The sequence below is a fragment of the Homo sapiens genome, chromosome 8 (genome assembly GCF_000001405.40).
Source record: "Homo sapiens chromosome 8, GRCh38.p14 Primary Assembly".
Lineage (NCBI taxonomy): Eukaryota > Metazoa > Chordata > Mammalia > Primates > Hominidae > Homo > Homo sapiens.
In genome coordinates, this window is record NC_000008.11 from 57,837,088 (window position 1) to 57,958,983 (window position 121,896).

At 38.8% G+C, this 121,896-nt stretch overlaps 1 long non-coding RNA gene across 1 annotated transcript, besides 3 other annotated features; it reads left to right on the top strand.

Annotated features, from left to right (window-relative positions):
• Window positions 1-18,390: 18,390 nt before the first annotated feature.
• On the top strand, window positions 18,391-121,427 carry LOC105375856 (uncharacterized). The gene is made up of 3 exons (XR_928921.2): window positions 18,391-18,513; window positions 27,307-27,531; window positions 121,189-121,427. It is a non-coding gene; the product is annotated as an uncharacterized LOC105375856 (long non-coding RNA).
• Window positions 40,609-40,809: a silencer, noted in NCBI's record as "peak7034 fragment used in MPRA reporter construct". NCBI's record gives its function as "represses an SCP1 promoter by STARR-seq MPRAs in K562 erythroleukemia cells {active_cell/tissue: K562}" and the evidence as "EXISTENCE:reporter gene assay evidence [ECO:0000049][PMID:32103011]".
• Window positions 81,798-82,310: an enhancer, noted in NCBI's record as "H3K4me1 hESC enhancer chr8:58831444-58831956 (GRCh37/hg19 assembly coordinates)". NCBI's record gives its function as "activates a minimal SCP1, AML or CMV promoter by ChIP-STARR-seq in naive H9 embryonic stem cells {active_cell/tissue: H9 hESC(naive)}" and the evidence as "EXISTENCE:reporter gene assay evidence [ECO:0000049][PMID:30033119]".
• Window positions 82,311-82,821: an enhancer, noted in NCBI's record as "H3K27ac-H3K4me1 hESC enhancer chr8:58831957-58832467 (GRCh37/hg19 assembly coordinates)". NCBI's record gives its function as "activates a minimal SCP1, AML or CMV promoter by ChIP-STARR-seq in naive H9 embryonic stem cells {active_cell/tissue: H9 hESC(naive)}" and the evidence as "EXISTENCE:reporter gene assay evidence [ECO:0000049][PMID:30033119]".
• Window positions 121,428-121,896: the final 469 nt, after the last annotated feature.

Genomic DNA, 121,896 nt, shown 5'->3' on the forward strand with positions numbered 1-121,896 from the left:
GAATTTTAGGAGTTTTCTGCCACTATTTTGTTAAAATACTCTTTCCACCTCTTTCTTTCTCTTTTCTTCTGTGAACCCCATAATGAATATGTTGGTGCACTTGATGGTATACCACAGGTATTTTAGTCTCTATTTAGCTTTCTTCATGCTTTTCTTCTTTTGCTCCTCAGATTTGATAACTTTACTTATTTTATCTTGAAGCTTGCTGATTTTTTCTTCTGCCTGCTCAACTTTGCTACTGAACACCTCTAGTGAATTTTTTATTTCAGTTATTGCACTTTTCAGCTCCAGAATTTCTGTTTCCTTCCTTTTTATAATTTCACTTTATTGATATGTTCAGTTTGTTCATACATTATTTTCCTAATTTCCCTTTGTTTATACATGGTTTTCATTAGATTTTTTATCATATTTAATACAGTTGTTTTAAAGTATTTTTCTAGTAAGTCTGATGTTTGGACTTCCTCAGGGATGATTTCCATTGATTTATTTGTTTCTTTAGATGAGCCATCCTTTCCTGATTCTTTGTAAGCCTTGTGATGTTTTTTGTTGAAAACTGGACATTTGAGTATTATAATGTGGTAACTCTGAAAATCAGATTAACACCCTTCCCCAAAGTTTGCTGTGTTTTTTGTTTGCTTGTTAGATTAAAGGCTGTAATAGTCCACTTATTTAATGACTATCCCAAATAATTCTTGCAAAGACTATTTCTTGTGGTCACTTAGTTCTTTGTTCTTTAGCTTGTGTTAGCTAATGTTTTGAGGGAATTCCCTTGAATTTCAGGAGCTAAATATAAAATAAACAACAAAAGACGTTTTCTCTTGTCTTTACAGATTGGTTCTGTTCCAGAGTGCTTCTTCAACATATAGCCGGGCTTGCATTGAGCCCATGGTGAAAGTTGAGAATTTTCTTAGGTACTATCTAAGCATGTGTCTTACTCTGGACATGCATATGTCCTTCTAAATTTCACAATATACTTTTGTATGTTCCAATTTCCCAAAGAAATGTTCCCAGTTTTTGCTCCTTAAGCATCCTTGAGCATTCTGTTTTATGGTTCATCTGTCATCTTTTCCCTTGGGAGTCTATGAATTGTTAGTTTGGCATGCAAGTATTGTTTTTGAGCAGTACTTGCTGCTTTTCCAGCCTGAGTTTCAAGGTTGGAATAACAGAGATCAGCACCTTCAAGTAGCCTCCAAATATGTTAAAACATACATACACAACAATTTGTAAGTAGGGTCATCTCTGCTTCCTCCAGAAACAGAGGCTAGGGTCTCACAATGGGAATGAGGGTTTCTGTCTACAGGGAGAGGCAAGGGCAAGTAAAAATGCCAAAATGGTTTCCTATTATTTTTGAAGTCGCCTTTTATTTTTTTTTTTTGACTTAGTGTTTACTTGGCTATTGTAAACAGTTTTCCCATTTTCAGTGTTCTGACAATGTTGGTTCTGTCAATTCTGCCGGTTTTTCAATGTTTCAGTTTGAGGATGAGAGCTTATAATTGGTTACTTTGCAATTTTGTTAACATCACTACCGTTTGTTTTTATAACCAGTATTTACAACTTTGATTGTCTTTGTAACACAACATGAACATCTCAACTTTTATTTGAAGATATTAACACATTAGGTATACTGACAAACAATATATTGTCCTAAATTTCCTTGATTCTGTCATAATTTTAGTGCTTCATCACTTCATTTTTCTTTTAGCCTTTTTCTGTATGAGCTTTGGGCTATTATTTTTTAGTTCTTTTTTTCTTGTTATTTTATAAATTATACATTTTATTTGAATACTACTATTTATTACTTTTGAATTTTCAAAAAACATTCCTTAACTTTCTTTTATGTACTTATGAAGGTAAAACTGGAATGATATCTTTTGAACTTCCTCAATATAAAACAAGTATGTTTCATTGTTTCCTTGTTCTCCAATACCAAGTATAATATAAAGGGTTTTTTAGGGGGAAAAAACACCTTTTTTGCTAGTATAACATGAAATTCCAAAACCAGAGAATTGTTATTGAATTATTTCAAAGCATATACATATTATTTTTAATAATAATTTATACAATGACGTTAATTCTTAGAACCCATAATTACAACTTTTTAGACTTGACTCTGGACTGCAGTTTCCAGTTTCCACCATCAATCTTTACATACTGCCTTAGTCAGTTTGGGCTGCTGTAACAGAATACCATAGCATAGGTGGCTCAAACAACAAACATATATTTCTCACTGTTCTGGGGACCAGTCTAAGATCAGGATGTGAGCAGGGTCAGGTTCTTGATGAGGGCCCTCTTCCTGATTCAGATTGCCACTTTCTTGCTGCATCCTCACATGACGAAGAGAGAGAGCTGTAGTCTCTTCACCCCCTTATAAGCTCTAACCCCAGGACCTCTTCCAAACATAATTACCTTCCAAAAGTTCCACCTCCAAATACCATCTCACTGGGGATTAGGAATTCAATATGTGGAGTTGGGGAGAAAAATTTAGTCCACAGTATATGTCATACATTTCCACTTCATGATTTTTATTTTGATACAATTCTCAGTTGGTGAAGTATGTCTACAAGTAATTTTGTTTTAATATATGCAGGTAAATATCATCTTTTCATTAAAGTCATGTTTATTTTCTACATACTTAAATAGTAATTTAGCTCACTATAAAATTTCTGGGTCACAACATTACTCTCTCAAAATTCTGGAGATAATACAAACTCCATTATTTTCTGGAAATTGGTAATCAGGCCAGAATTCCTTTTATTTCTCTTTGGATAGCCTCTTTTTTCTGTCTAATTTTAATTTTTCTTTATTCTGGTAATTGAAAACTTTAGCTGGACTATATCTAGGTGGAAGCCTTTTTTCATTAATATTTCCTGGACTATAATAAATACTCTGACCTAGATAAACATTTTTTCATAGTGTCTGGGAGGTCTTTTCAATTATGCACAAGTATGTCTATGTTCATTGTTCTGAATTCTTGCTCAAGAATACCTATAATTTCTAAGTTGGATTACTCTTCTCTGTCTTTTATATCATTTATTCTTTTCCTTCTCCTCTGCTTTCTGGAAGATTTTCTTAATTTTTTCATATCACAACTTAATTTTCACATCATTTCATTTCTTTTCTTTACTAAATTGATAAAGATTTTGATTATGTCATTCTATATTACTATTTAACAGTCCTTGTATATTGTACTCTAATCTGTTTTATTTTTATTTTTCATGAATCTTATTGTGCTCTGTTTCATTTTAACCTCACTCTAAGTAATGGGTCTTTGCAGTTTGACTACCTGGTTTTCATTTCTATTTTTTTAAACAAAGGATCCTGATTTATCTTGGGAATTTACTCTAGTCTTTGTGACCTGGCAAGTCTCAGAGAAATACAGGAGTCTTGAGCTAAAGCCAATCAGCTAGATGATCTCCAGCCGCAGTGACTGTTTCCAGGAAGCACACATGACCCAGTCAGCCAATGAGGCCACAAGAGAATGTGCTGGCTGAGGGGCGGCTGCTCTGTTTCTACAGGGACATAACCTGAAAGTGTGGCTGATGTTTCTGTAGCCATCTTTCTCCTCTAAAGGAGAATCTTTTCTGAGGATAGAACACAGATAAAGGAAGAGGGCTCTCCTCTTCAAGACATAGACAGTGAGAAATCAGTTTATGAGAATCCTACTTGTGCCCCTCCAGACTATAAAGCCAGTATACCCCTGAATGCTTTGTTTAGGGGAGTTACTTAATTCCATTTTTGCTCTAACCATTTTCTAATTAGACTTTCTGTCAATGTCAAACAAAGAATTCTAACCAGTACAACCCATTCTCTTCTTGTTGCTTTCAGGACTTGTTTCTTAGAGGTCATATATTTTTTTCCTCCTATTGATGGATATTCCACTAGAAGGCATCCCAAATAGTCTTATGCTTCTCATGATAAAACATTTTAGGAGCTTTGCTGTTCCACTGAGTCTTCAGGATAACGTTCCCACTTCTACATACCAGAAAAGCTGAAGGAATTTTTTTCAATATATTTCTGGAGAGATCTGGTCAATGTATAAATTTCCCTTGGTCCCACTGAAAGGTGAAGCCAGCTGAGCTTCTGGGTTGGGTGGGGACTTGGAGAACATTTGTGTTTAGCTAAAGGATTGTAAATGCACCAATCAGCACTCTGTGTCTAGCTAAAGGATTGTAAACACACCAATCAGCACTCTGTAAAATGGACCAATCAGTGCTCTGTAAAATGGACCAATCAGCAGGACATGGGCGGAACCAAATAAAGGAATAAAAGCTGGCCACCCCAGCCAGCAGTGGCAACCTGCTCAGGTGCCCTTCCGTGCTGTGGAAGCTTTGTTCTTTCGCTCTTCACAATAAATCTTGTTGCTGCTCACTCTTTGGGTCTGCACCACCTTTATGAGCTGTAACACTCACCGTGAGGGTCTGCAGCTTCATCCCTGAAGTCAGCAAGACCACGAATCCACTGGGAGTAACAAACAACTCCAGACATGCCACCTTTAAGAGCTGTAACACTCACTGAGAAGGTCTGCAGCTTGACTCCTGAAGTCAGCAAGACCACGAACCCACCGGAAGGAAGAAACTCTGGACACATCTGAACAGCTGAAGGAACAAACTCCGGCCACACCATCTTTAAGAGCTATAACACTCACTGCGGAGGTCCGCGGCTTCATTCTTAAAGTCAGTGAGACCAAGAACCCACCAGAAGGAATAAATTCCAGGCAAACAACCTCAGAGATTAATTAGTGCAATTCCCAGCTGAATTCCCAGTGTGCAGCAGCATTCATCCAGGGCTGCACTGAAAAAGGACCTCCACTCTCTATTTGGAACATTTGCTTTGCACAGTCTTGGAATAGCTCTGCTTTCCAGCTAGAACTTTTATTAACCCATGTGCCCTCTGAGCAGAATAGTGTGGCTATAGCAGAGGGGTCAAGAATGACCCTCACATTCAATAATCCATGAATGTAACCTGTAGGACAAGAGGAGAGGATACCCCTTGTAATTTAGCTGTCGTACCACATGTACCAAGTACATGTGAGGCTTTCATAAGTTTTGTGTTGTGGTTTTTTAAGCAAAAAAAAAAAAAAAAAAAAACAATTGAGGATATTCTTTGAGACACTTAGGCCCCAGTGTTGTTGAGAAATCTGAGACACTCTCAGTACACCTAGTCATATTTGGGGAAACCTCGTGCTTTCAAAGCTCCCTATGTTGTTTCCCTCCTTCCTTCCCCACTCATTATGTGTTCCATATATGAAGGCTGTAGTATGAATAAAGACCAAGATAATTCTAGTTGTCTCCAAACACTCAATACAATTCCCTAATCCCCTCTTTTTCCATTAAGTTTGATAGAAGTCTGTTTTGACATTCATGCATTTGGTTACTGAAGCCTTTTTAAAATAACACATTTTTTACATAGACTAGCCTCTACTCTGATGAAATATATGAAAAAATTATTTCCATGCATAAACTCCTTTTAGTGCCAAGGCTTTTTTTTAAATCAGCCCTCACTATAACTCTTGGCATATAGGAAGTCTAGTCCTCAAGTGAGGGGACATCTACCAGGCCTTCCCCACAAGCTATTCCATATTGCTGGACTGAGGCTAATGAACAAAGCAAGTGCCAGTTGGGGAGGAGGAGGACACTATTCTGCCCTCACTCAGTAGCTAATGTATTTCTTGTTTGTTTTGTTTTTGTTTGTGGACGTTGTTGATGTTGCTGTTGCTACTTTAGACATACCAGGCCCTGCCAGGGTCCCTGACACAGATGCAGTCATAGAGTGGAAGGGAGAGAGAAATCATGTTTCTAGTCATTTCAAGGAAAGTGAAACTCCTTTGTTTCATAAGGCTAAGAATATATCACAGCCTGCTTTAATTTTTTCATTATATAGCTACATCTGCTTTATTGAAAATTCTACCCAAATTCTAGTCATATTTCTCTGCCTGCCTTAATTTTCTGTGGAATTCTGAGTTTTCACATTTTGCATTGTTTCCTAAGTATTGTACTGAGAGCTTACGAGGCTGCAAGTCAGAAGTCATTTTAAAACATTAGTCTGATTTATACCTTAAATATCAAAGATAACCCTGAAAATTTGCTGTGAAATAGAGAGGCTCATATCAGGAAATTCTGTTTGTGGCAACTCTACAATGATACAGTAAGTGACATCCAGGAATAGAATGTCTACTCCATAACCTCACAGGCATTTCACCTGTGGAATAAAGTCTTGGCATAGGTCAGAAGAAAGGAGTTTTAACATCGCCTTTTACCTTCTGAAGGTTGGATTATTCACATCATGAATGCTTCCCCCAGCTCACCTTCACTTGCAGCTAGCCTGAAGAAAAGTCTGCACTGTTCTTTCATTCCAGTCAGTCTGAAGCACATTAGAGAAAAGTTCCACTGCTTGCCCTATGTGACTGGTGTTATTACATTTCCCATCTCCCAAGCTCCACAGCCACTTATGTTGAGAGGTTTAAAAGATTTGTTGAGGGAAATGGAGGTCAGAAGTCTTAGGAACATAATAGCAGGTTTAAAACCATTTGCAGGACCATTTAGTATCACAGAAATGTTCCAACTAGTATCACAGAAATGTTCCAACATTAGAAGGCATAGTAATAAATGAAACTATTTACAGAAATGCCCCAGATTATAAGATTATACTAATAAATGAAACGATATGAATACATAGAATAGGCTACCAATAGCTTCTAGGGAGCTAAAAGTCTGCAAGAAATAAATGTTTCTATGGCCTCATATTTCTGCCTGATATTTTATTACGTTCAGAATCGTCAATTGCTCTTGCTTTAGCTTTTGGCATCTGCAAGTAAGTCTACTTTTATGGATAGTGCTCAAGTGTTAATGGTGATTATGACTAATGAAAAGCATAAATGTTTAAAAATTTGGAAGTTGTGCCAGGATCAACATTAGGGTTTTCTATTAGCACAATTGAGGTAGATTTTATGTTCATAATTTAATCAAAAACCATTGCTCTCTTTTCCTTTACCATAAAGCTGATTGAAAATTTGATGCTGTCTGACATAAAAAAACACTTCACATTACAGTGTCTTTCTATTCAGTAACCTATGTGCTCTTTTGGTGCTTTCCAAGGTTACATAAGGCTTTTCTGCCTTAGGACTATTTTTCTGTTACTCATAAAGTTAGCCTCTATAAATCTCCAGGGCTAAAGAAGTAAGTTCTTAAGTGACTTAGCAAAATGAGGTAAATATAGAACATTGCTCTTGCCTTTTTCACAGACCTAAAGTTGAAAGTATTGCTCTTAAGATAGTTATTGAAAATGTTTAATTCTGTTGAAGATGATATCTACATACAATGCTCTAATATAACTGACAGGAGAATTTTATGAAAATAAAAATTAATATAAGATGTAAATGTTGGTGGAGAAAAATAAACAGGGACTGAAACAAGGCCCTAGCAGCAGCTGATTTTGTCTTATTACCTTTTGCCAACTGCCCAGAAGCTGAGGCAGGGGAGGTAGAGAAAAGAAACATGTTAAACTAAATTAAAGGTTAAAGGTTAAAGTGCAAAAGCCCCCAGAATTTTGTATTTTTTAGAGGCCATGAGGTGAGCCTGCAGCTCCAGACCTGCATACAGCCCAGACCAATGGCAGCCAGAGCACTCTGTTGGCATGTGACTACCCCAAAGGACCTGCAATGAATGGCATTCTCTTAGTCACTAGATAACACCTAGAAATACAACGCGGGGCTCTACTAAGTAATACTAGTGTGCTGTCTATTAAGCACTCACTAGGGGGCCAGTTACTGTGCGTCTTAGTCTAAACTCATTATCTCATTGAGTAGGCATGACTTACTGGGGTAGGTATTATTATATTATTCCTGTTTTACAGAGAACACATCTGAGTTTGGCAGAATTAATTGCTTTCCTCAAGTCACTAACCTCATAAGCATGAGAGTTGGGAACTGGATCTCAAGGCTTTGTCTTAACCAGCTAGGCTGCACCAGAATCAGAGAATCAGACCTTTGATGATTCTCCACGGCCACCATGATTTCCAATGATTTTGCCAATAATACTAACCAAACTCTCCCCAAATACAGTGACACATTTTAAGGGACAAAATGAAGGGTTGGAAAGACACCAGCTTAAGCAAGAAACTCAGCCCCATTCTGTCTGAAACAGACGGGAACACAGAGATCACAGAGAGTTTATTGTCAAATATTTATTAAACCAGTATTGTGGGCTCATTTCTATGCTAAACCTTATCAGATTATAGGAGAGATTCTGGTTACTACTGTCAAGGAATAAACTGTTTCTGTGTAAACTAAAGAAAGTGATGTATTTGCTTAACTACAGGGCTCTATGTTGAATGAGTAGACATATTTCTCCTGTCAAATAAAAGGTAAGAAATGGGTAATAAAGACTTGTTTATTGTGGGTGGAAGTATATGGAACTGATCAACCTGAGTTGGCTCAAACATCACTGAGTTAAGCGGATGAGATAAATGGGCAGAACCACCAAGCAATACAGGATCACATATCATCAAATAACATGTAGAATGGCCAGGCAGTGGGGGAAAGAGGGCTGACATAGGTATAGCTTTCTTGTAGGAATATTTTGTTTGGACACTAAGTTATAGGGAAAGGGGAAAAAAAAATCCCTAAAATTTGGTACAATGACTGAGCCAAATAGTCAGATGGTGTTTGTGGCACTGGTTCATTAGAAATTGAGATATGAGGGCCGGGCACGATGGCTCACACCTGTAATCCCAGCACTTTGGGAGGCCGGGGTGGTCGGATCATGAGGTCAGGAGATCGAGACCATCCTGGCTAACATGGTGAAACCCCATCTCTACTAAAAATACAAAAAAATTAGCCAGGCATGGTGGCGGCGCCTGTAGTCCCAGCTACTTGGGAGGCTGAGGCAGGAGAATGGCATGAACCCAGTAGGTGGAGCTTGCAGTGAGCCAAGATGGCACCACTGCAACTCCAGCCTGGGTGGCAGACAGAGATTCCATCTCAAAAAAAAAGAAATTGAGATATGAGGAAGCCAGTTGATACTAAATAAGCATTTGTCAAATGAAGAAATAAATGGATGGATGAATGCATCATGCATCAGCAGCTACACAGTTATAAGTACTACAGTCTAAAACTCCCTGGCCAAGTATTGGTGGTATCACTGGTTATAGCATAGAAGTAATGTATTCGTTGCCTAGAGTTGCCACAACAAAGTATCAAGAACTACATAGCTGAGAATAAAAGAAATGTATTTACCCACAGTTCTGGATGCTGGAAGTCTAAAATCAAGGTGTCGTCAGGCTCTGCACCCTCTGAAGTCTGTAGAAGAGAGATCCTTCCTTGCTCTTTTCAGCTTCTGGTCACCTCAGACATTTCTTGGCTTGTGGCAGCATCGCTTCAGTCTTCACGTGGCTGTCATCTCCCTATGTCTCTTCACACAGCCCTCTCTTTGTGAAGACAGCAATAAAATGGAATATCTTTCCCAAGACCAAATTTCTCCTTTTTATAAGGACACCAGTTATATGTATTAAAGTCTGCCCTAATGACCTCATTTAAACATGTTTACCTCTGTAAAGACCCTATATCTGTGTGAAGTCACATTCTAAGCTACTACAGATTAAGATTTAAATGGATCTTTTTGGGAGGAGGGCACAGTTTAACCCTAAAAAGCACCTACCCACTCTACTGAGTTTCCAGCAAGGCTCAGTCAAGGCATTACAGTTAATTGATGAGAAGTTCTTTTAGACACTCATCTTGAAGACTGGGAATAAGGATAACACTAGTTCTTGGGAGACAGCACAGGATATACCAGTCACTCACTGGGACCACAGTGTCCGCCTCAGACGTCCCCAACTACTTGCTTTTCTAATGACCCCACGCCCTCTCTGAGCCAGTCCCTGAAGGGACATTTTTATACACGTGAGACAGATTGCTGAGTATCAACTAGCAAGAAAGGCTAATGCACATTCTTGGTTGTTTTTGAATGATTTACTCCATTACACTAATAAAGCAATAGAAATCTAAACCTAGTCAAATGTAAATATGAAATCAAATTGCACAATACAGCTAAGAAAACCTCTGACTAGAGGACCAAAGAGAGCATAGCTGTTTCCAAAGGCTGATTAACATTGAAGGCTGATTATTAATAATAATCCCATGATGAAAATGTCAGAAATGCAAAGGTTCACACAGACCAATAATAGTCCTATCATTATTTATAACAGCAAAAAATTAAAACCCAAATGGCCAACAATTAGGAATTGGCTAAATAAACTGTGGTATATTTTTTAGATGATGGGATCTTATGCACCCATATTAAAAGTGCATTGTCAACAAATATTTCATGGTAAAAGAAATGCTAAGCCAATGTTACTTAAAAGTTCAAAACCAGCATATTTAATATGACCTTAGTTTTGCAAACACTTGCTTAATACACATTCATATTATTTACATACCCACTAAAGAAACTAGGAGAAAACATACATATCATACATCAAAATACATATTTACATGTATATTTTCACAATATATTTTATATCTAAATGTATATAGATAAATGTATCTATTTATTTCTTCATAGTGCTGTTTTCTAATTCACACAAAGTCACCTCTGTGCCTGCAGAGGCCCAGGCACCAAGGAAATAAACCTGTCCATGAGTAGCAGGGCCCCGCACCCCAGGCTAGAAATGGGGCAGGACCCCAGGTTCACAAGACTAGACTCGCAGGACTCTGCTTCCAGAGACAGGGTTTAAAATAGAGCTGTAATCCCAGGAAAGACCATTATACTAGCTGAGTAATTAATAGACTTAGGAAAAATGCTGCCTGCTCTATGTTTAAAGTCAGCTTGTGGAGAGCAGAGCGGGGATGGCAGGTGCCAGCTGCCCATCCAACGTTCCTGGAGACAGGGGCTCAAGCAGAGAAACTCAGGTGGAAAATTTAGGAGCCCAGTGAGCAGTCCTAGGCCAATCCCTTCAGTTCTGTTTGAGGGACAGGTTTTGAATGGACAAGGGTTAAGGTGGGAGAGAAGATGGAGGCTGCCGATCCACTTCCTGTCGTAAGCCAACTGAGCTCAGGAATTGGAAGTGGTGCCCCAGAAATCACAAGTGAGGCCACCAGGGGCCCAGCTGTGAATTGTGGTGCCAGGCAGAGTCTGAAAAATCAGGCAGGGGCTGGTCCTCACAGAAAGCAGAGTTTCCTGTGACAATTGCAACTTTGCAAATTAACAAAGTTGGAAGGAGAATTCATGACAAATAGTCCAGCTTTAGGCATAAAGCTGAACCCGAAGGCAATCCTGAAAGGATGATTGGAGGTCACGCCACTGCACTCCAGCCTGGGTGACTGAGCGAGATTCTGTCTTAAAAACAAACAAACAAAAAACAAAAACAAAAACAAAAAAAAGGATGATTGGCCACTGGCACTCAGTCTCCTCTGTGGTGCCTTTGAAACCCTGTAAACGCATTTTAGCATCCGCCAGGTAGGCTTTGCCAAGACACTTAATGGAGTGTCACAGCAGGTTGTTTTACTGCCATCGGCCAAAAGACTTCTGTAGCAAACATAGACATTGACTTTGTGATATTTTCCTAGGGTTTTTCAGTGTGCAACCTCCTCAGCCTTATGAGGCAACCCTCACTAAAGACATTGATATCCAGCTACATCCTCTACACCTTGCTGCCTACCTGATGAATGCCCAGTGCTGATGGTTTCCAGAACTGAGTCCCAGGCTGCCCTGGACGTCTGGACTCACTCCTAGAGCCCATGTGTCTCCAACTGTCAAGACTCTTACTCTCCAGCCCACCCCGTTGCCAATGCCCATGTCCAAGTTATGAGAGTGAGTTTTCTCACTCTGAAACCCATTTACCCAACACCTATTTAATGAGCAGTTTCTTTGTTTCAAACCCTGCTGGATCTCAGGGATGCAGAGACAAGTAGGACTCACTCCATTCCACTAAGTACCTGGCAGGTTTTGGACCCCAGTCATTATGTTGCAAGTTCTCTATACAAATATCAGCTTATTCTGAAGAGCTTTCCCAACAACCTCTCTGAAATGTCTAAAACTCTAACCCTCCTACCATTTTTAACCAGCTTGATTTTGTTTTATTGCATTTATCACTATCCGATATGCTATCAATGTATTACCAGCCCCCTATGAGAATGTAATTCTATGATGATGGGATACATGTTTCCTTCATTGCTGTATCCTTTGCACACAGAGCAGAGTCGGACAAATAGGAGGCACTCAAAGAATGTATGATGAGTGAATGAGTGGATTTAATTAATCATAGGATAGACAATGGTATTTTCTGGACACACACGGTAGGAGACTTAGGACAGAGGAGAGAGAAGGCAGGCAAAGGGAGACTCCGAAGTCATCACACTGCACTGAGTATTGCATCTTCTAGCATTTTTGTCTATCTAACCCCTCCCTACACTGTCTTGAGGACACGGAACATGTCTAATTCATCTTTATAACCCCAGCATCTAGCCCAGTGTTTATTCCTTAGATTCTAATGAATATTAGTTGCCTACTTGGCCTTGTTCTAGTTGGGTATAAATTTGAAATACGAATTACGTAGTTTATGAAACCAATAATTTTATTTCATAATTTCTTCCTTATCTCATAGAAGCACTTTCTAAATAGAAAGTTTCTTTCCACTGAAAGCTTAGAATGAAAAGAACATCCAGATACTGATTGAGCATCTCGAATCCAAAAATCTGAATTCAAAATATCCCAATAAGCATTTCCTTTGAGTGTCATGTCAGCACTCAAAAGCTTTGGATTTTGAAGTATTTTGAATTTCAGATTCCAGATTTTCAGGTTAAAATGCTCAACCTGTATATGGCATCATGGTTCCAAATAAAAATAAGCACCAATAAATTTGAAGGAATACCTAGTTTCCAGAAAACTTTGATTTAGATTTTATCCTCACTTTGTTTTCTGTTCTTGTCTCTTGCTTGTGTACAAATTCTCTTAGTCTGTTCAGGCTGCTATAACAAAGTACTATAGACTGGGTGGCTTATTAAAAAATATTATTTCTCACAGTCCTGGAGGCTAGAAGTCTGAGATCAGGGTACCAGCATGGTCAGGTTCTGGTAAGGGTCTTTCTCTGAGTTGAAGATTGCTGGCTTCTCACTGTGTGTTCACATGGTGTAAAGAGGACAAGAGAGTGCTAGGGGGTCCCTTTCATAAGGGCATTTATCCCATTCCTGAGGGCTCTACTTTCATGACCTAATCACCTCCTAAAGGCCCTACGTCCTCATATCATCACATTGGGTATTAAGATTTCAACATGTAAAGTTGGGAGGCCCACAAACATTTAGTCTATCACAAGAACAACAGTGCTGTTTTAAAAGACTACAGTGGACCCAAATTATGGTCGTGTAATCAGTCAACAACATATTTAAAGTGAAATCAGATGTCTGTCTCCACTAGGAATCTGATGATCCTCTAATTATCCCCTAGTGCAGATGTTGGCAAGCTATTAATAAAAAGCGTTATTAGGAATAGTGGCAGCAGTTAGTAAATGCTGATATAAGCAAGTTCAAAGCTGCTCTCTCCAAACATATCTTTCCAAAGGCAAATGTAAGTCAAGTTAATCTAACAGCCTTCTATCACAGCCAAATCTGAGCGGATCTGAATAGTTCTTGATAGTCATCCATACAATGACCTCCCCCAGTCTGTATCATTTTTAAAACTCTTCCTTTTTATGTAAGTCTCATTCCTGAAAGAATATATAACATTATTCCAGATGGCTTTGAATAAATAGGTATTGTTTCTTATTTATCTTCCTTTGAATCTTAATGAACAATCCGAGTGATAATCGTGCTGTTTTATATTTGTCAGTTTTATAGTCCTAAGCTTAAATAATCATCAGCAAGTTTGGAAGCAAAAGATGTGTTTTCAATATGACAATAAATTATACATGCTAAATGGTTCTCATTTTATTAAATGAAAATTAAGTCCTAAGTTCATATAATCTAAACTATTACATTAATGCAATATTTGGATATTTTACTTATACATCAAAGACGATGATACAACCAGGGCATGGAAATAAATGAATTGCAGTCCCTCTTCAAATTCAGAATAACTTTATAGTTTCTGTTTCTTAAAATTCTTTACTGCTTTTCATAAGCAACATCAGAGGGAATATAACAAACACACATTTACAAAATTAATCATTTGAATATGAATATATAATTGGAGTCTTACCTTGACAACTACCTTTTTATTCAGCAGGTGCATAATTCCAGGAGCTACGCCTAGCATGGACAAAAGGGACCAAGTTCATGTTCTCATGATATTTGATCCTAGTGGTTAAATGCTGTATTTTATCGCAGTTATTTGTTCTCAATAACACTTTTTTAAAAATATTGCCATGTTTTTAACACCATTAGCAAGGAAAATTCAATCATATATCAGTAATTTTGAAGATAGGGTATTTCAAGGCAATTTTTTTTTTGGACATTTAACATCATATTCCATTTTTCATTATCTTCTTCCTGGATTGAGACATTTAGTAATTTGTAAATATCATGCATAACCAAGAGATGATTTTTTTTTTTTTTTTTTTGAGACAGAGTCTTGCTCTGTCGCCCAGGCTGGAGTGCAGTGGCATGATCTTGGCTCACTGCAACCTCCACTTCCCAGGTTCAAGCGATTTTCCTGCCTCAGCCTCCTGAGAAGCTCAGATTACAGGTGCCCACCATTACACCCAGGCAATTTTTGTATTTTCAGTAGAGATGGGGTTTTGCCATGTTGGCCAGGCTGGTCTCGAACTCCTGACCTCAGGTGATCCACCCGCCTCAGACTCCCAAAGTGCTGGGATTATAGGCGTCAGCCACCAATGCCTGGCCAGGGATGATTATTTTTATTATGCCTATGTTTTTTTTAAAAAAAATCTTATTTTCAATTCAACACAATCCAAAGTCTTGGCAAATATCAGATACCTTAAGCTCAAGACCATATTTCCAGACTGCCAAGTCTCCCATTTCCATTAATCCATGTACACATAACCTGGTGTGCTCATGAAACAGAGAGCTCCAGGAAATGGTCCTGTTTCCAAATCACACTTCCTTCATTCAAATGTGAGCCAAGCAAGCCTCTCACCAAGGTATGAGGGCTTAAAAAGTGAAATCAGCTTTCATGATCTGAAGGCTTATGTTGCCAAAGTTCCACTTCAAAGCTCTCAGTGTCTTACTGCAATCACTTGCTTGCTTTTCAGGTGTTGTAAATGAAGGCAAGGGACTCACAGGGTTTCTCACTGAGGAGACTACATTAAGGGCTGGCAACAAAACAAGGCAGGAAGCCTAGGCAGAGTTGCAACTTGAGAGGCAAGGCAAAATGGCTCAATCTGGACATACAAAGTTGCCTGTCTGGGGAGCATCCAACTGGAAGTATCTGCTAAGCAGATGGATATGCCTTGCTAGAGCTAAGGAGGTTATAGAGTCATCACTATAAAGACCACAGCAAAATCCACTACAGAGATATTGCAGGTGAGAAGTCAACAGGGCCAGAGAGGGAACCAGGGGGAGTGCAGATTATTCTTGAAAGGAAAACAGCCATTAGAGAAGGCGGAGAAAGAGCAATCAGAAAAAAAGGAGGCAGGAATAATTGGTTTCTTAGAAACCAAGAGTGAAAAGAGTTTTAAGAAAATTATCTACAAAATGCTCCCAAGAGATTGGGTAAAATGAGAGTTTAAAAAAGCGGTGCTTGGGCTAGGGTGTTAGGAAGTCAGTCCCTGGCAATGTTTTCCAGAATTGATTCAAGGAAGAAGGGAGGGGAAAGCCTGGCCAGAGACATATGGCAGGGGTGAGGTAGGGAAGGAAAGGCTGATCAGACAGTGCTTTCTTGCAGCTTAGCTATGAAAGGAAGGAGAGACATGAGCAGGCACAGAATTAAGGAAGGGATTTTTTTGTGGTACAAGAAATCTGTTGTGTTTCTAGACTGTGAAGAAAGAGCCAGGAGAGAAAAGGCAGTGTAAATGAAGAAGAGAATGAGTAACTGATAGAGCAAGAACTCATAGCAAGTAGAAGGGATGAGATTTAAAGCAGGAGAGAAGAAATCAGCCTTGAAGATGAGGGAAGGGGAAGGAAAGCTGCAGACACAGGCATGACCCTCAGGGTGTTTCCCATTTATTTATTCTCTGACTTCATAGTTCCATTCGAGTGACACCCAGCCACTGCAAAGTGACTGTGTTTCAGGGCTTCAGCCACCCTTCTGTGAAGAAGTCAGTTGTCCAATTTGAGTGAGTTATACAAACCTAATTTTAAACAATCTGTAAGCTTAAAAGCATGGTGAAACCCCTTCTCTACTAAAAATACAAAAATTGGCTAGGCATGATGGTGCACACAGCTACCATGAGTAGCTGTAGTCCCAGCTACTCAGGAGGCTGAGGCAGGAGAATCGCTTGAACCCGGGAGGTGGAGGATGAAGTGAGCCAGGATCATGCCGTTGCACTCCAGCCTGGAGAAAGGGTGAGACTCCATCTCAAAAAAAATAATAAAATAAAATAAGCTTTTAAGGTTAAAAAAGAAAATGGTATAATGACTAAAATAATTGACTTAACATTCTCTTGTTACAGCAAGTAAAGATATTATTAGTTGCCTTGTAGTGGTAATTTATTTGTTTAGTTAGTTACTTAGTTACTCTGGTAATTGTAACTAGGAGTAGTTAAATTTTTTGGAAACCTCTTTTCCAAAGAAATCGATTAGCACCAATTGTGCTGAAACTAAAACAATTTTATTTGGCAGGTCTTTACAAAGATTTAGTTGGTAGACTTGAGCTTTCTAAAGGTGTACTTAGAATTGGCAGCTAGCTAATCCTGGGAGGCCATTTTTAAAATCTAGAATACCAAAGTCTTAATGATGTTTTTTAAGGAAAGAATATAAATCAATGTAGCTTACTTTTAAAATGCCATACTCTCTTGTATGACTAATGTCATACTTTCCTGTAGTAAGATGCAGACGACACTTTGGTGGGTAAATCAGTAGAATGACAGCTTGACATTATTAAACTCTTCTTGAAAGAACAATCGGTTTGTTCAATCTATGGTGACCCTGCTATGCCTGTCCTGCTGCTTTCTGGGCAAGTACAAGTCCACCCTACCAACGTTCATAGCCAAATGCCAACTCTTCTTTCCTCATGACTAGTATCAAAACTGTTCACTCTCACTGCAATCAATCATGTGCTGTGAAAAATTTTCACTGTTATCATTAGAAAACAATTGTGAAGTGATTAAAATTCAGAATCCATTCAAAGATTCAGAAATCGTGTTATTATTAGAATTTTTTTAAGTTCTTGCCCTGCATTTAAATAAACTTATAAGAAAACAAAACATTTGTTCTATGCTAACACACCTCTCCCAGACTCCCTTTATTATGACTTAATTTAATATTATGTTCTCTCCCTATACAGAGAGTAGGTACAAATGTACAGCCAAACGTTTTTGCTTTTGTGGGTTTTTTTTTTTTGTAAAATTATGGTTAAGAATATTTTTTCCCATATGCTGATCCTTTTCAGAATAGATCTGTTAAAAGTTTTTGAAATATTTTCTTCCAGGGAAAAAAATCAACAGATGAATTTTTATGCTTCCTAGAGTCAAAAATCAAAGCCACTTTATCTAATGAGTTTGGGGTTTTTCCCTTATTTGTCATAGAACTAATTTTAATGCCCAAGTATAAACCTGTGCTTTATTACATAAACCTGTTAGAAATTTGTGGGTTTCAATACTTAAAATCCTCAAACTTGACTACCTTTCTGTTGTTATTTTTGTTGTTGTTGTTGTTAATAGGCGACCAGCTCCTTCAGGGAAGGGTATGTTTGCTCATCTACTTGTAGGGTCAATTCATAACCCCACTCCCTTTCACCCATGACAAGTTCTCCAGCTAGACAGTGGGCAAACCTCCGCACAATCTACTCTAGCTCTTCTCTTCCCAGCCTGGGAACCCATTCCTTTAAATAACACTCTAAACATCTTAAGCCTGGCCGTGAAATTATAGTCAACTCTTGCCTGTCTCTCAAAACACTGGCAGTACATCAGAAATTGGTAAAATAAAGGGCTGCCTCTGGTAGTTTTGCTTCAATGGCTAGTAAGACCTTTGGGTCATTACAGCTCTTCACAGCTTGATGTGCCTGCACTTCAGAGCCCCATATATTTGACTGTAAAAGTATCATTTCAAGTTCACATAAATCCATCAGCTTTTTCCAGGCACTGGCCAAGCTCACATTTAATGGAACGACCTATTCAGGTTACAGCAGTAGTGATGATCGAAGCAGACAAATAAAAGACCAGTTGAAGAACAGCCAAAACCTGTCTCTGCTCACGTTGCTCTCAAGGTTGCCACGTCCACCTGACGTGCATCTGCATCCTGCTGCCCTGAGATGTTGCTAAGTGACCAGCAACCAGGCTCAAAAGCTACAACGCCTGCTGCTGCAGTGCAAAAATAAACAGTTCAGAACGCCAGTTTGGAACCAGTATCAGGAAGCAGTTGGATTTTCTGATGCAAAGGGGATTTTTGCTTCTGCCTGAGAACAGCCGGTGAGTCTCACAGCTCTCTGGGTGATCCCACTCCTCAGGGGGAGACAACAGTTATGTCGGCAGAGTGAAACCGGCTGCTGTCCTTAAGATTTGTGATTGCTACCTTATAGACTCTTCCATCTCTCTATGTAAATAAACCAAGCCTGGAGAGTCTCAAGGGCACCTCTGTCAAACAAAACAGACTTTGAACTTCTTCTGCTGGAGAGTTTTCTGGTAACATAATTTTCACTCCAGTAAAGGTACACAAACCAACGTGATGGTGGTGAAGCACAGAAAAGACTGTCATGAGCTGGAGTCGATACGTGTCCAATGGCTGCTTCAAGCACTTGGATTTCCTATTCCTTAGAGAAGTAGATATAGATTTCGTTATACTTAAAAATCACAAAGTTCTATGCATTTGGTTTCAAGCTAGCCTTTTTTGTTGATGAAGTAAAATATCAAAGTAGGAATTTTCTATCCAAGTTCAAAAAATGTTGATACTAAGAAAATTAAATTAGATGTGGTTTGCTTACTTTTGAATATGCAATCATAAAAATAAATACATACATCAACAAAATTGCAAATGGCAAGTTTATCGTGAAATTGTGTAACTCTTCTTCTCTTGATTTAAATAACTGGCATTGGCCAGACTGGGTAATTAGAACTCAGCCATTAAATCCAGCTGATAGGAAACTGACAGGAGGTTCTCCTGGCCTTGAGTACCTGATGCCAACAGTCAGAATAGAGATGTACAAGTCAGCAAAAGCAGTGTGTGCACATGCATGTGTGTATGTGAGAAAGAGAGTAAAAGAGAGAGAAGGAGAGAGAGAGAGAGAAGGAGAGAGAGAGAGAGAAGGAGGGAGATTTTGGGTTAACAGACACCACTACCACTCTCTGTGATGCATGTTTGTCTGCAAAGGTGAAGTACGAACAGACCCAAAAGCAACAGCAGAAAAAGGAAACTCACTGGGCAGTAGTGACACAGAAGTAAGTAACATTTTGGATATAGGCTATTAGTGATTGGAGAAATAAACATCTCCTTATATACCTCTCTGTTATGGACTGAAATATGTCCCTTCAAAATGCAAATGCTCAAGTCCTAACCCCAATACCTCAGAGTATGGCTGTATTTGGAGACAGTGCCTTTAAAGAGGTCATTAAGGTAAAATGAGATTATATGGGTGGGCCCTAATCCAATGTGACTAGTGTCCTTATAAGAAGAAGAGATTGGAGCTCAGACAGGCATACACAGAAGGAAGACCATGTGAAAAAAACCAACCCACTGACTCTTGAACTACCAGCCTCTGGAGCTGTGAGGAGCTAAATTCCTGTCGTTGAAGCTACCTGGCCTGTAGTCCCTTGTCATAGCAGCCCTAAGAAACCAGTACACTCCCCTTGACTGACCTCCTCCCAGATATCCAGTAGCTCTTCCTCTGAATACAGTCAAGTCCCTTCTAGTCTTAATGACCAATAATAGGCAGTGGTTTTGTGATTTCAAGAGCAGGGAGATGGCACCAGGAGAAGGTGGAGAACGTGTCCCTACCTTCTATGCCTTCCAAAATTCATACTTATCTCCTTTCTGGATTCATAGAAAATCAAGACCAAGTTGTTGTAAAAGAAATACATTTTCTTCATTAGACTTTTCTAAAATATTCTACTATCACAAATCAGTCAGACTCCTGTTAGCAGTTCACAGTTTTAACAGGGGAGAGACATTTATAACACATCCCTCTCAAGAAACAAGAATGTGTTTCTGTCATTGGAAACGAGTCCTGACATCTATGTATCACCTTGGGCAACACAATTATTTCTGTTTTAGTTACATAAAAGAGTCCTTTTGAAAGAATTACAAAGCATTTACAAATACAAGCAAGTCAAATGATAAGAACAGTTTTCTTTTTCTCCTAAAGCCTATCAAGCAATGGAATTTCATAACTGGATATCATTTTTCTCTCTTAGGGAAGATGTCAATTACATATGTAGCAACAGCAATTTTAATAGCAAAATATGCCTACATAAATTCTATGGAACTATATTGTTTGAGGGATTTAATAGCATTACTAAAGAAATTATGTGCATAACAAATGAAAAGCTAACTAATTAAACCAACAGAGGTTGTAAATTTGTCTTTTGTCCCTAGCTGTAAACAATGAAAAAGGAAGCTCAAATTCAAACATCTACTCTAGTTAATAATTTTCTGTGAAAGACAATATTGGTGGATAACCCAACTGACATTCAGGCTCCATTCTCCTTTGCCTGTCTTCACTAGAATCTTTCTTATCCTCCTTTCTAACCTCTCTTGCAATGCAGGGGAACCATGTGCCACACAATGAGATGAAAGTAAATGTCTTCACTGTGGGGCATGGGAAGGCTTGTAGAAAGGTGTTTGAATTTTTGATAAAATAAATTAATGAAATTGCACTATCCCTTTTCTTTCTTCCTCTCCTCAATATGCATGTGATTCTTAGAGGTGTGTAGCCTTCTTGTGATATAAAGGCAATGTGCATAGATATTAATGACTAACACATTGAGGATAGTGTAATCAAGACTGGGAGCAGGGAGGGAGGCAGGTGCAGTGGCTCACACGTGTAATCCCAGCACTTTGGGAGGCTGAGGCAGGCAGATCACTTGAGCCCAAGAGTTTGAGACCAGACTGGGCAACATAGCAAACCCCTGTCTTTACAAAAAATACAAATTACCCAAGCATGGTGGTGTCTGCCTGTAGTCCCAGCTACTCCTGAGGTTGAGGGGGGAAGATAACCTGAACCTGGAGGTTGAGGCTGCAGTGAGCTATGATTGTTCCACTGCACTCCAGTCTGGGTGGCAAAGTGAGACATTGTCTTAGGGTGAAAAAAAGCAAAAAGAAAGAAAGAGAGTGGGAATAAAAGAATAAGTCTTGCTGGCATTGTTGAGAAACTACAACTAACAAACTAACACTAGTGACCATTTGCCTCCAGACTTTCTTTTATACTTTATGAGAAAAATAAACCCCTACCAGTTTAAGGCATTATTAGTTGGATATTCTGCTACTTTTAAGTGAAATTACTCCCAACTAATTACTGTCTCCCTCTGGTTTGTAAGAGGATTGTGCATCTCCACCTATCTATTGTCATATAACTAGCAGTGCTCCCTCACTGTGGAAGCAGAACATCCATTCCCTATCGTTGTTAGGCTTGGCCAACTCAGGTACTTTGGCCAATAGGCACCAAGAGTTTTTCCCAACCATCTCATTCTATTCCCACTTCCATGAGAATGGTATGTCTGCCATGAGAAGGCCATGGGAATGGCTGCTCCTTCAGCATGTAGTGCAATAATAAGATGAGGTATGGAAAAGGTGAACAGCAGCCAGCTTATGGTAACCACTGTGCAACATGAGTGAGATTTGGAAGGTTTCTTGTTACCACAGCTTGTTGCAAAGCAGACAAAATACAAAAACAATACCAGAAATGGGTGTGGCCATGTGATATGCTTTGACCAATGAAATATGACCTGAAGTGATGTCTGTTGTGACAGGCAAATCACTCAGGGAATTTCCAGCAGCCTTTTGCTATATTCCCTTTGTAATAAAAATGACTTGTCTGGATCCCAGAGAAGAAATTAGAACAAAGTCCTAAGACCTGACCTGCAGCTGCTGGCAGGAAAAGTGAATGAGAAATAAAATGTCTCATTCACTTTGGCACTCATAAAATGTCATAAACAATGGCATTATTTTTACTTGAATTACCATAATGTGTGTGTATGTGTGTGTGTGTCTTAATCTTCTTTCTCCTGTTAGTTTGCCATTCTTAGACCCCAAGCCTTATGTCTTAGTCCCAGGGGAGTGAGAAGAGGGTCACAGAATCCTGACCTGACCTCTGCTGTACCACTTGGCAGAGATCTGTTGATTTGTCTGTAAAATGAATGTAATAATAAAGTAACATAGCATTTCTCAAAGAATGTTTTGAATAACCTAACTTCTGCAGGAAGTTAATAGGTGTTGCATGAAGAAAAAAGATAATGTATGATCAACTAAGTCTGAGAGATACTAGGCTAAACAAATTCAAGCAGATTTATTACCTTAAGTTTCCTCAGAGCTTTTAATGTGTTAATGTATATTGCAAATCTTGATGGAAGTTTGGTTTTCAGGTCTCCTAAACTGTCTTTTGTCTCAGGACCATTTTTATTTTCAGAGCATCTCTTAGAACCAGGGTTTCACATATAATAATTTAGAACACAAGTGTTCTACGAGTGGAAGTACACATTTGCCTAGAAGTGACCATGCAGCAATGCTTGTGAGCTGCTATTATTGGGAAGAAACCCACACCTGGACTCCGGCAGAGTCATGGGCCTGCCCATAAGGACAGTGGTTTCCAGCTCCTGCTCCAAGTAGCAGGTAACCCTTCCCACCAAAGTGGCTTTGCAAGGTCCCTACAGTTCACAGAGAAAGATGATCACCTGGAGATCATTCAGTATGCCAAACACCAGGTAATTCAGATTGCAGCCAGAAATGGTAGAACAGCCAGCATTCTGCAGAGCCTTAAACAGAAATTTATTATAAAAACCTAGTACTTAAAACTTTACTTCAAGTAAGTGTATAATCAAAGACCAAGAATTCTCTGCAATGAATAGGGCCCTGAGCAAAAATGGCATTCTCACCAGATAAAGCCTGCAATAAGAAATAAGGGACATAAAGGTGAGTGTGGAAACTGGAAGAAGGGGCTGAACATGGTGGTTCATGCCTGTAATCCCAGCACTTTGGGAGGCCAAAATGAGATGATTGCTTGAGCCCAGGAGTCTGAGACCAGCCTGGGCAACATAGTGGGACCCCATCTCTACTCAAAAAAAAATTTTTTAATCAGCTAGGCATGGTGCACAACTGTAGTACCAGCTACTGGAGAGGCTGAGGTGCGAGGCTCACTTGAACCTAGGAGTTGGAGCTTGCAGTGAGCTATGATCATGCCACTGCATCCAGCCTGGGTGACAGAGTGAGACCTTGTCTGAAAAAAAAAAGAAAAGAACTGAAACAAGAAAAAGGAACAGTGTAGAAAGTGCAAGAAGCAAGGAGAAGGAGAAAGAGGAGACCCAAGGCAAATCCTGAGACCAGTTCAACACATCTAGAGAGCTGTAAGAAAGAAGGACCAGCAATCAGTATAAGGTCACATTCAATACCCTTTGTAGTGAATTAATGTGTAGACTTTTCCAATAATGTAGATTTAATTCTGGGCAGAGAAGAGAAGAAAGGTGTCCAGTTTTCCCTCTTGCATCTCTGGAGAATGAGTGTGAGTAGAGACATTCCAGCCTGGGCCAAAGTGCATGGAGTGTACCTGGAGAGGCCTGTGGCAAGGTGAGAATGACAAATCAATATCATTGTCATAGTAGAAGCCAAGGTCCAAATGCAAGGCATGGATGGACATGAGAGAGAATATATTCCGGTCATTAGCAAAAAAAGAATGGAATCAAGACAAAATCAGAAATGCAGAGAAGCTCAAGGGGGCAAAGTTCAGTAGTACAAAGACTGTCAGGGTAGTCCTGTTGGAGCTTTAGGTTTCATGCTCTTTGGAAGAGCAGGCAGGCAGGTTATGGAGGTACCATGTTTGGACAGCTCGCCCTGGGGAAATAGTTATCTCCTCCACTTGTAGTTTCACTACAAAGCCCAGATGATACACAATTGCTGGCTGTACTCCTTTTTGGTCCTGTCCAAAGAGGACGCAGAAATCTGGCAGAACACTCAGCCCCCTGCTGCGTATGGAAGGCAGAACAGCTCTTTCTGCCTCCTGCAGGTCTCTGCAAGCCTGGCCTGCCAGGACTTTCATGCTGACCTACTTTTTAGTGCAAGGACTTGGACGTCTTCCCACCTGTCCTAACCATGGATGAAAGCCTAAAATCCAGTTATGGCACAACTTTCTTTTCCTCCTAGTTCCCTAATTTTTGCTCCTTCTCCATGCTGCTCCCTACTTCTCTGTATAGGTGGATGCCTTGTTAAGCCTGAGTGAAGAGACACAGTCCTTGTTAGCACAAACATACAAACAATGTGAGGAATAAAAAGCGCTTCCTTCTAGTCTTTTGGGTTCTCTGGCTCAACTAAAAATTAAATCAACATAGATGGATTAACTAGGGAAAATATTAATGACGTACATACAGGCTAGAGTCCAACAAAAATATGAGACTTCAGGAAGGAGCCAGATGATTGAGACTTACATATTATCCTGAGCTACAGAAAGGAATATGGGTTTGGGGCTTGTTTGGGGGGATGGGTGTAGAGACAAAGTATGGGAAGGAGAGGGAGAGAGCCTTGTCCTTTTATGCCAGGAGTCTCCCAGGTAATGAAAGTTGTCTTGGAATAGCTCTCTTCCTGGTACAATATCTTTACTCTGAAAATTTCTTTATAAATGTAAATTTCCTTTCAAAAGGGGAAATTTATATTAAATACTTTAGGCAGTTGACAGGGGGTGATATGGTTTGGCTGTGTCCCCATCCATATCTCATCTTGAATTGTAGTTCCCATAATCCCCATGTGTCATGGGAGGGACCTGGTGGGAGGTAATTGAATCATAAAGGCAGTTACCAACATGCTGGTCTCATGATAGTGAGTGAGTTTTCATGAGATCTGATGGTTTTTAAACGGGCTTTTCCCCCTTGGGTTGGCACTTCTCCTTCCTGCCATCATGTGAGGAAAGTCATGTTTACTTCCCCTTCTGGCACGATTGTAAGTTTTCTGAGTCCTCCACAGCCATGCAGAAACTGTGAGTCATTTAAACCTCTTTTTTTACAAGTTACCCAGTCTCAGGCAGTTCTTCATAGCAGCATAAGAATACAGGAAATTGGTACCAAGTAGGTTGCTGCTATAAAGACACCTGAAAATGTGGAAGCCACTTTGGAACTGGGTAACAGGCAGAGGTTGGAACAGTTTGGAGGGCTCAGAAGAAGACAGGAAAATGTGGGAAAGTTTCGAACTTCCTAGAGACTCAGAGGGCTCAGAAGACAGAAAGATGTAAGAAAGTTTGGAACTTTCTAGAGACTTCTTGAATGTTTTTGACCAAAATGTTGATAGTGATATGGACAATGAAGTCCAGGCTGAGGTGGTCTCAGATGGAGATAAGGAACTTGTTGGGAACTGGAGCAAAGGTGACTCTTGTTATGCTTTACCGAAGAGACTGGTGGCATTTTGACCCTCCCCTAGAGATCTGTGGAACTTTGAACTTGAGAGAGATGATTTAGGGTATCTGGTGGAAGAAATTTCTAAACAGCAAAGCCTTCAAGAGGAAGCAGAACATAAAAGTTTGAAAAATTTGCAGGCTGACTATGAGGTAGAAAAGAAAGCCCCATTTTCTGGGGAGAAATTCAAGTCAGCTACAGAAATTTGCATAAGTAACAAGGAAACAAATGGTAATCACCGAGACAACAGGGAAAATGTCTCCACCTAGGAGAAAAAAGTGGGCTGGGCCCAGGGCCCCCCTGCTGTGTGCAGCGTAGGAACTTAGTGCCCTGCACCCCAGCTGCCCTAGCCATGGCTGAAAGCGGCCAAGGTACAGCTCAGGCCGTGGCTTCAGAGGGTGCAAGCCTCAAGCCCTCGCGGCTTCCACATGATGTTGGGCAAGCGGGTGCAGAGAAGACAAGAATTGAGTTTTGGGAACCTCTGCCTAGATTTCAGAGGATGTATGGAAACACCTGGATGTCCAGGCAGATGCCTGCTGCAGGGTTGGAGCACTCATGGAGAACTTCTGCTAGGGCAGTGTGAAAGGGAAATGTGGGGTCAGAGCCCCACACAGAGTCCCCACTGAGGCTCCGCCTAGTGGAGCTGTGAAAAGAGGGCCACCATCCTCCAGACCCCAGAATGGTAGATCCACTGACAGCTTGCACCATGCACCTGGAAAAGCCACAGACTCTCAATGCCAGCTGTGAAAACAGTCTACAGGGGAGCTATACCCTGAAAAGTCATAAGGAGGAGCTGCTCAAGGTTGTGGGAGCCTATCTCTTGCATCAGTGTGACATGGATGTGAGACATGGAATCAAAGTAGATCATTTGAAACTTTAAGGTTTAATGACTGCCCTATTGGATTTCAGATGTGCATGGGGCCTGTAGTCACTTTGTTTTGGCCAATTTCTCCCATTTGGAATGGGTGTATTTACCCAATGCCTGTACATACATTGTATCTAAGAAGTAATTAAGTTGCTTTTGATTTTACAGGCTCATAGTTTGAAGGGACTTGCCTTGTCTCAAGTGAGACTTTGGATTTGAACTTTTGGGTTAATGTTGGAATGACTTCAGACTTTGGGGGACTGTTGGGAAGGCATGATTGTGTTTTGAAATGTGAGGACATGGGATTTGAGAGGGGTAAGGATCAGAATGATATGGTTTGGCTTTGTGTCCCCATCCAAATCTCATCTTGAATTGTAGTTCCCATAATCCCAATGTGTTGTGGGAGGGACTCAGTGGGAGGTAATTGAATCATGGAGGTGGCTATCCCCATGCTGCTGTTCTCATGATAGTGAGTGAGTTCTCACAAGATCTGATAGTTTTATAAGAGGCTATTTTCCCTTTGCTTGGCACTTCTCCTTCCTGCCATCATGTGAAGAAGGATCTGTTTTCTCCCTTCCGGCATGATTGTAAGTTTCCTAAGGCCACCCCAGCCATGCAGAACTGTGAGTCAATTCAACCTCTTTCCTTTATAAATTACCCACTCTTGTGCAGTTCTTTATGGCAGCATGAGAATGGACTAATACAAGAGGTAACAACCTTTTCCTGCATTGGCTGATTTTTAATTTCAGTCTGTTCAAAACAATCAATATGCCAAAGTTGTATACTTTGGAGTGACATGTCCTGAACTCCCACAGAGATTATGTCATAAGAAAGGGGCAGAAGAAGCATCACCAACTCTAAGGAACCAAAGTCTCTCCAGCCACCAAAATGAATGCAGCTGCCACTTAGGGGAAGTGGACAAGGACAGAACCACCCAGAGATGATGGTGAGAAAAGGCAGAAGGCCTGGGAGCTGGAAAATGACTCCATGGAGTAAAAGATCACAGCATCCTTTGGGACAAGACCGATGTTCATGACAAGGTAATAGCAAAATTATTTTCTTTCTGATGAGGCTCTGTTCTTATACTCCCTCCCAGAGGCTGCAGGCCTGATGGTTGTAAGCCTTACTGGGCAGAGAGACACCCAGCCCTGCCTAGAGGTGGTACTGAAGAAAGGGCTGGGGCTGCATGAAATTTTAAATTTTAAAAACCAACTGAGAGCCAGTTTGCTCTTCATTATCACTGTGCCCCAATACTTCTAAACAATATCAGTGACAAAATAGTCTTCTATGTAACATCTTTTTAGGTCTAAATTCTAGATCATTGCTATGCTTTCTGTTGAGTTTTGTTTTAACTGGAGTAAAATACACATAACATAAAATTTACCATCTTAACCATTTTTAAGTATACATTTCAGTGCCATGAAGTGCATCCACATTTTTATGCAACCATCACCATCATCCTTCTCCAGAACTTTTTTCATTCATTTTACAAAACTGAAACTCTGTATCCATGAAGCATAACTCCTCATTCTTCCCTGCCTCACGCCCTGGCAACCGTCATTCTACTTTCTGTCTCTTTGATTCTGACTGCTGTGGGCACCTCGTGTAAATGAAAATAGACAATAATTATATTTTTGTTGCTGGACTATTTCATTAACCACAGTGTCCTCAAAGTTCACCCAGGGTACAGTATGCGTCAGAATTTCCTTCCTTTTGAAGGCTGAATAATGTTTCATTGATGTGTATACTACATTCTGTTTATTCATTCATTTGTGGATGAACACTTGGGTTGCTTCTTCCTTTAGGCTATTATGAATAATGCTGTTATGAACATAGATAGGTATGTAATTATCTCTCCAAGATATGGCTTTCAATTCTTTTTGGTACATACCCAAAAGTGGAATTGCTGGCCATACGATAATCCTTTTTTTTTTTTTTTTTTTGTCATTTGAGGAACCGTCACGCTGGCTTTTTCCATAGTGTCTGCAAAATTTTAGATTCCCACCAATGGTACACAAGGGTTCCTTCCAATTGCTCCACATCCTGCCGACACTTGTTATTTTCTGGTTTTTGATGGTAGCCATCCTAATAGATGTGACATGGTATCTACTTGTGATTTTCTTTCATTTTCCTAATGATTACTGATGTTGGGCATCTTTTCGTGTGCTTATTGACCATTTCTACGTCTTCTTTGCAGAAATATCTATGCAAGTCTTTTACTCATTTTTAAATTGGGTTGCTTTAGGTTTTTTGTTGATTTGTTGCATTTTAATACTCTCTTTGTATGCTTCAAGCTAGAACTTTTCTATTACCTATCTTTTAATAAACATTATATTCAGCAAGGAAGATAATTTACAGAATGCCCATTGTGCAGTCAATCCCCCAGACAGGCAGACTCAACCACACAAGTTCTTTTACAGAGTATGTTTATAACAGGAAGGTTTCATATAACTTCAGGTGCAGTTTATTTCTCTAACCCATACAGAACCACATCTTCCTGCATTAAAATATATTCTAAATGAAAAATGATAGAACAGTAATTATGACAACAAAGAAATAGAATTTGAGCTATTTCAATTCTGCCATTCCATATGACCCTTAGAATTTTTATGTACATCTAAAATTTAAAACAGTGTGCTAGACACAAACTTGTTGTTTTAGAAAATTAATAAATTTTACAAATTTTAGTTTATGCATAAAACATTTTACTGAATCTAAGCAATATCTTTAAATTTGAAATGTGCTTGTTTTTAATTATTAGTCATCCAAGAAAATAAAATGTGACATTTTTAATGGTAGTCAAAATTGGATCATTTGCAACATTTTGGTGTTATTATATTTTTCTAAATAGAATTATTTTTCCTGGCATCTTTAGAAGCTTCAATAAAACACAGTGTTTATTGTCTGTATTTCTTTTCTGGCCTCTGTTATTATTATTTATGCCATTTTAAAATTATTACTGAAAATAATCTTATTGTATAGGGAAGAAAGGTGCTATCAGTGGTCCACACTGGGGTCACACACAGTAAGTGAGCCACCAATTTTCACACACTTCCCATGTCCTCACAAGCTTTCCTTTCCTGCATCAGGGGTGGCAGCAGGGGACTGTGATGTAGTCCGTGCAGAGCTGTCCTTGTCACAGGACAGAAGAGTACAGTGTTGTCCCAAATGCTCAAAAAGTCCCCACTAAATGACTGTGACATGATTAAAATCATCATTTTAGCAGAATGATTTTTAAAATAGCTTAAATATAGCAAGGGGATGAAGCAGAAGACAAAGAACCAGGAAGCAGCTGAACACAGAAATGCCCTCTGTGTCATAACAGTGACAGCCTTAAACAGCTCCCACTGCATTTCCCTCATGAGTGAAGGTTTTTCACTTGAACCGTGGGTAACACTGTACAACTTGTGTTCAACTCGGAGCTACTAGTCTGGAAAGATCAGCAGAACCTGAATTGAACATTGTTTCTCAGACCATCCAGACGTGAAGAGGAGGATGCCAGGACAGCCGCCCCACTATTTGGGAAATGGAACAAATCTGGCCAGAACCTTGCTGGTGGAGGCCGAGTGGCAGCTGCCGAATGCTAAGCTGAGAAATGGCTAAGGCTGCCAGAGTCAACTTTCCTGATCCTTTCGGCTGGCTTTGAGGAGTAAAAAAATCTGTGGTTTCCATAAATCCAGAGCTGCCTTGGGCCCATGTCCAAACTGGCCACTGTCCTTCTGTTCCACAGAAACTTTTTTTTTTTTTTGAGACTCCGTCTCTCTCTGTCACCTAGGCTGGAGTGCAGTGGCGTGATCTTGGCTCACTGTACCCTCCGCCTCCTGGGTTCAAGCAAGTCTCTGCCTCAGCCTCCCGAGCAGCTGAGATTATAGGCACCCACCACCACGCCTGGCTAATTTTTTTGTATTTTTAGTAGAGACAGGGTTTCACCAACTTGGCCAGGTTGGTCTTCAACTCCTGACCTCGTGATCCACCCGCCTCGGCCTCCCAAAGTGCTGAGATTACAGGTGTGAGCCACCACGCCTGGCCTCCACAGAAACTCTTACTGCCAAAGGTCTTGATCTCCTTTTCCTTTTTAAATAAAATGTGCTTTCTGCATTTAGCTTCTTTCCGAACTCCTCTACAGTGAAGCAGATGAAATGCGTTTGTTACTTAGGGGGAAAAGAAAATATATTCTTTGACATATAAGATTCTCTGCAACCCAATCCATTTTTGAATTCTATAGTGAAGTACAACATACAACAGAAACATGCACAACTTCTAAGTGAACAGCCTGATAATTTGTCACTAAGTGAACTTCCCATTGTAACTAACACCAGGTCAGGAAAGAAACCATTACCAGCCTCCTGGTAGACCTTGAGTCTCCTTCTAGTCCTTATTCTCTAGCAAAGTTAACCATTGTCCTCACTTCTATCATCATAGGTTAATTTTGCCTGCATTGAACTCTGTGGAATTTCACCATGTGTGCTCTTATATGACTGTCTCTTTAAGCACAACATTATGTACATGAGAATCATTTTGTTGTGTGTGTTCATTTATTCTCATTTCTATTTAGTATTCCATTGTAAGAGTATAACACAATTCATTTATCCAACCTGCTATTCATGGGCATTTGAGATGCTTTCAGTCTGAGGTTATTATAAATAGTGCTAACTGTGGATATTCATATACATGTTTTTGGTGTCATGAATTTACTTACTTCTCTGAAGAGTAGGATCTCTCTCAGAGTGCAATTGCTAGGTCATAAGATACGACAAATTCACTGATACTACCAAAGAATTTTTCAAGGTATTTGTACGGATTTAAGTTCTCATCAGCCATGCAGCCATGTGGTCAGTGCCTAGTAGTATCACATTACAGTTTGCATTTCCCTGATAACTAACACAGTTTATCGCCTTTCCCTATGCTTACTAGAATTTCAGAAGTCCTATTTTATTAAATACCTGTTTATGTCTTTTGCCTACTTTCCTGTTGGGTTCTCTGCCTTTTTCTTTTTTTGTTTTGTTTCTAAATATTTTTTATTATTATACTTTAAGTTCTGGGGTACATGTGCAGAACGTGCAGGTTTTTTACATAGGTACACACGTGCCATGGTGGTTTGCTGCACCCATCAGCCCATCATCTACATTAGGTATTTCTCCTAATGCTATCCCTCCCCTAGCCCCCCACCCCCCAACAGGCCCGGACGTGTGATGTTCCCCTCCCTGTGTCCATGTGTTCTCATTGTTCAACTCTCCCACTTATGAGTGAGAACATGCGGTGAGGTATTGCTATTCACAAGAGGCCATTAGCTGCGGGGGTTCTGCCTGCAGACCTTGACCTAAATGACAGGTGAATAAAACGTACACTGGCACACAGGTACTCTGTTTTGCCAGTCCAGCTGAGTGTCTGACCACCTACACACAAAGAAAGGCTTGTTACTGTGGCTGGCCTTGAGCAGCTCGCACTCTAGGCATTTATTTGTATACAATTAAAAACAGAAGTTCTGAGTCAACACACTTGTGGATTATTAATGTGGTTAAGAGAGTAGTTCTAGGAATTATTAAAGCTCAGGTACTGCTGTTTAAAGTAAATACTGTTGGGGGCAATATCTTTAGTCGACTTCCTCCTGGGAGGGCTATCTGGCTCAAAGGTTAGTTAATGAAGGTACGGTAAACAGACTTCACTGGGGAAGCCTCTATTGTCCTTAGTATTTACCTTATGACTTAATGCTCTAAGGTAAGAACTGCCTGCCTTCAGCCTGTTCAATTATTACAAGCTATGTAAACTTTTGTCTTTCTAAAAGGTTTGTGACTATTTCCTATAACTTTCCTTAATATTTCTTTTTAATATTTCTCCACCATCCTAAGTGAATCACAACAATACAGTGTTTGGTTTTCTGTTCCTGTGTTAGTTTGCTAAGAATTATGTTTTCCAACTTCATCCAGGTCCCTGCAAAGAACGTGAACTCACCCTTTTTTATGGCTGCGTAGTATTCCATGGTGTATATGTGCCAGATTTTCTTTATCCAATCTATCATCAATGGGCATTTGGGTTGGTTCCAAGTCTTTGCTATTGTGAACAGTGCCGCAATAAACATACATGTGCATGTGTCTTTATAGTGAAAAGATTTATAATCCTTTGGGTATACACCCAGTAATGGGATTGCTGGGTCACATGGTATTTCTGGTTGTAAATCCTTGAGGAATCACCACACTGTCTTCCACAATGGTTGAACTAATTTACGCTTCCACTAACACTGTAAAAGCGTTCCTATTTCTCCACATCCTCTCCAGCATCTGTTGCTTCCTGACTTTTTAATGATTGCCATTCTAACTGGCATGAGATGGTATCCCATTGTGGCTTTGATTTGCATTTCTCTAGTGACCAGTGATGATGAGCATATTTTCATGTGTCTGTTGGCTGCATAAATGTCTTCTTTTAAGAAGTGTCTGTTTATATCCTTTGCCCACTTTTTGATGGGTTTGTTTTATTTTCTTGTAAATTTGTTTAAGTTCTTTGTAGATTCTGGATATTAGCCCTTTGTCAGATGGATAGATTGCAAAAATTTTCTCCCATTCTGTAGGCTGCCTGTTCATTCTAATGATAGTTTCTTTTGCTGTGCAGAAGCTCTTTAGTTTAACTAGATCCCTTTTGTCTATTTTGGTTTTTGTTGCCATTGCTTTTGGTGTTTTAGTCATGAAGTCTTTGCCCATGCCTATGTCCTGAGTGGTATTGCCTATGTTTCTTCTAGGGTTTTTATGGTTTTAGGTCTTACATTTAAGTCTTTAAGCCACCTTGAGTTAATTTTTGTATAAGGTGTAATGAAGGGGTCTAGTTTTAGTTTTCTGCATATGGCTAGCCAGTTTTCCCAACACCGTTTATTAAATAGGGAATTTGTATAGCCAAGACAATTCTAAGCAAAAAGAACAAAGCTGGAGGCATCACCCTACCTGACTTCAAACTATACTACAAGGCCACAGTAACCAAAACAGCATGGTACTGGTACCAAAAAAGATATATAGACCAATGGAACAGAACAGAGGCTTCAGAAATAATGCCACATATCTACAACCACCTGACCTTTGACAAACCTAACAAAAACAAGCGATGGGGAAAGGATTCTCTGCCTTTTTCTTACTGATCTTTATAGTAACAGAGAAAGAACATAAATGAATGCCTTGTTTGCAAATTTTTACAGATATCTTCTCACACTCCATGGCTTGTCTTTTTACACTCTTAGCAATGTGTTTTAATAAACACAAGTTCATAATTTCAATGAAGACCAACTTGGCATCTATGGTTAGCTCTTTTTGTGTCTGGTTTAAATCTTTGCCTTATCCAAGAATCCAACTTATTTTCAAAGCCCTATTTAAAATCAGACAGTCTGGCTAAGTATCCATCTCATTTGAAAGCTGCTGTTCCCTATGGTAACCCCTCTGAACTCTGTTTTTCCTCTCTTCTTCTTCCCCACAATATGTAAATGCCATGAACAATGATGTTTAATTCCATGAGTTTGATTATATTGCTCTGTTAAAGTACATGAAAATCTCCCAGCACCGTACCGAAACTTGTCTCTTGAGTCTTTTACATATCTGTAAAATTGTACATATTGGTTTACAAACCAATCTTTTCACTGCCACTAGACAAAGAAAGAACTGTCACTCTGGACCTGCCACTCTGGTGAGGCTATCTACAGCTGCCTTTCTTCTAGGAAAGAAGAAATTGTTCCTACACTGACAGAAATTGCCAACAGGAAAATCCTTCATCTGGCTTTTTAAAACATTCTTTCTCAGTAATGAGTTTTGAGATTTTCATACACAATCTGCTATACCAAAAGCCAATCAAAATTTTGGTTGCATTTGTGGCACCGAGAAGACTGTGGAATTTGAAATCAGAAAAATTTGAACCAACTTGCAGCTCCATTGTTTGCTTTTTCTTGGCCACTGGGGGAAGTAGAGTACTTAAACTTTCTGAACTTCCGTTTCCATATCTGTAAAAAAGGAATGGTAATGACTATTTGATAGAGTCTGGAGGGGCCTTAGATGAGATAGATAAATTATCTGAAAATATTTGCATACTCTAAAACATGCATACATTAAAAGTCACCCATATTATTACTGCAATAATTAGGAATTTTAAATACAAATTCATTAGATTGATAATAGCAACTAACATTTATTGAACTTACTGTATGTCCTCTGCAGCACTCTTATAAGCATTTTACATATCTTAACTCATTTAATTTCTTCAACAACCTATAGGTAGGTTTTATTAAAATGCTCATTTCCAGATGAGGAAACAGAGGCACAGAAAGATTGAGTGGCTCAGGGAAGGTCATACAGCTGCTGAAGTCAACAGAATGTTAGTCCAGGGGGAAGGCTGCATGCAGAGTTTACCTGCCTAAGAAAATTACACAGTCCCCATGGTCTTGGGCTTGATTTATAGAGAATCCTCAATGCCATATGGTGAGAACGGTAGGAGGGATTTGGAACTTCTGGCCAGACATCATTGTTAGACTGCTTCAGTGAAGGATGGGTTTCTATCACAACTTCACAGAACCTTTGTTTTAGAAGAAGGAAGGGAATTAATATATGTTGAATGGCTACATAAATCTGTTATTAGGTACTGTACAACCTCATGACACAGATATTGTTATTACCCAATTTTATCAATAAGAAATGAAGATTTATGAAGATCAAATGGCTGGCTTAACATTCACAGAGTTAGGAATAGCATCAAAACTCAGACTCAGGTATAAGCAGCTCTTTTTCCTAGTGGTCCAGTGTGGACCACGGTTAGCACCTCTCTTCCTTATACAATAAAATTATTTTCAGTACTAATCTTAAAATGGCATAAAAAATAACAATAATAGTGGCCAGAAAAGAAATACAGAAAATAAACATTTTATTTTTTTGAAGCTTCTAATAATGCCAGGAAAAACAATTTTATTTAGAAAAATAAAATAAAACCAAGCTTTTCACAATTCATCATTTAACCAAAAAGCATGTATCACTTGTATCATCTGAAAAAAGGGAGTTAAAATAAGAAAATATAGATATTCTCTAAATTTGAATTGAAAAAGTAGACTATAGCACACATGAAATAAGATAATTTCTCATCATCCTTTCTACAAAGTCACTTGGTTTAGGTTCCAATCACACCAGTAGGCAACCTAACTCTTCAGTCTCTTAGCTGTGTATGCAAGTTTGAAAGATCTCTCTCAGTAGAAAGCTGATTGGCTATTTTAAAGATATTATGGTCTGCATGAGAGTAACTGGAAAGATAGGAAGCTGAAAAATGATGAAGCCATTTTGGGGAACAATGAGTCCATTAGGAAAAATTCTAATACTTCTGGTAGCAAAACTATTTTAAGTCATACTTCCTGAACAAGAAAATAAATGATTCTTTTTGAGTTATGGGGTAATAGCCTTGTGCAATAATTTATGAGGCTTATGTTGTAGGTGTTTACTATAAAATATTCAGTTTCTACATGTAAATTAAGGAAGGCTGCAGTAACAGTTTGCATAAAAGGGAAATACAGCCTTTTTGCTGCCTGTTTTTCTCACCGAAGAAAAGACATACCTCTGTGAGTACCCATGGTAGTGACAGAATGTGTCAAGAACACACATCAATCTGACCGAATATTTCACCTCCATGCTGTGCAATGCTGTGCAGTGCCATGGTCACATTTAATGCACCAGGGAGAGAACAAAGGAAGCCTATCATCTTTAATTATTAAGCACTGAAGAATAAAGGCAGAATGAGAACGTGTGGAATGTTCCCTTAACACCCTTCCAGGTTCCCAAAACAAGCTGGAGTTGATTCGCATGAACCCTACTCTTTCACAAACACAACCTTCTGCAGAAGCATTTCAGAAATTGCTCTGAAATTGTTTCCTACATTTTTTTGAGAGAGAAGCATTGTCTGAAACTATCTCAAGCATTTTATTCTATAGTACAGGAACTATTTTTATCATAAAGAGAACAATCCCTTTCTTAGAAGGGTACTGATTTAAGGATTAAGATGGGTTAGATTTGGTCGTTTGTTTGTTTTTTTTTTTCCAGAGGAGAGTCTACATGCTATTAAGAGCATGTAATCCTACTGTCTGCTGGCTCCATAACTCCCACATACTCAGTAACAAGTTCTTATAACCACCTTCCCTGCCACTGAAACAGCCTCCATTTCTTTCTTTGAGAGCTTGCTTAAATAGTTTCTACAAATGGGATCCATGGGCCCCATGGCAACAGGCAACAGGCAAGACAGACAATGGCAACTTCCTGTTGTCTCCCCATCTTCTCACCTTAATGTCCCCATCTCTGATGCATAAAGCCACTTGGAAAAACCTTGTTTTCAACACTGTACATCATGAAAATGCCACTGCCCATGCCAGAAGGGCAGTCGCTGCATATTCCTAAACCATCCATGCCTTAACACGGCAGAGTCCACAGAGCCCTGTACAAAGCTGCCGAACATCATGCTTTCCCAATCCTACAACACTGCTATTGGGTTTCACCAAGTCTCTCCCAAGTAATTTTGTTAACTCGTATCCCATATACCTTGCCCAGAATAATAATGCCATGTTTCTTATGAAAATCAGTTTCAAAGACCCATAATCATGCTATCTCAAATCCAATCTGTGGAATTTGAAGGGAAACAGTTGCCATAATATCTCCTCCGTATTCTACCACTGTCACCTAAAACCCCTCCCACCTTCACCAATTACAGAAATTCTCCTGTGTGTCCAGATTCATGTAGGTACTGGGAAGGGAGAAGAGAAGATGAGGTATGGGAGGAGAATGGGGATGATATTTATATGGATAGGAACCTGGCCTCAGCTCAGCCAAACTAAAAGCCTCAGATGTAAGGTTGAGGAATGCTGGACTTTATCTACATTCAAAGACGAAAGATTCCTTTGTTAGGATTTTCACTCGCGCCTGTGTGAAGAGACCACCAAACACGCTTTGTGTGAGCAGCAAGCCTATTTATTTCACCTGGGTGCAGGCGGGCTGAGTCCGAAAAGCGAGTCAGCGAAGGGAGATGGGGTGGGGCCGTTTTATAAGATTTGGGTAGGTAAAGGAAAATTACAGTCGAAGGGGGGTGTTCTCTGGCTGGCAGGGGTGGGGGTCACAAGGTGCTCAGTAGGGGAGCTTTTGAGCCAGGATGAGCCAGGAGAAGGAATTTCACAAGGTAATGTCATCAGTTAAGGCAGGAACAGGCCATTTTCACTTCTTTTGTGGTGGAATGTCATCAGTTAAGGCAGAAACCGGCCATCTGGATGTGTACATGCAGGTCACAGGGGATATGATGGCTTAGCTTGGGCTCAGAGGCCTGACATTGATCATACATCACACATGGCATTTGCCCTGTAGCTGAAACAATATATTAGTTTCAGCTACAGGGCAAAACTGAGAGCTGTTGACCAGAAAGTAAGAAACTTGGATTCTAGGGCTTGTTCTGCCCCTCCAGCCTGTGTCCACAGACACATATGAGGGCAAACACCCTTGTCCTGTCCACAGCCCCATCAGCACAACTTGACAACTGTCCAATGAGTATTTTTAGCTGAAATTTCTTTGTGCTTTCGCCACCATCCATAAAGTTGAAATGATAACAGCTATCTTACGTGCCTAATGAGGCTTTAAAATTAAAACATATGTGTGAACACGTCTACTGAATGTTCCCTTTCTCCATGTGAGTGAAAACCCACCTAATGAAGTCTGATAAGCACAGCATCGTGCTGCTATGACTCCTCATCTAGGAAAAGAACCAGGCCCAGCTCGCCAAATCCTCCTTTGGAAGCACTCCAACATCTCCTTCAGAGCTCCGTCACCATCTACGTATATGAGTACCTCCTCCTCAAGATAATCGGCTTTCATTCAAGCCCTAGCCTTCAAAAAGCATTTTTAAAATGTGTTTATTGTTCTTTTCATCCCACATATCTTCTACTGTGTTTCACTGTTGTTGCAACAGCCAAAAGGCCGCAAGTTCCTGATACTGCAACTACCAGATGCTGGACTCTTCCTGCGTCTGGGTTCCCAAACCACCACGGAGAGCAGGACCCCTGCTGACCCTCACAGGACATGTAGCAAGAGGAAGAAGCATGCTTTCATTGTGTTAGGGCACTGGAATTTCCAGGGTTAATCTGTGACCTCTATGTAGCCTCTCCTATCCTGAGAAAGTCAGGCTCATGATAAAAACTCATTTTAGTTAGGCTTTTTAATGGTTTCTAACAACTTGATGAGTTACGAACATGCTGAGAGACAGCAGCCACAGTAAAAAGCCCTGTATGCCAGGGGTCAGGGCCCTGTATTCCAGGGGTCAGGACCCTGACCCCAGCCCCAGCTGAACCCACTACTTGCTGTGTGACCTTGGTCAACCCATTTTATTTCATTGTGTTGTAGATTGGCTCCTTGTCTTCTTTTAACAAGTGAGAAGAGAAGACTAAATTAGCTTTTTAAAGAGCTTTCAGATCTAACATTCTATAAATGAACTTCTGGCTTCCTGTCTAGGAAGGTACCCAGTACCGATAACTTTCTTTCTGTGGCACTATGCTTTATTTTTTTAAGCTAAAAAAAAAAAAAAAAAAAATCTACTGACTGACAATTGTTTGGAACCCAATCTATTTATAAGCTTAGGGTTACACTAAGGCTAAAATCTCATTTAATGTCAGGTTATGTGTAAATCTTGTATTTATATGTAAGTTGTTCTACCTTAAGAAGCAAATTTTGTTTGTGTGTGTGCCTGTTTTTTAACCATGCAGTGAGCACTCCTGTCATTTAAGCAAACTTAGCACACAAAAATTAAATTCACTAGAATCCAAAATTTAGGAGCATCATTAGTAGGTAAAATAACAAAGTGCTGATAATCTGATTCAGAGCCCTAAGAAGATGCTCTAGAAAGAAACATAAATGAAAAATAATGAAACTAAGCTGTCTTCAAAGCAATTGAATAGAGACTGTTGGAGAATGTCCCCTGTGATAGGAAAGTAATCCTTTTCAGTCCATAGGGCCCAGTTTTGGCTCAATTCTTGTGCCATGGAGCTTACAGCAGATGAGGAAAATTGTATTACAAGAGATCATGCATGAATGTTTCTGAAAGGGGTATGGGAGAGCCAAGACTCTTTGTTTTAATATGAATTAAGTTTTCATCTCTGGTTTTGGAGTTGAACTACTGGCTCTTGCTCAGGTTTTCCCTCTAACATGTGCCTTGGCTGTAATGCTAAGCTTCAACTGCATCAATTAATGTCTCATGCTTTGCCCAATTCATTTCCTGCTTGTCGCCTCACATGTTACTTGAATCATTTTCAAATTCTCTCTTTTTAACAAACCTGTACTTATCCCATGATTGGACACCGACATAATCAAGTCATGTTTGTTCATTCTCACTGCTTAGACCTGTGTTTGGGAAAATGAATACCTTTTACTTTTGAATAGCAGATAAAAATGCAAATTTGTGCAGGCTGATTTTGTCATAAATACTGATTACCATCCCTTGGTTGAGTTACCTGAGCCATATCTTAAACACACACACACACACGAAATAGAATAACTCGTAGGTTAGAATTAAAATGAATGATAATTAAAATATCATCTTCTTAGAGTTTATACTATGTATAAATATATATACTTTCTAAAACTCATCTATAGTTTATAAAAATATGTGTAAAACAAGAAAAATAAATGTAATTAGAAAGACATTTTGCAAATCATTGATGAGCTTTCCTTTTCACCTTTCTCTCTTCATGCCCTTTTACATTGGTCAGCCTAAAGCCTCCATATGTCTAGGAGATTAGTGTTTATTACAGAAGGCGTTAATGAGAAAGAATGAGGAATATTCAGCACCTGACGTTCACAGGATTTTACAGGACAAGAGGCTTGAGGGCCAGGCATTGCCGAGAGGGAAAGTGTTTCCCAATCCCTTTCTCTCCTCCTTTGGCATATTTACCACAGAGCTGGGAGACCCATGCTCTTTCTTTTCTGTAGTTCAGGGAAGATATTCTTTCCACCTGAGAGGTAGAAGCCCTAAACTTGCTGCTCTAAGGTAAAAGGAAGATATGATTTAGGGGAAATAAAAGAAAAGCCTGCTCCTTTCTGGTCCCAAGAAATGGTTGGAAGAAGAAACAAAAACAGGGAGAGGCACGAGCCTCTCAAATGCATCTGACCAACTTCCCTTTGGGCCCCAGGACCAGCTGAGGTGAGAAGTCAGGGAGAGTAAGCCAGAGACACAGGATTCCTCCCGCCAGCTTCCATCGCACTTGGGATTCTGAGAGGATTCCATCTTGAAGGCAGTCTTCAATGGGTGTGCAGCTTCTTCCGGCACAGGGAGGACTTGAGGTTTTACTCTCCCAAACTGTCATTGATTTTATAATGAGATAGACAGAAAATTGTGGCAATATATTATCTGACTGCAGAACTTGGGGGGTTGAGCTCAGCAGGGGTGTAGGAAGATAATGTGACTCAGTAGCAAGGACAGCAAGAGGGCTGCCTGGTCTGTGGCCAAATGTAAATCACCACTGATTCAGTTCCCACCCTATGCCTGGACTCTGCCATTCTCCAAGACACCTTAGTTCTTTCAGCACAAATGTGCATCCTAGGGGTGCTCATTGTGTCTGAGTTGGTTATGTCTTCTTTTTTATTTCTTTTAATGGAAAAACTAGAAAATGTATATTTTAAGATAAAATACGTCATGAATTTATACTAAATTTTTAAATTCAAAATCAGCTCTATAAGATGCTTATTTAATCTCATCCACTTTACATCTTCTTATACTCTGAAAATCTCATTTCTTAATGTCAAAAAAGCTAATTAATTCCTTTGCTCCATCGTACACTATAAAGACACAGTTTCAGAATAATAAACCAGTACTGGCCGGGTGCAGTGGCTCACGCCTGTAATCCCAGCACTTTTGGGAGGCCGAGGCGGGCGGATCATGAGGTCAACAGATCAAGACCAGCCTGGCCAACATGGAGAAACCCCATCTCTACTAAAAATGTGAAAATTAGCTGGGCATGGTGGCACGCGCCTATAGTCGCAGCTACTCGGGAGGCTGAGGCAGGAAAATCACTTGAACCCGGGAGACAGAGGTTCAGTGAGCCGAGATCACGCCACTGCACTCCAGCCTGGCAACAGAGTGAGTCCCCGGCTCAAAAATAAATAAATAAACCAGCACTATCATCAAACATTTATGATTTTCTGAGGGAAGCAATTCTTTTGGTCCTTAGGGTGTATCCCCATGGAAATGGACAGTAGAATTACAGGGTTGTTAAAGATACTTTGAATAGTTACTCTCCGTGTGGTTATTGTACAGAGTTAAGTTCATCTATTGCATTTTACTTCTGGTTTTTAAGGGTGACATTTTAAAATTTAATTCTCTTTTTTAGTTATGCGAAAGGTTTACATTGTTATAGAATCAGATGTACAAAATAGGGCATTTGCAGAGAAATCTGGATTCCATGCCCTTCTCCTCCACTCTATTTCCTCCCTCACACTTGGGATAACCTGAAAATTTCCATTTATGACTTACTCCTGCACTTTCAATATAAGAATATCTGTGTGTATATTTATTTATTTCCCTCTTTTTTATATAAATTTTAATCTTTTGTACACAAATTTCCCCATTTTGCGTTTTTTTACATAAAAAGTATATTTTAGAGATTGATTCAAAATTGTATACAGAGATATTACTCATTCCATTAATATATGCACAAATAAACTAATTTGCCTTAGTTTATTCAATTAGGCCCCATTAGGTCAAAAGGTAAATGCTTTATAATTAGCAAATTATTGCTAAGATATTGCAAGATATTGCCAAATTCTCCTTCATGAGTATTGTATAATTTTGCAATCTACCAGAAAAGAATGAGGTTACCTGTTTCCAGACGATCTACCAACAGAATATTTTAATCTTTTGGAGTTGTGCAATCTAATAAGTAAGAAAATATATCCTCTAGCAGTTTTAATTGCATTTTCCCTGTTATAAGCAATGCTTTTCATATGGCTGAGAGCCATTTATATCTTGTTTTCCCTGAACTGCATGTTCGTACCTTTAGCCTATATTTTTTCATCATGGTTGTTGGCCTTTTCCCCTCTATTTCTAGAAGCTGTTACATTTTAGAGGTATTCATATTTTGTGAATATACTGCAAATATTTTTCAAGTGTATCACTTATCTTTTTCCTTTGCTTATGTTTCTATTGTTTTGTTTTAACTAAAGGATAATCGCCACACAATAGTGATTTTTAATGTAATCAAATTTATCAATCTTTTCTTTTACTGCTTCTGAATTTTGCAATTTATCCAGAGTTCAGTATGAGAAATAGACTTGTTTTTTCAATAGCATAGCCTTTCAGCAATCCCAGTACCACATTGTGAAATTCCATCTATCACCCCCTTGTTTGACATGCTGCCTTTGTTGTGCTGCTACATGTCATTATGCACTTCAATCTGTGACAAGGGTTCTATTTTGTTCCATTGCTCAGTCTGTATGAACCAGTACCAAACTTTAATAACAGAGGCTTCATATTATCTCTTAATATTTAGTAGGGAAAAGCCCAACTCCTTGCTTTCCTACAGGATTTTCCAGCTATTCATGCTTATTTCTTTACAAATTAAAGCCAGCAAAAAGCCTGAATGCATTTTATACAATTTATGTTAGATATATAAATCATTTTAGGAATAACTGATATATTCATGATGTTGAACCTTTCTACTCATAAACTCCTCCTTCCATTTATTCAATTCTAATTTTGTGTCTTTCAGATGTGTTTTATAATTTTCCACATACAGAATTTTGAAATTACTCATTAAGTTAATGCCATGGTACATTTTCTGTTTGGCTGTCTTAAAGTTTTCTATTCCATTATATTTTCTAGCTGATTTGTGTCTGACTATATGAATATATGAGGCTTTTTGTAACCTGCTACTTTACAAAATTTTCTTACTAAATTACCTTATGATGTAAAGTCACTATTCATTTTACTCTTTGAGGTTTTCCAAATATATAATCACATCATCTGCAAGTAGAGACAGTTCTACCTTTTCCTTTCCAATTATTATGCTGTTACTTGCTCTATTTTTATCTAATTGCACTGAGTAATTCTTCTAACATAATTTAAAATAAAAGAAGGAATAGTAAGGATCCTTATCATTCTCCTGAGTTTAACAAGAAAGCCTCTAGCATTTCTCGATTAAGTAGGATGAAGACTTTGAAGAGGAAATACACACATATCCCATACCCACACACACCATGCATATTATAAGTTAAGGAAGTATTCATTAATTTCTACTCCATTTAGTCTTTTTCATATGAATGGGTGTTGAGTTCTGCCAAGTGCGTTTTCTGTATCTATGAAGAAATCCATATTATTTATCTCCTGAACTCTAATAATATAATGGATCACACAAATGAATTGCCCACTATTGATCTACCCATGCATTTCTGGAATAAACCTCTCTTGGTCACAGTTTCTTAATTTTCCACATACTGTTGGATCACATTTGCTGATGTCTTATTTAAGATTTTATGTCAATGCTAGTAAGCGAAGTTGGTGTGTGATTTCTTTTATGTTGCCATCTTATGCTAGGCAGCACAATTATACTCACTTTACAGAAAGAATTTAGAAATTTCCCATGTATTTTAATACTCTAGTTTGAATAGAATTGAGCTTATCTTGTTTTAACAGTTTAATACATATACTCTACAAAGTCATAATGGTGAATCTGGGGGCAAGGGGCTCTTTAACTAACTTCTTTGTTTGTTCTAGTATAATTACAGTTAACTCTGGAGCAACAGGGCTTGAACTTCACGGGTCTCCTTACATGCAGATTTTCTTCCACCTCTGTCACCCGTGAGACAGTAAGACCAACCCCTCCTCTTCTTCCTCCTTCTCAGCCTGCTCAACATGAAGATGACAAGGAAAGAGATCTTTATGATAATTCACTTCCACTTAATGAATAGTACATATATTTTCTCTTCCTTATAATTTTCTTGATAACATTTTCTTTTCTCTGGCTTACTTGATTGTAAGAACGTGATATATTATACATACAACATACAATTTATGTGTTAATTGACTGTTTATGTTACCAGTAAGACTTCCAGTCAATAGTAGTTAAGTCTTGGAAGAGTCAAAAGTTATACACAAGTTTTAGACTTCACAGAAAGGTTGGTGCTCCTAACCTCTGTGTTGTTCAAGGTTCAACTATAGTTTGTTTACACCAGGGGTCCCCGATCTCCGGGCCTTGGAGGCGTACCTGTCTGCGACCTGTTAGGAACCAGGCCACACAGCAGGAGGTGAGTGGCAACCAAGCTTTACCACCTGAGCTCCACCCTCTGTCAGATCAGCTGCAGCATTAGATTCTCATAGGAGCACAAACCCTACTGTGAACTACGCATGTGAGGGATCTAGGTTGTGCGCTCCTTATGATAACCTTATGCCTGATGATCTGAGGTAGAACAGTTTCATCGCCAAACTATTCCAACCCCCTTACTCCCAGTCTGTGGAAAAATTGTCTTCCATGAAATTGGTCCCTGGTGCCGAAAAGGGTAGGGACTGCTGGTTTAGACTATCTGGCTCTACCAAATCAATTTTGGTAAGTTGTATTTTTCTTTAAAAATGATTACCAATTTTGGGCGCCTGTAATCCCAGCTACTTGGGAGGCCGAGGCAGGCAGATGAATGCCATGAACCCGGGAGGTGGAGGTTGCACTGAGCCGAGATCGCGCCACTGCACTCCAGCCTGGGTGATAGAGCAAGACTCCGTCTCAAAAACAAAAACAAAAAATCACTTCCACTTACTTTGTCAGGAAATTTGTTTTGGGAAATGAAGTTTTGTAAGTGTGACACCAGCTGAGGCCTGGAAAGCACCTGTGGGCTGAGGCTTGCTCTCTTGGTGCAGCTGAAACATTGTAACTACCATGCAAGTGAGCCTGAGCTCCCTGCCTGAGGATGTAAGGTCACATTGGAAAAAACCAAGATACTCAGCCCATCAGCCTGCCAGCCATCAGGCAAGAGAGTGAAGCCACCTTAGATCATCCAGACTCCAGCTGACTACAGAGTCCAACAAAGATCATTTAAGTCAACCCAAACCAGAAAGGACACAAAGTCAAATCTCAGGGAAAAAACTATTACTTTAAGCTGCTAATTTTAGGCTGGCTTGTTACACGGTATCAGCTAAATGATACAGAATTCAACATCAAACTGAATTACAAAATTCTACTCCACTATTTAAATAAAGAAGTCACTTGAACAAGACTGCCCCATACAGTCAGGCAAACCCTTTTTGATTAGCTTCTGCAGCCAAATCCAGCCTCGCAAACCCTCCTCTTTATCCCCTTAAACTACCCTCCATCCGCCACCCTCATGAGTAAACAAAACTCTGCCTGAAACCAAACCTCCTTTCCTTTTTTTTTTTTTTTTTTTGAGATAGAGTCTTGCTTTGTCGCCCAGGCTGGAGTGCAGTGGAGTGCTTTCAGCTCACTGCAATCTCCGCCTCCCAGGTTCACGCCATTCTCCTGCTTCAGCCTCCCGAGTAGCTGGGACTACAGGCGCCCGCCACCACACCTGGCTAATTTTTTGTATTTTTAGTAGAGATGGGGTTTCACGGTGTTGGTCTCAATCTCCTGACCTCGTGATCTGCCCGCTTCGGCCTCCCAAAGTGCTGGGATTACAGGCGTAACCAAACCTCCTTTCTTAATGGCCCGTTTGGGCCACTGTCATGAGTTTTCCCAATGTTCAAACACACTCAGTCCTTGGAAGTCATTATGGACTAAACTGGTTCCCTCCAAAATTCATATGTTGAAGTCCTATACTTCAGCAGCTCAGAATGTGACTATATTTTGAGATTTGATCTAATTGAGGTAAAATGAGATCATTAGAGTAGGCCCTAAGCCAATATGATTTCTAAGAAGAGGAGATTAGGACACAGACAGATACACATACAGAAGGAAGACCATGTGAAGACACAGGGAGAAGATGGCCATCTACAAGCCAAAAACAGAGACCTCAGAAGGAGTCAACCCTGTTGATGTCTTGATTTCTGACTTCCAGCCTCAAAATTTTAAGAAAATAAATTTCTGTTGTTTAAGCCACCCAATCTGTGGCACTTTGTTATGACAACCTTAGCCAACTAATATATAATTACAGGACAAAAAAACACCTGTTGAGGTTAGGGGCAACCTAGAGTTGGGTTTCACTCCCACAGGGATATTTATGCATGTGTTTCCTTTGTCCACACATGTAAATAAAAAGCATTTCCTGAGGAAAAGCCAATCTACATAAAAATCATTTTCAATATGTAAATAATCACTAGCATATGCTTTTTTGGAAACTGATATCAAAGAAATACTAGTAGTAATAAGAAATAGTAACAACAATTGTAAAACTATTTTAAAATATTAATAAATGATAAAAGAACAATAAAGCTGGTTACCAAGCACTTTCTATTAGTCAAACACTGCACTATTAACTTTGCAAACATTGTTTTGTTTGTAATCCTCACTATCCAAAGAAATGACTCTAATTAGCCCTGTTTTGCAGTTGGGGAAATTGATGCTCACAGAATGAGTCACTTATCTGGGGTATCTCAGAAAGCAGCAAAAGCAGGCTTTAACTTAGGGCCTAACTTCAATGTGCATTATCTTTCCATTACAGCCCTTTAAAAAAATTATTCTTCATCAGTCAATTTTTATCAAGAAGAATAAATGCAAACATGATTTCATTTAACACAACTGATAAAGTTGGGAATAATTTTAAAGCTCGCACTGAGAGGACGGTAAACCTATAATCAGCATAGGATAAATCATCTTCATCTTTCACAAAAATAACTATAATCAAAGCTGTTCTCATACCTCATGGATGTTGACCTGCTTTTTAATGGCTTGTATTTCAAACTTGAGTTCAGGCACACATAGAAGAGGAAATGGAAAATGAGTACATCTGCATTAGCCAGAGTTCTCAGATTACCTAGTGTTAATTTTTTTTGTTTTGTTTTGTTTTGTTTTTGAGACAGTGTCTCGCTCTGTCCCCCAGGCTGGAGTGCAATGGCACAATCACATTTCACTGTGGCCTCCACCTCCTGGGCCCAAGTGATCCTCCCACCTCAGCCTCCCAAGTAGCTGAGACCACAGGTGCATGCCACCACACCTAGCTATTCTTTTTTTTTCCTTTGGTACAGGCAGGGTCTTCTTATGTTGCCCAGGCTGGTCTTGAACTCCTGGCCTTAAGCGATCCTATCATCTCAGCCTCCCAAAGTACTGGAATTACAGGCGTGAGCCACCGTGCCTGACCAACAATTTTATACTCCAAGAATATAATCTGTTTTTACTTTAAAAAGTATATGAAAAAAAGTTTTAACTTAAAAAATATTACCTAGCTTTTGGTGGATGTAAGAACTTCAAATATCTACAGAACTTAATGAACAAAGTGTTAACAAATATAATCTAGCTGTAAGAACATTGAAATATTGAAATATAATTTAAATACACCATTTATATTGTCATGCTCTGGGGAGATTGTGTTTTCTTCTTTTGAACTATTTCCATGTTTTCTTCATTTAATGTAAGAGGATTTATTCAATTTAATAGGCTAAATCGTCAGAAATTAATTTTATCAAGCCATGTCTTGCCTTTTCCATTTATATTTTATCCAAATTCTTCTAATGTAAGAGACTTATGTCTCATTTTGCTGTTGTTAGAAATTATGACTGAATTTCTTGGAAGAAATCTTTATTAAAGTAGCTCTCCACTTACTTTTTGCCATGTATGGTAGAGCATTCATCTCTAGGGAAAGTAGCATAAGGAAAGGCCACCAAAACTTATTGGATGTGCTTCAGAAGACCAACAGAGTTAAACATTTCGGGGAACAATATTGATACATTTTAACTCTATTCATAAAGATTTCATCTTTAAACAAGAATGAGTTAATATTTCATAGATGACTTCTGGTCTGAATAAAATCCTCCCCTCCTCCCACTTGGAGATCACTGTTGCCTGACATTGTAACACCGTATTTTGGTTTATTTGTTTTCCAGATAAATGTTATGACCTTAGAATCTGAAATCAAGAGGTGATTAAATCATAGTCATATTTAACAAATTATGGAGACAGATATAAAGTTGAGCAAACAATTATGTTTTCTTCCAAAGGAAACTTAGTAATAAGGAATTCCTGGTGAATGGAATAATGCCATCAGTATTTTTCCAGTAGGGTCATATTTACACGGCATACTTCTGGTAAGTTCTATTCCCCATAGTAGAGAAGAGGAAAATAAAGCACAGTTTCCTGCCCAAATCTTCTGATTCATAAGTGGAGAAGTGCACTAGTCATCCGCTGTGACAAAATGAATTACCCTAAAATGTAGCTTAATACAACAAAATTGTATTACTTCACAATTTCTGGGAGCTAGAAATTTCAGAGTGTTGTAGCTGAGTGGATCTGACTGGGAGTCTCTCATGAGGTTGCAGTCAGGATGTCAGGCAGAGGTACAGTTGTCCAAGACTCGATTGGGGTGGGAAGACCCACTTCTAAGATGGTGCAGTCACAGGCTATTGGCAGGGATCCTCAGTTTATGTCTGAGGCTGTTGGCAGAAGACCCAACCCTGGCCACAGGGTCTCTCCAAAGCACTGACTGTGTGTCCTCACAAGGTGGCAGCTAGCTTCCCCCGGAGTAAGTGATCCAAGAGAGTGAGCAAAGAGAAAGCTCCAGCATGTACCCCTCTGGCCTAGTCTCAGAAGGGGCACAACTTCATTTCTGCCGTATTCTATTCATTAAAAGCCAGTCTCCAAGTACAGATTGCACTCAAGAAGCAGAGATTTGGGATACACTTTTTGAAGGGAAGGGTAGTAAAGAATATATAAACATCTTTAAAACCACTTCCCAAAAGTTCTGCCTTAAGAACCTACTGTTGCTTTTTGGGTGGCATATATAGTTTCAGTAAAGTGCACAAATCTTAAGTAGCCAGCTGAATGAACACATACATACCTCTGTAAGCATGCACGTGTATATATACATATGTGTGCATGTATACATAAGTACATATGTGTGTTGTGTCTATACATATATATGTATATATGCATGTGGGCATACACGTGTGTATACATGGATAGCACATATGTATGTATGTACACACATACCTTTCTACCTTTGATGGACATTTGGATCATTTCCATCTGGGCCTGTCAAAAATAATACACAAATACTCTTTTTCTTGTTATTTTGTGGACAAATGTACTCGTTTCTATTTGATATTTAACTCAGATTAGAATTGCTGTGTCACAGGATACGTTTATGTTACACTTTAGTAGAAAATGAGTTTTTCCAAATAGCTGTGCCACTTTACACTCCCACTAGCAACGAATGGAAATTCCAATAGTTCATCATCCTTGTTAATGCTTGATGTTGACCATTTCTAAGATTCTTATTTTTCTGGTGGGTGGGCATGTTTTTAATTTTCATTTCCCTGATTACAACTGATGTTGAGTACCTATCTTTTCATATGCACAGAAGTCATTGGGATATGTTCTCTTATAAAGTCTCTGTTCATGTCATTTGGCCACTTTTTCATTGGAAAACCTACCTTATATTCACTTATAAGCATTCTTTCTGTATGTGAAATGTGAATATGAAGTACAGGTATTGCAAATGTTTTACCCAATTTTCTTACCTATTTACTCTTCCTACAGTGTCTTTTGATGAACATAAATTCTTAGCTTTAATGAGTCCTATTTTTCAGTTTTTAGTCAATATGCTTATAACCTGTATGATTGGACAGGTTAAAAAAATAAAGTTTAGGACAAAGAGAACAGCAATGCTCTTTGCCTCCTAGATAAGTCATCCAAAACATAAATTCACACTCAGTTCTTTAAAGATAGGAGTTTAAGGGAGAGAGGGCCAATTATTTTTCAGCTCAAACATAAATGTCCAAGGAAAGATAAAGTGAACTCAGGGATAAATCTACATATAACTGAGAAAATCCAGGTAGATATGGTTTTAGAGATGTTGGCTGGCTTCTGTCAGAGGTGGGGTGGTGGATGCTACAGGCAGTGCCTGGCTGGTAGCTTCACTAGATTGAGATGTAGAAAAATAGGGACTAAAGTCCTAGCAATGTCTGGTAGAGAAAAAAATAATCCGAAATATCTGTTTAACACAAAAATAAAAATAAGCACCAAATCAAAATAATGTGCCCTTCCAGCAAAAAAGATATCTTTTAGCAGAGAAAATGTGTTTTGCTGAGTAAGGTGGAAATCTAAAGGGAGAGGTACTGGGAAGGCATTTCACAAAATGTTATTAAAACTCCTGCAGTTGACAGAGTGATGGCCTTCCCAGGAAGTCCTCGTTCTAATCCCCAGAACCTTGAATATATCCCTTTACAAGACAAAAGAAACTTTACTAATGTGATTAAGTTAGGATCTTGATATAGGAAGATGACTTTGGATTATCCACTGATTATCACTGGAAAGGTCACAAGCCGAGGGATCTAGGTGGCACCTAGAAGCTGAAAATGGTGAGACAGATTCTCCCCTCAGCCTCCAGAAGGACCAGCGCTGCCAAGGCCTGACTTTAACCCCATGAGAATGATTTTGGATTTCTCCAAAAACTACAGGATTATATATTTGTGCTGCTTTAAGCCACTAAATCTGTGGTAATTTGTTACAGCAGCAATAGGAAATATTATAACTATAGCCACAATGGGATATTATCACATACCAACCTGACTGGCAAAAAGTCAATAGTCTGACAGTGTTTGTACTGCCAAAGGTAAATAGGAATTCTCACACACTGGTGATAGAGGCACAAAAGGGTAAAACTTTGGAAAACATTAGCTAGTAAAGTGAAATTGTCTATGTACCCTTCAACCCAACAATTCTCTTTCTAGGTATGTATTCTAGAGAAAATCTTACACAGGTTCACCAGGAATCCATGCAGAATGACCTTTATAGCAGAACTGTTTCTAATGGCAGAAATACTGACAACACCCCAAATATCTACTCAGAGCTGACTGGACAGAAATAAGTTTACAGGTTCATAGAGTAAGATACCCTCTACTAGAGAAAGTGAATGTACTAGAGCTGTGTGATCGTTCTGGATGCATTTCCAAAATAGCTGGACAAGGAAGGTCACTGATTATAAGATTCCACTTAGATAAATTCAAAACAGGCAAAACCAAATAAATAGTGAGAGATAAATGCAACATACTAAAGAATAAAGGAAAGCAAGGGAATGAGTAACACAAACTTTTGGACAGTGCAGGGCAAGGAGACACTTCAAAGAGACTGTTGATGTTCTCAAGCTGGTGGTTGGTATACCATTTTATTCTTTTCATTGTCATTTATGTTAGATATACTCTTGTTTGTCTGACATATTTCAAAACATGAAAGAGCTCTTTAATATCTTTCAATACATTATATAATATTCTAAACTAATTTCTTGCACAGCTCTTTTTAGTTGTGTTCCTATGTATCCTTTTTGTGGTTGCTATTTTAAGTGTTAGCTTTTAAAAATTGTGTTTATTGCTGACAAATTAAAATGCAACTGACTTTCGTATATTGTTCTTTCATCTGAGAACATTGTTAAACACTCTTATACTAATCATTTATTCATAGATTTGGGGTTTTCTATGTAGATAATCATGCCATCTGCAAATAAAGACAATGGGTTTCTTTTCTTCTCCATGGCTTTATTTCTGCCTTCTTGTCTTATGACAATAAATAAAAGTTTCAGAATAATGTCTATTAGAAGTAGTGATGGTGGCTATCCTCAGCTTGTTCCTCATTTTAAAATCTTATCACTGAGTATGATATTGCTGTAGGTTTCTGTAGATGTCATTCATCAGGTTTTGAAAGTTCTTTTCCATTTCTAATTTGCTGTAAGTTTGTATACTGAATGATTGTTGAATGTGACCAGTGATTTTTCTGAAGCTTATAAGATGATCATAAAACTTTGCTTTCTTTATTTCTTAATGTGGTAAATTGCATTCATATATTAGTCGGATTTGGTAACATATTTCTCTAGGAATTTGTATATTACACCTATTTTCATATTTAGTGGTATAAAAAGTTGGTCATGACATTCTTATCTTTCTAATCCCCACAGCATCTGTAGTAATATACAGTATCAGATATACTGTTATCTATAGCATCTAAATTTGTAACATTTTTATGCCTAATAAGTGAGATATATACACATATACACACACACGCACACACACACACAAAGTCATGCATCACTCAATGGTGGGGATACAGTCTCCGAAATGCATCATTTAGTGATTTTGTGGTTATTGTGCAAACATCATAGAATGCACTTACACAAACCCAAATGGCAAAGCCACACTACACACCTAGGCCTATAGCCTATAGCTGTAGTATAACCTATTGCTCCTATGCCACAAACCTGCACAGCATGTTACTGTACTGAATACAGTAGGCCATTGTAACCCAGGGGCATTTTTGTGTCCAAACATATCTAAATGTAGAAAAGGTAAAGGCAAGGCATGGTGTCCCATGCCTGTAATTCCACCGCTTTTGGAGGCCGAGGCTAGAGGATTGCTTGAGGCTAGGATTTCGAGACCAGCTTGGCCAACATATTGAGATCCCTAAAAAAAAAAAAAAAAGAAAGAAAGAAACAAAAAAAAGAGAAGGTTCAGTAAAAATACAATATACAAGATAAAAATGGTACATCTGTATAGGGCACTTATCAAGAATCGAGCTTCCAAGACTGAACGCTACTCTAGGTAAGTCAGTGTGTGAACGGTGAGTGAATGTGAAGGTCTAGGACAGTACTGTACACTACTGTACATTATAAACACTGTACACTTAGGCTACACTGAATTTGTAAAAACAATTTTATTTCTTCAATAATAAATTAACTTTAGCTGACTACAACTTTTTTATATTATGTTTGTTGATTTTTTTTAACTTTTTGACTGTTGTAATAACTCTTAGCTTAAAGCACAAACACATTGTACAGTTGTACAAAAATATTTTCTTTTTTAATATCCTTATTCTATAGGCTTTTTTTGCTTAAAAAACTAAGTCACAAACACTTACATTATCATAGGCCAACACAGGGTCAGGATCATCAATATCACTGTCTTCCACCACCACATCCTGTCCCACTGGAAAGTCTTCAGGGGCAATAACAGGCATGGAGCTGTCATCTCTGTGATAGCAATGCCTTCCTCTGGATACTGCCTGGAGGACCTGCCTGAGGCTGTTTCACAGTTAACTTTTTTCATACAAGTACAAGGATCACGCTCTAAAATAGTGATAAAAAGTATAGTATGGTAAATATATAAACCAGTAACACATTTATTTATTTTCATTATCAAGTATTATGTACTGTCTGTAACAGTGCACTGTACTTTTATGTAGGTACGTTTGTTTACACCAGCATCACCACAAACACATGAGTAGTGCGTTGCACTAGATGTTACAGTGGCTATGACCTCATTAGGTGATAGAAATTTTTCACCTCCATTATAATCTGATGGGACCACCTCCACATATGCGTTCCATCGTTGACCAAAACGTCATTATGCGGAGCATCACTGTAGATATATATAACATAGCTAAAATTAGTCTCTAAGAAAAATTTTAAATTAATAGGATGCATCTTTCAGATCTGTCTTGTGTTCCTCACTAAGACACAGAATCTAAGATTCTATAAAATCATCATCAACTTGATTGCCTAGGAAATTGTGGCTATGGATATAGTACCAGTAGGTAACATTTAAAACATATCTGGGAGTATCATTAGAAATAATCAGCAATAACTGTTTAATCTCCATCCTTCACTTACAAGCAATGTCTTTTCAAGACTGCGTTAAGTACCTCTCAAGGTTTAAGGTTAAGATTTTTATATTAGTTTTTTTGGCAAGCCAGGAAAAACAAGCATGTCACTTTTGATCATGATTTTACATAACAATTTAACACTAATGAGATTCGCACTTGCCTGTCTGTCGGTTGCACACATCACTGCACTCCCATCAGTTGTATTCAAAATTCCTTCCCAAATGCATCACAAGGAAGAATGGCATACGATTTATGATTCCTAAACCTAGATTTGTACCATGAGGCCATTAGAATCTGAGAAGGAAGGAAACTAATTTTCTTGGGAGGTGGGGGGTTGCTCTTTTTTCAGGTGAGAGAATTAGATCCAGAGCAGTGGAGGGATTTATGCAAATGACGCAGCGAGTGAGCGGCCGGCTGTAGAGTCATTTTACAGCCCGGACTCCCGGTCCCGGGCTTTTTCGAGCCACAGAGGTGATGGAGGATGTAGCTGTGCCCTGACGGGAAGGCCACGGACAGGCTGATGCTTGAGGATAACCTTCATTCCTCCTGGCAGGGCACATGTCAGACATCATTATCCATTCGGTTGAAATCAAAATGGAGTGTCCTGAAAGGGACCATTATTCACTGAGCTTTGCCCTAGCTAAGTACCACCAGCCTTAGATTGACTAGAAGGCTTTTATTAAAGCATAAATAAAAAGTGGACAGATGGCACTGAAGTTTCCCTGAGAGGTTAAAAAAGACCATATTCTTTAGAAGAGCTAGGACTTCCCTTGGAGCAAAGCAATAGGTTACTAGGCTCTAGAGAGAATAGATAAAATGGTCTGATGTTCATTTTTCATTCTCAGTAAAATATTGATGGAGTACCATTGTCAAAATCTATTTGTCAAACTGCATACAGTGCCTTAAATTACAACCATTTATGTTTCTGTACACAACATCACCTTTCAAAATGTTCCAAAATAATAGGCATTGGGAAAAAAGAATATGGAATTCCGGTTTATATGTTTGATAATGAAACCATCAACCTTACATTTAAAGAAACTTTGTGTATGTTATACTATCTAGCAAAAGCCAATGAAACTTCTGACTATATCTACATATATAATTAATTTCAGAAAGACCATTTTTGTCTACAGTTTTACAAACCATTATTACGTATTTTGAACATTTTCTTTCCAGCATTCATAAGCATGCAGTTTGCCAATTTAAACCCCACAGCTATAGGAGGATAACCCAAACATAGCCTGCATTAATTTACTACATAATTAAAGAATATTCATTTGGGATAATAGTAGATAAAAATATTTTTATTAGGTGATGATATTGTTTTACAGCCGGAGTGGGGAAACACGGGAGAAAATATTTGTCCTGATTTTCATGTACAATGTTCCTTTCAGAGCTAACCTTTAGTTTAAAATGTTCTTAATTGCTTTACAGAGGACATAGAAAAGGCAGCCAGACATAACTTTCAGTAAGTAATTAAGGGTTCCATTCTCTTTTAATTTCTTGTACTTTACCAATTACATTAGGACAAAGCACATGAAAACAGAAGACTATCCATTCACGTTTAATAAAGCATTTGAATTAGATTTGCAAGTTTTAATTGTATTCATTTTTAATTTTTTTTTATTTTAGTACAGTTGTAAATTTACAGAAAAATTGCAGAGATATCACAGAGTTCCCATACACCCCACCCCGTTTTCTCTATTATTAGTACAGTAGTATGGTACATTTTTGATACATTACTGTCAATTAAAATTCAGACTTTACTCAGACTTCCTTAGCTTTTGCCTAATGTCCTCTTTCACTTCCAGGATCCCCTCCAGGACACCAAATTGCATTTAGTTGTCATGTCTCCTTAGGCTCCTCTTGGCTGTGACAGTTTCTCAGACTTCTCTTAGTTTTGATGACCTTGAAGTTTTGAGGAGTACCAGTCAGGCATTTTGTAGACTGTTCCTCAGTTGCGATTCATCTGATGTTTGTTTGTTTGCTTGTTTTTTTAATTAGACTGGGATTATGTATTTTGGGGAGGAGGATCACAGAGATTAAAGTGCCATTTTTATAATACTATATCGCGGGTACATACCTGTCAACATGGTTCATCACTGGTGATGTTGACTTTGAATACATGAATAAGATAGGTTTGTCAGGTTTCTCACTGTAAAGTTACCCTAGCTTTCTCCCCTTTCCATAACGTGCCCTTTAGAAGGAAGTCACTATGTGCAGCCCACATTGTAGGAATAGAGAGTCATGCTCTACCTTCTTGAGTGCAAGGTATATACGGTAATTCTTTTGAATTCTTCTGTAAAGGAGATTAATTTATTCCCCTCATCCATTTGTTTTATTTATCAATATGGACTCATGGACATTTATTTTCTACTTTGGGTTACAATCCAATATTACTTTACTTATTTTTTTTGTACAAAGACTTCCAGCTTTGACCAGTGGAAGCTCTTCCAATTGGCTTTTTGTCCTTTTGACATATTCCCATCATTGTGTGTGTGTAAAGGGTGGTTTTTCTTTTGTTTTATTTTAGCAATTTCTTACTTTATGGCACTACAAGATGCTGCAGAATTATCTTGCTTATTTCCTGCCCGAATCCTTGAGCCTGCCATTGTCCTTTCACTTGTGAATGGTATTAGAAACAAAGATCCGAGCTCTAAGTGTGCTTCTTGCTTCTGGGGTATTCACTGCTTCTCAGCTGACAGGGCAAGGAAATATATTTGTGCATAGTAATCTGTGCATATACACATATCTGTAGGCATTTCTATATGTAACCATCTGTATCTATATTGAGCTAAATATGAGTTCATACTGATGTCCCCAACTCTTATCCATTATACCACAGATCATTGTGGCCTCCTCCACCTATATCTTCCACTCCAACAGTGAAAAAGAAGTTGGCACCCACCATCTGTCACCTGTTTACTTAACTGTCCAATTCCAGTACACACGTGTAGTAATCAGAATTATTAATCTGTTACCCAATGGGAAACACCGTTATCAACTAGATTACAAGGCTTACATATTGTTTCTTCTGCCTTGAGTCTTACAGGCTCCACTTATTTCTAAAGTTACTTAAGTTAGTACTCTCTTCCTGTCATCACACACACACACACACACACACACACACACACACACACCATTGGCTTTATCTTCAAAAGAGAAAGGAAGCAGGAAATAATCAGCTGGCAAACTTTGCCACTTTGTTGTTTCTACTTACAAATTAGAAAATGAAACAGGAATCAAAAACTCATCATGCAGATTACAATTGTAATATTTTATGCCAAAAATTCTTTTTAGAACAATAATTGGACAGGGTAGACTCTGGAAGAGAGCAATTTTCTTATACTTCCAAGAGAAATTTAGAACACAACAGTTCAGGACATTGATTTTATTTAACTCCCCACCTGTCACTGCATCCAACAGGTCAGCTACACAAACAAAACCAGGGCATAAGACAAGAGATAAGACAAGGTCCTTATGGTGGAAACGTAAGACTCTTACGGACTCCCAGGATACAGAGGACATCTGTGTAGTTTATCATTTGCATTAAATATAGTTTTATATTCAAATAGATACTTTCAAGGACAAGCTTTTGGTTATTAGTAATAGATGGTAAAATAATAGCTTAATGCTCCTTTAAGTAATAGATTGTAAAAACTTTAAGGAAATATTTTCTTTATAAATTCAACTCTGAAACTAATTAAAAATTTGAGCACTACTACTGATTGACAAATGAAGGCTCTTATTACTGAAAAATAAAGACAGATTATGACGGGTTAATCCTTACCATCTCTGCAATTACTGAGCACCTGCCTCAGGCTCTGCAGGATTTCCTTAAATAGTGCTTTCTCCAATTAATTTCCCTTTCTTCTTAGCTGTATGACACCTAATGACCTGAAAGTCTATTTTGAGCAAAGATGAATAAATTAGTCATCTATCTAGCTGAATATATTTATCCTGATTATGAAGGAGTGAATATATTAAATATATTAATTTATGTAATGTATATATTGTCATAGCTCAAGATAGAACACTGAACAATAAATACAACAACAAATCTAATTTCTAGAAGATACCATGCTTTCCTCACTGAAGGTTATATAATCAAGATATAACTTTGTGTTCGTCTTGGAATATTCTAATTGGAATATTAGTGAGCTTTTAAAGCCAACTTCTGGAAATGCTAGAATTGACTCTCAAAAAATTTCTTCTACCTTCTTGTCTTTTCTTCAAATTTCATCTACTTCTCTTTTTATGTACACAGGGGCAAAAGAAAATGAACTACTTTTCTACACCCAACACCAAACAATTGGCTGCACATTTTCACTGAATTGATTGATTTCTGTTGAAATGACAGATTCATAGATGCAGTGGCATATACAACCTCTTGAAAGTGGTCAGTTTAGCCCCTGTCTCCAGTTACTTCACCAGATAGTAAATATGTCTATAAATGTGCCCATGCACTGAACTCTAGCTGATGGCTAGATGCTGCTTAGATTCCTGGGTTGAAGAGGACTTTGAAAATGCCCATAAGAAGAGGAGGGTCGTGTAATTGACCAGCAATGCCTGTCACCTGAGAGAAAATGAGGAAAAGCGGCAAAAGTACTCTGCATTTACCCTTACCAGTTTACAATACTGACTGTTCGTGATGGAATTAACCCATGTTTTAGAATCAAATTAATAAAGTTAAGTATTACTTTTTCTAACAATTATAATTTTTTGTTTTACACAAAATTGGTTCCATTTTTGTCCTCTGGCCATGTCAATTTTTCTTACTCCCGATAACCCAGGACCATAAAATACATCACTTAAAGTGACAGAAGATATAATCTGTTTAATTTTTCCTGAAATCCACATTACTAGATTATAGACTCCATGGGGGCAGGAATAACACCCCATTCATTTCTTAAGTTCCTGCAATGCCATAACTCAGAATTTAAAATGATGACATGATTGTGTAATACACAATCTGTTCCACTTATGTGGACACATGGCTTCACATCACACTTTCTTTTTTTTTTTTTTTTTTTTTTTTTTTTTTTGAAACGGAGTCTTGCTCTGGCTCTGTTGCCCAGGCTGGAGTGCAGTGGCGCGATCTTGGCTCACTGCAACCTCCGCCTCCCAGGTGCAAGCAATTCTCTGCCTCAGCCTCCTGAGTAGCTGGGATTACAGGCTCCCGCCACCATGCCTGGCTAATTTTTTTGTATTTTTTTTTTATAGTAGAGATGAGATTTCACCATCTTGGCCAGCCTGGTCTTGAACTCTTGACCTTGTGATCTGCCCACCTCAGCCTCCGAAAGTGCTGGGATTACAGACATGAGCCACCGCACCCGGCCACCCATCCCGCTTTCAAGGAATTCCAAAGTCCTTACTATGATCTCCCAGTCCCTACATGACATGACTCCTGGCTACTTCTCTTTACCTTTTCCCACTTTCCCTCTACCTCTCTTCAACCCTGAACTCCATGCAGGGCATTTTAGAGCTAAGCTCATAGACCCAATTCTGCCCAAGGGTCTATGAATTCACTGATTCTTTCGCCTGCAGCTCCCTGACCCTAGGAATTTGCAGGGTCCACTTTCTCACTCACTACATCCGGGTCTCTGTTCAAATGTCATCTCCTCAAGGAGGAATATCCTATAACAGTGACCCATCCTCCTCCTTCTCCTGCTTTATTTTCCTCTAGCAGTTATCACTACTTCATACATTATTACATTCTCATGTATATTTTATCTCTCTACCACTAGAATAGGGCTGGAAGTGTATCTTTTCTTGTTCACTGCTAGAGTCCTACCATCTAGAACACTAGATGACATGTGGTAGAAGCTCAATAAATGGACTAATTGATTAATCAAACACTATTAGAAATAGCTTCTCCTAAAGCTCAAACTCCAAATCAGAATCTCTGCCTAGATGCCAAAAGCCTTAGTATTTGGGAAAGAGTTAAACTCACCATTAGAAATCATAGGTATCTGCACATCTCAAAGTCTAGGGCCTCACACCCAGACTGCCCAAAAAGAAACTATGCCTCCCCAATTCCAAAGCCCAGGACAAGGACTCTATTGTGCTCCAGATGTCTCAAGATGGGAATATACATTTTCTCCAGGATATTATCAAAACTCATGGACAGAACAAGGCAATCAAAATGACCTGACAGCACATTTCCTCAAAATCTAGCTTAGTCAGTTTAAAACGACATTTATTTTTAGATGACCAAAAATCTAACCCATGCCTACCATGATTCCTTTTCACGATATTCTTACTGCAATGAAAATGAACTGAAAAAGCAGACCCAGGGCTCCCTACTGAAGTCTGGTTCAAATTCCAAAGCAAATACTTGAGCAGACATAGCTCCCAAGGAAAAACCTGAATGTTCAGACATAAAGTATCTGAAATTGTTTAACAAAAAAGCAGCAACCCTTTTTTTTCTAAAGACACGATAAGTGACCTCTCTAATTAAAAGTCTGAATGATTGGGTTCCTTCTGGGCACTCAGGTCTGGGTTCTTTAACAATTATCAGGCACTGTTTTGTGCTTGCTCTAAGGATGCAGTAAGCAAGAGAGACACGGCTCCAGCCTTCACTCTACTGAGTCTGTGGGGGAAACTTACGCGGTTTACACCAGAGGTTCTGAAAGTGTGGTCTTGGAATTAGCAGCATCAGCATCATTTGGGAACTTGTTAGAAATGCAAATTCTTAGGTTCCACCTCAAGATTATTAAATCCCAAACTCTGGGGACAAGCCCACTGTTCTCTTTAAACAAACCTGCCAGGAAATTAGGATGCACTCAAATTTGATAATTACTGGTTTAGAAAAATTACCTGAGACTTCCTAGGAAGATTTTGCAGGTAGTCTAATGTCAGGCTAGTAGAGTATTCTAGGTTGTTATGTAGGATGAGACAGTCCTAGTTTGAGAACTGAAGTCCTGAACCCCAGGAAACTGCACAGCATCAAGCTAATTGGGACAGCTGTTCACGTTGTCAGAGGCATTTTCTTCTAAGTGAGGCCCTCACACTGTGTCCCTCATAATAGTTAAGCAGGTGATGATTAGCCGTCTCAAGACATGCCACATTATTCTACCCATTGCACTGCATAGTTTAATTGATGAGGGTCTCTCCACCTTCTCCCCATCCTGAAGCTTTCTCCATCCAGCTAAGGTGAGAATACCTCACCTGCACAACCTTTTGTCCTGTTTGCCCAGGGCTCTAGTTAACTATCTTCCCAGTTTCTCTCCTGCTCTCTGGTTACCTGGATGCCCTTACTAGCTGCCTCCCGAGTTATGGACAAGTCCTTAGAGATTCTATTAAAAGTTCCTGTGGTTGAGGCTACATGACTTTTGAGACCTTGGACACTTTTGCCTTTATGGACACCTTCCTTCTTCAAAATATCAACAATTAAATTTTATGATTGCATTGGTAAAAAGACAATATTCCAGACTGGATTATATTCTTTCTTTTCTTACAATTAAAAACAAAACATATCTACAGGCCCCTAAAGTATATTGGTTGCCTGCCCCTGCACCTGCTGTGCCTGATGGATACTCTTGCCCTGCTTGTGGCTACAGACTGTCTCATTGTGATGTGGATCTACATTCATCCTCTGGCCTCTGTTCTGAGCCAATTTGGTCTGGTGTTTATTTTCATCCTGTTGACTTATTTTTACACTGACCCATCTCTTTAGACTGAAAATTTCACTGACTTGTCTCCTTCAATTTAGCTTCCAGCTTTACTCCCAGCTGCTGCCTTTAGAATTTCCCTGAGCTCCTTCTTGTGAGCTCACACACCATCCCAGCCCACCCTGCCCTCATCCCAGCTCTCTGACACCAAGTACCATGTCCTTGGCCCCTGGTCATCTAGGACCTGGGACAGCTGCCTGCTTGGCCAATCCTCTGCTCAGCCATCAGTCATCAGATGCCGACTCAGGTACAACTGCTACATGATCTAGGTTGAGTGTTTTCCATTTAAATCTTTTTTGCAGCAAAATCCTGCTTTCACATACACACACACACACACACACAATATGGAATCCTATATATATAAAACATGTTAAAAAGTTGTGGCTGGGCATGGTGGCTCACGCCTGTAATCCCAACATTTTGGGAGGCCAAGGCGAGTGGGTCGCTTGAGCTCAGGAGGTTGAGACCAGCCTGGCAACATAGTGAAACCTCATCTCTACCAAAATAAATTAGCTAGGTGTGGTTGCTCACCCACCTGTGGTCCCAGCTACTTGGGAGGCTGAGGTTAGGGGATCACTTGAGCCTGGGAGACAGAGGTTGCAGTGAGCTGAGATCCTGCAACTGAACTCCTGCCTGGGCAATAGAGTGAGACCCTGTTTCAATAAATAAATAAAATAAATAAATAAATGAAGTATACTGATCCAACAAAATTGGAAGAGTCTAGAACTTTTTTCTTTCTTCCCCATGATACCATGCAGGTCCCTCTCCAAGACCTCTGGGCTCTCCAGAGCCCCACTGGCCTCTCCCAGCTGCTTCCTACTGAGCCTGACCATCTGCACATTATGTTGTGGCACAGCAACTTGGGTAGTTGACAATCTTTTATTCTTAAGGCTCGAATCAGAGCAGCTGATGAGAAGCATATTGTTGTGTTTTACAGGGACACTGTGGACAGCGGTTTACTGAGTCAAACATCTCAGGAGCAGAATGTTGAATGCCACCCTCTCCTCAAGATGGCATAGTAGAGCATGTGTGCATGTAATTATTTTCACTAAACACTATATATGTTCTAAATTTGTTTGCACTTGAAATAGGAATGCTTTACTTTTAATAAGGTCTCAGGACACAATTGATACAGCACACTTACATTAAGTTTAAATATTCATGAAAGTATTATGCTATCTGCTACTTTTTAAACTGAAAATAAATCATTAATGATCCATTTCCATCTTTTGAGAGTACATCAAACAGGGAGTTTGCAAAGTCAGAATGTGTATGTTTAATTGAGAGCTCAAGAAACCATTGTGATGGTGAATATCCAGTAGTAGAAAACGTACAGGTCTAAATGGACTAAAATTATAATGTTTCCAGAAGTTAAAACCTGTGTAAATAAGATCAGACAGAGTCTACAGGATGAAGAGAATGTAAGGAAAGTAACATCTTTTCTTCCTTTGCAAGTTTCTAATTGATGTAGCTTCACATGCCTATCTTCCAGACCTTCCAGCTAATTTTAAAATAACACTTAGTTTTAACCTCCAATTTCAGATGGAAATAATAAAGAAAGTGCTAAGTTCAAAGATCTCCATCCTCCAAATTTTCCCAGCGCTCATCTCCCACTCATGATATAGAAATAAGCAAACCTTTGAATTTTATATTGCTTATGCTTCGTCCTTTACTAATACAAGAAATGGTTTTCAAATCTTCTGCTTGGACAATCAACTAACAGGGAAGCCCCTTAAAATCTACATATGCCCAGCTCATCAGATTCTGTCACCTCCACTACTCTCCTTGGCTATATCTGGTGCTTATGCTCAAGAGATTTCTTGTGCTAATATTGCCAGCTGAGGGTGAGCTGGAGTGTTCTGCAAGCGCGTTAGTACTCTCTCACCACGTAGGCAGAGTCTAACATAGAAACAGGTTGTGCAATTAACCGGTTAGTGTGTTAAGGCAGTAATTTGGAGCTGGAGTATACTTCCACATGGAAATAGCCTTGCGCTTGGTGTGTTCCAAGGCAAGGCCACAAAGCCTAGCTAACTCACGATGAGCCAGAAGTAACATACTAAATAAAGCATAGTTTCATTGAAAATTAACCCCATTTTCAGTTTTGTGTATGTAGAAAAATGCACTCAACTCCCAGTGGGGCCCTCAGTAATGTATGTTTCCTGAGGAAGTGACAGTGGGGAACCAAGGTTCCATATGGGATGCAAAACAACAACTTCAGGGAATATAACTTACAAATCTATTTTCCACTTCATAAAGAAAGGCAGCTAAGTCACTCGTACTCTAAACGGCTTAATTAGAAAACCAAGGGCAGTTATTGTTGACGGAAAGACAGATCAATGTTGAGGCTCACCTGCCACACTTTGTATTTGGGGTTCTTTGTAGGGCAAGTGATTGCATGTTATAGACAGGTCAAGGTCAGTCATTAATGAAGCAGGTTCCATGAGTAGGCTCCGGAAGTCCTCATCAAGGCAAAAGTAGTATGTGATGAGGGGCTCTGAATAACCCACCTTCTCTAAAGGGCCTTTGCCTCAGCTTGCTTCCACCTCTGACATAAGACACCCACCTTAGAGGACCTCAGGGCTGGTGACCTACCCATCAACAGGCATGCAATGGCAACTTCCACATTGAAAATAAAAGGGTAAGACTTTAATGCCCTCTTCTCTCTTAAAACACCAGAAGACTTCAAAGAGGAGGAGAAACAAAATCGTGAATGTGACATTAATGAAATAAGTAAATATCTGTCACAAAGACACAAGTGCATATGAAGATGGCTGCCAAGTACAGTAAAACTTGAGCACCAAGTCAGATACTGAATGAAGAGGTGCCCAGCACATCTGAAGCCAACCTGGCAAAGCACCAGCACCTCCAGAGTAGGTGGAACCTGAGAGATAAACACAGGATCCCTGCTATGCAACTGCAACAGTGCGGGGTTCCTGCTGTACAATCTCCTATAAGGTCCTTTGGCGCCGACTGTGAGGGAGGCAGGGCTGAAGAAGGACTAAACAAACCCTGCATTGCTACAGCCATGCCATCGGGTAGCCCTACAGCTGCCGCTCTGGGTCACACCAGGAGAAGGAAAATGAAGGCCATATGATTCCTAGGCTTCTCTGCATGCCCATCTAGGAAGAACCTCATTAAAGATAACAACAACATAGCTGTCTGGCCTCAGACTTCTGCACAGAAGGTAAGAGGGTTGGAAGACAGTGGCCTTCTACTTGATCAGGGAAGAAGGCAGGACCCAGAACATGCACCTCTAGTCAAAGACAGCAGGGATAAATCCAAACTAGAGAATATTCTATAAAATAAATGATCACTGCCCTTCCAAAGTGTCAAGGTCATGAGAAACTGCCACAGACTGGAGAAGACTATGGAAAAATGAGGAGTAAACACAATGAGAAATCCTTGATAGGATCTTGATGCAGAAAACAAAGGGATATTAATTTAAAAACTGGTGAAATTCAAATAAAGTCTATAGTGAATAGTATTGTACCAAAGCTAATTTTCTGGTTTGAGTAATTGTGCTCTAATTTTGTGAAATGTTTACATTAAGGAAATCTAATGTTACAAAGTTGTAAAAACAACTTTTCTGCAAGTCTAAAATGAGTTCAAAATAAAAACTTCTAAAAAATTAAACAGCAGATACATATATGTAAGAACTTAAATAATACGGTTCCCATGAGCTCTTCTTAAATAAATATTAGAAGAACTTGAGCCAATGAATAGATGAGGAGAAATCATGACAAAAGAACAGTAAGTTCTTTAGCACTGGATCCCTTAAGTATAGGATTGGGGTTAAACCAGCACATGGTTATAAAGCAGAAGGCAAATATTTTTTAAAACTACAAACTGTGCAGACCTATAAATATAGTTATAACTATTAAAAGGTGGGAGTGGTGGTCAGCTATGAGAAGCAATAAAAATATGATGATATAATAATGTTTAAAGAAGGGCTTCAAAAGATATTACTTAAAACTGATAAATCAGTTAACAGAAGTGTATATAGTTTAAAAAAGAAAGCACTTGAAAAACTAATGATAATGACAGCATAAAAATTGTTGGTGGGAAAAAGAGGCAAAGTGGCAAAAAGTGAAAATACACTAATTTCGCTCTTGCTTATAGTGGGTAATAAATAGATGCTGCCCTATAAATAGAGTATTAAGTATATTATAAATCTAGTTATGATAGTACCACTAAAAGGCTTAAAATCAGACTTTCCAAATTAAAATAATGAACATAATTAAAATAAGGAGAACTTTTTAAAAACATAAACAGAAATTATAATATAATTATATTAAATGCAGCATTGTTTTATAATAGTGAAAGACTAAGAAAGGTCTATCCATGGGGGAATAGTTAGATCAATTGTGATAAAGAGGAACACAATGCAGTTATTTTTAAAAATAAGGCCACTCTCTACAGTGATGTGGAGTGATATCTAAGGTGTATTAAGAAGAAAAAGAAAGGTCAGGACAGTTTGTGTAGCAAATTAAGAAAAGGAAAAAAGGCTGGGTACAATGGCTCACGCCTGTAATCCCAAAACTTTAGGAGGCCAAGCTGGGTGGATCACCTGAGGTCAGGAGTTTGAGACCAGCCTGGCAAACATGGTGAAACCCTGTCTCTACTAAAAGATACAAAAATTAGCCAGGTGTGGTAGTGTGTGCCTATAGTCCCAGCTACTCCGGAGGCCGAGGCAGTAGAATTGCCTGAACTTGGGAGGCGGAGGTTGCAGTGAGTCAAGATCATGCCACTGCACTCCAGCCCAGATAACAGAGTGAGACTTCATCTCAAAAAAAAAAAAAAAAAAAAGATATATATATATATGAAAAAAAAACCTGCATAGGTGTGTGCATGGTGTTTCTGTGCTTGTACCTTGAAAGGATACACAAGAAACGAACAGCAGGGGTTTTTATCTGGGAAAGGAGTGAGTTAGAGGACATGGGTGGAATAAGGGCTTTCTTCTCACTCTAGATAACTTTTTGTGCCTTATACTTGTATTATGTGAACTTATTACCTATTAAATTGTATAAATTATTATATAAATGTATTATCTATTAAAACAATAGCTACGTAATGGTTGGTAAATAGATGGATACATAGATGATAGATAAATGATAGCTATAGATAGGCAGACAGACAGATAATAGAACTAGTCACCAGAAAAAGTGCTTACAATAAAGCTCAAGAAAATACTAATTCCCAGAGTTCATTTATTACCTACAAAATTGCATTAGCAGTAGCGGCTTCCTTAATTGGCAAACTCTGGCTCCTGGAGAGAGGCATAGTTCTCTAGGAGGGTGCACACAGTAGGACTTTTGCCCACATCCAGGTCCTCACTGAACAAGTTGGAAACTGTTCCAGTAAACAGAAGAGGTTCCCTGGTCTTCTTATAACCTTTCCCAAGGCTGAGGACTTCATCATTAAAAATAGGGGTAAAGACTAACAAGGAATCAAAGATGCCATTCAGGGTCATAGCTCGGGAAAGAGCGTTGAATGTGGCTCCATTCCTATCTTTAGGAACATAGAAGTGTCGGTGGTTCTGACCGTGTGATGGAGGGTGGGGAAGGGATTGTTTCTCTTTGCAGCAGGTTAGGTTGAAGCTGCCTGGAGCACAGACATCTGGATGTGAATGCTCCTTAATCAGTTAAACTTAGCATTCCATATCTCAAAATGAGGTCTGGCCAGGAGAGACAGAGTGTGTAAACAGCAGTACATAGCTTTCATTTCAGCCTTGGGAAAAGACAAAATTGATAGTGGGATATGCAGACTAAGGAGGGAAGAAGCAAGAGGAAGAGGGAAAAACATGAAAGCAACCCTAAACGTAAAGGCTGGGCAGAGGAGGAAGAGCAAAGAAGAAACTAAGGAGACGCTAAAGAGCCCAGAGATTTTACAGCATCTAAGGAGAAAGAACATTTCAATTCTTTCAGGAAGCTTAGCTGAGCCCAGGAGAGATGCAGGGCAGAAGCTGGAGGAGGAAGTAGAGGTCAAAGAGGACAGAGGAGATTAGTATACTAACATGCGAATGAAAGAATCCAGTAGAAAGGGAGAAAGTGAAGAGGCAGGAAGGTGAGAAGATGGGTGATGCTCCTAACAAGCAGGGAGAAGACAGACTCTGCACCTAAGAGGAGAGTTAGGCCTGGGACTGGTTCGGGGCCACCTCTTTCATCATAACCAAGGGGAAGAAGGCAAGAATGGGCTCAGGTGCAAATAAGCTTTCAGGGCAGTGGCATGTAGGAGAGGGAGTTTTGACTGAGAATGTTGATGTCTATTTTCTCATTGAAGTAGAAAGTGAGTCATCTACTAAAACTGAGGGGAGAAGTGGCAGGGTTGGAGGTATTTTTTTAAAAGAGTACATAAGATATTATTAGGACTTTTTGTAGAATAACAAATTGCCAACTTAAAAAATTTGTGGAAAAAAATTGGAATCTCGTAATTTGTAGAGGCAAAAGTCTGCTGGGTCATGTGGGTTTTGTCTTTTCTTCAGCATTACTCAGCAGCCAAGATGTAGATATTTTAAAATGATTGAGGTTGGGGGCTGGGAGTCAACAGTGCTGCTCCAGAGTGAGTACCAGGGAGGGACACACAGTTACGATATGTGTAAGTGGTTGGAATGACACAATGGAATTAAGGCAAGGAAGAAAAGGAAAAAAAGACAGAAGAAAGCTGATGGATAGGAGCAGAGAGGTCAAGTTGTCTGAAATGTCAGACAGACGGAGAAACACATATAAAAAGAGCTAAGCAGATTGAAGGTCAAACAGTAGATGCAAATTTTCAACAAATGATCAATAAAACTGTAAGAGCTTCTTCTGCATATTTTAAAATGCAAACCAAAACATTCTCACCTCTCAGATTGGCAACAAATTTAAGTTTGATAATGAAGAACCCATCAGGTTGAGAATATGGAGAAAGAGTACCTTCCTATATGGTCAGCAGAACTATGAATTGGCATCAAACTTCTAAAATTGGTAATTAACAATATCTACCAAAATTACAAGTGACCATTCTGCCTGAGCAGGAAGTTTCATGGTAAAAAATTAGCTTAATGAGATACTTGGACAAGTTTCCCAAAATGCATGTAAAAGACATTCCTTCATTATGTATTCATTCATTCCACAATTATTTACTTGGCAACTATAATATTTAGGGTAATGATTATCAAAATGTAATTTTCAAAAATGAAAACCATGACTCTTAAACAAACATAGAATAAACACATGTCACAGATTTTATTCGACTCATTAATTATCAAGGCAAACAGTAATATAGTAAAGCTGACTCAAAGGAAATTTTGAGGGAAGGAGATTTATATGGTCCTTTAAAAAGAGAATGCCAGAATAAAATTGCTACAATAAGTGGCTGATGCCTGTTATCCTAGCACTTTGGGAGGACAAGGTGAGCGGATTATGAGGTCCAGAGATGGAGACCATCCCGGCTAACACAGTGAAACCCCGTCTCTACTAAAAATACAAAAAAAAAAAATTAGTCAGGTGTGGTGGCACACACCTGTGGTCCTAGCTACTTGGGAGGCGGAGGCAGGAGAATTGCTTGCACCCGGGAGGCAGAGGTTGCAGTGAGCCGAGATTGTGCCACTGCACTCCAGCCTGGGCCACAGAGCAAGACTCTGTCTCAAAAACAACAACAACAAAAAAAAAAGATTGCTAGAACATATACAAACTGGTTAAGTTTTGCAAGAAAAAAAAAAAACAGTAACCTTTAAAGTTATCTTTTCCATGGGACAGAAATTATTTGTATCTTGACTGGACACAATCAATACGTTAACATAGGTCTTTTTAGAATCTGAGACTTTAATTAATAGTAAAGAGCAAAGTCAGACAATGATACATTCTGCTGGAAGATTAAATGATTTCTAGGTGAGTTTATTAAATGATACCCCAGTATGACTTTGAAAGAATATGTCATATGCTTTTGCACTTATTTACAAATCCATATCATTTTTCTTAGTATAACCTATGTGCCTGGGATACAGCAATGAAGGCAAACACATTTTTTGCTTTCCTGGAGCTCACAAGAATGAGGACTTTACCTATTGGGCTGGAAGCAGCACTCAGAAGCCAGACTAGCCGTGTCTCTACTTCATCCCAGGGGAAGTGGGAGGTGGAGGAAAAAGTAGCAATCTCATATGAGAGTTGCTGGGAAAGCTGGATCATTACACTTAGGATGAAATGAAGTCTTTCTGCCTGAGAATAGAAGTTTGAAAGGGTATACTGAAAACGTTTGGAAGGAAGGAGGGAAAAATTAGGAGTTTGAATGTTAAAGCAAAAGCATAGAGCATATGGAAATTAAGAGGAAGAAAGGGTCTAGAGAAGCCACCCAGGGTTGACATTGTGAGAATGACTAAGGACATTGATTCATGATGAGATGACCTGACTTCATTTCTCCAAAGAATTAATCAACTTCCAGTTTTCATTTCAACATATAAAGAGCCTCGAAGTTGTCATTCCTGTCCTTACAATAAGAAAAAGCTAGGCAAACTGAAAATCAATGACTTTCCTTGTACCAATCAAAAAACTGAACTCATTGGGAAAACTGTCACTCCAGAATCTGGAGAATCAGGTGAATCTGGAGAAATACAGCAACCCAGATCTTCCTACCTGGAAGCAAAAGCCACTAGAGTCATAAACTGGTAGAAACGATTAAATGGTGATGTTGATGAATTGCTAGAGGATGAATATGGTCTATCAAAAGTGAAAAACTCCTAGAGGCTGAAGTCTTAAGGGAATCCTCCTCACTTCCTTGGGTTTTCTCTCCAGGAATTCCACCAGGTTCTTACAGTGGGAAGTTTCTTTTTTTTTTTTTTTTTTTTTTTTGAGACGGAGTCTCACTCTTGTCACCCAGGCTGGAATGCAATGGTGCAGTCTCAGCTCACTGCAACCTCTGCCTCCTGGGTTCAAGCAATTCTCCTGCCTCAGCCTCCCAAATAGCTGGGATTACAGGTGCCTGCCACCACACCGGGCTAATTTTTGTGTTTTTAGTAGAGATGAGGTTTCACTATGTTGGCCAGGCTAGTCTCGAACTCCTGACCTCAGGTGATCTGCCCGCCTCGGCCTGGGATTACAGGCATGAGCCACTGTGCCCAGCCAGGAAATTTCTTAAAATATCACCTTTGATTCTAGCAGAGGATGAGAAGATTAACTACTAAATTTTTCTCTATAACAAAGGCCTACTGTCCAAGTAAAGAGACTTTGTAAAGTCTCAATCCTGAAACCTTAGTTCAGCTGGACAAAGAAGATGCCTTCCAACTCCAGGACTTCAAGGAAATAGATTGGGAATACTACAATCAGGGAGGAAAGGGGATGGGGGAAATAAAGGCTAAACCACTGCGGAAACACTTAGGAAAGTCACAAGCCAGAGCCCCAGATCCTCTAAAAGACTGAGACTTAATCAGAAAATTATAAAATGCTCTTTTTCCCCTACTCCTTACTACCATGCCAATAGGACGCCAATATAAAGACAGTTGATTTCAGCTGAGCACACTGCATGATGCAGACTCTCTCTGAGGAGGAGGACTTAGAGAAGCCCAAAGTGAGGAGAAGAGACAAAAACACAAATTCGGGTGGGATTTGACACATTTGGTACCTATAGCTACAATAAATATTAAGCATAGATTAATATAAACCTTCACATGAAAGGCTTATTTGTTTCAGTTCTTCATACCCAATACAACATGCTTGCATTTCAGCAAGAAATGAAAAGGCATTCTAAAAGACAGAAAGAATATACACACACACAGTGTTTGAAGAGACAAATCATCAGAACAAGATGAAGATGTGACACAGCTGCTACAATTCTTGGACAGAAATTTTAAAATAACAATGATTAGTATGTTAAAGGTGCTCATGGAAAAATTAGGTAACATGCAAGAACAGATGGAAATTGTAAGCAGAGAGATAAAAATGCTAAGAAAAAAAGCAGAAGAGAATGCTAGAATTCAAAAATACCGTAACAGAAATAAAGAATGCCTTAGATGGCTCACCAGTTGACTGGACATGGCCAAGAAAAGAATCAGTGAACTTCAATATTCAATAAAACTTCTCAAACTGAAATGCAAAGAGAAAAAAGAATGGAGGAAAAAAAAACAGAACAAAATATCCAGTACCTGTGGCCAGTATCAAAAGGTATATCATAGGCTGGGCGCTGCGGCTCATGCCTGTAATCCCAGCACTTTGGGAGATCGAAGTGGGCAGATCACTTGAAGTCAGGAGTTTGTGACCAGCCTGGCTAACACGGTAAAACCCCATCTCTACTAAAAATACAAAATGTAGCCAGGCATGGTGGCGCATGTCTGTAATCCCAGCTACTCAGGAAGTTAAGGCATGAGAATCATTTGAACCCAGGAGGTGGAGGTTGCAGTGAGCAGAGATCATGCTACCGCACACCAGCCTAGGTGGCAGAGTGAAACTGTGTCTCAAACAAACAAACAAACAGACAAAAAGTATATTATAAACACAATTTAAATGCCTTAAGGAGAAGAAACAGAAAATGGAACAGAAGAAATATTTGAAGTAATAATGGTTGAGAACATTTCAAAATTAATGACAGACACCACCATATATACAGATCCGGGGAGCTCAGAGAACACCAGGCAGGATAAGTACCAAGAAAAACCATACAGTTTTATCATATTTAAGACAATATATCCCAGAAGTCACCTGGTAAGTGAGTAGGTGGTGGGAATTCAACAGTCTGAAAGTACTTGTAGGCATTTTAAATGATGTTTGACACTTCAATTCTTCTCTCTTTTTCACCGTCCACATCAAATTGGTCACAAAATTCTACCAATTCTCTCAGAAAATACCTTTCAATTCCAGCATCTCCTTTATCTTCCTATTACCAGTGCCTGAGTCCGAGGCCTCATCATCTGTTACTTCGAACCAACACAACAATCTATCTGTCACCAATTCCTTCCCTACACATGGAAGACAGAGTTGTTCAAAAAATCCAGCTGGCTCTTTCATAGCTGCAAATTGAAACCCAAATTCTGCTGAAAATCTGGCTACAAGTGACCTTTTTAGATTCATTTCCACTACTCACCTTCATGCACCCAAATTGAACATAGCTCCTCACTCTCTGGGCTGTAGTATACACTATTCCCTGTTCCTGGAACACTGCTCACCCCATTCTTCATCTGTCAGTCCTTATTCATCTTTTATCATCCAATTTAAATATCTCCTTCTCAGTGAGTCTTTCCCATATCTTCGTAGTTAAATCAAGTGCTGGGCAATACTGCACCTTTATGGTATGTTGTTAGTAACTTGTCAAAGCAGTTACCATGTTACATCACCATTTATTTTTTGACATGTTGATGTGTGGTTCTAGAACATGAGCTCTGCAAAGACAGTCATACCACACAGTAGGCACTACATAAATGTGTTACATGAAATGAAAATATGAGATGATTTTTGGAAAGATCCTGACACTCAAAGACATTGATGGTGAAGATACAGAAGGAAATTTTCTGAACATAAAGAAAACCAATTGAGAGATGGTTGTGGGCATTTCATGTAACAACTAATTTGGAAACAAGAAGCTGCTGTTGTACTGGCCAGGAAGGCCGGTGATCATGGCATTTTATATTTCACTTGCACGAGAAAAAGCAGGTCCCTAATATGCAATGCTATATCAGAGATTTCTTCAATAAAGCAAAGTCTTTGGACCCTCCCAGTGGTATGTTCCTTCTTTCAGGGTTCACGCCATCCACCCTGTCATAACAGGAAAAGCTCAATGCCCTATGCAACACCCAACATCCCAACTTTTGATAACCATGAATCATTTAAAAAACTCTCTTAAGAAATATTGAACTAATACATTCTAAAAAATATCAAAACTTTTGTGTTTAGAAAATTTTTAATGTTAAAAAATTAAAACTTTTAATTTAAATAAATTTTAGCAACCAAGTGGTTAATTTATTTTTAAATATTACCTATTTTATTTTGTTTTGGTTCAAACTCAGGATGTAAACCCAATTATAATCATTTGAACTTTCTCAGGTCAAGTCCCTGGCAGCCCTGAATGCTTCTGATGTGCACCTCTCTAAGCTTCCTCCAAGTTTGTCCACAGTGCCAGTCATCACCAATGTGGCAGTGCACAGCTACAGCCACAGATCAGGATAGGAAGGCACAAGTGAGGCCTCCTAAGCTGGGCCCAGGGCCTTGTCAAGAGTGAGGCAGCTGTCCCAGGGAGATCACGGTGTTAGGCTCTCAACCCCTCCCTTTCCTCACTGCAGAGGCTCTGGATTTGCTGTCTGCAGATGCCAACATGATCTGTGGATAGAACTGAATTGCACCATCATTGACATTCTTTGAATTTTATTTTAGAGTTTAAAAACATCATCCTTGAGAAAGGGTCCATGGCATGAAAAAGGCTGCAAAGTCCTGCAAGTTTTCTTTACCAAAGAACTGTATTTTGTGGGGATCTGCATCCCCGGAAATACAACGCAAATTTTATCATATGTGCATTCTTCTGTAAAGTATCAGGGCTTTCACCAGCATAAAATGGGGTCTAGCAAGCCAAGAAGTTAATCCCATTGCTCCAAGGTGAGTTTGGTTCAACCTGACAGGTTTTCACTCAGTTTCTTTAGGCATCTCAAAAATGTCTTTCCACCCAGTTTCTATCAGCATGCACTATTTATTTTAATTTATTTTAGACCTACAGGAAAAGCAGCCAATAATTGATCTGCATGTTAACTACTCATGCCTTTTTATTTAAATCCACTAGGCCCAGTTTAGGGTTTACATTGTCAACTCAGTGCTTCAGGCAGCCCTACATATATGACATCCCTGCCCCATGGGCAGAACAAGTCATTTTGGGTCAGGACATTTTACAATTTACCAATACTTCCACAAATGCTATGCCATCTCATTTTTACAGTAAGCCTTTAAGGTGAGAGTTAGTCCCCTCCCCTAACCTCCCAGTTTCACACTGGGGATTTAAAGCAAGTCCCAGCCTTCGCCTGATGGGGCAGGAGAGCCCTGCAAGGGTGCAAGGCTTTACACTCACTCCCACCTTATGTCCCCATCACTGGTCACTGGCAGTGAGCCACCCTGGGGAGTGCGATGAGGGGATACTCCCAGGCGTGTTGAGCAGCTCTCAGGTCTAGGGCAAACTGGGTCCAGGAGCTTAAGAACAGGTCTCCAAAGAGTCACAGGTGCCAATCACTCGAAGCCAAAGCACACAGAAGCTTGGGGGCTGGGTGCAAAGATAGAGTGAAAGGGATTCAGGAGGATTTAGGTGGAGCATTGACAGTACTGCTGCAAGAAGACTGTTTCCCCCAGACAAATCTGAAATTAGATATAGGTCTTCAAACTTAAAATATCACTATTGTGTTGAGCCCTCCGTTGTCTAGAAACCTTGCTTTTTTTGAATATTCCTGCTATCCTACTAACCAGAGGGTATACTTGAAACCTCATTGCCACTCACTCTGTGCAGACTCTACTATAAACCTACACAAAGTCGCCTAATAAATCCCAAAGGATATAATAACAAGCCCTGCTAAATTGATTGCTAAAAATAATAATAATAAGAAGTAACATTCTTTGTTAATTCACTGGTGATAACTGCGGCTTCCTTCAATGTGACACAGGATGGGACAGAAGGAGAGACTGATGCCTATTGAAAGAATGACTTGAATAGAATATCTAAAGTAAGATGTATTCACAGGAAATGAAGTTTCATTAGCTCAGATGCCTCCATATGGAACTACTTGTTGGGTCAAGAGCTTTCCAGAAAACCATATGAAACCCTGGGAAATGTCTGTTTTGGACACAAGAATTCCCAAGGGATTTTATGGATTCAAATCTTTGTTATGGAAAAAGAAACTTTGAGCTTTGCCTGGGAAGTCTGAATTCTGGGAGACATGCCAGACTCAAAGCTGACGTGATTTGCAATAACCTTCTTAATCAACCGTAAAAATCAAGGCTTTATCGGTTTTTTTTTAGAGATAATCACACACTGTAATTTTGAAGAGTAAGACTTATTGTGAGAAAACCATGTGTTTTAACTAGGGTATATGTTTGTTTAAAAGACTGACTACTAAATGTAAGAATTTCAGCCAAGAATTTTCCTTGTACATAAATATCCAATAAACTGATGCTTTCAGATTCCATTTGCCCATATTTTTAAAAGATAAAGTGACTTCAGAGACCTCTCATGATTTGAACTTGGCTTTGATAATTATAAAATCATCTTTCTAAATAAAAGAAATTGCTTTCACTGACAAAAGTCAGAAACTCACTCATCACTTACGTGCAGCGTGAAGCTGAATTTTTATGTAAACAAATCAGAATTCTGAAACCGGAGCACAGGCAGTCTCATTTTTACTAGCATGGCTCTGAGACTATTATTTCTCTTAAATAATCAGAATTTTGACCTTTTAATTTCAATGCAGACTATCTGAGAGAGTAAGCTGTACTTTTCCAAAGGGCCTAGCAAAGCAGTTTTGAAGGTCTGGCAGAAAAAGACGGTGAACTTGAAGGGAGAAACAGATCAGAAATGTCAATACCAAAAGAAATAGTGAAGCAAGCAGAAAGTAAAGTTGAGCCCTGGGGCCTTTCTGTTTTCCATCTGTGGCCCCCTCCCTTTTGAAATATCTAATTCTTTGAAGCTGCTCAGGATTCCTCAATGGGTCTCATCCAGATACGCTCAGCAGAATAACATATAGAGCTTTAAAAATTAAATAAAAGTTCCTGAGACTTCATGTTCCCAAAATGTGTTCTAGGTACCCCTGGAGGCCCTGAGATACTGTCAGAGGGCTACAAGGCCAAAATTCTTTGCATAATAATACTAAGGTGTTATCTGTCTTTTTTACACTTTTTTCCCTTAAGTGTGAAGTAGAGTTTTCCAGAGGTTATATAATGTTTGACATTATAACAGATGAAAATGCAAAAGCTGGTAAGATAATCTATCTTCTCTTGTCAGACATTAAAGAGATTTGAAAAATGTTAAGGATTGCCACTCTTGTCACATCTATTTTTCTTTAAAATGTAGTTATTGTCCGTAAAAGTTTAAGACAACATATAACGTTTATTACATCATAAATGGATTAATAAATACATATCCTTAACATTTCTCAGATTTATTTTGGAATATGGTAAATATTAATAGATACAATCCACATAATCAATAGAACTCTGGACCTTTAATAATTTTTGAAGAGTGTCAAAATGGTCTTAAACATTTCATAACTCTCCTAATGAAAAAACTGAGATGTTTCGTAAAAGGTAAACTACAGTTTTAGATGAAATACAAGCTAACATAGTAATAGGTGATTTGTAGGGCTCAGAAACAAAGTAGAATCCAGGATTCCCATAGGCAACCAAGTACCAAAGCCAGTTGTGCTTTGAAGATACCTGCTTAGGCCTAGAAATCTTGGGCTTCTGCTCTGAAGGATACACAAGGGCTAAAGCCAGGGACCTCTTGCTGGGAAGTCTGATAGAATCCCTCTCGTGAAACTGAAACTCCAGTGGTTTATGCCCTCAGTGTTTGGATAAGCAAGAATAAATGTATCAAAATGGGCTAGTCAAGAAATTTGCCTTTCTTAAGTTTGGTGCTGAGTGGAGGGGGAAAATAACAACCCTCTTAAAAATTCATAGCTACTAAAGGGCTCTCATGCTGCAGGGTAGTCCAAAATTATTCCACCTGCGTTGTCTGAAAAAAGCTCACATGAAAATTTTAATTTGATAGCCTTTGGATAGTGGTGCCTTTGGACAACTGGCAGAACCAAACACAAATTCTCTCTCAATGAGACAATTGTATACATTTTTTTATCAGGTATAAACACCAGGCAGATGTGACAATAACCACAGAAAAGTTCTGGAAATCAAAAATATAATAAAACTTGAAATTCATACAATGGCTTTCCTGTAAGCTCTGTAAGGTCTCCCTCTGACTCAAGGCCAGAGAAGGTCAGTGAAGTCACCAATCCAACCTCTGCCAGCTGAAGCAGAAAGGGATCAAGGATAGACTGGTGACCTGTAATCCTTTGATTGTCATTCCCGGCGTGAAGCTAGGAGAACACTTTGGTCTACAGAAGGGAGACACAAGATGTAGGCAACAGAATGGACAATGCCAATGCTCACGTGCCTGAGAAGGTATCCTGAAGGAGGAGGAAGAGAATTCTGCATCGGTCACTCAGCAGACACCACAGATCTACTGAGAACATACACTGCCACCTGCTTGTACCTGAAAGGTACAAGCTTGTGCCATAGCTTGTACCTGAAAGGAAAAAGAAAAGTAGTCAAGAACAAATAGATTCTTGTGGAACACATCCATAAGCTGATGGCTATAGGCCAATAAGGAATTCATCAAGACTCAATCCAGGCAGGAAGAGACTACAGAGAAATTGCCACTGTCTCCCCTTTGCTGTCCACACATAGAAGCCTCATCAATTCACCAATAATGGTCCATACCATAAACAAGGCTATTGAAATTAAAAGGTACTCAATAGACTGATTAGACAATAGACCAGGCACATCTGAAGAGGCATTTCTTGAAAGGGAGAACAGATCAGAAGATACTATCCACATGCAGTACAAACAAAAAAACATATTAGAAAGTACAAAAGAGATTAAGCGATGTGGAAGATAAAGTGAAAAGGTCTATTATATTTCTAATTAGAGTTCTAGGAGGAAATAACAAAAGAATAAGGAAGAGGAAATATTTGAAGACAAATGGATGAGAAGTTTTCGAAATTACTGAAGCATATTAATCTTCAGATCCAAGAAACCCCAAAACACATTTAGATACTTTATTCCCAAATTATAGAATATCAAAAAATAAAAAGAACTAAAAGCAACCAGAGAGAATAGACTGATAACAAGAGAATAATTTATACCAGTCACAGAAGGGCAAACACTACATGATTCCACTTGAATGTGCAATCTGAGTCAAACTCAGGAGCAGAGAGCAGAATGGTGGTTGTCACAGGCTGCAAGGAGAAGCAAATGGGGTGTTGTTGCTGAATGGATATAGAGTTTCAGTAATGCAAGATGAGTAAGTTCTGGAGATCTTCTGTACAACACTGTGGCAACAATATTAACTAACAATATTTTACTGTACACCTAAAATTCTGTTAAGAAGGTAGACTTCAAGCCGTGTTCTTACCAAGATAAAATAAACACAAAAAATGAAAATTTCATACTGAAAGTTGATTTCTCAATAGCAACAATGGAAATAGAAAGAAATGGAACAATATTTTAATCAATATGAGAGAAAATAGCTCTCAAATTATAATTTCATCTTTAGTAAAACCTTTTTATAAGAACAAAGACAAAATCAACATTTTTCAAATAAGAAAAACCTAGGAGAATTTACTACTAGATCCTCACTAGAGAACATTCTAAAGGAGACACTTTTTAAAAAAGAAAATGTGCTAACATGGAAGCTTTGATATGCAAGGAGAAATGATAAACAAACATATTGGTAAATATATGGAAATTTCAGTATTTATTGATCATAAAAGAATAATAATATCAAATTTGTGGGGCTAAAAAACAAGATAGAATTAGGATAAAAAAGTGAAAGTGTATAGAATTTTGGAGGGGATAATCGTGTTTAGAATTATTTGAAAGACAGTAAACATATTGATTTTATCCAAAGAAATTGCTAAACATGCGTGTTTAAACTAGGTAGAATAGCAATTAAAGAGTTGACATAAGTATATAATTCTCAAACCAATGTTGATTTTTTCAAAATTTTAAGAAAAAACAATCTCAACCAAAAAGAAGGCAAATAAAGGTAGAGAGAAGGGAAGGGAGAAAAAAGGAAACAGAGAAACATGGAAAAATAGAATTCATGTAATAGGAAATAAATATAAACATATGAGAAATCACAATAAAAGTAAATGGTTACACTATTGAGTTAAAAGATGAAAATTAATCAGATTTTTAAAAAATGTTGTTTAATCAGATTTTTTAAAAATGTTGTTTATAAGAAAGACCAAAAGAGGAGTGGCAGACTATAGCCCGTGGGCCATGTCTGACACCCATGTCTGAGAGCCCGTGGGCCAGGTCTGACACCCAGCACATTTATACATGACTCTTTGGCTAAGAATGGTTTCTACAGTTTTAAATGGTTGAAAAAAGATTATGTGACAGAAACTACATGTGACCCACAAGAGCTAAAATATTTAACGTCTGGTTCTTTAGAGAAAAAGTTTGCCGACTCCTGCTCTAAAATATAAATCATAAAATCCAGAGAGGAGACAGATTGGAGAAAGATACATTAATTTTATAACAGACCGTGATTCTCCTTCAATGTCCAAATATTAACTAGACGCATGCACATCTTGCTAAATACCATGTTCGTTAACCTCTCTTATAGTTAGATATGGCCAATAAGACGTGAACTGAAGTGACTTACGTAGCTTCCAGGTCAAATCTTCAAATACATATGCCTCCCACTCCACTTTACCTCCTTCTCAACAGAACAGAGAAGAGGGAGTCAGGGTTGGGGTGAACCATCTTTGACCATGTGAATAAGGTCATCACGAGAAGGCTGGCAAAGCATTGAGACAGAAGGCACCTGGGCTCTATAATCCCTGTACTACCTACCTTCAGATCATTGCAGATTAGGGAGAAATAGTCTTCTCTCTTATTTAAGCCATTCTTAGGTGGGAATCTGTGTTACTGTAATTTAGCCTGTATCTTAACTAGTACATCAAACAAACGCTAACTAAAAGAAAGTAAGGTGGGCATAATAATAACAAACAAAACAGACTTTAGAGCAAAAAGGGATCAAAAGTCTCATAATGATATAAGGCTCATTTTACTGGAAGATATAACAATTCTAAAATAACATATGACTCAATTCTGCACTTACATAACTTAATGGAACTACAAGAAATAAATAAATCCATTATCCCAATGGAATACTTAATACCTCTCTCTCAGTACTCAATAGATAAAGCAGACAATAAAATTAGCCATAAAAGATTTAGAAAGAAAAATTAATATGTTTCATCCAATGGGCATATGGAGAATATTACATCCCATAATTAAATAATTTACATTCTTTTAAAGCACAAATAGAATAGTTTTGAAAACTGACTACATTCTAAACCATTAAGTTAACGTTAACAAATTTCAAAGGATGGCAAGATAGATACAGAGTGTATTCTCAGACCACAATGCAAATTAGTTACAAGTCAAAGACAAAATAAACCAAGAGAAAAAAACATGTTTACAAATCTGGCAAAATTCTAAACAAGTCAGAGATCAAAGAAGAATAATGCAAAGTATAAAACATTTATAAATGACCAGTGACTAAAATGTTTTCTAACAAAACTTGTGAAATGTAGCAAAAGCATTACTTAGTGACAAATCCATAGCCTTGTTAAAAGATAAGTGGCCAGGTGCGGTGGCTCACTCTTGTAATCCTAGCACTTTGGGAGGCCGAGGTGGGCAGATCACGAGGTCAGGAGTTCCATACCAGCCTGACCAACATGGTGAAACACAGTCTCTACTAAAAATACAAAAATTAGCCAGGCATGGTGGCACGTGCCTGTAATTCCAGCTACTCGGGAGGCTGAGGCAGGAGAATGGCTTGAACCCGGGAGGTGGAGGTGGCAAGGAGACGAGATCACGCCACTGCACTCTAACCTGGGCGACAGAGTGAGGCTCCGTCTCCAAAAAAAAAAAAAAAAAAAGAAAATTGTATTAGCACGTTTTCACGCTGTTGCTAAAGCATACCTGAGACTGGGCAATTTACAAAGGTAAGAGGTTTAATGAAGAACTCACAGTTCTACATGGCTGTGGAAGCCTCACAATCATGGCGGAAGAGAAGGAGGAGCAAATCACACCTTACGTGGACGGTAGCAGGCAAAAAGTGCTTGTGCAGAGGAACTCCTGTTTTTAAAACTATCAGATCTCATGAGACCCATTCACTATCAAGAGAACAGCACTGGAAAGACCTGCCCCCGTGATTCAATCATCTTTCACCAGGTCCCTCCCACAACACATGGGAATTATGGGAACTACAGGGTGAGATTTGGATGGGGACACAGAGCCAAACCGTATCAATAAGGTTCGTTAAAGGTAAAACCGTGATTCTCATACAGATATAAAACTGACTTGTGTTAAATATTTAATTCTTTAATCAGTAAGAAAACCAAGAAGATTCAAATGAGAATCCAAAGAACAGACACATTTTTAGATTAGGAATATTGAAAAGAATGTGTAAATTGACGTAAAACTTATTTTCCGGCCGGGCGCGGTGGGTCACGCCTTTAATCCCAACACTTTGGGAGGCCGAGGCGGGCGGATCACGAGGTCAGGAGATCGAGACCGTCCTGGCTAACACAGTGAAACCCCATCTCTACTAAAAATAAAAAAAAATTAGCCAGGCGTGGTTGCAGGCGCCTGTAGTCCCAGCTACTTGGGAGGCTGAGGCAGGAGAATGGCCTGAACCCGGGAGGCGGAGCTTGCAGTGAGCCGAGATCGCGCCACTGCACTCCAGCCTAGGCTACAGAGCTAGACTCCGTCTCAAAAAAAAAAAAAAAAAAAAAAGAAAAACAAACAAACAAAAAAACTTATTTTTCACAGAGGAGAAAGGAAGTTAAACCTCTACCAGGCAGAACAGAATCTGCATGTCTACAATCAAAAATTATTTTGCATTGCTATCAGTTACCTACAACTTGCAGAGTTGTAAAATAATTCCTAGTAAATGAAAGTATAGAATCAGATAACCCGGAAGGGTGTGCTATTTATAGACAATGCATAGGTTTCCATAGAAGGGCAATTTTTTTCTTAAAGTCACCCTCCTTCTGATCAAAAATACTAAAACAGAAGGATTATTCATGATCACAAAGCAAGGTTGGTCTCATTAGCTTTGGCCTTATTTACAGGGTTGTAGCAATAGTGTTGATTTACCATATAGGCCTATTAGAGTTTGTTTTGTTGCAATAAACTAAACACATAACTTATAATATTTCGGAGGAAAAAATTGCCCAGCAAGATAAACCCAAAAAAGTAAAAGATAAAGTATATAAAGAAAAGAGCAAAAAAAAAAAAAAATTAACTAAAATGCAAACAGAGAGTTTCTGCATCTGCCCAACTTGCAGAGAGCTGGAAGACCCTTGTTCCCCATTAGAACAAAATCAACCATGCTCACTTTAAATTCACGACTTTTTTTGAACCTACTGAACAACTGAGACAAGCATGGGCTGGCCAGACAGTGTGAAAGCTCTGGGGGCTGCAGAAATTGACTCTGTGTCTACTTGGAGACTCTTTCTCTACAAACCCCATTGGCTGCTCACAGGAAAGATTAAGAAGAGCTCTAAGAAGCACCAGGGTGCGGACATTAGGGAGGACAAGAGCAAGAGAGCAAGAGAGGCAAGAAACTACTGCTGCTCTCAAGGCACCTGTGAAAACTCCTGGCAGCTGGTGGAAGGGAACAGAGGGAAATACTTTGCCTAGGGAAGGAGTAGTATTACACTGAGCCCAAAACTTTAGCCAGGGAAAAGGCAGAACTGAGAGAGCAGCACCCCCAAGCTCCAGATAAGCAATGCATGCCTAAAACCGAGGATTAATCAAAACAACAGACTACTTTCTGTAGCTCCAAGCTAAATTACAGCAGAATACCAATGGGAGGGAACAGAAGAACAAGAGTATTCAAATAGATCTTCTTTGAGGTGCAAAAGGAAGACCTAAAACTCAAGAGTTCAGCAGACAGACTCTGACCCTAAACAAAAGGTACCTCTAGCAGAGCAATTTCTAGCCTGTGGTACACTGAGAGTTACCATAGCAACAACAAATCTCAACCACAGGCAACCATATTCTTCTAGGCCATGAAACAAACCTCAACAAATTTAAAAGAATGAAAATCATACAAACTGTGTTCTCAGATCATAATGGAATGAAATTGAAAATCAATAACAGAAGGATATGTGGAAAATATTCAAATGTTTGGATATTTAAAAGATTATTCTAAGTAACCATGGGTCAAACAAGAAGTCTAAAAAAAATTTAAGAAATACTTTGAACTAAATTCAAATTAAAATATAACACATCAAAATTTGTGGCCTGTAGTTAAAGTAGTGCTTAAACAGAAACTTATAGCATTAAATGCTTATATTAGAAAATTTAAAAGTTAAGAATTAATAATTTAAGCTTTCACTTTAAGAAATGAGAAGAGCAAACTAAACCCAAAGAAATCAGAAGGTCAGAAATAAGATAAGTGCACAGAATAATGAAATTGAAAACAAAAGTCAGTAGAGAAAATCTATAAAAACAAAGTTAATACTTTAAAAACATTAAGAATATTGATAAATCTTTAGCCAGATTGACAAAGGAAAAAAAAAGATGACACAAATTACCAACTTCAGGAAGAAAAGAGGATATTAGTACAAATCCCAAAAATATTAAAAGAAGAATAAAGGAATATTACAAAATTATTTGCACATACATTTGACAACCTGGTTGAAATGGGTCAATCCTTAAAAAATTCAAATTACCAAAATGAAGTAGATAACTTCAGTTGTGCTGATTCTATTCCATTAATTGAATCCCTGCTTTAAAAACTTTCAGGAAGAAATCTTCATGCCTAATATCTTCTCTAGTGAATTCTACCAAACATTGAAGGAAAAAATAATATAATTATATATCATCTTTTCCAGAAAACAGAAGAGGAGAGATGACTTCCCAACTCATTTTATGAAGCCAGCATTACCCTAATACCAAATCTAGTCAAAAATATTATAAGGAAACTACAGACTAATAATCTTCATGAACATATATACACACACACACAAAATATTTAATACAATGCTAGCTAATCAAGCCATTAATATATAAAAATGAAAATACATCAAAACCAAGTGTGGCTTATCCCAGGAATGTAAGACTAGTTTAGCATTCAATAATTTGTCAATGTGTGCACAACCTCCTGTGAATCCATAACTTACTTTTTAAAAAAAATTAAGGTTAAATTTAAAATAAAATAGAAACAAGCAGGAAAAAAACATTAATGCCAATGCAGAAATTATTTGATGAAATTCAATAGTCCTTCAAAATTAAAACTCTGAGAAAACTAGGAACTGAAAGAAACTGTCTGAATCTGATAAAGGGCTTCTACTGCTAAAGGGCTTCATCATATTTGATGGTATAAAACTGAGTACTCTCCTCTACAGTTTGGAACAAGGCAAAGATGTCTTCTCTTACCAGTTAGACTCAACATTGTACTCAAAGTTCTAGCCATTGAAATACAGCAAGAAAACAAAAATTTTATATTTCAGAAAAGAATAAAATGGTCTCTGTTTTTAGACAACAATACTGTCTGTATAGATCTCCCAAAAAATCTATACAGTTTCTAGAACTAATAAATGAGTTTAGCATGTTTGCAGAATACCTACATACAAATATCAATTATATTTTATATACTCTCAATAAATAATAAGAATTGAACATTTTTAAAAGCAATAAAATGTATAATAACACCAAAGAGATACTTAAGTGTAACTAATATAACATAGGCATGATTTTTCTGCTGAAAACCACATACAAATAATAATGAAAGAAATCAGAGACTTAAATAATAAAGATATACCATGTTCATGGTTTGAATCATGGAATATTATCAAGTTGTTGTGTCACTCAGGGTACAAACAGAGAAGCAAAATCAGAAGGAGAAAGATTGGAAGATCAGATAGATAGATAGATAGATAGATAGATAGATAGATAGATAGATAGATGATAGATAGATAGACAGACAGATAGACAGACAGATAGAAACAACCACAATAACAACAATTGCCTTATGCAGAAGTCTGAAATCCAAGTAGTAGTCAAGACAGGACCACCACTGGCAAAGCTGGAACTCACAAGCAAGTGCCAAAGCTATTATCCACAGGCAACCAGGGAAAGATCATAAGAAAGTAGAACCTCCACAGATGCTCTACTAAAGTTGCTGTTCACAGGCATATTTCTTCTTTCTTCTGGGGAAGCCTCAGCCCTGCTATTAAAGCCTTTCAGTTTCTTGAATCAGATCTACCCAGATTACCCAGGAAAATCATCCCCAAATTAAGTCACTGACTACATCTTTAGGTAATTATACGTAGGCTTTTATTACACCTGCAAAATATTTTCACAGCAATACCTAGATTTCTGTTTTAATAAATGTAGAAAGAATGAGAGAAATAGAAAATCACCATCAAAACAGCAGCATTATAACTGCTGGAGGCAAAATCCACTATGAATGGTAAAATTAAAGGGTGAAAGAGTAAGCACAAACAAGATATTTGCATAGTTCCAAATGTTCCCCCAATGTGTGTAATAATTACAAATGGAAAAAATAATAAGTTTACAGTGGAGAATTCTGACAGACATCACCTCAGCCAGGTGATCAAGGTTAAAATCACCAGCAATATGTATCAAGAGCATGTGTCCGGACATGATGCACTAAGCAGGGCACATACATCACCTCAATGGAATCCTTTCTAACAATGCATAGCCTCCATCTAATTATAAGAAAGCATCAGAACCTAAAGCAAGAGGCAATTTACAAAATAATTGACCAGGCTTATCCAAAGTCACAATGGATACGGAAAGACTGAGGCACTATTACAGGTTGGAGGAGATCAAGAGACATGACAGCTGAATACATGTGGGATCTTGAATCAGAAAAAGACACTATAGAGAAACTGGTGAAATGTAAAGAAGTTCTGTTATTTGGTGAATCGTATTGTACCAAGGTTAATTTCTTAGTTTGATAAATGTTGTATAGTTATATAAGATGTTAACATAAAGGTAAGCTGGGTGAGGAATATACAATAAGTTTGCAATATTTTTCATCTCTTTTGTAAATTTAAATATTGCAAAATTTTTTAGTGTAAAGAACAAACAAAGTGAAAATGAATTGTTGGAAAAGAGTAATAAAATAAACATACTCCTGGCAAGGTAAATGCCAAGAAAGCACTGCAGAAAACACAAGTTCTTGTCCCCTGTATTTTCCCCGAACTCCAATTCCAACTCAGTAGGTTTAGGATGCACCACAGGCCCAGGCATTAGATATTTCAAGATCCACAAGTGTTTCTGGGAGCCATAGAGACACTCATTTTGAATCCTGTTTCTGCACTTCATCCCAGTACCTCCATTCACTGTTTTATATTAACTCTCTCTTTATTTCTTTTTGGCCCCTCCTCAAGGTGCTGTTAGGTGAGCAGCAGGTTGATCACAGACTATTAGTGACTTCTAGGCTATTCTCTTCCAAACAACACTCCTAATCATATGAGGTAATGTGTAGAGAAGTGAGAAGGCTTTGGGAGATCCAAAAAGGTTTGACCAATCTCTGAGTTGATAAGATAGGCCCAAAGTCAGTGGAAGCAGCATCCTGTTTTGGTACTAGGAATGAGCATGAAACCAGAAAGGAAGAAGGTGTCTAAACTTTAGTCAGACTTTGCTGAAGCATAGATTCTAGATTATGGGGTAAAATGCACTTAACATTGTCCAGACGCCATACTTCACTTGTTCCATGTTTTCCTAACACCCCCCCACACCCCACCCCGCAACACACACACACAAAAATAGTTTTATCTCCCTTTTAGAGGTTAGAATACGTTCACTTGGTGAGCTTTGGTAACCTGCTTGCAGTTACACAGCTACCAAATTGCAAAGACAGGGTTTGAAGCCCAGTTTTTCCTAATATTTAAGCCATAATAATTTTACTGTATCTAAATATCAGCTAATATAATGCTTCAATTTATAGTTTACAGTTGAGTAGGTGAAGTGGTTTTTACTTATTTTACTAGCTCTACAGCTGGCTTCACATTCTTTATTTCTCAAGGATGAGTCTTTATCTTTAAAACTAAAAAATGAGCTGCATCCTCCCACAAAACTCTCTTCTTACAAAAGGAATTTTCATAAATCCTATCTTGATTGACTCATCCTAAGTGCGTAGAGTAAGATGAGATGCTTTCCAAATCTATAAAACTAGCCCTGCTCAGGGTTATTATGCATGAGTCCTGACAGCAATTCTGTCTTTTCAAAGTGGCATTGTACCTCGAATTCATTTGGCATAGCAAGGCAGTCTAGTCTGAGCCTTACTGATGAATTATGTCCCCGGTGGACTTTCTTTCTAAGTCATGTTGAATTAGATTTAATCGGAGAACTTCTCCAGCTGGCTTACTTTCTTATACCAAGTATTGAATTGAGTCTCTCTCTTCTGACTCCCTTGGTTCTTTTCAGATGAGAATAACCCATCTAATCAGTTCTACATCATTCTTGGATTTGAATAAAACCTTAAAGGCCTTTGTGACTTAGCACAGTAATAAATACCTCAACTGTAGGTAAAAGGAGCAAAGATAGAGCTGCCAGCACTAAAGGAAAAGAGGAAAAAGCGAGTAGACAGATCTTTGTGGTTAATTGCAAACTAAGTCTGTCTGACAAGAAAAGAGGATCTCTCTGACATATCTTTTCCCATATGATCTTAGCACAAGGTTATGAAATATCTCTTAATAGTAACTGCCAATGAATATTGCCATTGTCTTGATATGTATTATTCAAAAATGGGTGTATGGAGGTAATATTCTATGCTAACTTTTTTTTTTTTTTGAGACAGGCTCTCACTGTTTCCCCCAGGCTAGAGTGCAGTGGCATGATCAGGGCTTACTGTAGCCTTGAACTCCCTGGTTCAGGTGATCCTCTCACCTCAGCTTCCTGAGTAGCTGGGACAGTAGGCACACACCACCACACCCAGCTTATTTGTGTATTTTTTTTGTAGAGGCAGGGTTTCACCATGTTGCCCAGGCTGCTCTCAAACTCATGAGCTCAACTGATCCTCTCACTTCAGCCTCCTGAGTAGTTGGAACTACAGGTGTGCACCACCATGCCAGCTAATTTTTATATTTTTATAGAGACAGGGTCTCACTATGTTGCCCAGGCTGGTCTCAAACTCCTGGGCTCAAACGGTCTGTCTGCCTCTGCCCTCAAAGTGCTGGGATTACAGGTGTGAGCCACTGCACCCAGCCTCTGTGCTAACTTTTTATATGAATATTTATTCATCTCCCCAAATTCAACATATTCTAGATTAAATTTAGCAACATCCTTCCTCCTACTTTGCCTGAAACTGTTTCTCTTTCTTAGCTTATCTATCTCTGGCAAGGGCCTCACAGTTCCCATATTGTACTTGAAGTCACTTCTAATTTTATACTTGCCTTTAAGAAGAAGTACAGTTGCTAAGGGAATGGAATTTGGAGCAAGACCTGAGTTCAAATCCTAACTCTACCCCGATTGGTTGTGTGCCAGTGATCAAGTTATTTTAATCAATTTGAGCCTGAGTTTATTCATCTGTAACTTAGGGATAATAAAGTTGGTCTCACAGTGGTATTGTAAGGTTTAAATGAGATAAAGTGCAAAAACATCGAGCACGAGATTAGATGTATGTTAAGGGCTTTAAGTATTGAGGTTCTATATTAGTCAACCTGGGCTGCTATCACAAAATGCCACACACTTGGAGGCTTAAACAACAGAAATGTATTTTCTCACTGTTCTGGAGGCCAGAAGTCTGAGATCAGGGTGCCAATATGGTCAGGTTCTGGTGAAGACTCTCTTTCTGGCTTTCAGACAGTCACCTTCTTGCTGTGTCCTCACAAGGCAGAGACAGAGAAAAGAGAAAGAGAAAGAGCTCCAGTGTCTGTTCTTACAAGGACACTAATCCTGTCATGAGAGCTCCACCCTCATGACCTCATCTACACCTATTTACCTTCCATAGGCCCCACCTTCTAATACCATCACAGTGGGGCATCTAAATACATCAGCATATGAATTTGGAGAGGACGAAATTCAGTTCTCAACAGGTTCTTACTATGAAAAATAGAGAAGAGGAGCATTTGAGGAATGTGTCTGCTTTTCTACCCCACCATGTAGTTAGTGAGTCAATCTGAAAGCTGCCACAAAACAGTGCAATCTATTTCAAAGAAAGGACCCTATGGAAATAAGAAGAAGAAAACATTTTGGTTTATATCTATGCCTTTAAGAAAGCCAACCAGGCTGATAGGAGAAATGATAACATTATCCAGAGTTGATTTCTTAAAATAGGATCAGTTGTGGCAACTGGTGACTCCTGAAAGGCCAACAGGTGGGCAGAGAAAGGCTCCAAAAGTGCAGTCCTTGCATTGGCTCTCAGGGCAGTGCAATGCCTACTTCCAGGGGATTCTTAATTATACATTTGACTAAAGGGTAATTATTGGTAACCTACTACATGACTTACGAAAGTCTAATGATGTTAGATATTCATAAAATATGTGCATGCATTTGTTTAATAATAACTCTAACTTATTATTCTACTAAAAAGTAACATCAAAAGTAAGTAAACTGTAAAGTTCGTACCATGAGCAGTAACAGAGTTAAAATTCCTGCAATTTTCAAGAAAGTTGTTTCGAATTGTGAACACAATCTACGTTTTTCGCCAGTTACTTATGTAAAGGATATTTCTTTCTTTTTTTTTTTTTTTTCTTTCTTTTGAGACAGAGTCTTGCTCTGTCACCCAGGCTGGAGTGCAGTGGTGCGATCTCGGCTCACTGCACCCTTTGCCTCCCGGGTTCAAGTGATTCTCCTGCCTCAGCCTCCTGAGTAGCTGGGATTACAGGTGCCTGCCACCACGCCCAGCTAATTTTTGTATTTTTAGTAGAGATGGGGTTTCACCACCTTGGCCAGGCTGGTCTCGAACTTCTGACCTCGTAATCCACCTGCCTCAGCCTCCCAAAGTGCTGGGATTACAGGTGTGAGCCACCGCACCCAGCCTGGATATTTCTTTTACATAATACTGCCTGCATAGCAAGTGCTAATAAGTAGTAATTCTTATTATTGTTATTTAATTCTTTATAACCATTCACTTGCCAAATCTTAGATATCCTTCCTCTAAAGTTTTCCCCTCTTCATTTTTGCCACAACCACCTTAACCTAGGCAGGCTTCGGCTCATAGCTAGATGACTCAATACTTCCCTAGTAACTTCAGTCTCCCTGACTTCTCTGCTAATCCACCCGACAGCTAAATCAAACTTCCTTAAATACCACCTTAGAGTAGCCCTCATTGTCTCTAACTTTCTTAAGATCTACATCCATAATCTGCCCTTCCAATTCAGTCTTCGTTAATTCCCAGTTTGCCAATACAAGTTATCTGTTCCCAGCAGGCCAAGGTCTTCACAGATTCACAGGGGTGATGGGGATTTCACGAGTGATGTTCTGAGTTGGAAAGCTCTGCCTCTTTTACTCCACCTATCCCAATCTTGCCAGTCATCAAAATCCATGTCAACAGCCTCCTCTTCCCAAAATTATTTCCAAAGCATTCCAGTGTGCATTAATTTCCCCTCTACCAAGCCTCAAAGCACTTAAAAACACTACCATCGATTCAACATTGAATTATGCATTGTCTAAAAAACTTTTTTAACCAATCCATGTATACTACTCATATATTCTTTCCTCACAAATAGGTAATTCTCCCAAGGATAGCAAATATGTTTTATTCACCTCCTACATATTAAAATAGTGGTGGGCATGTAATATAATAAGTTGTCACATAATGTACAATTATTACTATCAGGCAAAGTGTTAGCATTTTAGCTGAATCATTTAGTTTAATACAAAAATTCTTTATGGTAGATATTTATTATTCTCCATTTTAAAAATGATTATTCTGAAGTTTTTAAACAAAGTTACTCGCCTAAGGTCAAAGAGCTGGTAAACAGCAAAACTAAGAGTTGATTCATGGAATGTTTGACCCCTGAGTCTTGATTATAGCAGGTATTCAGCACAAATTAGATTGTTGGCAGCTCTTTAATACCAGTTTGCTCTAATACAATTTCAATAACTTCCACACCACCAAACACAGAGCAGAGTGTCAAGTCTCAATAAATACTTGTTGGTTGATTGACTATAGGCAAATGTCACATAATTAGCCTAATAAGTTTTTAGTATTTCAATGGATAATAGAGCATAAAACCACTGAGCTTTCAGCTTATTTTCTAGAAACTTGTAGTTCTACATATTTTCCACTTGAGGAAATAAACAAAGATTACCCAAATGGAACAAAACGAAGACTATTTATTCAGTTTGTTAGAGGAAGAGAGTCAGCATCACTTGCAGCCAGAACAGACTCAGGCTGTGGGAAATCTTTACAGTGGAAAAGGAAGGCCTTGGGTGTGCCTGGAGAGGAGGCTGTTAGCCTGGAGAAGCTGGAGGCAGCTAATTAGAAGTTGGATATTGTATATGATTGGTTTGGGGAACATAATTGACTTTCTCTGGATGGTCCTGAGTTGGATTAGGAGTGGGAGTGGCAAAAAATAGAGAAGCTGGCAGTCACTAACCAAGGCCCAACCTTCCTGGACCTATTGATGAAGAGCTTGTGGTTTCAATTTCTGGGCTGTTTTCTACAGAAGTTGTGGGTCAGAGTTATATTGTCACATGTAGTCTGGGCCATTATCCATTGGTATATTCAGTCTCACACATTTAACTATCAACCACTTTTTTTTTCCTAATTTGCATTTTGTGGGTATTTGGAATATTTCTGATTATTAAGAAATCTAATTTAACATATATCTAAAGTCTTAAGTTTAGTGAATTAATCATTGGCTTTCCAAGGAAATGCAATTTTCTATAGAGACTTCATTTTATTAAAAAAAAAATCCTTTTCCCGAAAACATGAAGAAACAATTACATCAAAAGATGACTGCAAATGTCACTTTTCCTACATAAAACACTCAGTGAAATTCTAGTTCCAATGAAAAATGTCAGATCAGCAACCATAGTTATAAAAAGAACACTGGTCTGGTTTCAATATATACTACAATGAACCCTCTCCTAGACTTGCTCCCAATGCTGTCTTAAATCTACGAAAAATTTGACATTTGGAAAGTTGTTGGGATTACTCCTCCCACTTCCTAACTAAGTAAAAGTCCTGCCTAGATTGTTTTGGACAGTACCCAAAATATAAAAGGCAGAGCCCCATAAAGCATAATGTTTTTTCTCTGATAACTCTATAACTAGCTCATTTTATTTATTGTCAACTAGTTTTGTCAAATCCAGGGATTTAGGGACTTTAATCTCTGAAATACTTAATTTTTTTGGATGTTCACCTTACTGAATCACCAATTCAATTTCTCCTCTCTACTGTAAATTAAGTGGACTGCAATTTTCTTTATACTGCTCACATCAAGTCAGAAATTTGAATTGGTTCTAGTCAAAGCTTTCTGCCTAGATTCAAGAAAATACATTCTCCATTATTTAGAATAGTGCTCATTACCTCATAACTGGAAATAAGAGGAAAGTTGGCTTATTCCCATCAAAAAGACAAGCAATTTTCTCAGGAAAAAAAAAAAAATAAAAATCTTTTATTTTATTTTATTTATTTTGTATTTTATTTTATTTTATTTTTGAGAAGGAATCTCACTCTGTCCCCCAAGCTGGAGTGTAGTGGCCCCATCTTGGCTCACTGCAACCTCCGCCTCCTGGGTTCAAATGATTCTCCTGCTTCAGCCTCCCAAGTAGCTGGGACTACAGGCACCCACCACCATGCCTGGCTAATTTTTGTGTTTTTAGTAGAGACAGGGTTTCACCACGTTGGCCAGGCTGGTCTTGAACTCCTGACCTCAAGTGATCCACCTGCCTCAGCCTCCCAAAGCGCTGGGATTACAGGCATGAACCACTGCACCTGGCCAAGTGTTTGCTTTTTAACTCAGTTGAGTGGGTGAGTGGTAGGTTTCAGACATAATTTGAAATTCTATCTCAATCTGCTTTTTCTAATTATTACTATCAATTAAATCATAAGCATTTAAGGTCAGCCCTGGGAGAGAAGGAAAAAGCTTTGTTTATGGTCCACAGGCCACTCTTTCTAGTGAGGGAGAAACACTTTCCTATTTCCATCCCATTGTAATAATGTCTTTATTTGTCTGTCTTCTCCACACTAAACTGTGAACTTCTCCAAGGTAGGGATAGAATTTCCCACAGGGAAGGAAATGAAAGAATATCTCAGGGGGCTGGAGATTCCTGCACCCCATCTGCCCACCTGCATGACTTTCTTCTCCTTGGCAAAGTTCAGCCTTCGACCTGACAGCATTTAGATTTTTGCCTTTCTGGAAGCCATGGTGGAATTACTTCCAGTTTGGTGACTGTTTCACTTGCTTCACCTCTGGAGTGGGCCAAGCAGCTCCCACAATCTCCCCATGGTGCTTGGCTATGTTACTGCTGAGCACAGTGTAGTCAGCATGTGATCTTTAAATAGCACTAAGTCTGATATTTCCAGTTTACAAGCATTTGGAGAATAAGATAAGAGCCTTTGGCAGCTGCATTTGACTGGGTTTTGATGAGAAGCGAGGCTAGAATGAGCCTGCCTCTAGGGTAGGGCACGTGGCCACATCTGCTTACGGCTGTTTATGAATAACTGATAATACATGACCAGAATGAAGTCATGCCCTGATAACAAGGCTGTTTGAAACAGCAAATACCACTTAAAAAATATATTAGAGATAAATGGTATCTCCTTTAATGCCTAGTCTGATAGTTAGGAGCCAGTTTACATTTTTTCCAATTAAAGTGATTCATTCTTGGTTGCATTAGTGGCAAAAAAAGGGAAAGCTTTGGGAAAAAGAGCAAATGATTAGGCTAAAGTTATTTTTAAAGTATAAACAAATGATTTCAGGATCAATAGCAAATATTTAAGCACTTTAACTTTAATATCAGTGTACTGATGATCACCAAATGCAGTTAAGGAATAGGGGGAAAGTAGATGAGATGAAAGGGGAAGGAAGGAAGGAAAAAGGGAAGGAAAAGAAGGAGGGAGGGAGGAAGGGAAGAGGGAGGGAGGAAAAAAGGAAGGAAGGCAGAGAGGGAGGGAGGAAAGGAAGAAGGGAGGAAGGGAAGAGGGAGGGAGGGAAGGAGGGAGGGAGGGAAGGAGGGAGGAAGGAAGGAAGGAAGAAAGGAAAGAAGGAAGGAAGGAAAATGGAAGGAAGGAAGGCAGGTAGGGAGGGAGGAAAGGAAGAAGGAAGGAAGGGAAGGAGGGAGGGAGGGAAGGAAGGAAGAAAGGAAGGGAGGGAGGAAGAAAGGAAGAAGGAAGGAAGAAGGGGGGGGCAGGGAGGGAGGAAGGAGAAGGAAAATCGCTTTTGTACTTTTCCAGGTTTACCTGCCAGTTTTACTCTTCCTGATGCTATAGCTGTATTATTAAAAGTATAGAATGAAAACCCACATGAATTATGACATGCTCATTATGCACAGCAACACAGATATGAGAGAAAGATTGATAAAGATTAATTCTGACACAGAAATAGAATTCAAATTAGAAATCTGGGTTCATCCAGTGGTTAATTATATTTTTATCAGCCTTGTAAACTAAAAAGGAAAAAAACTAAAATCATCTAAACCTGTAATTGATGTGTATGTCTTTTGAAGATACAACAATGAATTTAAACTTCCTGCACACAATTTTAAGGTAGTGGAGTTTTTTTCTCCTAATATTTCCAAAATCTGTGACTTTGAGCCTGTCAGTCTACCTAAACACATTTTAATAATGATAAAAAAAGAGCTACTCTCTGAACTGTACTGTAATATTTTTTAGCACAGTTCCTGAATATGTGCTTAGTGCTTTGGTATTGATACTTGATTTAGACACCACTTTGAAGCTCTGAATTTGGGTCATCGATACAATAATTTCACAGTGTTACTTTCACTTGGTGATAAAAAGTGACTCTTTTTTTGGAATTTCAGCATTACAGAAAAGCAGGAACGTTCAAATATTTCCAACACAAGTTCTCTCCCAGGGGCACTTGTGTTCTAATATATATTTTTAATATAAACTTGAGTTTTAAAAAATGTTAATAGCCATCTGCTTCTCATAAATTTCATCACTAGAATTTCATTGATGTTTGTCATTAATCTTACGCGAATATGGAGGATTAAGGAATTGAAGTATAATTCAGTTTGAGAGATTCTGTGTCAACAGATTCTCAGTTGCAACTGGCTAAACATGACTTTGAGTTTCTACAAGAGAGCATAGATCATGAAAAAAAAATTAGTCAGTAAGACATTTCAGTTGTTATAGATGAGGGAAAGTCCTTCTGACAAAAACTCCAATAAATTAGGAATTTAATAACCACACAGCCTGTGACACAGAATGGAGAAGAACAGGATTACAACAGTGACCTGCCACCCAGATCCTCTACCCTGAGCAGGAAGAGGCAGGAGAGGAAATAACACGTCTAGGGCATTAATAACATTCCCACATGTATTTCCAAGAGAGTGTCTACAGTAGAGCAGGCAAACACAAAATGTTGGCTTGCTTCTTAAAATATATGCGCTTTAAAATTTTTATTTAGAATTGAGCGAATCTAGTAAAGTGAAAAGTAGACTTGACCCTTGAAGCAGATGCAAGCAATTCCCTAGACTAATAAAACAAGTCTGCTTTGAAAACTACTAAAGGTGTTTAATGATCTCTTATAGCTCTACTATTGTCATTGAATATTCATAATGCTATAGCAAGTCAAAATGAAACTGGCCACCCGAGTAGTTAGTGAGAAAGCACGCTTTATTGTTAACCGCTTGCTCAGGGTTCAGTGATACTAGAATTTGGGGCGGTCTGCCAGATTCTAAGGAGCCAAGAGATCTGTCTTTGCCTTGTGCTGACCAACTGCTCTTCTGACCTGACTGTCCCATTTGGGTCACAGAATCCTGCCCACAGGAAAGGCCTAGCTGAAATGCCACTTCAGGAAACCTTCCCTGATGACCACTACTTTATCTGGCTGGGGCCACTTTTGAAATGTCCAAGGTGCTCTCTGAATTTCACTGTTCTCTTTTTCCTGTTCTTTGTGGCACACAACCCAGCAGCCCTGTCCCTACAGAGCAGAGGCTGACTCCTTCCTTTTAAAACACCCACAACATCTTTAATAAATGGAAAATCCCAGTAGCTCCCTGCTGCACAGGGCTTACCATGTGTCAGGCGATGGCCAAGGCCCTGTGTGTGTATAAACTCACATCTCATCACGTCCCTGAAGTAGGAAGTATCTCTATCTCCTTTTTTCAAAAGAGGAAACTGAAGCACAGAGAAGGGTTGTGTAAGTTGCCCCAGGTCACAGAATTGGTATGTGCTAAACTCCCTCATGTCTTTCACACACGAGACAATCAAATTCCATTACAGTGCCTAGATTTTATATTTGACCAGCCAACCAAAATTAGCGATGAAGCATTTGCTGAAGTCTCCCCACCCTTAACAACTTACTGTTGTAGGATGTGTGTGCGTCTGTAGGAAATTCACATCTATTTAGCCTCACACAATGCAAAGCAGTTTTCTGAGTGTTAAGACTTAATACTAGACTAAGTTCTGGCACAGTGGGATTGAGTCTGGGATAAAAGCATGGGCTGACCTGGTCTGTGCCTAGCAATACAATACAAGGCTGTGTCACCTAAAGCACTGGCTTGCTCCAGTCCTAATAGAAAAGTTGCCACTTGGTGTGGCTGTGTATATGGGCTATCAGAAATAAAGTAACATTTTTAGTTCATTTTCTTTTTTTGCTTTCTTTTTTTCTTTTAGTAAACTGGTTCTTTCTACTACCATAGTAACAAATTAGTTAGATTTGGTGTATTTTGTATTCATTTTCTATTGCAGCCAGAACAAATCACCACAAATGTAGGCCACACAACACAAATGTATTATCTGGAAGTTGGTAGGTCAGAAGTCTGAGTGGGCTTGGCTGGTATGTGCTCCATGTTTTCCTAAGGCTGAAATCAAGAAGTCAGGGGGCCTATGTGACTTTGTGGGGGCTCAGGGATGAATTAGCTTCCAGGTCATTCATGTGGTGGTTGATTCCAGCTCCTTGCCTCTGTGGCACTGAGGCCTTGTTTTGTGCTGGCTGTCCGCTGGGGTCTCTCTCAGTGTCCTGATGCCTTCCACACTGGTGACTCCTGGCTGCTTCGGCATCTTAAAGCTAACACCTAGGGTTGAGCCCCTTCCACACCTGGAGTCTCTCTCGGCTCCACTCTTCTTCAGCGCTGACTGCTGGCTCCTTCCTCTTTGTCATTTAAAGTCTCACGAGATGACACTGGGTCCATCCGGATAATCCAGGATGATCTCCCTATTTTAGTGTTAGCTGATTAGTAATCTTAATTCCATCTGAAAAGTCCCTTCGGAGCAATGTCTGGATTCGCTTTTGACTGAATATCTGGAAGACAAGTGTGCGGGGGCGTCCTTAGAATTCTGCCAACCACACGTTGACCCTCAAAAGAGAAACGTGAAAATGTTTTAACCAGAAGTTTTGTGATTTAATTTCGTGACTCTACATTCTGTATTTTCTCACTTAACAACTCTGTTACTATTAATAACATATACATTGAAATGAGAAATTTAGGTAGTTACAATTCTGATAAAAAGATGCTTTAATCAGTAAGCATATTATTTTAAATGATATTTCTTTATAAACTGTAAATATACTAAATGAATTCCATGATCTGAAATATATGTGACTATATTAACCAGTTTGGATATGATAGTAAATTATGCATGTTTATGTTAAATTATTCTCAGATAATTATGGACATCTGATTATTATAGATATTATCCTCTTTAATGATATGTTTCAAAATGGAAAACATTACAGAAGTTATGAAAATGCTATACATTACCTTGCTGCCTTTATTTCTTCAACCATCCATAAAATTGTCTATAAAAATAATTTCAACATCAGGATTAAATTTTACTTTAGCTTATACATGCATCATAATGATACAATAAAATATATTTCTTAGAGATAAGCTAAATTAAGCAAAATGTACAATTGGTCACAGTTATATAATGCCAATAAGTAGTTTAAAGATTTGAGAATTTTATATATTCTGAAGAAGGAATCAAGTGTCCCCAAAATCATTTTTGACAATATGGGGCAGAAAGTAATCTACCTTTTATGTCACTGAATGAGTAAATGAATGAGATTTGGTGGTGATAGGAAAGTCACTAATTTCCTCTATGAAATACTTAATGAAATGATACAAGAATTAGCCTTGTCTAACCTTGTTTAAGATCTGACCTCATATTCTAAAATCACGGTTTATAATAATTTTCATTCGGCCTTTTTATTGTTCCGTCCGCATTATTCACAAATGCCCATACATAGCAAAAACATAACATTTTTCCTGAGGGAAATTTCAAAAGCAATTAAATCAGGATTACCATAAGATTCTATCAACAGCATGAGAGATGCAATAAGCTTTTGATAACAGTTATGTATCCAAAATGCTGTGGATTCTCAAGAAATTAGTTAACAGCCCTAAATGGGGAGAAAGAGGCAGTATGTGAGGGAGAAAGAGCACAGCATTTCTGGCAGTTTGCTGAAGGTATGACTTAGGCAAAGCACTTAACTTTTCTGTGGAAAGCAAAACAAAGCAAAGTGAAGGCAAAGTACTCCACTTTCCTAATCTGTAAATGAGATGGTGCTCCCTAATGAAGGAACATTTCATCTAAGCAATCCATCTCTCTGTGCTCCATTATGTGGCTGTTTCTAATGGCTGGAGTCTTATAGAAAGTGGGCTGCAACTCACACCAAATTGCTAGAAGTGGCTGTGTATGCATTGGCTTCTAATATCAAATATATGTATATATATTTACTGTTGGTGTACATAGCTTCCACAAGTTGAATGGCATCATGTGCCTAGATCATTAGAGAGAGACAGTGTCAACCTTTTGAAGTTCTCCAGCAATTATTCTACAGTGTTGGACTCTCAGTGTTTATGTTTCCTCTACTCTGACATCTCCACTGCTCCAGCCAAAGGCCATTTCCTGTCTGTCAGCAGTGGAAATTGAAAACAGCTGCTCCCCAATCCTTTGGATAATAGGTTCTGTGTGCACATTGTGCTATCAGGTCTTTAAGACCACCTTCAATACCTGAAGAGGTCAGAGAGCAGAAGAACTTTAAAGTTGGAAGGGGCCTTAATAATCATCAAATCCAAATTCACAAAGTCAGGAGCCCCATCTGTGGCCCCTTCCCTTGGGCTATCCTTTGCCTCTGCACAGGGAATTTACCACCCCCAAGGCAGTACATTTTTTGTTCCAATCACTCTAATTGTTAGCAACCTCATTCTTATATTTAACTGGAATCTAGCTGTAGTTTCTATATGACCTTAAATTCTGTTATCTACAATCAAACAGAATGAACAGTTTGTTCACCTCTATGAAGAGAATTGTCCTATTCTTCCAAATATTTCATTCTAGTTTAAACATTATCATTTCTTCATGTGAGTGAAATGGTTTACAAAGATCTTACAGTTCTTTTTATTAATTTCTACACACTCTCCATTGTGTGAATTCTCCTCTCTTAAAAAATGATTCAAATAACAGGACACCGTATACAGTTACATAAAAATAAACAGAATGGTCAAGAAAATAAGCAGGACACAAAAGAACACAGTATATTTACATCTATATAAATTCAAAATGGAGTTGTTTGGGAATGCATCTATAGATGATACAACTATAAAACAAAATGAGTTAATGATTATTAGAAAAGTCACGATGGTGTTGACCTCTTGGGGAAAAATGGAAGTGTGACTAGAGAAGGGCATGGGGCTGGGCTCAGGGACGTTTTGAAGTGTCAGCCGTGGTCTTCAGCTTAGAGGGGATGAAATAGAACGGTACCAGAAAAACAAAGTAGTATTTTAACTCTTTCAGCTGATTCTTTTGTATATGGCTTTCTGTTCTAAACAAGTTTACATTGCTTCTTTCTATGTTTTAAGCATTATCTATAGACTTTCCACTACAAAAGGTGAAGATTTATCTCTCTTTCACTAGCACATCCTCACCCACACTGCATACAGGCGTATTCCTTTCCTTACAATCTCCCAATGTAGTTATATTACAATTTTGGTTATAAATATTTAGTGTTTACATGTCATGATAATGAATGCAATAATTACAGCTGAGTCCTGTAGTGTCCATCCCCTGAAAAGCTTTTTGTTTTCCTTGGAGTTGATATTAATTTTGTTTATTTGTTTGGTTTTCAAAATTCTTTTCTTCCTCAGTTGTATAAACCTCCTGTCAATTCATCCAATTCACGTTATGTTTATTTGGTTAACAGTTTCCTTAAGAAATCCTTCCCAGATCTCCTGACTGTCTCTCATCAGACCTGGCTGTTCACTCTGTACTTCTGTTCTCATCCTGTGAATGCCTTTCATTTCTCTCTTTGGTTGACTTTCCGTATTCTAGATACCATGATCTCCTCCTTCTTCCTTTACTCCCATATTTTGTTGGAACACATTCCTCTGTAGCTTCCTGTAAATGGCTGCATGGAAGATAATTTATTTGAGATTTTGAATGTCCAAAAATGTCTTTATTCTGCCTTCTCACTTAATTGATGGTTTTCTCAGGTATAGAATTCTAATATTAGGAACCATTTTTCCTCGGAATTGTGAAGGCATTGCTCCATTGTCTGCCAATTTCCATTGCTATTGAGAAGTCTGGTATCTAGCAGATTCTTGAACTTTCATATATAGTCTTATAATTTTCTCTCTGAAAAAAAAAATGCTGTGATCTTCTCTTTGTTGCCAGTACTATAAAGTTTCACAATTATGCATCTTGCTGTGCAACTGTTTTCATACACTGTGTCTGGATACTCTCTGAACCTTTTCAGTCTGAATCCTGGAGTCCGTCAGTTCTGGCACATTTCTTTAATAATTCTCTCACTTCTATTTTCATACTTCTTTCTTCTTAAGTCCCATATAATTCTGATTTTAAACTTATTGAATCTTTTAATTTTTTTTTTTTTTTTTTGAGACAAAGTCTCACTCTATTGATCTCGGCTCACTGCAACCTCCGTCTCCTGGGTTCAAGCAAGTCTCCTGCCTCAGCCTCCTGAGTAGCTGGGGCTACAGGTGCCCACCAACATGCCCGGCTAATTTTTGTATTTTTAGTAGAGACGGGGTTTTGCCATACATGGCTAGGCTGGTCTCAAACTCCTGACCTCAAGTGATCTGCCCTTCTCGGCCTCCCAAAATGCTGGGATTAGAAGCATGAGCCACAGTGTTGGGCCTAATTTTCTTATTTTTTATCTCAATTTTCTATACTTGGTCTTTTGCTCTGCATTCTGAGAGCTTTTTTCAGCTTTATCTCCCATTCTATGGAGGTTTCCATTTCTGTGCTTATGCTTTTAATTTTTAAAAGCACATATGTTGATCGCTCAAGAATGCTTTTTTGTGGCACCCCATTCTTGTCTCCTCAATAATATAGTTTCCCTTAACTCTCTGATAATAGTTTTTATTTTCATTTTTAAGTTATCTTTTTTCTCTATTTCCTCCAAATTACTTTTCCTCTCCCCCCGTCCCACATCCACTTGTTTTGGTCTCTGTTTTTCATATTCCATGATTCCTGGTTGGGCACCAAAAAGCTGTTCAACCAGAAGTTTTTGGAAGCTCTACAAAACAGAACAAAGTTTGTCAATTATGAGCTTCACTTTTGGGTGATCTGGCTGAGCCAGTTAATTAGAGAAATGCTAATGATAACACCTTTAGATCTTTTCTCCAGGGATGATTTAGCTTAACAGAGAATTATCTAATCTCTTCCTAGAGTGAAGAAACCAGCATCCTATGTGTAGGGAAGAAGTCTGGAGGTGGTGGTAAGGGGTCTCAGTATTCCATAAGTGCACACTGTCACATAATTCCCTGTTTCAACAGAGAGCACCAGCTCTAGGTTCCACCAGGTGTCCTCTTGTTCAGCCAGAGAGCCACTCTTTTACCGCCCCCAGAGACTAACATCCAGTCTTCTACCCAACCAGGAAGGGAATCTGGGAGTTACCAGCTTCTTAAAAATGCTTTCATGAAGTTTTCTAGGTTCTGCTTTCTCCTTCAGTCACTTTACAGGTGTACCTGGTGCTGTCAGTCCTTACTCTGAGGAGTTTGGCCAGTAATCAGATGCTTCTCAGCTTTTCCCAGTGCCAGCGGGATTCAGCTTTCGTGGGTGTGCTAAATCAGTAACCACCTGCTTTCCAGCTTTACAGATATCTCTTCCATTTTCTTTTCCTTTGTGGGCACACACACACACACACACACACACACACACACACGATCTTTTAATAATTCAATTTATTATGGATTTGACAAAAAACACAGGTAAACACATGTGTCTAATTTGCCATCTTAATTGGAAACTACCCATACACTCTATCACATGAACTTCTCTCAAGGCAAATTTTTCAATATTTAATGTATTCCAAAGGATTTCTTGAAAAAATATAGACAGTATCATTTTTAATTTTAATATTGAGCTTTTTACCCATTATTCACCCTTTTAAGGTAATTTGGAAGCTCAGTAATGTGGTAGGAATGACAATAATAATAAAAAGCACTAATTTAGGTATATCACACACTATACACAGATCAAAAAGTAATAGCTGCCCCTCACAGCTTCGTGTTATCTGCACATCTGATAAACATGTTCTTTGTCTTTATTTACATCATGGGTTGGCAAGCCACAGTTGATGGGCCTAACTGGACTGCTGCCTGTTGTAGCAGATAGTTTTCTTGGAGCACAGCCATGCTCATTTGTCTACATATTGCCTGTGGCTGGTTTTGCACCACAATGGCAGAGTGGAGTCGTTTTGCAAGGACCATATGACCTGCAAAATCTAAAATGTTTATTCCTTGGCCCTTTGCAGAAAAAGCATGTCAATCTCTGCTGTAAGTTATTGATAAAAATAAAGATGACAAGGCTAGATCTAAACCCAGTGGTGAGGCAGCAAACCTCTGTGAAGGCTGATACTGACTCATTAAACAGTATAATTAGACATTTAGCAATAAGTCTATTTAACTCCATGAGTTTTTAGGTTACACTAAAGTACACAAGCTAAAAACAAAAACTAATGCAGATTTAAAATTGAAAGAGTTGTTTTATAAGAAATCCCCTGTCACTTGGTGCTCAAGTGGTGATAACATTCAAACACAAAGAATCACTGTAAAAGATATTCACGTGCGAGATTTCTGAATCCTGTACATAGATTCTAAGGGATTTTGAGAATTTTCAGAAGGGGTTCTAAGGAAAACTAGTCCTATTAAAGGACAAAAAGAATGCTATAACAAGTTTATGAAATATCATTTACTACATTTTCTCTCTTGGAGATTTACAAAATATTAGCACATAAAAGATTTTGAGAATTCCTGCAAAAGAAAAATCTGAATAACTTTGTTTATGCAAACATTACCCTTTACCCATTCAAAATCCCTTCTATTTCTCAGAGTTTGTGATTCCATCTTATCTGCACTTATGTGGTAGGAAATACTGTCAAATCCTTTGCTGACATTGTTGGTACTAACCAAAATGATTAATGGTGTTTTTCATGGTTTTCAGAAACTCCAATAACTTTGTGGTTCTTTGTGTGTGATGGCAGAGTTTTACCTGGAAGCAAGTCCAAAGGAAGCTGACAGTTAACAAAGACAGAGGCAGCGCACCAAGACAAACGATGTATATCATTTGTTTCCTCCCTGTCCCTTATTCTGAGCCCAACAGAAATAAATGAGAAGACAAAAATGATAGTCATTCAGCTGGGGACAAATGGGATCACCTTGCCTGCTGGAAGCAACCGAAATGCTCTGCACTTAGCACTCAGTGAGCAGAGAGCAGGGCAGCCCCTCAGCAGGGTTACAGTTTAGTTTGTCCACCCAATTTTGGACAGTATTAACAACTGCCTTTATTCTATAATTTGGTATATAAATCTATAAAGGGACATTGATATATGACAGTTTTCTGTCATCTCTTCGGCCATGAAGTTCTGCATTCTGCACCCTTCTTCCTACCTGCCACAGGTGATTCTAGCTTTCACTCACATCCGTGTGAAGAGACCACCAAACAGGCTTTGTGTGAGCAACAAGGCTGTTTATTTCACCTGGTTGCAGGCAGGCTGAGTCCGAAAAGAGAGTCAGCGAAGGGAGATAGGGGTGGGGCCGTTTTATAAGATTTGGGTAGGTAAAGGAAAATTACAGTCGAAGGGGGGCATTGTTCTCTGGCTGGCAGGGGTGGGGGTCACAAAGTGCTCAGTAGGGGAACTTTTGAGCCAGGATGAGCCAGGAGAAGGAATTTCACAAGATAATGTCATCAGTTAAGGCAGGAACAGGCCATTTTCACTTCTTTTGTGGTGGAATGTCATCAGTTAAGGCAGGAACCAGCCATCTGGATGTGTATGTGCAGGTCACAGGGGATATGATGGCTTAGCTTGGGCTCAGAGGCCTGACACTAGCCATTAATAAAAGTAACTTATTTGAGCACTATCTCATGCCTCAGCTCATTTAGTATTGATAAAATAATAAACTTTACACTTCTGTTCACTATACACTAAGTATACACTCAGTAAGGGCTGTGTCTACATTTTTACTAAGTAGAAGCATCTACCCTTTTTGTGTGAAAAGAAAAGCTATTTCTTTTCACACAAATCATGAAAAGGGAAGTGTCTAAATGAATAAGGATTTTCTCTATTTTCATGAACCTATCTATAATCATTTATTTCCTAATACATTATTATTTCATTCCAGAATCAATCTATGTTGTCATTCCCATTTTGCAGATAAATAAACCAAAGCTTAGAATGATTCAATAACTTGCCAAAGGTCTCAGAAAAGAACCAGAATTTAAACTTAAATCTCATGGACAACATCCATGCTCTTTCTAACAAACCTTGCTGCCTTTCCAAATACTCTTTGTTTTTCTTATTCTCTAATTATACCGGTCTAGTAAGTCTATTTTTAAAAATCCACAAAAAAGAGAAAGGAGGTTTGCTTACCATGATTTCTTCTTTGTAAACCAACATGGTCCTAACATCTCTTACCCTTTGCTTATAAGTCACCAAAAAAATGTTATGTTCAAAGATTTTACCAGGTAGCAGCATCATACTAATTACTTTGCGGTTTCTAGCTGATAACATTTTTCTCTATTTATTCTGTGTGGTGAAAATAAGATGATCAAAGTAGGAGTTCACAAATCACACAGTTTATTGCCATACAAAGAGAATTTTTTCTTAGGTTCACAATGCTAAAGAGGGGAAGAAGACATAAACAAACCACATAGGGAATATACTTGACAAATGAGGTGCATTATCCACATAGTGAGTGCGTTCCACAATTATTAAAGTCTAGTTGCTCAATTAGGATTGAAAAGGGCCTCTGTGGAAAGGAAAGTCTTATTAAAGATGAGGTGCACTTTTATAGGGGCAATCCTTGGGAGAAACTGGCTTGACCATCACAGCGGAGATTTCTGAAGACACTTAAGATTCCCCAAAGCAGTGCTGGTAGGTGAGGCTTCGGAGTTACTATTAAAGCTGTACCAATCAAGACAGTGTGCTATTAGCATAAGAATAGACATTTAGAGTTGTAGAAAAAATATAGACTTCAGCATTAGGTCTACACTTCTATGGACAATGTATTTTCAACATATACCAAGGTAATTCAATAGGAAAATGATACTCTTTTCACTTAATGGTGCTGTAACAACTGTATCTCCATATACAAAAATAAAATAAAAAATGAATCTTGACCCATACCTCATACCAAATATAAAGACTAACTTGAAATTGATCATAGATGTAAACAAACTATTAAACCTCCAGTAGAAAAGCATGGGAAAATATATTCATAAAGTTGGGGTAGAAAAAGATTTTTTGATAGAACATAAAAAATATAAATCATAAAATAAAAAGCTGATAAATTGGGCTTAATCAAAATAAAAATTTCTGCTTTTTCAAACGTACTGTTAAGAAAATGAAAAAGCAAGCAGTAGTCCAGCAGAATGTAGCCACAATACGTAAATCTCACAAAAAAAAACCTGTATCCAGAATATATAAAGAACTCTTATAATTTAGTAATACAGAAACAGAGAATCTCAAAAAAAAGCGAAAAGTTTGAATGGGTTCATTACAAAAGAAGATATACTGATGTGCCAATAAGCACTTGAAAAAAGTGCTCAACGTCATTACTCATCAGGGAAATGTAAATTAAAGCTGCAGTGGGATATCACTATACATCTACTAGAATAGCTAAAATTAAAAAGATTGACAATACTGAGTGTTGACAAAGATGTGGAGTCATGAGGACTGTTATACCTTGCTGTTAGGACAATCAAAAGGTACGAACACTTTTTGGAAAACAGCTTGGCAGTTCTTTACAAAATTTGACATACACTCACCCTATGGCCCAGCAATTCAACTCCTAGGTATCCCCACTTCTTCACAAAAAATATATGTTCCAACAAAAATTTGAACTTGAATATTCAGCAGCTTATTCTTAATGGCCAAAAACAGACAAATGGATAAACAAATTATGGTATATTCATATGATGGAATGCTACACAACAATGAAAACAAATGAATTATTGATGCTTGCAAAAATGTGATGCAAGCTAAAATAATTATGGTGAGCAAAATAAGTCAGACACAAAAGGGTGTATGCTATATAATTCCATTTTGTGAAATTCTAGAAAAAGTGAAAACAATTTATAATAATGGGCAGCAGATCAGTGCAGTGCACACCTGAGGTTTGTGGTATTGGTGGGGATTGACAGAATATGGGCAAAAGTGAAACTTTGGGGGCAATGAAATATTCTAGACCTTAATAATGGTGGAGGTTACACGGTTGTATATACTTGTCAGAACACATCAAAATGCACACTCAAAGTGGGATATTTTATTGTGTCTAAATTCTATCTCAACAAAGTTGATTTCTTAAGAGTATACATAGAGAAATAGAAACATGAACCCAGAAGTACATAAATAAGGGTTGTTATGCCTAGATGATAGAACAATGAATAATTTTTTACTGTCTTTATTTTGCTCTTCTGTGTAATTTCATTTTTCCAAAATAATTATATGTAATGTTAGTAAAATAATTCCGAAGTAATTATATATAGTGTTAGTAAAAAAAAATTAAAATAAAAGTGACATTTCTTCGTTAAGAAAAAGTCATGTCAGGCCGGGCACGGTGGCTCACACCTATAATCCCCACACTTTGGGAGGCTGAGGCGGGTAGATCACCTGAGCTCAGGAGTTCGAGACCAGCCTGACCAACATGGAGAAACCATGTCTCTACTAAAAATACAAAATTAACTGGGCGTGGTGATGCATGCCTGTAATCCCAGCTACTCGGAAGGCTGAGGCAGGAGAATCACTTGAACCCAGGAGGCAGAGGTTGTGGTGAGCCCAGATCATGCCATTGCACTCCAGCCTGGGCAACAAGAATGAGACTCCATCTCTAAATAAATAAATAAATATAAAAAGTCATGTCAGGCTGGTGGTGGTGGCTCCTTCCTGTAGTCCCAGCACTTTAGGAGGCCCTTGGGCAGCTCACTTGAGGCCACGGGTTTGAGACCAGCCTGGCAAACACAGTGAAACCCTGTCTCTACTAAAAATACAAAAAGAAGTTGAGTGTGGTGGTGGGCACTTGTAATCCCAGCTACTTGGGAGGCTGAGGCAGCAGCAGCACTTGAACTCAGGAGGTGAAGTTTGCAATGAGGTGAGATCACACTACTGCACTCCAGCCTGGGTGACAGAGTGAGACTCCATCTCAAAAAAAAAAAAAGAAAACAAACGTCATGTCATTTTCATAATTTTCCCGTTTTCTCATGGGTTCAAGGACAGGCTTATTTACCTCTTAATCACCTACCAAACCCAGTACCCCCAATAGTATTTGGTGAATTGAATAGAAATGTTACATTTGCTCTGGTTATTATTCCCACGTAGACAGCCTAAACTGCTTTCCCTTAATAATAATTTAGGTCTCAATTTCATTCAGTTCTGCTCTGATTTTAGTTATTTTTTTTCTTCTGCTAGCTTTCAGGTGAGTTTGTTCTTGTTTTTCTAGTTCCTCTAGCTATGATATTAGATCATTAATTTGAGATCTTTCTAACTTTTTGAGGTAGACATTTAATGCTCTAAACTTTGCTCTTAACACTGCTTTTGGGGCATCCCAGAGACTTCGGTATGTTGTGTCTCTGGATTTATTTCAAATAATTTTTTATTTCTCCCTTAATTTCATTGTTTATCCAAAAGACATTTAGAAGCAAGTTAATTTCCATGTAACTGTGTGGTTTTGAGAAATCTTCTGGTATTGACATCTACTTTTATTCCACGTGGTCTGCAATTATGGGTGGTATGATTTTGATTTTTATGAATGTATTGGGACTCCTTATGGCTGAGCATGTGGTTGATCTTGGAGTATGTTTTATGTGCAGTTGAGAAGAATGTGTATTCTGTGGTTGATGGGTAGAGTATTCTGCAGATGTCTATTAGGTCCAATTGGTCAAGAATTGAATTTATGTCCAGAATTTCTTTGATAGTTTTCTGCCTCTATGATCTGTATAATGCTGTCAGTGGGGTATTGAAGTCCTCTACTATTATTGTGTGGCTGTCTAGTCTTTTTTAGGCCTGAAAGTAGTTGTTTTATGAATCTGAGTGCTCCAATGTTGGGTGTGTATGTATTTAGAATAGTTTAGTCTTCTTGTTGAATTGAGCCCTTTGTCATTATGTAATGCCCTTCTTTGTCCTTTTTTACTATTGTTGGCTTAAAGTCTGTTTTATGTGATGTAAGAATAGTGAACCCTACTCTTTTTAGCTCCATTTGCATGATAGATCTTTCTCCAACCCTTTACTTCGAGCCTATGGGTGTAAGATGCGTCTCTTGAGGATAACAAACAGATCTGTGCCTTTTGTTGGCATTTAGACCATTTACAGTCCAGGTTAACATTGATATGGGAGGTTTTGATTCCATGGTGAAGCTGTTGGCTGCTTGCTTTGTAGTTCCTATTGTGTGATTGCTTTACAGGCTCCAGGGGCTATGTACTTATGTGCATTTTTATGGTAACAGGTATCGTTCTTTTGATTCCATGTTTTGAATTCCCTTAAGCATCTCTTGTAAGGCTGGTCTGGTTGTAATAAAGTCTCTTAGTGATTTCTTGTCAGGAAAATATTTTATTTATCTACTTATGAAGCTTAGTTTGGCATGATATAAAATTCTTGGTTGAAATTTATTTTCTTTTAGATTGCTGAAAATAGGCGCCCAAGGTCTCCTGGCTTGTACGGTTTCTGCTGAAAAGTACTCTGTTAGCCTCCTAGAGTTCCCTTTGAACATAATCTGACCTTTTTTTCTAGCTACCTTTAAGGGTTTTTTTGTTTTTTTGTTTGTGTGTGTGTGTGTATGTGTGTGTTGACCTTGGACAGTCTGGTGACTACATACCTTGGTGATGTTCATTTGTATAGTATCTCATGGGTGTTTTCTGGTTTCTTGTATCTGGATGTCTACCTCTAGCAAGATTCGGGAAATTTTCTTGAATTATTCCCACAAATATGTTTCCAGGTTGTTTACATTTTCTCTTTCTCTCCAAGAATGCCAATAATTCATAGGTTTGATTGCTTTACATAATCCCATATTTCTCAAGACTTTATTTTAAAAAATTATTATTATTATTATTATTATTTGTTGTTGTTGTTGGACTGGGTTAGTTTGAAGGTCTGGTGTTCCATCTCTGAAACACTTTCTTTTGCTTATTCTAGTCTACTGATAAAGCTTTCAATTGTATTCTGAAATTCCTTAAGTGAGTTTTTCAATTCCAGAAGCCCTGACTGATTTCTTCCTTCACTTCCTGAATTGCTTTAGAAGTTTCTTTGTGTTGATTTCAACCTTGTCTTGGAGCTTGTTGAGCTTCCTTGCAATCCGTGCTTTGAATTCTTTATCTGTCACTTCTGAGTTTCCATTTTGTTTAGAGACCATTGCTGGAGAACTAGTGTGATCCTTCAATGGTGTCACTACATTCATATTTTTTATGGTGCCAGAATTCTTGTGCTGGTTCTTTTTTATCTGGAGATGCTGGCAGTTCGAGTTTTTGTAATTATTTTTCTACTGGTAGGATTTTTTCTCCTTATTTCTTTCCTTATTATATTATTGGGATTTTTTCTTTCCCTTTCCTTTTCCCCACCTCCCTAGGGGGTGGAACTGTAAAGAATGTTGGGTAGGGTCTTTTGGCTTTGCTTCTCTAGCCCTATGCACTTCTTTTGGCATGTTTCATACTGGGATGTGTGATTTGGCCTACAGGCTAGTAGATGACACTTACGGGTAGGAGTTGGCTGTGGCCAATGTCGCTGGGTGTATACTTGATCCTTGTTTACTGGGAGAAGCTTTCTGTTGCCTTGGGCAATGGGCTGATCCAAGGAATGCACAGCAGTCTGAGCTCCCTGCTCAGCTCCAGAGGGAGAGGGAGGGAAGACGAGTGAGGAGGCCCACCTACAGGTCCCCCAGTGGCAGGTACAAGCATGAGTATGGAAGAAGAATCCAGTGGGAAGCCACCTAGCACCCAGAAGTATACCTAAGCCTGGAAATGGAAAACCTCCATGGCCCCAAAGAGGCAGGGGTGGAGGTGGGGCCTAAACTCCTAATCCAGGAGAGTGAATGTTCCAGATGCCTGAAGATCTGCCTGGCCATGGGGAGGAAAAGGCCCTGCTGTATCACAGTGTCTGAACAAGAAAGGTGGGGTGGCTCAGGCTGCTGAACCAGGCAAGTGGGTGTTCCAAATGTCTGGGGATCTGCCTGGGCATGGAGCAGAGAGGGCCCCCCTCCACCAGGATCTCTGCACAGCAAGACTGAGGCAGCTCAGGCTGCTGAACCAGGCAAGCAGATGCTCCAAATGCCCAGAGATCTGTTTAGGTGATGGGATCATTCATACTCCAAACCTCAGCATCACACAATATACCCATGTAACAAACCTGCACACATGCCCCCTGAATCTAAAATACAAATTGAAAATATAAAAATAAAAGAATTTAGAACCTTCTCAATCCATGCTCTTACTCTGGGCCTCCCCTGTTTTCCTCCACAGTCACCAAGCTTCATAGTTCTGCCAGATGTGTTCATAGAAAACTAGAGCTGGACCGTCATTAAACCAGTAAAAAAGGATTTTATTCAGGGACTGTCATTACAAGGGAAAAGAGGCTTCTGTAAAGAACAGGGCTCAATTCTGAATACAACAAGGAAAAGTGCAATTTATAGCCGAGGAGCAGGGTGGGGGTCAGTAAACAGAAAATTACTAAGAAGGGCCGGGCACAAAGGCTCATGCCTGTAATCCCAACACTTTGGGAGGCCGAAAGTGGGTGGATCAACTGAGGTCAGGAGTTTAAGACCGGCCTGGACAACATGGTAAAACCTCGTCTCCACTAAAAATACAAAAAATTAGCCGGGCGTGGTGGCACATGCCTGTAATCCCAGCGACTCGGGAGTCTTAGGCAGGAAAAATCACTTGAACCCAGGAGGCAGAGGTTACAGTGAGCCAAGATCATGCCATTGCACTCTAGCTTGGGCAACAAGAGTGAAACTCCGTCTAAAAAAGAAAGAAAGAAAGAAAGAAAGAAAGAAAGAAAGAAAGAGAAAAGAAGAAAATTACTAAGAAGGAACATCAGGATGAGGAGAATTCTAGCTAAACTGACTTGACAGGATTCCTGCTGAAGGCAGGCCAGCCTGTTATCACCTGGGGAACGGAGGGGGCTGGGGTATTTGATCAGATAGCAAGGGTGGAGCATTCTCACTAAATGGACTTAGCAGGAATCTTGCTCCTGAGGACAAGGCCTAAGGAGGGAGCCAAGACAAAAAAAAAAAAAAAAATGCTTGAGGAGCCTGACTAAAGTGTGATTATGGAAAGTCTTTGTCAGGCGTCTTTTCTCATTCAACATCAGATTTCAGGTGCCTGCCTATGGATGACAACTTTTTCTCCCAGGGCCTGGATGTGTTCCTCGATGGTGAAAGAACACATCCTTCTTTAGAAGGGACTTATACAGACTCCTGGGAAGAGCAAAGGGAGTGCACCCTTTGTGCAGTTTTCTCCTCCTATTCCCTTCACTCCTTGCAATATTTCCCCCCCCTTTGGCTGGGTTCTACCACCATTTTTTGATCACAGGAGGAATTCTTTCACTTGCCTAGAAAGATGATACAGAAGACTTACTTGGTTCTTCTCACTTTTTCCTTCCTCCTGTAGGCAAAGAAGTTTGCATTTGCATCACAGGCCTTTGGTGAGTGCCTACACCAAGAAAAATTTTAAAAAGTATCTAGTCTATCTTACAAGCATAGGAGGCTCTTTCTGACAGGGGCCATCCCTGGTAAATTGTATCATGGACAATGGGTGTGTTCTCAGCAGAGGGAGCAAGCCTCTAACACACTGGGAAATGGGAAGCAAGTCAGACAAAAAGCAGTTGCAAAGGTTTCCTAAATGTCTTACCCTGTTGCTTCACAGTGCCTCCTCCAGTGTTATTTGTTATCACAGTGTGTTAGACTGCTCTCACATTCCTATAAAGAAATACCTAGGACTGGGTAATTTATGAAGAAAAGAGGTTTAATTGGCTCATGGTTCTGCAGGCCGCTCTTCAGGAAGCATAGCAGCTTCTGCTTCTGGGGAGGCCTCAGAAAACTTTCAATCATGGTGGAAGGCAGAGGGGAAGCAGGCATGTCTCACATGGCTGGAGTAAGAGCAAGAGAGAGAGCGGGGAGGTGCCACACACTTTTAAACAACCAGATCTCGTGAGAACTCTATCATGAGACAGCACTGAGGGGATGGTGCTGAACCGTTCATGAAGGATCCACCCCCATGATCGCATCACCTTTCACCAGGCCCCACTGCCAACATGCGGGATTACAATTCAACATGAAATTTGCGTGGGGACAACAGATCCAACTCATATCACATAGCCTTTCAATAGACCACTTCAAAGAACTGCTGAAACAATGGCACTTTTAAAGAATGTGGTCAGAGGAATTACACTCCAGCCTAGCCATGTTCCTAGGATGAATCAGGGGAATGCCACAGGAGCTGTGGGGTGGTGAACAGGAGGGGACATCATCCCAGTGGTACTGAGCTGCTGGTGCAGACAGGACTGAAAGCTGTGACTACAGAAACTACAGTTCAGGGCTAAAGAAACTCTTGTCCAGGTGTACAGAAGTTTCCAAGGCACGTATATAACAGGTGAGGTGTAGTTACCTATATTTTGTGTCTCTTCCAATACCATGCACTGCCTTCTTGATATTCAGTATGTACTGGTGTGTAGAAGAAGATAAGAAAATACAGTCATCTCTATAGGACTCATATAACAGCATATAGAACAGTTGCTAAATAATTTTCAATTGCTTTAGTTCTTATGGAAAAGGATAAACCTAAACTTAATTCTAATGGGTAAATCTGTGGTATTTGACATGCTCCAGGCCTAGCTAGGTTACTGCCATACTCCATGTCAAAGAAGAGCGTTTATAACTGATGAAATGGGTCTTTGAGTGGTGGAAAAATCAACCCTTTAATCCTGTGGTAAGTGTTTTCCATAAATGAGTGTTTAGGGCTGCACAAAACATTGATAGGAGAGAGACACAGCACAGTCAACGGATCATGACAAATTTGAATAAAAATGACTGGATAATGAAACCTCCCCTCTTTTCCTTTGTATTTCTTATTACATTTAAAGAAACAGTTTTTTAACATGCCCTGTCTATTCTCAGTATAACATGCAATACACAGGAACATTCAACTTAAACAGTTGCTGATTAGAGCACTCTTTGAGACTTTATTGTGTGGTCTCTTCCCTTTCAGCTCAATGTTTTTCTGCATAAGTGGCAGGTGCAAGTTTAATTAAGTGTGATCAATGAGATTACCATTTGCAAGTTCTTAGGTATAAGATTAAAGAATATATTCACTCATATGAAAACTGTAATTTTGCCTGCAATATATGGCTTTAGCAATTAAACAAAATATTTTTCAGTCTAGAATATTAGTTACATGAGGACACGAAATCCATTTATTCTAAAAAGAAGAGCAATATAGAATCATATAAATTTAAAAATCTAAAAAACATTAAATTAACTGTTGCTTATACAAAAGGTTTGCTTAGTATTTCGGTAAGTCAGGCTCACCTTAGCATTAGCTCTCAAGACAGATTAGAATCATTACATGGGCCAGGCGCGGTGGCTCACGCCTGTAATTGCAGCATTTTGGGAGGCCAAGGCAGGTGGATCACCGGGGTCAGGAGTTCAAGACCAGCCTGGCCAATATGGCGAAACCCTGTCTCTACTAAAAATCCAAAAAAATTAGCTGGGCATGGTGGCAGTCGCCTGTAATCCCAGCTAGTCGGGAGGCTGAGGCAGGAGAATCACTTGAAACCACGAGGCAGAGGTTGCAGTGAACTAAGATTGCACCATTGCACTCCAGCCTGGGCAACAAGAGTGAGACTCCATCTCAATAAAAAGAAAAAGAATGTCATTATGTGAAAAAATATATATATATATGTATAATTTGCTCACCTAAACCTATTTATTTTGGAGGTGGTAAATACAGTAAGGTGGTCTTCAGCAGCCTTCCCTAAGAAATAAAAATAAATGTGTGCTTTTTAAATATTATAATTCATGTATTTCTGAAATTACTAAAGAATATTTGAATTTGTTCATTAAACTAATGAATAAATAGATTTGATATGTTGACAACTTAAATGTGTAATTTTCATTTTCATCAAATTTATGAGTCCTCATTCTGAGTGTATAGTAAGTAACTATTCTGGGATTGATTGGCACTTTGGGAAGGGGAAAATAGGATAAGGCTAGAGAACCTTGAGACTATCGTGACAATTTGTTATCTCTGCCCAGAAAAAGCTGTCATCAATGGTCTATTGCCTGAATATAACAGTCTGTTACCAAGAAGGGCCTGTCCAGCTCTAGGATTCTGGAAAATTCAGTTAAATTATACTTATTGGTGGAACAGAACAGCTACCCTGAATGCTCTGTGTTGTTCTCTATAGTTCATACTCGCCTATCTGTTGGGATTTTAGGTAGCACAGTAACCATCACCACTGTGATCTCTACTGAGGATCTGAACAATTGAGAATTAAGACAATGAAATTAGGGAGATGAAGACTAAGGCACAAGTGTTATCATGTGGCTCATATCCTCAGGCAAATGTGCTTCTTAATACTGAGCCTAAGATGTCATCCAGGGCAGCTGGTGACAAGGCACAGGTTGGGAACAGAGAAGACCTGGCCTTCCTATTCTTCTCTCCCTCACAAAGTCTGTGCCTGTATGGGAAGTCCTGGGAATGCTTATTCCTTATAAGTAACTCATCTTAAATGGAAGTATCTGGGCTAATGTGCTCAGACTCTCCTTCCAAAATCATCAGATAGGTCATTGCATATTTCTAGAGATGGAATGATTAAGATACACAGAGACAAAGTGATGTTTTTCCAGAGGGAAGGATACATTAGGATGGATTCACCCCCTCATAGTGTCCTTGGGAAGGCTATAGTCAAGAGTGTCCTATATAAAGAGTTGAGGGTCTGTGACGGTCCCATTTTCATTGTATAATCCAAGGAAGGCAAGATGGTTTCATCCTGCATGATAAATGCAATTTCTGTGGAAGTCTTCCTGGAGCACTAGTTGGTCAGGATGGTGAGCCATGGATCACAATGGATTGGTAAGATCCACCATAGTGAGGCAGAGAGGTTGAGTAAGCCAGCACGTGCTGCCAATTTCCCATCACAAGCCCTGGGCCTTACAACTAGGGGTCTGTGAAGTCAGGAACCATCTAAGGAAATGAGGGGAAGATGCATAATGTGGACTCCAAATCCTGCTCTTGTGAAGGCTCTCCAGAAAGTGCTTTTATCATGTTTCTCCCCACTCAAACAAGCGTGAAAAGGCATCCCCATTACCTCCTTGGTAAGGGTCAAGTGCAGCTTCTACACTAGCATTTCCCCCACCTTCCTGTCATGATTCTGCTGCACCAGTTTGCATGGGCTCTGTTTCCTCTCCCATAAAATAAACTAGCCAACCTCTGCAGAACCGCCCAGCTCTCACAGAAGCTGTGTCTTACCTGGAGGCAGGGTTAGAAATCAAGCAACATGTGAATCCTTTGAAGTTGGTTGCATGCATGTACATTTTTCTTGAGAGAGGGTTTGTGGCTTTCATTAGACTTTTCAAAAGATCTGTGCCTCAAAAGGAAAACAACCCTGCTCATCACAGTCTCTGGCTCAGATCATGGGACTGATCCTGGTGCGTGGCACAATATGCTTTCCCAAAACACCCTCTATGTCAAATACTTTCATCTGGACCACTGGCCCAGATGGAAACGTGTCAAAGCTTCTGCCTTTCATCACAAAAGCACAGAGATATTCTACATGTTCTGTTCACTTGTGGTGTCCCTCTACCTTGCTCAGCTGCAATCCTAGCTTCACTTCTCATCACCTCTCACTGCCACAGGATGGGCCTGACTCTCTTCTCACACCCCTACAATCACCACCAATCCCACAGCTCAGCTTTTAGTAATTTCCAGTGGCCCTGCTTGTTGAATTTCTTAGTCAACCCAGGTGAGCCCTTTTCCCAGTAGCGACCAGGGTGAGTTCTGGTGGTAGTGAATTTCCTCTAGAAGTGTAAGTGCTGGACGTATGATAGCCACTTTGGCTAAGGCAGGGTCCACTTCAAGTTCATAACACCTTCTAGTAGGTCAGAAATACCTGCTTGTTTGTGGATTCAATTTTTGACACAGGCAAGACAGTAAACTACAGTTCATCCAGGCTTTCCATCTATATGGGAACTATGAAAAATTCCTAGACTGGTCCTATACTGGGCTGCTTTCTCTAAACGTCTCTTCAAAACTTGGTCTATAAAAGTGTAGCCAACTTACTGGAGAGAGCTTAAATCTGCACTTTTCTCCTCATCAGTTTCTACAATTCCCTATTTCCCACTGAGCTGTAAAGATTACTGGAAGAACTCTTACTATAACATTTTGCACTTCTTTGTGTATAATCCCAACTCATAAATGGAACTGTCTGTGGGGAAATCTAAAAACAAAGGAAAACAAGACAAAAAGAAGCATGTTCTTAGATTTTCAAGTGATGAACTCAAAACCTTAGGAACTTTTTATTCCACCATTTTAAAAGTACTTAATTCTGGAAAAAAAAAATAATTGAGGAAATGTTCAATTCCATTTGAATTTAAGAGACATATTGGAAGGACAAGGACATGATGGGACATAAATGTGATATTTTATTCAAACCATTTTCGCAGGTTCTCCGAATCTCTCCTTCCTCTTACTTCTTCACTTAACATGAAATTTTCATTTAGAGTCAAATCTTAGTTTATAAGGAGCACATGCTGAAACTGCAATTCGTGGTTTTCTTCTCTATTTCCCTATCCTCTATCTTTTCTTTCCTCTTGTTCTTTGGTTCCTCTTCTGACTAACTCACCGGATGTCTAAATTATTTTGTTTTTATTGAATTTTATTTATTTATTATTTATTTTGAGACAAGGACTCACTCTGTCACCTAGGCTGGAGTGCAGTGGCACTATTATATCATAGCTCACTGCAGCCTCAATATCCTGGGGTCAAGCCATCCTCCTGCCTCAGCCCCCGAAGAGCTGGGACTATAGGCATGTGCCATCACACCTGGCTAATGTTTTATTATTACTATTATTATTTGTAGAGATGGCATCTCGCTATGTTGCCCAGGCTGGTCTTGAACTCCTGGGCTCAGGTGATCCTCCTGCCTTGGCCTCTCAAAGTGCTGGGATTACAGGTGTGAGTGTCCACCGTCAGCCTAATTATTTAGTTATTAAATTGTTTAGTCATTATTATTTTTACTCAGTGTCTAGAAGATTTTTAAATTTTTTTATTATTATATATTATAATTATATTATAAACCCTAGAGGGGTTTCCCAAGCTTCCTTTCGCCACAGCCAAGAGAAAACACATTGGCTATGCTGCACCCACCTCATGGCACCCACCTCATGGACAGGGAGAGAACTGCTCCCATACACTTTCCAGAAAACAAGGCTGCTGCCTAAGCTGATTCTGATAACGGTACCAGGAACTTGCTTTCAGCTAAATGTAGGAGAGACGAACTCAATCTTCTCGCCAAACACAGCTGGTAGTTGCTCTGCACTCAGAATAACCCCCCAACACACATCCCACCCCACTCCATGCACACACCTATCCCTGGCCAAACCCCACTTGGACTTGTAATTTAGGACTTGGAAAGTTCTGAGGGAGTATCCTCTACCCTACATCCTTAGGAATGCGTCTAGTAATAGCTTCCTCACCCTAAGCAAGCGAGTCAGGCATAGTTGAACTTGGAAAATTTTCAAATCACAACATTCTTACTCTAAGCTGAAGTCTTTAATATCTCATTTCAATCAAATTCATGAATTTTGCCTTACAGAAGTGATAAATTATCTTGTCTCCAAGTCATGCCATGTAAAAAATTATCTGAATTTCTTAACTGGATAAAATAGGTAATAAATTAATATGCTTGCTTACCAAGTTTATGTCAATTTGTTTAATTAGGCTAATAATTGCCATTCACTAGAAATGTTGGTAGGTTAAGCAAATTATCCTCTTCTGTTTTCATTTCAGTGGTTTAGTAGAAAAGGAAAATCCGTTGAGAGGTCTTAAATTACACTCAAATAACAGAAAAAAAAATTCAAGGGATTTCAGAGTAGAAATGTTATTGTACATTCTTAGCTAAAAAGAATCCACTTATGAAAATATTTTTAGTGGTCTATGAAGCATCATTAAGTTTAAAAGTATACTCTTGGATAAAGTTGAAGTATCATATTGCAATGCACAACTCATTTATATGATTGTTATTGCACTGATTTTCAATTCAATACTTCTACATAAAGAGAAAGAAGTTTCTTAGTTATAAGACATTCTTAAAGCTTAATCTCTATTTTCATGTCTGCATAACATTTCCAAACCCACTTAATGTAGATAATGACAAAGTAAAGTTAGTCATGAAACTTCCCATTACAAACTGCATTTTGTGGTGAGAATGAAGTTTTAAATTCTTTTCCACAGTTACTTTTCTCAGATACTGAATTTGATGCATTTAAAGATGATGCGATTTTCAAAATGGATGCCAAGTGTGACCAATATTTAGCCAAATGACATCTTTCAACCTAAAGAAGCATTTACATAAAGGGGCTTATAATATAAGAATGTGTCCTTAGTGCCATGTTATGACAGGAAAAGTGTAAACATGTTCTGCAGATGTCAGCTTGAACTTACAAGCTTAGTCCTTCCCAGGCTACATTGTGCAGCACCATTTAATTCTGGAGCTTCTTTGGTTCACCTATCTGTAGCTAAAGTTCAGCTATAGCTATGAGAAGAGTGCTTTTAAAGTGTCCCATTTCAGAACTGTCTCTAGGAAACAGGGAAATGGTGAATAATTTCCAAGTGGGTTGATTAGATATGGATTTCACTATGTTCACAATTTAGACACAATTTAGAGTGTTCTCCAAATAGCTTATTGCAACTCCATTGCTATGCAGGTCCAATATTGCTAGGTAAAATCAAAGGATAACAGTAGATTCAAGCATGCAACTGGGCATAATCTATTCTTCTCATTTACAAACTGAGAAACAAAATGTAACCTGGTTTTCTGAGTTGTTATTATTAGATGTTGATTCTTTAATAGTGTACTCGGTGGTTTCTTAATATCCTGATAAACTTACTGCACTTAAAGCAAAGATTGTATTGGCACATGAGTTTGCTATGCAAATCTGTAAAAGCTGCTGAGGTTAATAAGTTTCAAGGTTAGCACACTCATAAACCTCGCTCTGCTCAATCATATCAGCATCAAGGACCTGGTATTGAAAAGCCTTGTATTTTAAAATAATAGGCCTTAAGGACTTCGTGTTTAAAGCCCTATCAGTGACTATCAGATCAGAATAAACGAGCTGTACTCTTGGATGGATCAGAATGCTGAGCATGGTGATGCAGCCCGCTTCAGTGTGGGAGCCACAGAATGCTTTTTCTCCTCTGATAGAGCTAGTCACAATCTTTCCACTTGCTTTAGAACATATCAAAACTCTGTTCATTTAACCAACGTGATAGATATAAGATCTGCTCACACATTGTTTGGTGAGACCAATTTCCAGACCTCCAAATGCACGTCTTTCTTGTTCCACAAGTGGAATTAATTTAGTTTCGTCTTTTACTTGCTTTTGTATTCTTATTAGCATTTGTTCTATGAAATGTATTTTTCTGGTCCGTATTTGATGTGCTTGTATTACTATGTGGACAAAAATCTTGGAACATGAAGATCCTTTTGCTATCAAGCAAGCCAGTCTGAACTATTAAATCTCTCTGAATCATTGCTCAAAAATAAATGAAAGTTAGTGTTCACAGATCTGTTATTATGACCAAATGAATTAAAAAGAAGAAGCACTTTGTACAGTAAAGTAGTTACAAATGTTATTATTATTACAGTGTGTCAATGCATTTACTGTATTTTTCTTTCAATTATCTCACAGAATGAAAACTAATGCTGCAGCAATGGAGATTGTGAAAATACAAATTTAAAAATGCATACCTAAAGGAAAATCAAGAAAAAAAGGAAAATTAAGCATTAAATGGAACTCTGAGTAGTTACTAAAAGTAAGAAAAGGCAAAACAAAATACCACCAGACTCTCTCCATTACTACTTCCAACTACTGTTTCCCTATTGACACATAATCTCTCATCTGGAGTTCTGTTTGTGTTATAATAATGAATCCAAAACATAAGCAGTTTATTTCTCAATAGCTATATTAACAAAGGTGTATTTATTAATCATTTGTAATAAAAATGAATGTACACCAAGTGGTAGTATTTTAGAGCTTATTCTCAATTATAAAAATAATTAAGTTGCCTTATAAATGAAATGTAGAAAAAATATTTTAAAAGAGTATTTGAAAAATAAAAAAGCTATGTAATCCCAGCACTTTGGGAGGCCGAGGCGGGCGGATCACGAGGTCAGGAGATCGAGACCATCCTGGCTAACACGGTGAAACCCCGTCTCTACTAAAAATACAAAAAAATTAGCCAGGCGTGATGACGGGCGCCTGTAGTCCCAGCTACTCGGGAGGCTGAGGCAGGAGAATGGCGTGAACCCGGGAGGCGGAGCTTGCAGTGAGCCAAGATTGCGCCACTGCACTCCAGCCTGGGCCACAGAGCGAGACTCCGTCTCAAAAAAAAAAAAA